We start from the raw sequence: 141,913 nt of genomic DNA on the forward strand, positions 1-141,913 counted from the left end.
GGTAGTTCATCTAGAGGGGTAGAAGGTAGTTCCTCTAGGGTAGGAGGTAGTTCCTCTAGAGGGGTAGGATGTGGTTCATCTAGGGGGGTAGGAGGTAGTTCCTCTAGAGGGGTAGGATGTGGTTCATCTATTGGGGGGGTAGGAGTTGGTTCATCTAGGGGGTAGGAGGTGGTTCATCTAGAGGGGTAGGAGGTAGTTCATCTAGAGGGTAGGAGGTAGTTCCTCTATGGGGGGGGTAGGAGGTAGTTCCTCTCGAGGGGTAGGAGGTGGTTCATCTATGGGGGGGGGGGGGGGTAGGAGTTGGTTCATCTAGGGTAGGAGGTGGTTCATCTAGGGGGTAGGAGGTAGTTCCTCTAGAGGGGTAGGAGGTGGTTCATCTAGGGTAGGAGGTAGTTCCTCTAGAGGGGTAGGAGGTAGTTCCTCTAGAGGGGTAGGAGGTGGTTCATCTATGGGGGGGGGGGGGTAGGAGGTGGTTCATCTAGGGGGTAGGAGGTGGTTCATCTATGGGGGGGGGGGTAGGAGGTGGTTCATCTAGGGGGTAGGAGGTAGTTCCTGCGTTGCCTTTTCGCCTGCTCCATCTCCATCCTCTCTGCTGCGCTCCTCCTCTCATTCCTTCCATCTCTCCCTGCCCTCCCTCATTACCTCTCTGCCCCCCCCCCCCTCCCCCACCTCAGCACAAGGCTGTCAGAGAGTTTTAGGGATCCGGTGAGCTGTGAAATCGCACAAATTGCTGTTGCTTTGCGTCTGGTCCAGCAACAGAGGGGGGAGAGAGACATAGAGAGAGGGAGAGAGAGAGAGAGAGATTTTATGCTTCACCACTTCTGAACCTGGATCCCCCCCTCCCTTCCACCCTCCCCCCACCCTCCTTTACTGGCCCTTCCTCCCTTTATTCACTCAGACATGGACAAGCACACGCACAGCTGCAAGACTGCATATCTACCCACTACAACCCAAACACCCCCCCCCCCCCACATACACACACACACACACAGATGAGTACAAGGCAGCGGTCTATGGACTGAGGAGGGCGGTGAAGGAAGCCAAGAGGAGGTACCGAGACAGAGTGGAATCACAGATGGAGCAGCGCGACACCAGGCGCCTATGGCAGGGGCTACGGACTATCACAGACTACCAGAGCAGACCCCGCGCTATGGTGAGTGCAGACGCATCCCTAGCGGACGACCTGAACTCATTTTATGCACGGTTTGAGGCTAGCAACAACAGCGCTAGCTCGCCGGCTAACAACAACACCGTTAGCGTAGCCGAGGTGAGTTCTACCGCTGGGGATGAACACACACTCTCTGTGACCGAGCACAGTGTGAGGAGGGCTCTGTTGAGGGTGAACACCAGGAAAGCTGCAGGTCCAGATGGCATATCTGGGCGAGTACTGAAGACCTGTGCTAATCAGCTAGCTCCAGTGTTCACCACAATATTCAACCTCTCCCTGGCTGAGTCCGTGGTCCCCGCCTGCTTCAAGAGATCCACTATTGTCCCTGTGCCCAAGAATGCTTCTCCAGCATGTATGAATGACTACCGACCGTGGCCCTCACCTCGGTGGTCATGAAATGCTTTGAGAGGCTGATAAAGGACTACATCTGCGCCTTCCTCCCTTCCTCCATGGACCCGCTGCAGTTTGCTTATCGCCCAAACAGATCCACAGATGATGCTGTCTCCCAGGTACTGCACACCACACTCTCTCATCTGGACAGCCAGAGGGGGCTATGTGAGACTGCTGTTCATTGATTATAGTTCAGCTTTCAACACCATAGTCCCTCCAGACTGGCCGGCAAGCTGATTGAGCTGGGACTGAACACCCCTGTGTGCTTGGATCCTGGACTTCCTGACCGCCAGGCCACAGGTGGTCAGGGTGGGCAGACACACCTCCAAATCCCTCACCCTGAACACAGGATCCCCAAGGGTTGCGTCCTCAGCCCCCTACTGTACTCCCTGTACACACATGACTGTGTGGCCAGGTTCAGCTCCAACACCATCATCAAGTTTGCGGATGACACAGTGGTGGTGGGCCTGATCTCCGACAACGACGAGAAGGCCTACCTGGAGGAAGTTGCTGATCTGTCACTCTGGTGCCAGGACAACAGCCTCATCATGAATGTCACCAAAACTAAGGAGCTGATTGTGGACTTTAGGAGGGTACAACAACAGAGGACGTACTCACCACTGGGGATTAACGGACTACTGTGGAGAGGGTGAGCGGGTATAAATACCTGGGAGTCCACATCACCGAGGATCTGACATGGTCAACGAACACAGACACTCTGGTGAGAAAGGCAAGGCAGCGCCTCTACCACCTCAGGCAGCTGAGGAAATTTAAAGTTTCCCAGAGGATCCTTCAGTCCTTCTACTCTGGAGCTGTAGAGAGCGTCCTGACAGGAAGCATCACAGCCTGGTTTGGCAACTGCTCCGCTCAGGACAGGAAGGCTCTGCAGAGAGTAGTGCGTTCGGCTGAACGCACTATTGGAACTACACTCCCCACCCTGCAGGACTTGTACACCAGGAGGTGCAGAACCAGAGCCGGCAGGATCATGAAGGATCCTCACCACCCCAACAACAGACTGTTTCAGCTGCTGCGGTCAGGCAGGCGCCTCCGTAGTCACGCTGCAAGAACAGAGAGACTGAGACGGAGTTTCTTTCCTCAGGCCATCAGGATTGTGAACTCCGACCTCACCAGGACCCCCACATAGACCCACACAACTGCCCCTCTTAGGCACACACACACACACACACACACACACTTACTGTAAATATTGTGTTGTTTTTTATTGTAAATAGTGTGTACTTGTTGCCCTTGCACATTCCTGCTGAGCATTGCCACTTTCATTTCACTGCACACCCTGTGTGTGTATGTGACAAATAAAACATCTTGAATCTTGAAAAGTCAACTCCCCCCCCCCCCCACCTCTGAACATGTGAGCACCGCCCTCGCCCACCCTCGCGGTGAGGACACATCCACCACTTTGCCTCGGTGTGCGGGTCACTTCACACAACAACTCCACGAGAGCCTGCAGCCCTCCAGGGGCACGGAGCCCCCCCTCTCACCCTGACCCCCCCACACACACACACACACACACACACCAACGCCGGCAGGAAGGCCCTCTGAGAAATGCCAGAAACTGGCGAAAGGTCACAAGCGTACAAGTTGTAACTGTCTTTACACTCTTTAGTATAAATGCTTCCTTAATTAATTTTTTGAACGTTCTGTTGTTCAACAAAAAGCCGCCTGGTGGATTATTACAGAAATTCTAGAGGGAACCGCCGTGTCGTCTACTGCAGGAGCACAGTGCTCAAGTATTCTTGCATTTATATTTATATTTTTTCTTTGCACAGAAAATCATGTTTTAATTAATGTGTACAGACTGTGGCATGCATGGGGAATTCTCCCAACAATAACAACATCAACAACAACAACTGGACTTTATTGGTGGTGTATAATATAAAGTTAACTTCACGTGGGGCTCATGAATAAATGAAATGAGATAATATCACAGATGAACTGAGGCTGGAGAACGTAGTGGTGACTGAGTGTTTACAGGTCATTCACCCACACATACATCTGCAGTCCCTGGTTAATAATAATAATAATAATAATAATAATAATAGTGGTACAGGGTCAACAGCATTGATGCAACAAAAAACTAAAGAGAGAAGAAAGAGAGTAACTTTTATATATGTGCAAGCAGACTTTATCTGTACATCACGCTGTCGCTTTAAGTGAAGCAGAACAACCTCTACTGCCCTCCAGTGGAGCAACTACTGTACTGCACTCGAAGAAAACAAATGAAGAAATAAATAAATATTTATATATATATCATTATAGATATCTCTCACAATATTTTAACGAGCCATATATATTTATTTATATATATGTATTTATATATATATTTCAGCCGATCAAAGTGACATGATACGCTGCTGTCTCATGAGACAAACAAAGCCTCCTCAGAGACCGGCGACATTCTCTGTCAACACAGAATTAAATCTTAAATTCACATCTGCAGTAAATCAGTGGAAATAAACATCGCGGAAAATCAAATTAAAATGTGTTCGGCAGCCGGTTCACATTTCATCCACTTCGCAGCTTCTGCCTTTTTCTGCTTCTATTCGTCCTCAACTGAAAGTAATCAACCAGAAGTATAACTTTCCTTATTGCATATGGATTATGAGCCACAGAGAATGGGTCAGTCTGAGAATAATGTGAACAGATAAGAGTCAGCTGAAATAATGGTTTCACCAATTTATGAAACAATATGATTTTCTCTTCAACAGCAAAACGATCCAACCGGGAATTCCACCATTTTCTCAAGATAATTTTCGAGAATCTTTTCTGTGATCATCTTTTACATGCTCAGAAATTCTGACAAATGAGTCCTAGCATAACACAAACACAGTTACTGCACTTCACTTTATTGTAAAAATTACAATAACAATTTGCTGCTGTCGGCACATATTTGATCCTCTTTGTCTCCCTGACGGGGACGAATGGACTCTGGTTTAAATTAATTTTAAAAATCGTTAATATTTTAACCAATTTTTTAATTCAGATTAAAGAAAAATTAAATAACAAAATAATTAGAATAATTATAAGTTAAAATAAAATATTTTTATTAATTCAAATAAAAAGATAAAATAAATATTTTTTTCAATAATAAAATCAAGAACATTTAAAAATGTAAAGGTTTGAAGAAAAAAAGAAAAGAAACAATTCTAATAAAAATAAATTAAACTAAATTAAACTAAATAAATAAATACAAAGTAAAAAGATAATTCCCCCACCCTGAAGAGAAAATTAATGAATAAAAAAGTTGGTGAGTAGGATGATGACACAGCACAGATACCTCTGACACAATGCATCATTCAGAGCTGACTGAGCCAACTATTATCATTATACAAATCTTAATAAATAAATGTGCAAATCATATTAAATAATATAAGGTTAAATGTAACTTAATCTACATTCAGTGCGCAGAATTAAATGAAATCAAGTAAAAGTCCAAAGGTCAGCGGCGCGTTGCCTTCCAGTAAACGGTTATCAGAGCTGCTCGCCACTTCCATCTCCACACTATCCGGGCATCGCCTCCCACGGAGACAGGAACCGCTGCCGCGCTGCACGTGCGGCGGCACTTTGCAGTGAAGCGGCGAGCAGAGACAGGAAGTCCTGCAGAGCGTCGGCGTGAGAGCTGACAACACAAAGAACACCCTCTCAGAGAAGTGCTTCTCCCGGTTGGCTTGTGGTGCTGCTTCATTGCATTGTGTCATGCTCTGCGGGCCTTGTATCAATACTATTATATCAATGATGGGATAGACAAATTAATAGAAACGCCTCAACAGCACCACGAACTGCAGCCTTTCAAAATGACCATGAAGTCGACAAACATTATAACCTCCATGATGATGATGATGAAAACTAACACTGCACATTAGCACGTAGTTGCCTGTGTGACTCAGTGATTCAGTTGAATAACAGATTTTTATTTCATATTCATTTCAGGTGTTGGCAGCAAAAACTCCAGCGCATCGTCTCCATCCCCAAGGCGGAGGAGTTCTTCAAGCGCCTCCACCTCAGATACGGAGGGAACTTCAAGGTAAGACTGAAACCAACTTTGGGCCTTACGTGTAATTTCCAAAGCAGCCACCAGGTGTTGCCCAGGTGGGGGCGAACGGTTAATGGGACTTTCCCATGACGTCACATTCAAGGGCCTTCAGGATGTGAATGACTCAGTGTGCAGGTGCTTTGTGTGTGTGTCTGTGTGTATGTGTGTGTGTGTGTGTACCTCTGGTATACAGATCGCTCGTGCATCCTTGTGTCAGGCTTTTTTTTAAAGCATGTTTTTGTTCTTGTGATTATTTTTTCCATATCCTTTATTATATTTATATTGGTATTACACTTATTTAAAAATCCACAAACATGAATAACCATTTCAACCAACCTGGTAGCTTGAGATCTGTGTGCAGTTGCACATGCTGGTGGGCAGGGTGCGCTGCTGCTGCAAAGACCATAGAGATGAGGAAACGGATGTTCTTTATGGAGGACAGAAAATGATGCTTAAATAAATGTATAAATGAATAAATAAATACAGGAATAAATACATTTAAGTTATACATAAACAGGACTTTATTTATTTATTCCTGTATTTATTCATGCATTTATTTATTTATTTATACTTAATACTGCAATTAAAGTTTACTTTAGACAGAACTTTAAATGCTCTCCATCTATGAGATTTATTCCCCCGTGTTTCGTCTTTAATATGTTGAAATATTCCAAAAGTCAGTTTTCCAGCAGTTCCCACATCATAAAGAGTATTTATTTAATGAAATATATGTATAGTGGGAATATTGAACTTTCAGACTCATCAAACTAGATTTTAATCCTTAATTATTTCAGTTTACAAATGCCGCACATGCAACCGCCTAAATTACATCATTTTGAATGTGGTGCAAAAAAAATAGGTGAGAGTGAAACAAGCATGCCTGTTGTGTGTGTGTGTGTGTGTGTGTGTGTGTGTGTGTGTGTGTGTGTGTGTGTGTGTGTGTGTGTGTGTGTGTGTGTGTGTGTGTGTGTGTGTGTGTGTGTGTGTGTGTGTGTGTGTAGCTTTGTGACAGGCGAAGTGTATTCCTTGTTCCTCTCTCTGGGTTTTTGTTTTTTGTTCTTTGTATTACATCTACAGGATCTCTGCGACCGACCGGGCCGTGTCTCTGTTGTGAAGCGTTGTTCTCCTCGACTGTATCTCACCCTCGTGGTGCAGACTGCTCACGCTTCCTCGCGGATCGGAGACGATTCGGTGATGCTGATGAGCTCTGAGCCTCAGGATGTGGTGGCCTCTGCATGAAGAAACAGATTTATTCTTATCTGGCCTGCTGAAGGTTCAGATTTCAGTAGCGTGATATCAAAATTATGCAACAGTTCGTGTGATTTGAGCACAAAACATAGAAAAAGAGGCTGAATCCTTGCTGAAAATCATTGTATTTAATGGCTAATATATCAATGTACTGAATGCACCCTTTACTTTAGTGTCATGTATATACACTACGTTCAAAGGTTTGGGGTCACGCAGACAATTTGGTGTTTTCCATGAAAACTCACACTTTAATTTATCAAATGAATATAAAATATAATCAAGACATTGACAAGGTTAGAAATAATGATTTTTATTGTAAATATTAATGTTGTTCTTCAAACTTGTGGCTCAAAGGAAGGCCAGTTTTATAGCTTCTCTCACCAGCAAATTCATAGTTTTTGATATCGGGCTATACAAAATAAACTGAATTGAATACAGTGGTGTTTTAATCGTACATCAAACTCTGTGCAAGAATGCAAATAAGCAACTGTTACTCTGAGTATGTTTTGGCCTTCGTTGACATGTATGTGGCCGCTCTGCTGCAGGAGTGGGTGAAGCCGGTATTCAGCGAGTTGGACGACCCGAGGACCGACCCGCGAGCTCAGACGATGAGCGGGAGGCCGCGCGGCGTCCTTCAATGGAACGACGAGAAGTTCTTCTGGAGGATTGTCTTTGTCTTTTCGTCACTGTATGTGCAGCTTCACGCTCTCGTGGTGATGCACACGGCGTGAGCGCGTCCTGTCGCAGCAGCAGGCCTTATCAAGATGTCAGATGTCTGTTTTCAGAGCCCATGCATTTTCTCAGTAACCAGTGAAACTGTCCATCCTGTTGCAACTTTAAGGTATAAAGAGCATACTGGGAGGACATGTTGTATCATCTGCACACGCCAGAAAACAATTTATATTAACCAACACCAATCTGTTATTAATTAATCATAAATAAAGGTTTTTGACAACTTTAAATAAGTAAATGACATCGATATTTGTGTAATTGCCCCACAAATACAGCTTTATTATTATTATAGGCTACTAGCAGAGAACCGACAATGGCGACACCAACCGAGTCTCTTGAGGACAGACCGGGAATCATTAACGGTGAGTTTACAATGTAACGGCACAAAAGAGTGATGTCAGCTAACTAGCGAACTAACTTTGTGAACCAGCGAGCTAACTTAGTTAGTGTTAACTAGCAAACTAACTTTATTAACTCGCAAACTAACTTTGTTCGCGTTAACTAGCTCGCTAACTTCGTTAGTGTTAACTAGCTAGCTAACTTTGTTAGTGTGAACTAGCGAGCTAACTTCAATTATGTTGGCTCTTTGTAGCAGACAGGGACATTATTACATTTAAATAATACCTTATTTACAAACGATTTACAAACAGATGGAAAGTTAGACCATAAATAATGAACTTAACCCTTGTGTTGCCTTTGGGTCATTTTGACCCGATTCAATGTTTCACCCTCCTGTTACCTTTATATTTACTAACATATTTTACCCTTTGGGTTCAATTTGACGCCAGCAATTAAAACCTCCAGAAAATTATTAGAATTAATATTGTTTTCCAAGTTTAAGTGTGAGGCACTTTATGTTTGTTTGTTGACTACCGAAAGAACACCGACATTAAACATTGAATTGGGTCAAATTAATCCTAAGGCGGGGGGAGGGTGTAATATTGATTCGGGTCAAAATGACCCGAAGGCAACACAAGGGTTAAAGAGCTTAATAAACAGAATGATCTTCAGTCCTAAATGAACGCTCCGGCACTAAAGCGGAAAACGAATCAAAAGAAGGTCAAAGAAAGAGAAAAAATATACAGTGACGGATAAAGTCTGACTTCCTGTGATGTAACCTGTGATAAGTTAAACCTCAGCTCCATGGCTCACTCGCGGAGACGTGAGCAGCACCAGGAGAGCCCGAGGTAACAGCTCTTCATACACACACGCACACTGACAAATAACGGTTCTTAATGGTTCTTTAAATGGCTTTGTGGTTCTACGAAGAACCATCACCTTCTGAAGAACCTTTGATTCGTTTGAGACACCTTTATAGGTTCTTTGAAGAACTATTTAAGGACTTGGTTCTTTAGAGAACCCTGGTTTGGAAGGTTCTTTGAGGAACCAGAAATGGTGCCTTAAAGAAACATGTTTTAAAGGTTCTTTGAGACACCTTTATAGGTTCTTTGAAGAACTCTTTAATGAAATAGTTCTTTAAAGAACCCTGGTTTGAAAGGTTCTTTGAGGAACCATTAATGGTTATTCTATTGCATCGCTCTGAAGAACCGTTTTTGGTTCCAGATGGCACCTTCATTGTTCTGTGTGGCAACTAAATATTTTTTTGTCTTTTTCTTTAAAATAATGTAAACTTGAGGAACATTATCATATTTCTGATGGTGTAATGTGCATATCGATAATCTGACGTGGGCTGGACTGATACATGTCCAGTGTGACAGAAGCAGCTGATGTAATACAGATGTTTCCTCCGTGTCCTCAGTGTGATGCTCGTATCCATGGAGACGAGTCTGCAGCTCCTGTTGGTGTGTTGCTGCTGCAGCGTCGAGGCGGCGGCCGGCGGCATCACAGGTACGGCTCACAGTACGGTCATGGAAAACCTGGAAAAATCAAGGAATTTTAAAATGGTTATTTTCCAGGCCTGGAAAAAAATCCTGGGGAAAAAAATACGAAAAGCTTTGAAAAAGTCATGTTATATCCGTATGTTCATTTACGCTGAGTTTAAAATAATTAATATGCTTTTAAAACAATGACGCTCAAAATATCAGCCGGCAAACGCTCTCTTCATAATCGCAGCGCAAATTTTTTCCGCGCTGCAAGTGAACGCACCTTAACTGAAAAGACATAAATGTTTATTCTTTTAATATAAACTATTGTCTCTCATTCATTAGAGTCATTTAAGGTTATTTACTGTAAGCTTTGGAATCCTCATTGTTAGTTTAAATACAACATGTTCTCACTTTTTCATGTTTGCACTGAGATTTCACTAAATGTTTGGTCATGTAAATTTGGTTTAAAGTCCTGGACACCGGTTGGTCACCATGTGGATGACCCCTGTTCATGTGGTTGAGTTATTTCCTTTAGTGTGATTAATTCTGTAAATATCTAATGATGTATTATCTAATAAAATAACTTAATGCTTAAGTTCAGGATCTCGATATTTCGTCCGTTCATTCTGTCTTTGCATCAATTTAAATGTGTTTTCTGGTCGTGGTTGTTCTGATGTTTCCTCTCGCTGCCAGTTGGTGGATATTCGTGTGTGAGTGCTTACTGGGACTCGGTCACCTGTGTGCTGAACATCACCGGTCATCCCGTCGGACAGTTCAACACCAGCTACAGCCTGACATTCATGGAGTCAGAAGGGTAAGTTAACTTCTTGCATATATATATATATTTATATATATATATCGACAGTGGGTACGAAAAGTATTCAGACCCCTTTACAATGTTCGCTCTTTGTTTCATTTCAGCCATTTGCTAAAATCTAAAAAGTTCATTTTATTTCTCATTAATGTTCACACAGCACCCCATCTGGACAGAAAAAAACAGAAATATAGAATTTTTGCTAATTTATTAAAAAAGAAAAACTGAAAAATCACATGGTCAAAAAATGGTTGAAAAGTTTGGGGTCACTGACAAAATGTCCTCATTTTTCAAAGTAAAGCTGTTTTATTTAATGAATATAACATTAAATTAATCATAAATACTCTCTCTACATAGTTAATGTGTAACTGACTATTCACTGGTGTGTAATGAAGTCTCTACAGAGGTGTGTTGATGCCCATCTCCAGTGTTCTAATGGTACATTGTGTTATCACCTTAGAAGACTAGCGGAGGGGTAGAAAACCTGTTAAACCCTTTTTATGTGAGCGCAGCTGAAAACAGTTATGCTGGTGAGAGAATCTATAAAACTGGCCTTCCTTTGAGCCACAAGAAGAACAACATTAATATTTACAATAAAAATCATTATTTATAACCTCGTCAATGTCTTGACTAGATTTTATATTCATTTGATAAATAGAAGTGTGAGTTTTCATGGAAAACAACAAATTGTCTGGGTGACCCCAAACTTTTAACGATAGTGTTCATATATATAATCTTACAGAAACCAGCGTGTTGTGTCGGTGCCACACACAAATGGTAATGTCCTGTGATTTGTGTTTTCAAGCGTCTTCTCCTGTCCGCTCGTGGCGATGGAGCTCAGCTACCGCTGCGTCTGCAAAGTCACGAAGGACTCTGAGAATTTAAGCAACTTTCATCAATATGACATCAAACTTTGTCGTAACTCTGTGTGCCAGAATGTAACACATCTCTTCGAGCCATCGCAGAACAGTAAGCACACAAAGAACAATGAAGATGCCACGTGGAACCAAAAATGGTTCTTCAGAGTGATGCCATAGGAGAACCATTTCTGGTTCCACAAAGAACCTTTCAAACCAGGGTTCTTTAAGAACGTGTCCCATCTGTATTGCCTGTACAAAAAAATCAATAAATATAATTTAGAATTAGAAAAAAAGAAGAAAGTTATAATTGTTAAGAGTTGTTAAAAAAAATTAATAACTATAAATAAACACGAAGAATTAAGAATACAATTGAATACAATTGTCTGATTTATGTTTTCTTTTCATAAATTCTAAGAAAACACTTTGAATCTGTAGACTACTGCCTAATAGTCTTATTATTGTCTAATAGTCTTATTACTACCTAATAGTCTTATTATTGTCTAATAGTCTTATTACTGCCTAATAGTCTTATTATTGTCTAATAGTCTTATTACTACCTAATAGTCGTATTATTGCCTAATAGTCTTATTATTGCCTAATAGTCTTATTATTGTCTAATAGTCTTATTACTACCTAATAGTCGTATTATTGCCTAATAGTCTTATTATTGCCTAATAGTCTTATTATTGTCTAATAGTCTGATTACTACCTAATAGTCTTATTATTGTCTAATAGTCTTATTACTGCCTAATAGTATTATTATTGTCTAATAGTCTTATTACTACCAAATAGTCTTATTATTGCCTAATAGTCTTATTACTGCCTAATAGTCTTATTATTGTCTAATAGTCTTATTACTGCCTAATAGTCGTATTATTGCCTAATAATATTATTATTGCCTTATAGTCGTATTATTGCCGAATAGTCTTATTATTGCCTAATAGTCTTATTATTGTCTAATAGTCTTATTACTGCCTAATAGTCTTATTATTGCCGAATAGTCTTATTATTGCCATTTGTATAATATTTGCTCATATCCTGTCAGCCTAAATAAGTATATTTATTATTTTGAACAAAGTTCGAATGTTATTTCACAAGTTTTAAAAAGTGCCCCGTTTTCTTTTTAATGCTCCTGGATTCCCGTCAGTGGGGAACAACGACCCCGAAATAATGTACATTTCCTCCCCTGGTTGACGTGCTTCATCAATGTGTGTGATCAGTTCAGCCGACGCCACCGCGTCAACCTGAGATCCGAGAAGCACCAGAGACGTTCAACATCACTTGGAGAAGTGGGTACGAAGGTCATCGGTACCTCAAAGGTGACCTTGACTACGAGCTCTTACTTCAGACTCAAAGCACGGGGACCAGAGTAAGACCTCATCGCCACACAACGCCGTCGCCTCGACATGTTTTGCGGACGGCGATCGCTCGTTTAACAGTTCCAACCTTCTCCTCAGATTTCTCGTCTCAAGTCGCTCGAGACGTCCGCTTCCGTTCCAAGGTCACGACTTCCACCGGGCGCCACGCTCTGCATTAAAGTGAGATCCAAACCGAACAACAAGCGGGATTACGGGGGAACCTGGAGCGAGTGGAGTCCATCGACATGCCGGGAAAATAAAGCGGGAAAAGGTAAATGCCACTTTTTTACTTCTTTAAGTATTCTGAAGGCTTCATGTTCTGACACTACCGTTTAAAAGTTTAGGGTCACTTAGAAATGTCCTTATTTTTCAAAGTAAAGCTATTTTTTCCAATAAAGATAACATTAAATAAATCATAAACTCTCTCTGCATAGTTAATGTGTAGATGACTATTCTCTGGTGTTTAGTGAAGTCTCCACAGAGGTGTGTAGAGGCCCATCTCCAGTGTTCTAATGGTACATTGTGTTATCACCTTAGCAGACTAGCGGAGGGGTAGAAAACCCTTGGAAACCCTTTTTATGTGAGCGCAGCTGAAAACAGTGATGCTGCTGAGAGAAGCTATAAAACTGGCCTTCCTTTCAGCCACAAGAAGAACTACATTCATATTTACAATAAAAATCATTATTTATAACCTTATCAATATCTTGACTATATTTTATATTACTTTAGCAATTAATTTGATAAATAAAAGTGAGTTTTCATGGAAAACACCAAATTGTCTGGGTGACCCCAAACTTTTGAAGTCGTGTCCATCTGTAAGCTCTGCTGCACAGTGTCTCCGTGTCATCATGTTGTATATCGTATGAATGACTTGAGTCAGAGGCATAAAGACCTCAAACCCCGCCCCTCTTTTTAAATTTTTTTATTTAACCACTTTCATAGAATATTACTAACAATGAAGCCGCCTGATGTACTCTCTGTCATCTCCGGAGTACGACTCACACATCGTGTCTCATTTCACATCCTCAGAAGATGAAGATAACCGGTTCGTCGTTCTGATCAGATCTCTGGGCCCGGTGTGCGCGGTGGTCGGAGTCACGCTGTTCGTGCTGCGCCGTCCCGCCGTGAGGTAACACACACACACACACACACACACACTCTGTACATTCAGAATCATTGAGACAAAGAGTTCAATGTCATTCGATCTGTACCACAGGATGAAGATAGAAACTCTGTCTCACACGCCGACGCCAGCTCCTTTCTTCCAACCTCTATTTCAACAACACGGAGGAAACCTCCAGGTGAGGCGGCGACGTCGTCTCTCTTCGTCTTTTTGTGTCACTTATTGCACACGACCGCTCAAAAGTTTGGGGTCACCCAGAGAATTCGTTGTTTTCCATGAAAACTCACACTTTTATTGATCAAATGAATATAAAATCTAGTCAAGACATTGACGAGGTTATAAATAATGATTTGTATAGTAAATATTAATGTAGTTCTTCTTGTGGCTCAAAGGAAGGCCAGTTTTAGAGCTTCTCTCACCAGCATAACTGTTTTCAGCTGCGCTCACATACAAAGGGTTTAACAGGTTTTCTACCCCTCCGCTAGTCTTCTAAGGCGATAACACAATGTACCATTAGAACACTGGAGATGGGCCTCTACACACCTCTGTAGAGACTTCATTAACACCAGAGAATAGTCATTTACACATTAACTATGTAGAGAGAATTTATGATTCATTTAATGTTATCTTCATTGATAAAAACAGCTTTACTTCGAAAAATAAGGACATTGTTATGCTGTTTTTCTTTTTCTAAGTGGCCCCAAACTTTTGAACAGTCGTGTATATATATCAGTTTGCCCTGTTTCTTTAAAAAAAATTATTAAAAAATGTGAGTGAAAAAAATATATATATCATCCACAGACCAATAAACTAAAAATAGCTGAAAATATCAGCTACAATCATCCAATTCATCAAAGGTGGATAGCACATGTTAGTAATGCGTTTCTGCACACGTGTGTGTGTGTGTGTTGCGTGTCACGTGTCACGTAACAATGTGTCTCAATGCTTCTGAATTTTGCAGAAATGGCTTTCCCCTCAAGGCAAAATGGAGCTGACATACAAAACTGAGGAGGTCTTGACGGCCGATGCCGTGATCGTTGAGCCCAAACCCGTCACGACGGACCCGGAGGAGAACCGGGCCTTCCACAACCCGACGGTACCACTGGGCTTCACTCAGTGTCAGAGCTCCTATGTAGGTTTACCGGGGGTCCACTGGGCCTCCCCCCCGCCTGTACCGACGGTCTCTCCGGGGGAAACCTCTCACGCTGCCCCCCCTCGCCCCGTCTGGGGCGTCGACGTCGAAGAGGTCGAAGTCGTCTCCGCTCTACCTGCAGATGTGTTCAACACCTGCAGTTCAGACTCCGGCTGCAGCTTCGAGGAGCCGACCCAAAGCCCAGAATGCAGTTCACCAAACCGTCCACCGCCGCCATGTTTCTGTAACGATTACTGCGTTCTGAACAAAACTGCAGGAGGGTTTGCTCCTGTGTTGGTGTCCGGAGGAAGCGGCCCAGGTGTTCCCACGGGTTCCCTGCAAGAGGAATAACAAAATGGTCCCGTCAGTTGGTTTTTGTAGGAATTTAAATCCACTAATCACCATGATTGTATGTTGTATTGCAGGTGAATGGTCCTCAGCAGGGCTGCATTCTCATGTGCTGTGGGTGATGCATTCCATATAGCGCTCTGTATTCAGCCCATGCAGGTTGTGTATGTTTTTATGGCTGGATTAACCCAATGTACCTGAGTACGTCTCTTTTCATGAAGAAAACATATAAATATAACTTCTCTTTTATGCACTGCTGAACATGTTTGTACTTTGCCTTTGTCGAATGCTTGTAAAATATTTCCCCAAAAAACAATCTCAAAATGATTAAAATGCACTGAAAAGAATCAATCTTTCATAATTTGTATGAATAATTTCTATAACTAAGACTCAGGCTGTTTTAAAATAATAAAACGGAAAATAGACTGTCGCCAGTAGATCTACCCGAATCACGTAAATATGTTTTAAGTGCGGTGGAAGTTAAGCCAACAGTAGTAAAGTACAATTCTTAAGTTAAATTTATACACTTTATAGGCCTACTTCTAAATGGGAAATATTTTAGGCTACACTTTTACTCCACTACATTTATTTAGCACAGGTAGTTGGGGTATGAATTTCACAAGGATTTCCTCTTTCTAGGAAGCTTTATCTTGTGACCCTCTGGATGTGGCCTGGCCCCCAACTTGGGAAACACTAGACTATCTAACGGTGTGTAAAGAAGTTAAAACTAGTACCCCGCTATTATCCAAAAAAATACACCAAAAACATGCAGTTCTGCAACCATCCAGTAGATGGCGATAGCGCGCCGGTTTTCGGCTGCTCCACCTCACACAAACACAGAAAGAAGACCATTTTATATATGATATAAGATATTATGCAACAACAAACAACACAATACATTAAGTGTTATCAAATACTATTTCAGTAGTTCTTATAAAATATATATATTATTGATAAAAATATGAGCTCTTTAAAAAAGATTTAAGAAAGTTTAAAGTACTAGACGTCCTGATCCACACTCCGTACCGGTAGGGGGCGGTAAAGCACAACTTCGCTGTTTGCCAACGGCCAATAAACCACAACAAATGAAGTAGAAGAAATAGATATATTTATATAGATATAAATAAATATCTAATATTTATTTATATAGATATAAATAATTATATATTTTTTTATATTTTTATAATTTGTTGTTAAATCAATTTTCCAGTTGGATCTTTTTTTAATGGCCAAGCAATCACCATCCGGACCTATAATGTCGCGGTGTGAGCGGTCCTACGAGCCACCAGGTGGCGCTGTGGCCGCCGGACCGACATCCACTGCCGAAGAAGTAGACGAAGGCAGGAAGCGAATCTGCACTTCTGGTGTAGTAGCTTCACACAGTTAGCTCAAAACAAGTCTGCCTTTCTCTTTTCATTTTTTTTACGCTCGGTCCACATCAGGGAAAAGCTTTGGATCCGTGTGTTAAATGTGACTTTATTGTTTTTGTTTTGTTCGTACAGTGCGTCTGATTGCCAGGCTTTGTCGTCGCTATCTCGGACTGACGCTCTCCACGTAGCTTTTCAACATCAAAACTGTTTGGTGGTCTGTTTGTTTCCCAAGATGAATTTGCTCAAAAACCAAACTTTGCACCCACACCTGCGCGACGAGGAGGCCCTCGTGGTGGAAAACGCCATCCGGTTGGCGATAGACTCGATCGTGAACGTGCTGTACGGCGTCAACAGCGCCCGGACTCACGAGTACCAGCGGACGGTGGCCGACAGGGACCAACAGATCCAGCGGCTGGAGGGCAGCGTCTCGGAGATAGCGCGCGAGTTAAAGGTGCTGCGCCGACAGGGATGCACCTGCGCACTGTTTGGGAAAGAGCACAGCCTCGTGACGTCACAGCCCACGACGGAGGAGAGCGGCTTCGAACCGAGCGGCGTGGACACCGAGACGACAGCCGGGCAGCGGGAGAGCGAGATGAGCGTCTCTCGTACGTAAATACGTCCTCTTTGCTGACGGGTTAATGAGCAAGGAGTGGGAGGCGTGCATGCATATGTGTTTCAAGTAACCTAAATGAACACACGCATTCTCTTTCTGTACTACCACGTGAAAAAAACGCACATCACGTGACACGCATCAACAGAAAGCTGTCTTTTTTGTGTTAATTAATTTATTGGCAGACATGGGATCAATTTGTCAGTGTATGTGTTTTATACACACTCAAAATGTACTAGTACACAAACAGCAACACGGTTAAGATCACAGGTGTCAAAAAAAAGCCCGCCACATCATTTTATGTGGCCCCTGACGCCTTGAAAGACATCATTTAAGAAAACTATCCCGTGCTTTTATTTTGAAGGTTTCAAATTCAATGAATTTATGATATACTATTAAAGAAAATGTCTTATGTACGAAACTTCTACACTCAAATAAACAATAATCAAATGCAAAGAGTTATTTAACAATACGTTCGGGAGTTTCAGTTGCAACCGGCCCTTTAAGGGCAGCCATGATGCGGCCCACGCTGAAAATGAGACCCTCTGTAAAGTTACTATAGCGCTTGACATTTTCTTCTCCCCCTTTCCCTCCACAGTGGGCCTTTTTGCGAGACCCCCCTCGCACGTCTCCTCCCAAAGCCACGAGTCGGCGCTTCTTCCGTCGTCTCCCAGCCAAATGGGTCTGGACCGGTCCGGCGTCTCCGACTCCTCCGGCGCGTCGGAAGAAGCCGGGAACCTGCCGAGGTCTCCCGGCGGCGGCCTCGTCATCAAAGAAGAGCCGTGTGACATCGACACGGTTTTAATCAAGTGGGAGATGAGTGAAGAGAGGTTCAGGGACCTTCAGGAGAGTCCGGGAAGTCTGGACATGGAGAACCCCTGTAAATCAAGTAATGAATACTCACGACATCATGAGGTTATCTCACTGTTCTGTGTTTGCAAACATGGATTTATCAACCATTAAAACTGAGTTTATAATAAAAAAATTATATCTTTTATATATTAATTATATATATATAATATTTATGGCTAAAGGTAGTGGCTAAGAGAGTGTGTGTTCCTTCTCATCCCTTTGAGGAAACCTGGAGCACATGGAGGGAAGAACTTTAAATGAGAACTTCTGTGCAGATCCGAGCGGTTATTACGACCTTCACGAAGAACAACTGAGGTGAGTTCATGTCCCATTTAAAAAAAATATACATATATATTTAACTAGCATGTGCTTGGTGACCTGCATACCTACTCGTCTGTTTGATCCTCTCTGACCTCTTGACCTCCACAGGAGCCAGAAGAAGGGCGCGCCCGTGTCCGAGCAGACGGAGGAGGCTCAGAGACTGAAGCGGGTGGCCTGGCGAGCAGCGTCCCGGCGCTACTACGCCCGAAAAGTCGCCCGGCAACAGGCAAACCCCTCGCAAATGCCTGTCCCCTCGCACTCTGGCCCCGCCCCCTTCCCGTTGCGCTCCGGCCCCAGCCCCTTCCTGTCCCACTCGGGCCCCTTCTCGTCACACTCGTCTCCCTTCTCGTCGTGCTCCGGCCCCGCCCCCTTCCCGTCGCGCTCCGGCCCCGCCCCCTTCCCGTCGCGCTCCGGCCCCGCGCCCTTCTCGTCGCGCCCCGCCCCCTTCCCGTCACGCCCCGCCCACTTCTCCTCACGCCCCGGCCCCTTCCCCCACATGACGGACTCCCGGTACACGCAGCCCGTCTCTTTCGCGGACAAGAAAAGGCGGACGCTGATCTCCGACCTGCCGGAAGCCTCCCAGTCCCTGCAGAGGGAGGCGTGGCGCGCCGCGTCCAAGAGGTACTACGCCCGGAAGAACACGCAGCACCACCAGACCGAGCCCGTGGACTACGAGCGGCTGCTGCAGAACATGGAGCCGCCCGGTGACCCGCTGGAGCCCAACAGAGGAGAATCCCACGGCAACGGCGAAGGGATTATGTGCAGCTGATGGACCGCGACGCTGCGGATGAGCGTTTCACATATTTATGTTTTCATTACGTTGTCTGTACTATTTTTGGGGGGTGAATTTGTGGCGAGTAGTAGATTGGTTTTTAATTTTTAACGTGCAGGCCTGTAGAAAACGCTGACTGCTCATGTATTCTGAGGCAATAAAGCTGTTGTGCAGTCGTTGTTACGCAACAGCCCCTGTGGAGTCCGACCTCCAGCTGCAATCAAGACTTTAATTATATAACTATCAGTTCCACATGGTTTTAAGACTTCAAATTTACATTTTGTTATTTTTTTTCTTTAGGCACATGTTGGATAATAAAGAGAATTTAAATATAAATGCGGTATCGTCTTTCTATTGTCATCGAAAAACCTTCGACGATATAGAAACCCAAGTTTATGACTTTTTACTTTTGAGAAAATATTTGAGATGCTATACTGTGACTTACTATAAAATTACTTTTTATTATTTAATATGACTTATTTCGACATGATTTTTTTCAACTTAATATATAATTACTCAGCGAGCTATAGTATGAGCTATACCATACTTTGACTCATCCACATACAATACTATAACATGACGTTTTTCTACATGCAATATTATAACATTTTATTTTTTGGACATACTATACTATGATTATTTACTTACAATATAATTACTTCATTCGACATAATATACTATGATTTTTTTTTACATACAATATTATAACATTACTTTTTTTAGACATACTATACTATGACTTTTTTTCGACATACTATACTATGACTTTATTTCGACATACTATACTATGATTTTTTTTCGACATACTATGCTATGACTTTTTTCTACATGCAATATTATAACATAAGTAAATTTTTTGGACATGCTATGATTTCTTTTCGACATACTATACTATGATTATTATTTACTTACAATATTATAATAATTACTTCTTTCGACATAATATACTATGATTTTTTTTACATACAATATTATAACATTACTTTTTTCGACATACTATACTATGACTTTTTTTTTACATGCAATATTAAAACATAACATTTTTGGACATGCTATGATTTCTTTTCGACATACTTTTCTATGATTATTATTTACTTACAATATTTTAAGAAATACTTTTATCGACCTATACTATTACTATGTTTTCCACTTACTATACTATGATTTTTTTTTTTACATACTATATTATTACATAATTAAATTCTTTGGAGATGCTATGATTTTTTGGGGACCTACTATACTTTGACTTTTTTTTTTACTGACAATATTATAACATTACTTTTTTCTACATGATTTTTTTCAACTTAATATATAATTACTTCGCAAACTATACTATGAGCAATACCATACTTTGACTCTTCGACATACAATATTATAACATGACTTTTTTCGACATACTATAACTGACTTTTTTACATGCAATATGATAACATAATTACATTTTTTGGACATGCTATGATTTCTTTTCGACATACTATACTATGATCTTTTTTTACTTACAATATTATAACAATTACTTCTTTCGACATAATATACTATGACTTTTTTTCGACATACTATACTATGACTTTTTTTTCAACATACTATACTATGATTATTATTTACTTACAATATTATAATAATTACTTCTTTCGACATAATATACTATGATTTTTTTTTACATACAATATTTTAATATTACTTTTTTCGACATACTATACTATGACTTTTTTTCGACATACTATACTATGACTTTATTTCGACATACTATACTATGAGGTTTTTTTACATGCAATATTATAACATCATTAAATTTGTTGGACATGCTATGATTTCTTTTCGACATACTATACTATGATTATTATTTACTTACAATATTATAATAATGACTTCTTTCGACATACTATACTATGACTTTTTTCTACATGCAATATTATAACATAATTACATTTTTTGGGCATGCTATGATTTCTTTTCGACATACTATACTATGATTATTATTTACTTACAATATTATAATAATTACTTCTTTCAACATAATATACTATGATTTTTTTTCGACATACTATACTATGACTTTATTTTCCACATACTATACTATGATTTTTTTACATACAATATTATTACATAATTACATTTTTATTATTTTTTATCAACATACTATAATATGATTTTTTAACAATATTATAACAATTAATTTTGTCCACATACTATTCTATGAGGCTGATCAAAGTCATGCAAGTTACTTACTAAACTATACACTGACATTAACAATGTAAATGATCTTTAGAAGAATATTTAAAAATACTATATTATGAGTTTTATTTACTTCTTCAACAGACAATAGTAACTTTTTGACAATATATACTGACTTATTTTTTTACATAATGTTTTGACTATACTTTGATTTTGTTTCGACATACAATATTATAACATAATTACTTTTTTCGACATACTACATACATTTAAAATATTAATTTTAGAAGAATATTTTATAATACTATATTATGAGTTTTAATTTCCTTCTTTCAACATATAATACTAACTTTTTGACAAAATACACCGACTTATCTTTTACATACTACACTATGACATATACTAAACTCTTACTTTTAATGACATTCTCGACTTCTGTCCCCACACATACTATAACCATATTTACAGGTTTGACTGTCCTTTTAAGAAAAACATACTATACCCTGACTTCATATATATATATATATATATATATATATATATATATATATATATAACTGGATACTTATCTGTGTGACCTCTTGACCTCTTCACCCACATTACAGAATCATATTCAGCTTATTTGAGGTTCTTTTTTTAATGTCATTATATTTTTGTATAAACTGTCATTAGTGTTACTTCAGAGGTGAATTATGTAACCGTCCCTCTGAACGCTGCATTCATGTCACTTTGGTTGTGCATTTTCTTAAAGGTTTTTCCATTAAAATGTAATAAATATGTTGAGTATAACTCATGTGACAGCGACTGTATCAACACAGCGCCCCCTGGAGTCCGACAGCTGTAACTATTATCAAGGTAATGGTCCTTTAAAAAAGAAATAATAATAATACATAACAATTCTGGGATTGTCTTTCTATTGCAATCAAAGAAGCATGTCTGATCTTTCTCTCACACATGTCTTATTGTATTCTTGCCGCACAATAAAAGAAAAATAAGATTTCCATTTGCTTTTTATTTTTTTATTAACCAAATATGTACACACATTGACTGAAATCAGAGAATATAAGGTGTGCACTTTTATTATATTCTGAAATAAAGAGTGTTATCCAAATAAAAAGGCTTACGATAAGATAAATATGGGAATCTAAACCACAGAAAATAATTAATACCACATTTTAACGACAACAGAACCTTGGATATGAATCGCTCCACTTGTAGTCCATGTGGCTCTCGTGGTGTTTATACTCACCGCCTCGAGACGCCATCCATGCAGCTTTCAACGCGTCAGCAGACACTCCTGGGCCCTACAGCTTTAAAAACAACAACACAGTCTTGCAACAGAAGCTGTTTCACATCTAAATATTACGCATGTTGACCGCCAACCGCGCACAGCCCAAGAGAAGTTATTCCAGTATTATATAGGTTATTACATTATTATATAGGATATTACAATATGATATATGTTATTAAAGTATTATATAGGTTATTCCAGTATTATATAGGTTATTACAGTATTATATAGGATATTACAGTATTATATAGGATATTACAATATGATATAGGTTATTAAAGTATTATATAGGTTATTACAGTATTATATAGGTTATTACAGTATAATATAGGATATTACAGTATTATATAGGTTATTACAGTATTATATTAGATATTATAGTATTGTATAAGATATTACAGAATTACATAGGACATTACAGTATTATATAGGTTATTCCAGTATGATATATGTAACCTGTGAGTGTTCATCGCGCTGTGACTTGGGTCTGAAACGTGAGCCGACTGACATGCAGCTGCTGCGGCAAATGCGCAGCGAGGACAGGTGGCGTGCGTCCGGCTGCAGCTCCGGCTGTGGCGCTGAATAAAGGGGGTCACGTGACATGCGCCTGCTTATATACCCCAACTGGCCTGGAGCGTTGATGTGGTTATTTATAGTCGGTTCTGAGCAGATAACGAAGGCTATTCTTGATTTCTTCTTCTCCCATGTGTGCCTCTCGCGCGCTGCTGTCCCCCGGAGGCTCGGTTGTCTCATGCGGGGTCTTCGCCCTGCAGCTCGGGGGAGGTTCAGGTCTGGACACGCATGGAGGCAAACGCCCATCGTGGTTGTGACCATATCTGCTTGTGGTAAAAACACGACGTAAACATCCCTAGGTTGGTTCGTGAGGCGTTCACGGGCAATAGGGCTGCTGGCAGCTGTCGACAACATTTGCATAGAGAGGTTTGTTTTGGGTGAAAACAGCTTCAGCTGCCGGCGTTGAAGAATCCGGTGGATCTTTTTTCTCTGCATGTATTCTCGCACATACATGTGCATGTATATGTTGTGCTACATGCCTGAATCATTGCGCATTCAGGGATGGAGGACCAGGCACATGGATACCTTGGCGCAGTGAATTGGTGCGTTTGCATGCAGGTATTTTGATATATACTGTTGGTGAGAATATACAATTTTAACGTGTGAGCTTCACTGTACTGTGTGGCAGTATTAACAAAACCACGTGCAAGTAATGTATATATATTTACATATACGTGGACATTTTTACTTCACGGTCTAAAAACACGATCTGTGCCATTTGTTTTGTTTTTCAGAATCCAATTTGGTTTAAAATACTTTAAATTCGACAATTATTGAGCAATTCGTAACAATCTAAACGGCATTATTATTATAATTACCTTTTAAAGCCGGATAAACCTCTTTTTCCTCTTCTCCAGCAGCCTCGAGCGAGCTCTCTGTGCCTTTTGGATGCACCTGCGCACTTTTGGAGAGGTGCATTTGGATCCATAGCTCTCTCTCTCTTGCCCTGGTTGAAGTCTAATCCGTGTTTTTTGTGGACCAGTCCACACGATAAGGGTCTCTTTGACTCGTGAATACCACCAATGTGATATTTTTGGCCTCCCAGAGATGCTTCAGGGCTTGGCAAACGCACAACGGGCACAGCAGAAAGCGCCGGAGTGTTCCCGACTGACAATCGCGCTTCAGTCTCAGCTGTACGAGCACTGGATGGGCCAGAATAAGTTGAAACAACAGGGGTGGGGCATTGTGTATCTGAGGAGTGGGTTTTACATTTTAATGCAATTTTCATAACATTTTAAAATGGAAATTTGGAGCTTAATTGTATTTAGAGCCAAATAGGCACATTTTGTACCCCTGGGGGTCATATTGGCTCCTTTAAATTCATTTAGTCCAATTTGTTCACCCCTACATATTCAACATACATGGAAGTGTCCTTTTTTGCAGGGATTGCTGGGAAGAAGAAGGAAGCTACCGAGGTTGGGACTTTGGAGAGGGAGGTGTAGCAACTACCACTCTCAATAAAAGGTAAGAAATCCTCTTCTTCTGTGGCCAAAGGTGCTCAATGTTGTCGGAGAGGCCGATGGAGACGCTACTCTCCACATTTACGCAGAGAAAGACACGTTTTCAGGTGTATTTTGGGTGTTTTTTGGAGTGTGATACAGCAGGGAGGGCCAGGCCATTAGTGGTGCGCATACTAGGAAATAATGGACGCACGGCTAGAGGGAGCCAGAGCTGGGCCGGGAGGCCGCGGCCCGGAGCCGGGAGCACAGGGGGTGCTGTGCGTGTTTTAGTAACGTTACTCCAGCTCCCGCAAGACACTTCATTGTGTGTTAACGTTCATAAATAAAAAGGTTAGTTTGCAGCCTCAAGGATGTGAAGCTACACTATCTGGGAAAAGAGTTAAAAGAGAGAGAAAGTCATGCAACAAGAAGACATGGATGAAAATAATTCAGATACGTTGTAATAATGTGAATTATGTCCTGGAAGGGAGAATTTATTATGAAAAAAGAGGATATAATGTGTAACCTTGTGGCCTGTAGCATTGCTGCTGTCTTAAGAAAACATGCAAGATGGCCGCTGCAGGTGAGAGGCAGCCGGCCACTTCCTGGTTAGACCGACGAGCTGCTGTTTGTTGACAAGCAACACTCAAGTCACAACATCAGCTTTTTATTATTATTATTATTATTATTATTATTGCTCATGTCTGGACGCAGGAGCTGAGTCACTCGGCCACCACTGCAGAGGAGCCTTCTTTAACTAGGAGGCCATGTGGCTCCAGAGCAGTGATTGGTGAACACAATCAATTATTTATCGACCCTTAATTCATATTTTTTGTATTAAGATGTGTTCAGATTGATTATAACGTGTGTGAAGACGCATACGTGTGGGTGAATATTCAATTTAATGATTTAATTAGATTTTTAAAGGGTTAAATTAGTGATTATAATGCGGTCAGATTCACCAAAATCATCAGATTATCTAGTTTTAAACTGCATATCTTAAATAGTGTATAGTGGTATCATTCCAGAGAGGTAACTTTAATTATGAAAGTGTAAATAAACTGTGATTAACCTTTTTATTACCTGCCTCTCCTCTTGCAGTTTGCCGCACTGTGTTGTCGAGCATCCCCTGTGAAAACAGGGACACAACTCAAAATGAAACACATTTTAATTTCATTTCATTATTATTTATTAGCCGTAAAGTACCAACCGTGTTGCAAATAACTGTTATAATAACTAATGTGGGAGTTATAGGACAGGCAGGTGGTGCAAATGATGACGACGTGCAAAGAAATGACAGAATTGAGCAAAAAGGGGCGTTTCAGAAGCCTCTTACACCGGGTTCATCTGCTCTCACAACACATTGTACGTGGAGGTTTCACGAGTATTTAAATAAAATGACGTTTATCATTGAGTTTGTGCATTCGATCACATTATTAGCAGTTAATCTGCAGCTGAAGGGTTAAATGCAGCTCCACAGCTGCGTTTAGTCCACAGTGATGGTGCTGAAATCCGGTGGTGGATGTTATGAGTCTTTGTCGTTGCAGGTGAAAGTACCGCCCCCTTGCGGTGGATACGGGTATATTTTAAAAGAAGGGGAAACTAAACAGAAACACACACACACACCAGCCTGTTCAGCAGGTGTGTGTCTCGAGGCCTGGGGGTCATCAGCTGTGTGGGTCCCCAGAGTCTCTGTGGCTGAAGTCAAACTGCCCAATATTATCGTGTTTAATCCTTCTTTAACAAACACAAATAAACACACCCGGTCAAAACGGCCCTTAGGAAACACAATGTTGCCCCTGATGTCACGAGAGGGGCAACACATGTCCCATAACTTTGATCATTTAATAGCGTTTTGATTTGTTGTGTGTTCTGTCTGTGTTGCCTGTACAGCAAAGAAATCAATACATATAATTTTGAACAATAAAAAAACGAAGGAATAAGTTTAAATTGTTAATGGTTGCTTAAAAATGTTAATAATAATAAATGACAAAAAAATAATATTAAAATGTAATATAATTATCTGATTTAGTTAGTTTTGTTCAAAAAATTTAAACATTTTTAATCTGTAGATTATTGTCTAATAGTCTTATTGTTGCCTAATAGTCTTATTGACATTTTTATGACAATTGCTCATATACTATAAGCCTAAATATGTATAATTACTATTTTTAAATGGTTATTTCACAAGTTTCAAAATGTGCCCCAATTTCTTTTTAAATGCTCCTGGATTTCAATCAATGGTGAAAAACGAACCCCCTAAAAAAATCTGTAAATCTGTTCACTTCCTGGTTCAAAATCTTCACTTTGCAGCCTCAGTATTATGTTTAGTTTAATCGCGTCCCCCTGTTGGTGTCTCTGTGTTTCAGGTTACCATCCTCCCGGGAGCCGCCGCCACTCCTCTTCTCACCGCAACAGCTTCAGGACGAGGATCCTGGAGAAGACGAGAGGTTCAATGTAAGGAGCGCACGCCTCGGATTCACTCCTCCGCTCTTCGTCCGTCGAGTCGAGATTCTCCTGTGACGATCTCGTGAAACTGAAACGATCAGCGAGGAGCTGAAGGAGCGCGTCCCGTGTTTTTGTTCCTCCTCCATCGGTTTAGCATGCGGAGCGACTGAGAAGTGGACTCGGCCGTGAAGCCGTCGCAGACCAGAACAATGGACTCTTCATCCCCTTTTCATGGCTGTCTAATGAGTTCTGCTCATAGATTCATCTTCATGGTCATAAAATAACCCATCAGAACTTCACGGAGCCCGAGTTGTCAACTTTTCTACTAGCAGTCGGAGAAATTGCTAATTTATTATTTATGATTCAAACGAGCATGAAATCCTCCCATTTGAAAGGCTGGAGGCCTTTTACCGTCACGTTTAAGCTTCAACTGTCAGAATATAAAGTATTATTACTGAGGTTAAAAACCACATGGCTCCCTCCACAGCACACATGGTAACACCTCCTCAGGCGGAGGAGGAGGAACAAACCCCAAAAAGACATTCACAAAAGTATAGTTATGAACTCTAGTGTAAAGAAAAATAATACAAAACTATCGGCACGTTTAGGCACTGTTGGTCAGAGGAGAGGAGGCGGTTACCGTGGAGCTCGGGCTGGACTAATGTAGAAAAATAAAATAAAAACAATGATATTAAGGCTCTTAACGGCCAAATGAAGTCAGTGATAATTGCACACGATAGAAAATCAAGTTGCGAGTGGTCGGATTAATTCGGGGTCGTTGTAGCTTCCCAGTGAGGAGAAGCTCACGTCTCATCACTTCAAGCTGACTTCTAATGGCATTTTTCCAGATGTTAAATCAGATTGTCTGTTGTGCCGTTAGTTTTATAATTCACCACAAATGTCACTGAAAGGAAAATTCAAATTTGGACATTAAATCCAATAGTTCGACAGCAGCGAGAACGCAGAGAAACACAATGTGGCGTGTGTTTGTTCATTTGCACACGGCAATATGATTAATTATTAAATATGATGTTATGTCTGTAGCTACGGAAACTTTGGGACGTCCTCCTTGTTTTCAGCAGGAACTACTCAGTAAGAGAATTCTAATGAATGAGGCGCCCTCTGGTGGAGACATGTGAGACTGCAGCCTGAGCTGGTTTCTAACCGTTGCCTCTCATGTGGAAGTGTTGTTCAGCTGTTCATCTCGGAGCTCAAACGATGTCAACAAGCGACGCCCCTTCTCGATGCTCCGCTTGAAACCGTCCCATCAGCTTTAATAACCTCCGCTCTTTCCTCTTCGCAGACGGCAACGTCTGCCCACCGCGAGCTCAACGTCGGCCCCGCCCCCAGCAGCGCGATGGAAGAGGAGATCCTGGAGGACCGGGCCAAGCTGAAGCAGGGCCTGGTCAAGGTGCTGCAGTGCGTGGCCACCATCTCCTCGGCGGCGGCCGTGGTCAACCCCATCTTCGGCGTGGCGGGCTGCCTGATCCGGGTGGTGCTGCACCACGTGGACGACGAGGACATCCGCACGCTGAAGCGCGAGTTCGGCTCGGTGCACCGGGCGCTGGACGAGCTCTCGCAGACCAACCGCAACACGCTGGTGCAGATCAAGAAGGAGACGCTGGACGGGCAGTACTGCCGCGTGGAGGAGAACCTCAAGAACCAGTTCCGGAAGTTCATGGAGATGGTGGAGGCGCGGCCGCAGCACCGCGAGCGCAAGAAGGACGACTTCGAGGAGAGCTACGCCAACGACATGGGCGACCAGAACCTGCACACGCTGTACGACGGCGTGGTGGGCCGGCCCAAGCTGTTCAGCCGGCCCGTGCTGGAGGTGTACCTGAAGCACTCGCAGGGCGACCGGCGCACGCTGGAGCGCCTGTGCACGCGCCTCACCTACCTGTTCTGCATCGGCCTCATCGCCCTCATGGGCTACGCCGCCGTCATCGGGGACGACGAGGAGGGCCTGAGCGAGGAGTGGGCCGAGAAGATGGAGCACGTGCAGGAGAAGATGCAGGAGGCGCTGGCCAGGTGCAAATGAAGAGGAGGAAGAGGAAGAGCGTCTTTGTTTTCTTCTCCTGTGCTGCTTCTCCCTCATAGTCTGGACTCGCATGTCCACATTCCCTCTGCGGTCACTCGAATGCCCAGTGATGATGATGGTGATGATGATGAGCAGCATCTCTCTCGTGCTTTTCAAAAAAAAACTATGTCTCCACACGTCACACGCATGTTTGATCTTTCCGGGTAAATTATGCCACATTAATTTGTTTATTTTGGCCAAAATTCGCAGAAACGTGATGAATCTGGATATTTACAGATAAATCATCTTAATTAATAATTAGTCACAGGGCTAAAGTGAAAGCTACATTGTGAACAATGATGCTACATCTTGCATTAAATATGACAACATTTAGGAATAATGTATCCGAATGCGATTGCAGCCCTTTGAGACCTTTTTTCTAAAATATTGGCAGTTTCTTGTAGTTTGTTGACATCGTTTGAGCTCCGAGATGAACAGCTGAACAACACTTCCACATGAGGCAACGATTAGAAACCAGCTCAGGCTGCAGTCTCACCTGTCTCCACCAGAGGGCGCCATATTCATTAGAATTCTCTTACTGAGTAGTTACTGCTGAAAACAAGGAGGACGTCCCAAAGTTTCCGTAGCTACAGACATAACATCATATTTAATAATAAATCATATTGCCGTGTGCAAATGAACAAAAACACGCCACATTGTGTTTCTCTGCGTTCTCGCTGCTGTCGAACTATTGGATTTAATGTCCAGAGTTTATTTGAATTTTCCTTTCAGTGACATTTGTGGTTAATTATAAAACTAACGACACAACAGACAATCTGATTTAACATCTGGAAAAATGCCATTAGAAGTCAGCTTGAAGTGATGAGACGTGAGCTTCTCCTCACTGGGAAGATACAACGACCCCGAATGAATCCGACCACTCGCAACTTGATTTTCTATCGTGTGCAATTATCACTGACTTCATTTGGCCGTTAAGAGCCTTAATATCGTTGTTTTTATTTTATTTTTCTACATTAGTCCAGCCCGAGCTCCACGGTAACCGTCTCCTCTCTGACCAACAGTGCCTAAACGTGACGATAGTTTTGTATTATTTTAAGCATTTAACTCCATGCATTGTGTTGAATGGTCTTTACACTACAGAGTTCATAACTATTCTTTTATAAATGTCTTTTTTTGGGTTTGTTTTATTATTACGTCATCACTAAACATCTGCTGGTCGTTAAAATATCAGTTTATATTTTATTTTCTTCATATTTCACACGTCTAGTTTCACTCTGGTTGCTTCTGCTCCGTGGCATTGAGATGTTTATTGTTACAACAGATTAAATACGCGCTAAATGCTGTCGATATATATTATATATATATATAGAGGGATATTATATGAAATGCCATATATGTGAATATGTTGCCTTTTTGTTATGACACTTGTTGGTTCCTGGTTGTTTGTGTTCCACGTTAAATAAAAGATGAGTGAGTTAAACGGATATGAAGTCGTGGATTATTGAAGAGTTCAACGTGAACTGGACCAACTGGGACGCTTCGGGGGCTTAATGGTTTAAATTGGTTCATTTACAGCCGAATATTTATGTAGGAAGCATCTTAATCTAGAATATCAGACATAAAACAATCACGATAGTTCCAGTTTGACAATGTCATAATTATTTAGTTTCTACTTTTAAACACTTCTTTTTAATTCATAGTTTTTTGTTTCCTTTCATATTTATTCAGTTTTCACTTCGAAACTACTTTTGAATTTAGTTTTTTTCCAGTCATATTTATTTAGTTTACTTTTAAACACTTCTTTTTAATATATATATTTTTTTTCTGCTTTTAAACAGTTATTTTTAATTTATAGTTTTTTTTTCCAGTCATATTTATTTAGTTTCTACTTTTTAAACACTTCTTTTTAATTTTTCAAACTAATTTTATAATTTAATTTGTCAAATAAAGCTAAGTTATATTTACTAATACTTAACTTGAAAAATTTAGTCGGTTTTACAAGCATCAATACGTTGACTTCTCTTGAAAAATTAATTTGTTACATACACACAATTAAGTAAACAAGCGTTGCATGTTCTACATCATAATTTTATGAAAAAAGTTGCCTTCATTTTTTTAAGTAGATCAAGCAGAATATTATTTATCATAGTCAAATATTCAAAAAGAGGCCTTGTGTTTTTTATTTATTTATTATAGTGTCTATATTTTAAGTTTCTTGTATAATTGTATTTGCCTCATGCACATTTTTCCTGTTTGATATCTTTTACATATTTGAGAGATTTTTTAGAATATATTATTGAAGCTAGAAGGTGCAGTTCACTGATTTGACCGCCAGAGGGCGCTCCAACATCATTAGACATGTTTGGACTGAAGCATCACACAGTAACTCGAATAACTTCCTCCTCCGTCCTCAAACTGAGCTGATACATTGAGTTAATTTGAGAACAATAAAGAATGATGAACAAAAGATTAGTTTAGGTCATCCAAATGAAAATAAATATATCTCTAATAAGTTAATTCTGGACATAAGACGTTCAGTTTTAATATAACATGTTCTATCAACCAACAAGCAACACTATCCAGATGGATAAATAATGTAGTTAAATAATCAAGTTGAATGTATTATTGGTTTAATATCACTAATCTACAGACATAATTTGTAAGTTTATCTTCTATATTGTTCTGTCTTTTCTCATTAAAATTGTCCTGTGGTCCACTAGAGTGGACATGCTGTAAAATGTAAAATCTAAATAATTTTTAAAATGTTTAAAGTGTAGGATGTTTATTTTATTCTAAATAAGTAGGAAATCATTAAAAAAATAAGAAGTTGGAAGACAATATTTCCCCTCAGTTCCATTATTGAAGCTATAAGGGGGAATGTAAAAAGGTGCAGTTCACCGATTTGACCGCCAGAGGGCGTAAATACGTCACCTCAACATTACACCTGTTTGGACTGAAGCATCACATAAAAACTAGAATAACTTCCTCCCCGGTCCTCACACTGAACAAATCTGAATTATGAATATGATCAAAAGAGGAGAGCAGAATTCTCAGGTGAAGTCAAGGTGCACGCGCCCTCATACCTCTGGCATGGCGCACGCGCACCGTGTTCCAGCCGAACCGGTTTGACTCTCAGCTCAGAGTTAGGGAACCGAAACGGGAAAATGTGCATCGCAAAGGGTTTGAAATGCAGATTGGTGAGAAACAAAGAATTGAGTGTCTTACCTGCGTCGCGGACACGCGCGCGATGAGTGTCTTTGAGCCTGCAGACGCGCGCACACGTGTGATGAATCTCATTTTTCATCTCTCCGTGACAGGAGCTCATTTTTTTAAAGAATCCGGTTTTCACCTGAGGAAAATAAAAAATATAGTTTATTATTTCACACATTTCAGATAAAAGTAATTTGACATGAAACGAAGAGGAGTCTTCACACGTGACGTGAAGCTCTTCTTCTTCGTTTCGGAGGAGAAACCATTTGCGTAATGATTTTTGTTGTGAAGGGGGGGGGGGGGCAGTTACGCGCAAAGGGCGCGTCGCCTGCGCGCAAATGAAGGAGATGAGGTTAATTTCCCCATAAAGTGATCAAGAGAAAAAAATAAACGTTCATTTTAATCGTATATCACGTTTTAATCTGATCTATTTGTGCCCATATGAGTGGAGAGAGGTGGCGCGCGCACACAGTTATTCATTTATTTACAAATTCTCTCCCTCATGAACATTTATATCTTTATAAATTTGATTTAACAGATCTTGAAATCCTTTTTTACAAACCCAAATCTTTGGGTTGTATTGAATTCACGCCACATACCTGTGAACAGCACATCCATGCATGATGTAAGATTTAATAAAAAAAGATTATACATAAATATAACCTCCTCAAGCGCCAAAAATACAACAAATTAATGAGTTCGTCCTCACCTCGTGTCCGGGTCTCTTCACATTTGGAGACATTTTGCTCCAAGTGCGCAAGAGTTTTAAAAAATCCGTCGAAGAAATGTTGAAATTCATAAACACCTGAACAGAAAATTAAATCTCAGCCCCGAGAAGAGATGAATCCTCCTGGAAAATGGAAGCGACCACAATGTCAACTCTTGCATTGTGTCTCTCCCTCCTTCTCCCTCTCTCTCCCTCCTCTCTCTCTCTCTCCTTCCCAGATATTGAGTGCGCATTTCTTCCTCCTCTCTGGATCCTTTATTCCTTCTCCTCCTCAGCTCTCCACAGATGACTGCACCGTGTGGGGGGGAATCCGCAAACTTGCAACAAAAACAACAACAAAACAACTGTTTTGGGGCTCATCGGGCGGAGGAGGAACCGCAGATTGACTTCACGCAGGTGCAGAAACCAAAGGTACAGAAACTAACTGCGTCGTTGTGACAGGAATGCGCCGCATGTCCTTATCTCCCATCAGAGGGGCGATGTGCCGCAGAGGTGTGTCCGGGCTCTGGGTCTGTGCGTAAAAAGCCTCGTTGCGCATTTCTTTTGGGCGCGCATGTCAGTGAGACATGGTGCAGCTTGCTCACATACCAAACCTTCGAAACATGTTATACCTCGAGGATATTTCTGGCAAATGCACACACGTCTTCTTCTTTTAATTACTTGATTTCCAGTTGTTTGTTCATGCGCCACATCTTCAGTCTAAATATAGAAATGGTGTTTTCAGACGAGCCGAATGAATGTCGAGAACAGAGATGAAGTGGTGTGTGTGTGTGTGTGTGTGTGTGTGTGGGGGGGGTAGACCTGGTCTGGCCTTGGTCGGTTCTGCTCTGCTCTGAAATGAGTCATTACAGACCCCCAAGGGCATCCTTCATATTCTCATCCACGTTATCTCAGGCCCCCATTTTGTTTGTACACACAGAAATAAAGGAACCGAAAATGGTTCTTCAGAGTGATGCCATAGGAGAAGAACCGTTTATGGTTCTACGATAAACCTTTCATACCAGGGTTCTTTAAAGAACCCTTTCATTAAAGAGTTCTTCAAAGAACATATAAAGGTGCCTCAAAGAACCTTTACAAAAAATGGTTCCTTAAGGTACCATATTTGGTTCCACAGAGAACCTTTCAAACCCGGGTTCTTCAAAGAACCATTTTCTTTAATAGTTCCTCAAAGAACCTATAAATGTGTCTCAAAGAACCTTTAAAACATGGTTCTTTAAGGCACAATTTCTGGTTCCACAAAGAACCTTTCAAACCAGGGTTCTTCAAAGAACCATTTCCTTAAATAGTTCTTCAAAGAACCTATAAAGGTGCCTAAAACGAAAAAATGGTTCTTTAGATGATGGTTCTTCAAAGAACCACAAAGTATTTTAAGGAACCATTTAAGAACCTTTATTTTTCTGTGTGTATGACATCACTATTCTTCCCAGACATGCAGGGTCACGGCACATTTCTCTCTTTTTTTAAATGCTTTGTTTTAAGTCTGAAGTCCATCATAACCTTCTTATTTATTCCCCTAAAATAACAAAAAACAAGTATTTCGCATTTTTGCTTGAAAAACGAATTAAACATTTGAAGAACGAATTGTTTCAGCCTCAGAATATTAAGAGAAACACCGATGTGTAAAATAACCTTCGTGCTTTCTGAAGAGTCTTTTATTCATGAGGGAGAAAAGAGGAACAGATTCTTAAAAAACACATGATCGTTCAAAAGTTTGGGGTCACCCAGACAATCTGCTGTTTTACATGAAAACTCACTTTTATTTATCAAATAATTTGCAAAATGAATATAAAATCTAGTCAAGACATTGAGGAGGTTATAAATAATGATTTGTATTGTAAATATTAACGTAGTTCTTCTTGTGGCTCAAAGGAAGGCCAGTTTTATAGCTTCTCTCACCAGCATAACTGTTTTCAGCTGCGCTCACATAAAAAGGGTTTTCAAGGGTTTTCTACCCCTCCGCTAGTCTTCTAAGGCGATAACACAATGTACCACTAGAACATTGGAGATGGGCCTCTACACACCTCTGTAGAGACTTTATTACACACCAGAGAATAGTCACTTACACATTAACTATGTAGAGAGAGGATTTATGATTCATTTAATGTTGTCTTCATTGATAAAAACAGCTTTACTTTGAAAATAAGGACATTTCTATGTGACCCCAAACTTTTGAACGCTTTTATACGTTCTATTGAATTTGCTGATATTAAATTGCTCCTCTACCCACATGTAGTCCATATCTCTGTCCTCCTCACATCGTTCTCCTCTCATATTCATTCATACCTGACACTCGGTTCCGGGCCTCTCGTCTCAGAACATGTCCGCTTCCTTGGAGCGGGTCGTGGCCCAGAAGAAGCAGTCCATCGAGGCCGTGATGGACATGTTCGAGAAGGGCGCCGAGGTGGTGGCGAGCGCTGTGGGCGAGTTCTTCCCGCTGTGCGAGGCCGCCGCCCCGGTGCTCCGCCTGGCCCTGGACAGCGTCCACAGCAAAGAGGTGTTCTACGTCAAGGAGCAGTTCCTGACTGTGAGGAACCGGCTCGACGTGCTCTCCGCCCAACTGGAAGACATCGACGGTGAGATCAAGAAGGGCCAACTGGACTCCCAGTACTTCTCGGTGGAGGAGAACATCCGGAACCAGTTCCGCAAGTACCTGGACATCCTGGAGGCGAAGCAGCAGTTCAGAGAGGTGAAGACCCGCCTCTTCGTGGAGCACTTCAACAGAACCGGAGGGGAGAAGAACCTGTGCGTGCTGCACGACGCGCTGATGGGAACCAACAGCTTCGGACAGTCGGTTCTAGAGGTGGCTGAGAGGTAAGGTTCTCCTCCTGCACACAGAACCATAAGGGTTCTTAAATGGTTCTTTAAAAGCCTTTGCGGTTCTACGAAGAACCGTCACCTACTGAAGAACCATGTTTTTCGTTTGAGGCACTTTTATAGGTTCTTTGAAGAACTCTTTAAGGAAATGGTTCTTTACAGAACCCTGGTTTGAAAGGTTCTTTGTGGAACCAGAAATGGTGCCTTAAAGAACCATGTTTTGAAGTTTCTTTGAGACTCCTTTATAGGTTCATTGAAGGACTATATAAGGACATGGTTCTTTAAGGAACCATGGTTCAAAAGGTTCTCTTTGGAACCAGAAATGTTGCCTTAAAGAACCATTTTTTCGTTTGAGGCACCTTTATAGGTTCTTACAAGAACTATTTAGGACATGGTTCTTTAAAGAACCCTGGTTTGAAGGGTTCTTTGTGGAACCAATTATGGTGCCTTAAGGAACCATTATTTGAGGTTCTTTGAGACATTTAAAGGTTCTTTGAAGAACTATTTAAGAACTTGATACTTTAAAGAACTCTCTTTTGGAAAGGTTCTTTGTGGAACCAAAAATGGTGCCTTAGAACCTTTTTTTGAAGTTTATTGAGACAGCTTTAGAGGTTCTTTGAACTATTGAAGGAAATGGTTCTTTAAAGAACCCTGTTTTGAAAGGTTCTCTGTAGAACCAGATAGTGACTCAAAGAACCATTTTTTTAGGTTCTTTGAGACACCTTTATAGGTTCTTTTAAGAATTATTTAAGGACTCGATTCTTTAAAGAACCCTGGTTTCAAAGGTTCTTCCATGGCATCACTCTGAAGAACCTTTTCCGGTTCCAGATGGCCCCTTACATGGTTCTGTATGTTCTCCTCACACTCTCGTCCCTGCCGGTTCCTCCGGGTCGAGCCAAAAGATAAACTCCGGCGTGAGCGCTGAGGGTTCCGCGTGTCTTGCAGGTACGTGGCGAGGAGCCGCCGCCTGCTGGAGGACTTCTGCGTGCGCATGAAGGAGCTCCTGTGCCTGGGCCTGATCGCTCTGCTGGGCCACGGCGCCCTGACCCGCGGCCCGCAGGACCAGGACGACCAGCTCCACGAGTGGAGCGCCAAGATCCGAGAGGTGGAGTCCAGGATGAAGGCGGCCATCGAGTCGTGCGTCTCCGCCTTCCCGGAGCAGGCCGAGATAGACGCTCGGCGCCTCCTGCAGGAGAAGGAGGAGGAGAACCTGCAGGACGCGACTCGGCAGCTGCTGGAGTTCCTGGTGAAGAAGTACGACTGGGTGCGCTGGTCGGTGCGGCTCATCAACCATTCGGGGAGCACCTACCGGAACTGGCGAGCCGGGGAGCACTTTCACCACGTGGCGGGCCGGAAGTGGTTCGAGGTGCTTCAGGTGAACGGCATCAACCTGGTGGTGTCGTACGGCGGCGGCGGCGAGCCCCGGCCGGTGCCCCGCGACCTCATCCGGCAGGCGATGGAGGCGGGCCCGGGGAAGAAGGGCAACGCCCCCGCGGTGGTGGAGGCGTTGGAGAAGCAGCTGGGCGGCTTCGTCGTGCACGCCGTCAGCCACCACAAGGAGTCAGCGGCCGCGTGGAGCTTCCCCGACGACTGCCACTACTGGGAGAGGCACAAGAACGTGGCGCTGTGCGTCCACTCGGAATAGACGGTGGCGCCGTGTGGGAGGGACACCGAGCTGCGTGAGCCTACGGGTGATGTCATGTATAAATAAATAAATATATATATATATATATCAATATATTTATACATATATATATATGTATAAAGATATATAAATATATATATAAATTTATATATGTATAAATATATTATATATATATACACACTTATCCGATACACCGAATGGGTGTCGACCATGTGAAGAGGACCAGGTCACATGACACCAATCCGCCTTGATTCTGATAATTCAATGCGCAAAAAATATTGTTTTATTCATCACTATTTCGATAACTTTGTGACTCATAGATTCCACTCACAGTGAAGAAGTAACGTTGATATCAGGAGAGAAACATCCAGGAGGCGCATCGTCCTTATCTAAAGTATTTCAGAGAGATAGTTAAAATAATTGAATCATAAATGCACTTTTCTTAGCTTTCTGGATTGTGGCAAATTTCTATGAAGTGAAGATATTTAAATGATGATGTAATAGTGTTTTTAAAACGGTGGTGCTCTGCATGTGCTTGTAATCTGAGTAACCTGCAGGCCATCTCACACTCACACTGCTAATGGGAAGCAGCTCAGCCGGTAAGAACCCGGCAGGAACCGGCTCCGGCTCCTCCACACGGCGCAGAGACACACGGTGTGTGCTGAGGCTGCATCTGCTGAGCTGTTGTCTCCGGCTGGGCTGTGTGTGTGTGTGTGTGTGTGTGGGGGGTCAGAGGTTACTCTTTCAGGCGTGAACAAACAAGAGGCTCGGAGGTTGGCGCAGCAGAGCCGACGATGTGCCCGGTGTGTTAAACACATTCGGACCCCAGCGACCGGAGCTCGCTGCTCAGTGATGTGCCCGTTGAGTTCATGGAGATTTATTCATTTGGGATTTTTTTATTTTTGTAACGTTGTGTTGGTAAACGATGGCTGTGTGTTGTTTTACACTTCACAGCCTTATGTGAAGACTTTATTTAAAGATTATATATCTTTTTTTGTGTATCTTTGTCTTTGAATGTATATTTATGTATGTGTGTGTGTGTGTATCTATAAATGTATGTATGTATGGATACGCATGTTACTGTATTTATGTATGTGTGAAAGTATGTATGTATAAGTATGTGTATGTATGTGTGTATGTATGTATATTTTCCCCCTGCTTTTTGAATTTTGTTATGTTTATCTGACATATTTGTATTTGTTTTATGATAATTTATCGAAAGGAATAACAAAAATGTAGCGAAAAAAAAAAGATCTCTGATTTTTAAAAGTGTTTTATGTTATCCTCCTGACACTAAACTACTAAACACTGATTTCAAACTGTGATTTTATTTTGACGGATGTGTACCCCCCCTGTGCATCCTGCGTGCACTGTGTGTGTGTGTGTGTGTGTGTGTGTGTGTGTGTGTGTGTGTGTGTGTGTGTGTGTGTGTGTGTGTGTGTGTGTGTACTGAAATCCACAGTGACATGTAGTCATATCAAAATGTCATATATCACTAAACCACATCAACTATGTTCAAACCACATCCTCTGAATAAAACCAGCGCATGATGAATGTTCAGTGTTGTGCTTCAGACCAAACGCATATCATTAATGGCCGTGTAAACAACGATATAATCTAATATCTGCCTCTTTGTTTCCCTCGTACAAAGTGATTGATGCAGCGCTGGTCGCGCCTGTGCCCATTACAACGAGGTAGTGCACCCTCAGCAACAGGCACTCGCACTAATTTAATTGATATTTTGCACACAAGTCAGCGTTTCCTGACCGCAGCCCTGGTTTGATGCTCGGTGAATAACCGTCGGCTGAGCTCACCTCCCGAGACGAGCTGCAGAGTGCTCTGCTGAGCAGGATGGCGGCCGGGTGCAGAGCGGCCATCAGATCGTATCTCAGAGGGTCTGGAGGGGCTGCTGTAAACCATCAGACTCCATCGTGAGTAACACAGGAGGAGGAGATGCTGTTTTCCATGAAAACTCACACTTTTATTCATCAAATGAAATGCAACGTGAATATAAAATATAGTTAAGACATTGACAAGGTTAGAAATAATTATTTATATTATATATATCATTTATATATATTTAATTTATTATTTAATTTATAAATATATATATATTTATTTATTCATTTATATATTTATTTTTATGTTTATTTATATACACACTACCATTCAAAAGTTTGGGGTCACCCAGAGAATTCGTTGTTTTCCATGACAACTCACTTTTATTCATCAAGTTAATTGCAACATGAATATAAAATCTAGTCAAGACATTGATAAGGTTCTAAATAATGATTTGTATTGTAAATATTAATGTAGTTATTCTTGTGGCTCAAAGGAAAAAACACACGACCGTTCAAAAGTTTGGGGTCACACAGACAATTTGGTGTTTTACATGAAAACTCACACTTTTATTTATCAAATAATTTGCAACATGAATATAAAATCTAGTCAAGACATTGACGAGGTTATAAATAATGATTTTTATTGTAAATATTAATGTTCTTCTTGTGGCTCAAAGGAAGGCCAGTTGTATAGCTTCTCTCAGCAGCATAACTGTTTTCAGCTGCGCTCACATAAAAAGGGTCTCCAAGGGTTTTCTACCCCTCCGCTAGTCTTCTAAGGCGATAACACAATGTCCCACTAGAACACTGGAGATGGGCCTCTACACACCTCTGTAGAGACTTCATTACACACCAGAGAATAGTCATCTACACATTAACTATGTAGAGAGTATTTATGATTCATTTAATGTTATCTTCATTGATAAAAGAGCTTTACTTTGAAAAATAAGGACATTTCTAAGTGACCGCAAACCTTTCAGCGGTAGTGTATATTTATGTAAAAACTAAACAAAGGAGATGTATTGAATAAAAAGAAATGGACAGTCTTTATGCTAAGCTAACCCTGATGTTAGCTTTATTATTTAGCTTTGTAGATGTACAGTATAGGTAGATAGATAGATAGATGATAGATAGATTGGGAGGTAGATAGATAGGTAGGGAGATATATGATAAATTGATAGATAGATATATTTTTAAAGACGATAGATAGATAGATGAATGTATGGATGATAGATAGATAGAGATATATGATAGATAGATGCATAGATGGATGATATGTAGACTCCAGCTCTATAGACATAGTGGCATCAATCCTCCGAGCTAACTCTCTGAAGGAAATAATCCTTTAAAGTTATAAACATTTCCTTTGAAGGCGTTAACATTCATATGAAGTGAAGCGTCTGAATCTGAAGCCCAGTTTTTGACTTTCTGTGGGAACTGCAAAAACAAAAGGCCCTCGGCTGAATGACGAAACCCTCGTTACGTTCTCAATCAGATATGTCGGAGTACAAAACCAAAACAAACCGCGTCACGACGCTGCACCTGCCACCTCGCTGCCACCGAAGCCTTTATTCATGATTACATTCCCAGACATGTGACGAACGTTTCTTTGATTTGTCAGCGCCGAAATCCCACGCTGACAAACACCCAGAGAATGTAAACGGCAGACGGCGAGGCGAGGGCGTGCCAGACATCCACCGGGAGGACCGAGCTCACATGTTTACGCTCGACACCTGCCAGTTCATGTACATTAAATGCATCCCGACCAGATCTCTTCACTTGGGTTTCTTTAACCCGATGTGGTGGATGCTAATTCCCACCCTGCTGGCGGCCGCAGGATTCATTAGTGGTCGTGTGGGCTCGGGCAGCAGCTATCGATCCGAGGAGCTCTTCCTCTGCACGAAGAGGCTCCGGCCGCCCATCCATCACCGTGACAACGGGGAGACTGGAGCCTGAAGCCGGAGCGGTGCTGTGGTCAGAGGAAGGTTACAGTCAAGGTGTACAGGGAGGTCGGATGAGGGAGCCGCGGTACTAGAGGTCGTTCGCAGACAGAGGGCGCTATCAACATTCAGATCCAAGGGCAAAGACTTTCAACCAAACCCGACAATGAGGGAGACGTGACGTCGCCATGGGCCTCTGATGGGCCTTTGCAGAATCACCCGAGATCGTTTTAAAGCCCGAAGATGGTTTATGAAATATGAAAAAAGCCTTTTTAATGTAATTCTGGAAATAGTAATAAACGTACATCACCACCGGGGGGGATGGTGATGTACGTTTATTAATATTTCAAGAATTCAACATTCAAGACAAAAGCAAAACCACCGTCAGTGCACAAATCCGTGTTTCCTGATTATTTCCTTCAGAGAGTTAGCTCGGAGGATTGATGCCACTCAGGCATGACTCTCCTCATCTCCGAGAGGAGATAGAAAGCCAATATCAATATTTCATAAACAAATGAAACGCTGGGTGGAGGCGAGCACCAGAGTGGCCCTGGAGGAGAGGCGATCAATGGGAGCATCGCTCCGTCCACAGGCCCGCGCAGGACAATGCTATTACCCATCAGGCCGAGTGGAGCATCGACCCGCCGGCTGCTCTGAGTGGACTGATCCGATAAAAGGCATTAGAACATTTGTTCAGTGACACAGCGGCTGCTGGTCCGAGCCCAGGAGCTCTGAGACACAAAGGGTTGTGAGGTGATGTCGACCTTAGTTTTAAAGTTCATTTCAGTAAATGTCCTATCTGACCAGTTACTAGATACAAGAATAAAACTGATTTTATAACCTGTGACTCGGTGCAGGGGAATTCATAAATGATCCAATTTGATGGCTCGATGGAAGATTAGTTTAAAAAGTCAGGATAAATAGACAGGTAGAAAGATAGATAGATAGATATATAAATAGATAGATAGATATATAAATAGATAGATAAATATAAATATATATTTTTTTAAAATTATATATATATCTAAATAAATACATATAAATAAATACATATATATATAAATAAATAAATAAATACATAAATAAATACATAAATAAATACATATACATCTATAAATATGTATAAATTCATATATATATATATATAAATAGATAGATATTATAAATAGATAGATATAGATAGGTAGTCCCCCCTGTCGCCTTCCTGGCGCAGCTCTACACGTCGTGTTCGTATCTGTGCAGCAACACGTCAACATGAATGAAAATGTATTTGAATGATTTATTCAAAGCGATGAAAGCAGCGTCAGCGTCTTGAGGCGTTAGCTGCTGCTCGCCGGAGGACGTCGAGTTGAACGTCTGGGGAACATCTGTCAGGAGAGCGCTCCTCAAGTAGAGTCCACTGGGTGGGAAACACGCGTGTGTTGTCTGCACGCCTCCAGGTCCATGTGGTCCAACTCTTCCCTCTCCTCTGACCACTCCCTCTTCCAGGCTCTCACCTGTCTCTCTTCACCTGCCCGTCTGGCTTCTCTCTCTTAGCTGAGCAGATGAGCCTAAAAAACAAGCCAAACCACTCCTCCATGTGCTAAAAGAAGAAGAACAACAGCTCTTCTGGAAATTATAAACAAATGTTGCTCGACTGACGAAGGATGTTTTTAGTTATTTTGCAGGAATGTTTTCCCCTTTCTTTGGTTTCATAAAACCAGTAACTAGGTGAGTCTGGTTGCACGACACTACATGGGGGGAGGGGAGGTGAAGTTGTGGATCAAAACCCCAAGGGAAGGGGGGGACGAGTGAAAAGCGTGAGAACCAGGAAATGAAAGAGAAGGAGAACCAGGAAACGCCGCGTCACGGGGAGTTAATCCTCCAGATCTGAATCAGATCCTCAGGAGAACGTCAAGAAATACAGAGAATCAGACGCAGGGGCGGACTTCATGATTTAAGGGCCCCCCCCCCGAGGCAAACATGGCCCCCCAGAGTCTGAACTCTATTTAAAAACACACTAAACGTGGCCACATAGTTTTCTAGTGAGTACGAGCTGCGTGTCGGAGCAGATACGATCCGCCCCAAGATAAAACATTGATAATATTAATAGATTTTCTCTCTTAAAAAAAAAAGATGAACTTTCACACCTCCGGATGAAAACTAAAGCCAGCGCTTTGCAGGCCCATTCTGCCCCCTGCTGGACAACAACGCAACGCCTCAATAAAAGAAAACAATGCATTCAACAATCAAACACAACATTCATTCATTTGAATGCATATTTTTCATTTAAATGACAAAATCATAATTTTAAGTGTGATTTGTTTCCATGTTGGTGTTTCAAATCTTCCATATATACCCGACATACGCTCTCTTCAGTGTTTCCTGCATTATTTGCCGCTTGCAGTTCAAACAGAGCCTGTGTTTGTCGAGCAGAACTCGTTTTTATAGCCGCGTGGTCGCAGTCAGAGCAGCAGGGGGACTCTTTGTGGGAAACACATTGAAACGCCTGAAAAGAAGACGAAGGGGAGTGACGCGTGAGTCCGGTTCAGAGGTGGAAGTCACATGAAGGAGGCTGTCGTCAAAGCGATGAGCTCCAACGAGTCCACCGTCAGGTTTACGGTTTTTAAACCTTTGCAATCGACATATTTAAACTGGATTCCACTCACAACACAACACCTTGCTCCTTTGTTCCTCCTTTTATTGAGCTGGGTTCAGTCTCCAGGTCATCTATATCAACCCATACAACGAAGCAAAGCTCCTTTAACCCTTGTGTTGCCTTTGGGTCATTTTGACCCGATTCAATGTTTCACCCTCCTGTTACCTTTATATTTACTAACATATTTTACCCTTTGGGTTCAATTTGACGCCAGCAATTAAAACCTCCAGAAAATTATTAGAATTAATATTGTTTTCCAAGTTTAAGTGTGAGGCACTTTATGTTTGTTTGTTGACTACCGAAAGAAAACCGACATTAAACATTGAATGGGGTCAAATTAATCCTAAAGCGGGGGGAGGGTGTAATATTGATTCGGGTCAAAATGACCCTAAGGCAACACAAGGGTTAAGTAGAAAGAGGTGGAAAACCGACATCCTCTCCGGACTTGTCGTCCTAAGTATTGCATTAAGTTGGAATTATTTGTATTTCTATCTTTTTTTTCTTCGTTTTGTTTATTTTTTTCGAGCAAATCAAAATCCTGTTTGACTTGACATCCACTCTGTAAGTACCACAGTGTGGTTTGGTAGACTTTGAGGAGGAGGAGGAGGAGGAGGTGGAGGCCTGGTGGATGACGACGGTACTGGGAGTTTCCGCCCAAGCAGGAGCAGAAATAACCCCGAGGCTCATGTGTCTGTACACACAAACATGAATGAAATACTGCAACGTAAAGCAAGCTGTTCACCCCCAGCATCGGTTATTAATGTGAGCAGCCTTTAGACGTGATCACGCGCCTCGTCTCGTGATTTACTGCCTGACAGAAGCACCTTTTACTGTGGAAATAAACCCAGAGATAATAGATCATGAAGTTAGTTAATCTGACAGAGAACATTGAATTAGTTTAACTTGCATATTATTTATGGGCAGCATAAAGCAGGAAATGGAGGCTTTTGGGAAATCAGGAGCTCAACAATATGATTAACGTGTGCCAGGAAAGCGATTGTATTGAATATTAAAGGTTTGACTCGCTTGTGGAAGGGCTCAGATGGAGGGGGGGACCGTTATCCATCCCCTCAGATCCAACCCGGGTTCGTATTGATCGTATTGATCGCATCGTGACGGGTCGGGCTCGTATCGACTGCTGCGTGACTCACGCCGGTCAAAGTCCATGTTGTGCCGCTGTGTACTCGCGGATTACGAGAGCACGGCGGCTCAATAAAAAGAGGGCGAGGAGGAAGAGATAGGCGGCCAGCAGGACACTGTACATGTGACCGCGATAACAGTTGAAGTGGTAAAAGCTGCAGCTGCTGTTTGTAAAAACTGCTTTTCGGTCTCAAAGTATTTTTGGGTGGCGGGGAAATATAACTCTAACACGCTACTGTGCGTTTGTTCTAGTTCATATGTTTTCTCCCTCTTCAAATTACAATCTAATAGCCTGTCATCATACTTAACGATATACTCCCGGGGCACTAGGACCTGGGGGAGGCTGCTCGAAGGCTGTCTCACTCCGTCTCTAAGACAGCCAATGAGGTGAGCTCAAAACTAATGATGCACAGAGTGACCTGTAAGTCCAGGTAGTCACAGAATGTGGCTATTTATATGAATATATATATATATATATATATATATAGCTTTACTTGAGGCAAATAAGAGTTAGAAAGTGTCTCCGGTGAACGAGCGAATTCAAAAAACAAGAAATAACCATCGACGTCTCTCTATTCTCTGCATCAATATATATTATTATTATATTTTTTCCATTGAATGGTATATTTGAGGCTGAAATAGTTCATCTTTATCTCAGTGATAGAGTCCAAATAAACATAAAATATCACTATGACCCTGAAATGATGTCTCTTACAATGAAACCTTCCTTGAATTTAACCGAGGAAGCACTTTCCCTCAGTCAGCGCTCCCCCTCGACTCCTCCAGACCGAGCCGTGTTCCCCGTGACCTGGAAACATCTGGCCAGTGGACGGGGGGAAGGCCGACATTACTCAGAGTGGGAAACACACCACCTTCAAACCAAAACCACTTCTAAAATACAGCGAATGAGCTGAGCTGGTGTTACGCAGTCATAAAAACGTCGTCTCGGGGTGGAGAGTGTGTGCCAGGCACATATGTGTACCCACACGTGTAGCTCTGTGGCAATGTGAGTCAGTCCACGCTGGTTTAATATCAACTATTGGATGTATCAGACTTTTAAAAATATATATTCATATTCCTCAGATGAAACTTGAAGCACCTTGACATGTGTGTTTTTTGGTAAAAGATCTCTAATGAATCAGGATTAATTGTAATACATGTGTGTATCCATTAACTATTGTCAAGTGTTTATTTTTACGTCTGGTATCAACATGAAGTCTGTGATCCGATTGGTCGAGGCTGATCCGTGTCTAAATACATACGGAAAGTATTCAGACCCCTTTAAAAAAAACTTGTTGCATCATCCCTAAGAAGACTTCTGGCTGTACGAGCTCAAAGGCTTCTACTCAATACTGAGCAAAGGCTCTGAATACTTAGGACCATGTGAGATTTCATTTTTTCTTTTTTAATAAATTTGCAAAAATGTCTACGTTTGTTTTTTTATTTCAGTTTTTCTTTTTTAATAAATTTGCAGAAATTTCTAAGTTTCTGATTTTTATTTCAGTTGTTCTTTTTAAATAAATGTGCAGACATTTCTAAGTTTGTTTTTTTATTTGTTTTTCTTTATTAATAAATCTGCAAAAATGTCTACGTTTGTTTTTTATTTCAGTTTCTTTTTTTATACATTAGCAACAATTTCTACATTTCTGTTATTTTATTTCAGTTTTTAATTTTTAATAAATCTGCAAAAATGTCTACGTTTGTTTTTTTATACATTAGCAACAATTTCTACATTTCTGTGATTTTATTTCAGTTTTTCTTTTTTAATAAATTTGCAAAAATGTCTACGTTTCTGTTTTTTATTTCAGTTTTTCTTTTTTTATACATTAGCAAAGGTTTCTACATTTGTTATTTTCTGTCCAGATGGGGTGCTGCGTGAACATTAATGAGAAATAAAATGAACTTTTTTGATTTTAACAAATGGCTGCATTGAAGCAAAGAGTGAACATTTCAAAGGGGTCTGAATACTTTACATAATCTGGATAAAAATGGGTCTTTGCACCGTATTATCTGGAGTGCATGTGCATTTTGATTACGACTTAAGATTATCATTTCTAAATAACCTTTTGTCGAAGGTTTTGCTCGTGGTCAAACATTGCTCTGGCTTCACGGTCCAAGGTCAAGATGTGAAAGAGAGATCCTAAGGATTTAGGAAACGAAGACCAGCCACATATTCAGATAATACGACTATAGGTGATGTAATCATGCCACGGCGAATGTGGATTTTTGCATCACTTTAAATGTCCTTTTATTTTTCTGCAAAGGATGCTCCAGTGTGTCCCGGGGAGATAAAGGAGATAGGAAAGGAAGCATTGAAGTACCTTTGCTTGACATTTAGAGGATTGGATTAGCTCTTATCACTGTAACTTTATCATGGTCATTTCACTAGAAGACCTCGGCCACTCACTTCATCTACCTGTAGCTTTTACTGAGATCGTTTAGAGATAGCAGGAAGGGGCGGAGTCAGGTGACTTTTCATCTCGTCAGGTGTTCTCTGTTTCTTAAGAGCGTGGTCTTCATCTGGACCCGATCCCAATGCGAGCCAGACCGCCTCCAAAGGACTTCAACATGGATTTACACCGTTATCCCCAAGATGATCTCGATGCAGACGCATTTTAATGCCCCTTGTGAACGGGTCGTACCATTATAGTGCTTTTGGGATCGTTTTTATGCATACAAAAAAAAAAGAGTTATCGCATCACATTGCTCACCTTCCTCTCAGCTCAGGAGCATCAATGCATTCATGAAATATTCACAACTTTAAAAAAAAGAAAGAATAAGAAGAAGCCATGCTCGGTCTTACTCTTTATCTTTAAACACACGCACATGTGAAGAGATATTCATCTCAAAGCATGGCGACGACACCCAGTAAATGATGTCGATACACGCTGCACTTTGATGCATCTCATTTGAATAAATACTGTTCAAAAATATTTAGGATATCTCCGTTCTCATGGCATCAAACCCCGGTGGACACGTCCCAATGCGGTTTCAGGGGAAATGTCAACCTTTTAAAAACACTTTTTGGTTTTTAGGTGATGGACTGTTTGTCTGCTGTTTGGGGCCTCGGGCAATATCCCACAATCAAGCATCCATTACACACATTGTTATTACAGCTCAGCTGTATTCAAACGACTCGTTAATCCTGCCCTCGTTTTATAATTTTTCCCGTGGGAGTCAAATCTAGCACGACGGGTTTTTAAATCCCCCCCAAAAAACGACTTTCTATGAAGCAATCCTTCGGAATAATACGGAGGAACGGATACATGGAAGGAGAGTTAACACACACACACACACACACTTCTTCTTTGTTCCGTGAATACGGCGTCTTGATCGCTGACTCAGCCGGTTTAGATAACAACCAGAATACAGTTTGTGCTATTACATAATTGGTCTGAGCAGGTCACCAACTTTTTGTTTTTAAAGCTCTGCCAAAAAGAAGTCTTGTATTTCAGGCTGAGCATCTCGGTTATTGTCTTAGTGCACGATAGACAACACACACACACACCTCCTCTTCCTCTTGATGTCTTCCACCCCTCTGCAGAACATGCCGGGTGTTTCTGGAGAGGGGCGAGTCCCTGGGGATTCTGCTGTGGGCTGAAGTGACATGCTGTGGCCAGGAGGAAACACTCAGCCATTGGCTGAGGTCAAAAAGATCAAATGTGGCCGATAGCTTCCTCAGACCAGAAAGCCATTCGTCTTGTTTATCCAGACTCCAACAGCAAGGACGGCGAAGCCTCAGCTACGGGTCATAGACTCAGTCAGGAGACAAAACACTCATGAACTTTACATAAATACACCAAGAAATATTTAGAAAAAGCTTCATTTTTTGTCTTTTTATTCAAGATTTGAGATTGAATTCAGATAATTTATAAATTTTTCACTTGCGTGAAAATACCAATCAGCAAGTTACATTAACATCCAGAACGTCTTAACATGAGTACATGTATTTACACTGTATGGGATAATAATAATAATAATAATGTAATGGTTTTTATTACTTACTTTTAATCGTATATATATATTATATTAATATATATATATTTATAATATATATATATATTATATTAATATATATATAGTATGTATGCAAAAGGAGGATGGAGGGAGCAATCACGTGCTGCTGAGTATATATATATATATATTACTTTCTTTTCATATTATGTTTGTTATTGTTTTATGTTTATTATGGTCTGTCAAGGGACTACATATGCTAATTAGCTGTGGAGCTTAAATCTGCTAAGAGCATTAAATGGTGACATGTTTTAACTGTCCATGGTCCCTTTAAAGAAATAAAGATCACAATAATAAACAATGTGTGAATGAAGGCTCCTGATGCAGGAAATAGAGCCGGCTGTATCCCGATAGCGTATCGTGCTTTAATAAGCAGACATAACACCTTCAAGCACGACATCATGAAAGAGATTAGTGGGATGCATGCTGGGTAAATCCAGACACAACAGCTTTTTCCCTCAGCTGCCGCTCATTATCTCACATCGTTCCACCGCGTTTCCACCTGTGGAGCCGAAACCACGAGCAGCTCAAAACCTCCACGAGCGAACCATGAAAAGAAAGTCATGAAACATGAAAGAAAGTCGTGAGCTCCGCCCTCATGAACGAGCTGCTCCTGTGTACCGGCGTCTCTTTATTCTTTGCTTTAATAAATATTGTTTCCATTGAATGGTATATTTGACACTAATAGTTCATCTTCCTCTCAGTGATGGTGTCCAAATGAGCATAAATTATCACGATGACCCTTCACCTCTGTCTCTTGTGTTCATCATATACTGAATGCAAGAAAACTACAGAGCAGCATCACTTTCTGATTGTCGTAAACAATGGATAACCGTACCCCCCCCCCCCCCCCCCCCAAAATGGCGTCACGTCATATAGACATACCCATGCCACCCCCCATGGGGCTTAGCCCCCCTTTTGTTTGAGTCCTACAGACGCCCCTGCTATCAATGTGCAGCAGACACCCCCCCCCTCCTCCTCTTCCTCTTCCTGCTCCTCCTCTTCATGATCCAGACCCCCGTCACGGCCTGAATGTGTCACGGCCGGCGATATAAAGCACAAAGGCCGCGAGTGAGCTGCGACTGTCATGGCGCGTCCTCGGAAACACAGACGCGTCTTTCACCGAGCGCCGCTGTGACGGACTCAGCGCTGCCCCCGCAGGCCGAGCGGCATCCCTGTTCGCCACGCTTGAAACCAGCAGCCAATGGCTGCCCAGCACTAGTCATCAGAGGAGGTCAACATCCACCGGATCGCCTCTTGAAAAGCATCACGATTGACTTTAAAAAAAAATACGTTTAGGGGGGTAAGTTGCTCGGGAATTCAAACTCGTTGGAGACAAGTCGCTTGAATTGGGCTTTTCGGAGCTCGGCCGGACTCACAGGAGTTACAGGAACCAGTTGGGTCGCCATGGCAACGCAGCGAGAGCCACAACAAGAGGGGTTTTGTGCTCGCGGCTCGCTTTGTTGAACCCTGCTGCCATTGGCCTGTTCCTCTAACGCAGACACACTCACACAAACCAGTCTTTTTTTGGGGGGGGGGGGGGGGGGGTAATTTTCCCAGGGTGCACGGTGTCCCTGCATGGGGAGGAGTGTTTACAGGATGTTATCTGTGTCAGTGCCGGCCCCTCATCCCTCCGAGTGGGTTTTCTGAGGAATGCTGGAACGGGATGGAGGAGTTCCAAAGGGGGAGTGACGAGAGAGAGAGAGAGACAGACAGACACTGGGAGAGAGAGAGAGAGAGAGAGAGAGTCTATATATACATCCCAAGGAGGCTGGTGCTCACAGGCACAGCTGGACTACTGGATAACTGGACCGTGGCCCACTGGATATTTAACTCGAAAAGGTGAGTTCATCTTGTTATGCTCTCGTTCTTTATTCAGCATCTCCATCATCTACTTCACCAGCAGGTATATAGTTTCCCATTAAAAGGTCAAACAAGAAAGAAAGAAAAACTCAATATTCAGTTTTTCCCACCATTATTAAAGCTGGCCTTCATGATAAGCTTTTTAAAAGAAGATGAAAAACAAACAAAAGTAACCCGAGGAGTCCTTTGGGGATGTGGTCTAGTGAAAGCTCAGCCGGTGGTTCCCAGTGAAGCAGCTCGGTGTCTCATTGAAGGGGAGACGGTGTTTAATCAAGCGCTGTGTGGGACTCGCCTTTCTTTTCCTTTCACTAAATATCTCTTCACTTTTTTTAAACTTGAAAGAAGACGCACTTTTTCTTTTCTTTTCTACCAAAGAAGAAATTTCCAAACACAAACCAAGAGAATTACTCAGTAAGTATTTTACTTTCATTCGTTGCATTTTTTACCTTTCAATTGAATTCTGTTGCGTCATTACAAATACACATTTTTAAATGGTGCACTTTTTTGGGGGGCTGTTTTAAAAATCACATGGAAATGTGGATAAATCTTCTTCTTTTTAAGCACTGCTGGCATGCGGTTGAATAAAGCAGATTTTAATTAGGGGTAAATAACATCACTGCGGCTGTTATTGGTGAGTCTATTTTCTATATATTTATCTCTTTTTTTTTACACCAAAACCTCCAATAAGACATGTGTATGCGTCTCGTTTTAATCACATTGGGGTTGTGATGATTATGGAAGTGTGATTGCATTATTGAACAAGTGCAGTGGTGAGGGTTTTCTTCTCAGACCTGCAGGGTGTGCCTCGTTCTGAACTGGATATGAGCTCCAGGGGAGCGAGAAATGAGTTAGGTCATCTCTCTCGTGTATTACACATCGAGAAGAAAAAAAACTACCATTCCCCAAAAGTTAATCCCCTTTCTTTTACCATGTTGTGGACATCTGTGTTTGCTTTGGGTCTTGGCTATTCGTCGGAGGGCCAATACGGCAATGTTGCACAATGCGTCATAATTCACAAGCACACACACACACACACACACACACAGTGTTTGATATATGTTCTGAATCGCCATGTGTGCCTCTGTTTGTGTACTTTCATGAGCTTTTTTTTTTTCTTTCTTTCTTCTATGTGTCAATGCCACCAAGGCTTAAAAAAAAACGAGTCCCTGTCATTAGCTGAGGCCTCGAGGGTGCGGCATGAAACTGGATGCCGACATGTGCGGACATGACCTGCCGTTGTAGGGTTTTTGTTTGTCGGGGGAAAAGTCCTGTGAGAAAATAAAATCTCTCAGTCAGCTGTTTACATTTGCTTTGCCAAATTTGAGTAAAAGCGGCCATATTTGTTGCCTGAAACGTCATCGAATCTCTATAAATCTCTAATGAACTTCACAAGGGTTTCATGTTTCTTCTTCTTTCAGGCGACGGCAAAAAGAAAGCCTCCGACAACTTTAGTTTAGTGTGAAATAAAACAAACTCAAAGATGAACGCAGTGGCCGATTGGCTCGTGCTGAACAGGGACAAGATCGAGAAAGGCGTGGAGATCATGGGCCAAGCCTCGGAGGTGCTGGCCTCCACCGTGGGCCAGCTCCACCCGGTCCTGGAGGCCGTGTTCGTGGCGTCGGCCGAGATCCTCAACAACCCCGACAGCAAGGAGGCTCGCTACCTGACGCAGCAGTTCCAACTGGTCAACCAGCAACTGGAGGGAATCCAGGACGAGATCGACAAGATCGCCCTGGAGCTGCAGAGGTCGTCGCTCAACAAGCAGAACTTCGACCGCGAGGCCCAGATGCTCAGCCAGTACGAGAAGTTCCAGGACTTCGTCAACGCCAAGCCCAAGTTCAAAGAGAAGAAAATGGAGAAGTTCCTGAGTCACTACGAGAACACCGACGCCGACCTGAACCTGGACGCCCTCTACAACGCCGTCGTCGGGGACAGCGCCGCGGGCGACCCCTTGCTGGAGAGCGTGGTCGCCACGGAGCAGAGGAGCAGGCGGCCGGTGGAGGACTTCTGCGCCCGGCTGAAGAAGCTCTTCGTGGTGGGCATCATCGCCGTCATGGGCCACTCCGCCCTCAAGGAAGGGGCGGTGGGGGAGGAGATGGTGAAGAAGTGGCAGGGGCGGATGGAGGACGTGGAGACGCGGATGAAAGCGGCGGTGGACGACTGCATGGACAACTTCGCCGACCAAGCCAAGCTGGACGTGGAGCTCCTGCTGCAGGAGAACCCCGGCGCCGTCAACCGCGACTTCACCAAATCCCTCCTGGATACCCTGGTGAAGAAGTACGACTGGGTGAACTGGTCCATCCGGGCCTTCAGCGACAAGGAGCGCATCTTCTTTTTCAACTGGCTGGCCGGGAAGAAGTGCCACGGGAGCGGAGGAGCCAACTGGTTTGACGTTTTGACCAGGAGCAAGATCAAAGTGGTGGTCTCGTTCTGCGTGGACCCCAAGCCCATCAACAAGAGTCAGATCCAGGAGCACATCGAGGCTCAGAAGATGAAGGGGAACATGATCGACGTGGCGCTGGCGTTGAACAAGAGCTTCCCCAACTGCCTGGTGCACGCCGTCAGCCATTACAAGGAGGTGGTGGAGTCCAACAACTTTCACGAGGACTGTTACTACTACGGGAAACACAAAAGAGCCTCCCTGTGCATCCACTCCGAGTAGGAAACATAACGATTTACGGGAAGAAAATGAGCAACGCGTACATCTATGAATGTCTTCACCAGAGACCCTGGAAGTACTACCATTAAATATTGAAAAGGGATATCGGAAATACCGTCTTTGTCGATTCATAATCAGGTTTCTGGTGTGTGATTCGTTGTCTTGCTTGCAATATTCTTTATATATATATATATGAATATATATATTCATGAATATATATACATATATATTCATATATATGTATATATATTATATTCATATATATATTTATATATAAATATTATATATATATATATATAAATATGATATATCTTTTATCTGTTGATGATACAGCAGCTTCCGTATGTGTTTTTTTCCAGTCGTACATCTCATGCCAGCTATGACGTATATAGTGCTATGACTATCGCAATGATTCTGCCCCTAGTGGATATTACTGGAATTGAGCGATATGACGATATTAGCCTGTAAGCCGTACAGATCATAACTTCCCCTTTAATACCTTTAAACATCTCTCGGGCCATTGTAGGCCATTCGGTAACTACTGCAAGACTTTATGGCGTTATCATCTGCTACTTCCTGTTCCACGGATGTGATGCAGTACAGTTTGGGTTATTTTAAACTTTAAACCCTCCCAGTTCATTATTGACCTTTAAAAAGTTGAAGAACAAGCAAGTACTCGTCCCTCGAGTTGGAATTGTTTTGGGACTTTCTGATGTAAATAAATGAACCGTCTAGCCCAACACTTGCTCTGAGATAAGAAGGCGGAGGCCATGTCTGTGTGTAAGATACGAGGCTGCAGCCGGAGACCGTTAGCATGACTTAGCATGTAGACAGGAAGTGGTGGATGTCAATTTGCAAGTTGTGCCAAACTATTTTGTTCCTCCTGGATCTCGTCACACGACCACCAATATGACACGTGATGTATTTTTCACCTTTGCACAGCAGGCTAGCAGATGTTACGCTAAGCTAAGCTAACCGTCTCATGGCTGCAGATTAATATTTATGAAGTCTGATATGTCAAAAAGCTGCAGGACAAGTAGATAGTTGAACCTCGAGATGATTGTTTAGTCATTTCTTATGCAGTTTCTCAATTTGTTTATAAGGGAATATTTACCACCTATACAGAATATCACAATGAATAGAAATGACACGTACTATGCGAATGGATTATATGTATATTGTCCATTCCTCGATATATATATAAATATGTATGAATCAAAATTATAATATTCTTGCTGCTTTTGGTGTAATATATGGCTGCGGGGCAAACGTCCAAAAACCCTTGATTCCACTTTGCCAAGATACATAGCTGTATATTTCACTTTAATTTGTAATAAACACGAAAATAAGAATGGTTATTTGTTTTGTCATCATTACTCTTTTTGACTTTTTAAACCTATTAAAATCACTGAAAATCATAATAATTTAATTTGTAATAACACGAAAATAAGATTTTTTTTGGTCATTATTCTTTTATAGTTAAACCCTATTAAAATCATAATAATAATTTAATTTGTAATAAATATGAAAATAATAATATAATATTATTTTTTGGCATCGTTACTCTTTTTGAGTTAAACCCTCTTACAATAATTGAAAATCATAATAATTTCATTTGTAATAAACACGAAAATAAGTGGTTATTTGTTGTCATCATTACTCTTTTTGATTTTTTAAACCTATTAAAATTATTGAAAATAATAATAATAATGCCAAATCTCTTTCACCAGTAATAATGCTTTAATAACATTGTTTATTAAATGGATGGAGGTTAATCTGTAACAATCCACCACCCAAGTGTTTTTTTCATTCTGGGTGTGCCTCTGTTCCACGAGAGTCACGTGACCAACAGGAAGGCAAACAGGCTGGAAGTTCGTGAATTTCTTCCGCAAACTTTTAGACGGTGAGTCCCTTTATCTGTTCGAAAAAGACCCTCCAATCGAACACGATCGATTACCCCTCATCGACTCGAGTTACGTAATCGAGCTTTTCTTTTCTTTTCCTCCCTCTTTGACAGCAGCGACCTGCTCGTTATATTAATATATTAAAAAAGAGTCAAATGCGCGTTTTTTCGCCCACCCTTCTTCATTTAATAAAGGGAAGTGGGTCGTTAGATGAATCTGCACTAATCTGCACTTTTACACGAAGCGTCGACTTCTTTATGGGCGTTGGTTGCCAGGTCTTGGTTGCCAGGTCCGCTGCCACTTCTTTTATTGGTTCTTTTCCAGGAAGTGCTTCAACATCTCCGCGTTGTTCACTGTGGTGTTAACCTGCGATGTTTGTTTGTTTGTCTTGATACAATTAGAGGCCTTGAACGCGGACGGGTCGATGCATGTTTCCCATTAAGAGCGCGCATTAAGTGGCCAGACTGAGTGGTCAGCTGGTCACGTGTCTGGTGGAGGTGGGGCGCGTGCACGGGACGTCTCACTTCATCTGTTTTGAGGGAGATGATGTAGCCTGTTGTTTGCATCGGTGCATTTTAATGACATTATATCAAATATCACACATTCAAATAGAATACAAAATAAATAAAAAGACTTTCATGAAATAAAAAATATTTAAATAAAATAATTATATTAAAATATTATTTAAATTAATTTTTAATTTAAATAAAATAAAAAATGAAATAAAACAATATTTTTATAAAATAAAATAAAAACATATTTAAATTAAATACAAATTAAATAAAAGAAAAGAACATTTATAAAAATACTTTTATAAAATAAAAGTACTTAAAGTATCTTCTGCAGAAAAAGATCCCCCAGTATTATTATGTATGGAGGCATTATATCAGTAATACACAGGTAGAAGTGGAGCTATAGTTCTAACTACTTTATATACTCTTTTTTTTGTCCAGTGTTTGCCACTAGAGGTCGGGCCCCTCCAAAAGGGTCACGAGAAGAATCTGAGCGGTCGTTAGAGCTGTAGAGTAAAGATTACAACGTTTCCCTCTGAAATGTAGTCAAAATGGAAATACTCAAAACTATAAAAGTTACAGTACAGTATATGTATGCAAGAAAATGAGCACCAAGTAAATATAGTGGAAATATTTGTTTAAAAAAACAATACTTGTCCATGTTTGTTCACACCTCATGGTGAGATGCAGCTTCAGCTCTGTTTCTGAAAATGTGATTTTCTTCAAGCACACAGAGCATGTGAAGCAGCTTCACATGCCGCCGCCCCCCCCCCCCCCCCCACACACACCCTTCCCCCCGGGACCTTGAGAGAAAGAGATAGCATTGGTGGAAAACAGGATTCACATTTCTAGCTACAGTCTAATCCAATAAGATACAGTAATTTAAGGGTCTCACATCCTGCGGGAATGTCCTGCACACGGTTGTTTGTTGTTTTTGTTGTTCATGAGTCTCACGAGGAGATTAGCCCAACGTTAAATATTTTATATCACAATTGCTGCAGAAACGGAGCTTTGTGGTCGACATTCAAATTATACTTTAGTGGGATAGTTCAACCAATTTGGAGAAAAAAACTAAATGTGTCTCTTGTTGTCAAGAGTCTATGAGACGACCACTATTTAAACGTGACGCGGGTTAGCTTAGCATAAAGCCTGGCTAAAGGGTCCCGGTTCAAAATCTCTTAACCTCCCGACAACCAGACACCAGAGTGCTCTCGATTGTCTCGTCACCTCTCAGCGAGGAAGGGAACGAGTGTGTACTTTCTAAAACGCTGCACAAATAAAGTAATTAAGTTACTCAAACTCAAGCCAGTCGTTTCCTGTGAAGACAAAGTTTATTTTGAAAGGTTCATAACAAGTAATAAGCGTAAAGTGACACGTGTTGGTATTTGATAAGATATCATTCATACTGTTGTTGGAGAATATGTTTAAAATCAAACCTTTCACAATAAAAGCCCGAAACATAAAGTATTCACAGTCAAGCATTTTTAAAATTTCTATTTATGTTTTTACAAATATAACCTCCTAAAAAAATCTCTCCCTGCTTGCCCCCCTCTCACTCTCCCTCTCTCTCTCTGAAATGGGTGACATCTTCTCGAGCTAGACTTCAGCAGAGAGAATAACAAAGATGACAGATTATTTTTCCACTGTCTTGTTGCCGTGGTAACCTGCTGAGTCTCACTGGAAGAAAGAAAGAAAGAAAAACGCACCCTTGCCCAGCAAGTTTAACCTCTTCCACTGCCTCACTTCCCACGCCCGCTGCTCCTTTATGGACTGGAGGAGGAACAGCAACGGCTGCTGCTCCTCCGGCAGCAACACAAACATTATAAAACACTCTGAAGGCCAGACACCTGAATTAGAGCATGCAAGGACCTCTTCTTTATCTTCATGAGCCTCACACATGAGCGTGGGACCGAGTGTGTGCAGCCAGCAGAAGGCTGTATATCATCTTGCATTGAAATTAGATTTCCACCCAAATAACACATTTCCAGTTTGTTCGAACATGCCGATAAAATCCATCTGGAGGAAGCGTTTTGTGAAATAAGATTTATTTCCAACCCAAATGGACCTCAAGTGCAAAGCACATGACAGGATGTAACTGCCTCTTAGTCAGCTCTTACAAGCAGCATCAGAAACACACCGGGGCAACGGGCAAAAAGGCCCCTATGAAATATAATGTGGCCCCTGATGTCACTAGAGGGGCAAAAAATGCCCCATAATGTCTTCTAATAATTATGATAATTTAATAGAGTTCTGTTTTTGTCCTATCTGTGTTGCCTGTACAATAGGTACACACAACAAATCAATAAATATATTTTTCTATTATAAAAAACAAAGAAATAAGTTATAATTGTTAATAATTGTTTAAATAACAATACATAACCCCAAAGAAATAAGAATACAATTGAATATAACAGTCTGATTTATGTTTTTTGTTTGTTTTGTTAGAACAAATCTAAGAAACACTTTGAATCTGTAGACTACAGTCTAATAGCATTATTACTGTCTAATAGTCTTATTACTGCCTAATAGTCTTATTATTGATATGTCTATGACACTTGCTCATATCCTGTAAGCCTAAATAACTATATTTATTATTTGTGAACAAAGGTTAAATGTTATTTCACAAGTTTCCAAAAGTGCCCCAATTCATATATAAATGCTCCTGGATTTCAGTCAGTGGGGAAAAAACTGACCCCTAAAAAATAAGTAAACGTCTCCCCTGTCAGAAGTCATACTCCACAGAGACTAACAGATGACATTTGTTTAAGAGCGATACCGATCACCACAACATACAGCGAGCAGTTTAATGAACAGTTAACACACAAACCCTCCAGCCCGGCGTCACGGCTGCATTCCCTTCACATCGTTGAGTCATTGCTCACTGGGTGTGGCCTTCAGCTCACGCTGCCGCTCCTCTCTTTCCTTATCAGAGTCTGCTGCGTGGAGAGAGGAGCGAGCCGGCCGCGGTCCAACCACACAGAACCAGAACCGTGAGTACACTTAAAAAAAAGGTCAAACTAAAAAAGTCGTAGACCTTCTGCCTCATTTGTGTTCAGTTTGTTCGACCGGTTTGATTCTTCTGAAGCTGCGTTCACAACAAAAGCGTTGCGAACTGTTCACGTGATGAGATCCCATGATGCAAAGTCAACGTACAAACAAGAGCGGTTGCGTTAGACGCAAATTGCGCATTGCGAATCTTCAACAGTTTTTAAGATTTCAACTTTGGCGAAAAATTCACCCGAGTCGCGAAAGCCAATCAGCGTTGAGCTGCTCCGCCATTGGTGAATCTAACTGCTGCTACAGTGGAGACGGACGAGACAGTGTATATATAATAATATATATATATTATAATAATATATATATATATATAAATAATAATATATATTTAAAAAGATATATATATATACACATATATAAAAATAATAATATATATATATATATATTAAAGTTATGAACCTAAACACGAGGGCGTCAGATGTTCTGTCGTTAGTGGGATGTCCTCAACAAGTATAAAGCAGAACTAGTGGTTTGTTCTTCATGGTGGATGAAGGTAATGATAACTGTTTCCACGGAGATAAGCCGAGTGAAGCGAAAAGTCACAAACGCGGCTTCAGAGGAGGTTTTCTTTAACCATCCCAACAGACGACTCGTTTCTTACCTCGTCAACGCGTTTCCCTTTCAGCCGGCGAGACATCGGCGAAAATGGCGAGCCAGCTGCAGCAGCTCGTGGCGGAGAGGAAGGACATGGTGGAGACGGTGATGGAGGTGTTTGAACACGGCGCCGAAATGGTGGCGAGCATCGCCGGCGACCTCTTCCCAATCTTCGCCATCGCCGCCCCGATCGTGAAGCTGGCCCTGGACAACGTGGAGAGCAAAGAGGCGGCGTTCATGAAGGAGCAGTTCCAGAAGGTGCGCGATCGCCTGGAGGGCGTCTCCGAGGAGATCCGGCGGATCAACGAGGAGATCAAGAAGAGCGGCTTGGACGCCGTGTATTTCCCCGTGGAGGAGAACATCACCAACCAGTTCAGGAAGTACATGGACATCCTCAACGCCAAACCCAAATTCCGCGAGGTCAAGAAGAAGCTGTTCCTGGAGCACTTCGCCAAGAGCGGCGGCGACAAGAACCTCATCACGCTCTACAACTCCGTGACGGGGGACAACTTCTCCGGGGAGTCGGTGCTGGAGATCACGCTGAACTACGAGGAGAAGAGCCGCCGGCCGGTGGAGGACTTCTGCGCCCGGCTGAAGAAGCTGTTCTGCGTCGGGCTCATCGCCCTGTTGGGCCACGCCGCGCTGAAGGGCTACGGCGAGGAGGACGCGCTCCTCATAGACTGGGGCGAGAAGATGAAGACCGTCCAGCTGAAGATGAACGCCGTCATCGAGGACTGCATCGTCGGCTTCCCCAAGCAGGCCGAGGCGGACGCGCGCCGGCTGGTGAGAGACGAGGCGAGCGTGACCAACCAGCAGCTGGCGGACGCCATCGTGGAGAAACTGAAGAAGAAGTACGACTGGGTGGGCTGGTCCGTGAGGGTCTTCCGGACCCCTTCGGGTTTGTTCGCCAACAAGAAGGATTACCACTGCCCGGTCGGGAAGAGCCGCTTCCAGGTGCCGTCGTCGGACGAGAAGCTGAACGTCTGGGTGTCCTACAGCGCCTCGCCGGAGCCCGTGGACGCCGCTCGCATCCAGCAGCTGATCCAGGGTCAGAAGAAGCCCACGGTGGTGGGCGTGGCCGAGTTTCTGCACGAGAAGCTGCCCGGCTCCTGCGTGGTCCACACGGTGAAAACCAGCAAGGACCTGGGCTGCTCCTGGAGCTTCAGCGAGGAGCTCCACTACTGGGAGGAGCACAGGAACTTCTTCGTCTGCGCTCACTGCGCCTGAAGCGGGAAACACTCGGAAAATATTGAAATGCGACACCGTTTGTGCCTTAATTCAGGAGCTTCTTTACTGGATTTCTCTCTTTTTCTAAAGATGTAAACTGTTAGTTTCTTGTAGTCTGGGTGAATCACATCAGGTCAATTTAATATATATACATATATCCACATATATATACATACACACACACAGGGTTTGTACGGTCATGGAAATCATGGAAAAATCATGGATTTTTTTGATTGTTATTTCCAGGCCTGGAAAAGTCTGATAAAAAAATATTTACTCCCCAAAAGTTTTGGAAAAGTCATGGAAATGTGTTATATTCATATTTTACAAGATGATTGGTCATGTACATTTGGTTTAAAGTCCTGTAAACCCGTTGGTCAGCATGTGTGTGACCCCTGCACACAGGCCAACACCACACATGTGTTCTTAAGGAGTCTCATAATAAGTGCAGCATACGACTCCCCGATCCTGAGAGCCTCGATTTAGATCAGGAGAAACTTGAATTAGGGTGAAAGGAGGAAACCTGAGGGTGGCGTCCCTCTCACAGGACGGACACACATGTGATAGATGTCACATCAACAGAAAGTGACTTCTTTAACTAACAACCGTGACCTTTTGACCCCATTAGCGGATTTCTCTGCGCAGGCTCCGCCCCCTTTCTTCAGGCTTTTATATCACATGTCTCTTTTTGTTATGAAGTTTCTCAATCCTGTAAATAATCTGCAAGATCACAGCTGCTGAGGAATTCTGCTGTGTGATGGAGGAGTGTGTGTTCGCTGTAAGTTTCAGGAGGACGTGATTGTTTTGCTTTTGGGTTGTTGACGTAGAATCCGGCCGTCTTGCATCGTGTTGCCGGCGGTGATGAGCGGCGATGACCTCGCACGGACTGACAGAAACCGTCATTTGGATTTCACTTCCCGTATTCCGAGAAGAATAAACCTTATCCACCCCGACCACAAAGTAGAGACGGAGTAGAGGCGGAGTAGAGACGGAGTAGAGACACAAAATGTGTACAACATCAACACTGCTGTGTAGAGGCTGAAGGGAGACGCCACTGACCTGTTAGTTTGTTTTTTCAAACTGCTGTAATCTGAGTTCTTTGTGTATTGTTTAATGTTATCACCTACACGTTTAAGAATGTCCTTCAACTTTTGTTATCGAAACTAAATTATTGATAACATCTTGCACTCGTTTTTCATTATTTCTATTTTCATAGAATAAGTTTTGGATTATCAGCGTCTCAAGATTCAAAATCCTGTTCAGTGAATGTCATGCAGCTTCCAAATAAACATTAAAAAGTCTATTTGTGTGACTGACTCAGTTTGCTAGTTATGACACACACACACACACACCTGACTGTCTGGTGACAGGAATACACACATTTATACAATCTGATTTAGTCTTTTTGGGGTGATGAAACCTGCTATAAGTAAAATAAGACCTGGGAAACTGCAGTGTCAATCATAATGACAGTGTTAATCATTAATTTGTTCTTCACTTAAAGTTCAATTATTATTATCTTACATCTTAGATCTTACATCTTACATCTTAGGCGGAACGAGAGAGGAAAGGATGTTCTGGTTGGCGTGTTGGGAAACGCCCATCGTGCTCTATAATCACGCGGTTGTGGCTTTTCTATCTTCGGGTGAGTGTAAAGACTCGGAGCCAGAGAGGAAACAAGTGCAAAGGAAAACAAGATCGTCCTCTGGATGTATTTTCACTACGAGTTGCAAAACGGATGCAAAAAAAGTCATACAATTCATTAAATTATATATACTGTTTGCTGCGCTGCCCCCTTGTGGCCCAAAAAAATCAATTTCCAAAAAAAAACATACAAAATTAGCGAGATAAAAAAAAATGTCAACCACAATCTTCTTGATTTATTGACTTTAGTCCTAGAACGGCACGGTTTCACCCTCCTCTGGCCCCCCTCCTCACATACCAACGCGTGACCCATCAAGCTGCATTCTGACTGCCTCATGGAAAGTCCTCCTCTCTGGAGCTGCAGTCAGCTCTGGTATTCAGCATGTCACCCGAGGCTTCCTTCAGACCCGTTCACACGTTGGTTTTCTTTCACACATTGTACAAACAGCGACTCCGACGTCTGTTTTGCACTATAATATAACACACACACACACACACACACTAGAACTATGCAAAGCCTTCAGTCATCATCTCCACACACATATTCTTCAGCAGTGGATCATGTGGCCAGCAGGTAAACTATGAACACCTTTACAAATGTACTTTTAAAAACACCTTAATGTACCACATGGGAAGCTCATCACGTTCATCACAACATGAACATTATTCAACGTGTGAAAGATCCACATCGACTTTTGTTTTTGGGGATATTTTACAAGTGAAATGCAAGATATCCTAAGACAGTTTTACATCATTACCCATGAATTCACATGTGTGAATGTTATGTGAGTTATTTGGACAGTTCATATGTGAAATAATGTCAATATCATATTGCTTTTAAGTCTTAGAAAGTTGGGTTTTAAGGGCTCAAAGAGCTCAACGTGGTAATAATTAAGGTGCTCAGTACACATTTTCCTGCTAATTTGTAAAATGTATCGGCCTCCAATCCTGTGTGTTGATCTTACCTTTAAACAGCGGTTACGTAGAACAACACAGACATACCTGCGGCTCGGCCTTAAGCCTCGCGGAGTGTTCTTTGGAACTATTGCGCAACAGGAATTCAATGTGAGTCAACAACGACATCTGAGGCACCTGCTGTGATTTAGATGAGAGCAACAAGGACAGGTGCCTCCGTCATGGCCTCATGTTCCAGTTGATAACGAGAACCCAATGAGGGTCCAATTAACTCCAGTTAACTCTGAGTCAAACTTTTGTTTTTCAACTGCATTTTTTAATTTTTATTTACGAATGATTTACAAAATATGGGATTGTGTCCCTAAAATGACTTAAAACAATATCAAATTAATATATATATATATTAATTTGATATTGTTTTAAGTCATATGTGTGTGTGGGTATATATATATATACAAATAAATACACATATATTAATACAATATATTAATACAAAATTAACAGGGTTAATATCAGTATTTGATTAAATAGAGCTTGCTCCTTCTCAAAATAAGAACACGTGTACATGTACAGGTAAATGAACGACACAGCATGATGTACACGAGTGTGTCTATTTTAGAGAATGGACCCCACCTAGTGGCCAACGGTGTCATTACAGACAACAGTCCTGTAATACATGGAGGTTAACATTAAGCATCGATTCAAATGTATTATGTTATGCAATATGCACCACATCCACATCAATGAGTTGGCTAAGTAATGGAATACAAAAAAAAGTGTGTATTTCCTACGAACCTCTAGAGGTTTTCTATATATTATACGTATATTTATAGACATATATTTATATTTAATATATGTATAATATATATATATTATTATATTATACATAACAAAATATGTAGAAATACAAAATAAATATAATATATATCTACATACATATAAATATATATATAAATTCCGAAAAAAATTAATTATATATATATAAATACTTAGATATATTTAATATATGTTGTTTTTTTGTAATTTGTATATATATTAATTATATAAGTATTTATATATAAACGTATATATAAATTACAAAAAACAAATATGTATATACACACACATATATATTAAATATATAAGTATTTCTATAGACACATATATACATACATATATATATGTATATAAAAACAGTTCAAATGAAGGAATTATGATTAAATATTCTTCAAATGAGTAAATCAACCTTTAGTTCACTGCATATTAAATGGAAGCTCGTGTATTGTTCAGTGAGTGTTCAGCATGACGAGTCACTTCAAACAGGCGTGGTGCGGTTGTGCAATTTAACAAAAGGGAAAACTGGAAATTCCCCTTCAGATTACACGTGACACCAACACACAAGTATCCTGAATCAACACCGCCTTTAATAAAAAATAAACTTTCATCGGTTCTTTTTGTCCGCGTTTAAAATTACGGTAGATAAATGGACAAAGCCCTTTTGAAATAAGAAGTTTGAGGTCATCTTTCTAATTAACTCGTGCCACAATTCCATCGAGTAATTGACCCCCAAAATGTCAGGATGTCCACGTCAGTTGGATTGAGACTGCAGAGTAGGTTCCTTCACAATAAAAGCTCTGAACACAACCAATAAAACGAGGTTCCTTCACAGTAAAAGCTCTGAACACATTTATTATTTTTTTTAACATAAACATAATTTCTTAAGCTGATACAATTCTTCGGCCACGCTTTGCAGACTGAATGTAAAGTACGGAGCAGAAATACACCAAAATATATGAAACACTTAAATCACTTGTGAAGAAATATTTTTTTATTTTAAAATAGCTAACAAGACCACCAGTCCATGAATGTACGTGTCCGTTACACAGACACACACACGCAAGCTGAACATAAGGCACATTACCCGGTAGAAAATGATAATCAGCAGAAACAGATTTTTACAAAATATATATATAGATATACGGTCTAGTGCAAGGTTTTCTAAAAAGAAAAACTACTCCCAGAAGTTCGCCAGAGACAGTAAAGGCTGAATTTGTGTAAATCATTCAAACTCTGGCACATAGAATCTACGGTATAAATGCACATGGTTATAGTTCCTGGTGACTGACGGCACAAAGCAGAGCTCTCTAGGCTGTGGGTTGACTGGTGACTTCCTCCAGCAGTGGTTTGTAGTGTTCTGGGTCTCCCGTCTTCTATTGGGAGAACATTATATCAGGTAAACTGATGGGTTTTTATTTATTTCAAAAGGTGCAGAAATAGTGATTTTCAAAGCGCTCACCTCCTTTTCTCCCTTCACGCCTCCCTTCAGAGCCTTTATCCCCAAAACGGCCGAGCTGATGACGAGGCAGAGCTCCAGGGCCGACAGCACGATCAGCAGAGCGGTCATGCTTCTTAAAAGCATCTGGTGGGACACACACACACAGGAAAACTCAATCGTTCCAATTTTCTTATGTGCATGTTATAATGTGGCTTCATTTCGCTCCGCATCGTGTGCATAACTATGACTTAGTATCTGGAGATTACAGGACGACCCCGCTCTGATCTCACACGGTGCTGCGGGCAGTAATCTGTTGACCAACCAGGCTCTGTGATCCGATGAGGAAGTTCATCTAGATTTCGGGTACCAGTGTTTAAAAAAAATATATTTCTAGTATTTAAAGACTTTTTCCACACTTACCAGAGCCAGTGCTTTGCCCTCCAAGCATTTCTCCCTCATGTGCTCCTCCCCGGGAGATGGCATCTTGGTTGTCTGTCCGTAGCTTGACCTGAAGTCGTCGTCATAATAATCGTTCCTGCACATCCACCACAGCCCGATGGACGCGATGTTGATGCTGTAGAGTACGATGGAGGCAATGGAGAAGGCCACGCCCCCTAGGTTCAGGATCACATTGACAATGACCTACGAGGAAACAACACAAAACACATGACAGGGTTCATCCACATGACCAATGAACAGGTTCATCCACATGACCAATGAACAGGTTCATCCTCATGACCAATGAACAGGTTCATCCACATGACCAATGAACAGGTTCATCCTCATGACCAATGAACAGGTTCATCCACATGACCAATGAACAGGTTCATCCACATGACCAATGAACAGGTTCATCCTCATGACCAATGAACAGGTTCATCCTCATGACCAATGAACAGGTTCATCCTCATGACCTATGAACAGGTTCATCCTCATGACCAATGAACAGGTTCATCCACATGACCAATGAACAGGTTCATCCTCATGACCAATGAACAGGTTCATCCACATGGTGTGTATGCATACAGACTATTCTAGATCAGAGTCCTCCTTTTAGGCAGGGACTCGATCCCAAATTCCACTTCTGGCAAAATTCTCCTCCGTTGTATTAGTCTTATTAAAATAAGAATACTACTTGATGACAATCAAATAAAAACAGTACTTTTTAAAAGACAGCATGAGGAGCAACGACTCACCAGACATGGACTCGGCCACTTCTCGGACAAAATGCCAACGATGCCAAACAAAATATTCTAGAGAGAGAAAAGACAAAGAGAAACGTAAAGATCAGTCCTCCAGAACACAAACGGGTCATACGTGTCGCTTCCAGTATGTTTTCACTAATATCTTGTATTTGACCAAATACCTCAATATCACTTCTATGACAATATTTCAGGGTTTGACAAATTATTCACCGGTAATGTGGATAAAATAACGAATTTAGAGCTTATAAAGGAACAGCAAGATCCCTTTTGTTGGGGTGGGTTTCTTTACACTTCGCAAGTGAGTTTGGGGTAAGTATAAAAGAACAAGTGCAAATATTCTCTCGCTTACCAATGCTCCGATCCACACGGGAAACATGGTTTCACCCATCATCCACGAAGACCCCCCGTGGCTACAGAGAAGGATCACTCCAAGGCCGATGTTGAGCAACCCGACCATAATGTGCATCGCCTGCAGAGGAGGAAACACGGCGTGAACCACGACAAACACCTGCACGCTAGGACTGCAGTAAGGATGATTGAGTGGCGAAACAAGACTAAATATGTGTTGTTTTAATGCAATGTAGCATACAAGCTTTTAAGCAGAAGTCAACAGAGCAACTTAAGACATCATTAAGCTTGCAACTCACCCCCAGTGCTGACTGGGCCTTTCTCTGGACCGTCTTCAGGTGCTGAGACACAGAGCAGCACACCGGGCTGTAGCAAAGGCCTTTGAGGATTTGGCACAGTGGAGGGAGAACACTTTGGGGGTCAGAGATCATGGTGAACACGGTCACCCCATCGGCCTTGGTCATGGTCACAGACATCCTGCTGGCTGCTGCGGGCTGAAAGAGACAAGACAGTATCGAAATTACAAATATATAATATATATATCATTAAGTTGACTTCAACGCCTCTTTAAAAATAGTTTAAATAGCATGGCTGTTGTATTCATACTGTATTAGTTTGAGCTATAAAAATGGCTTAAAGGTGTAACTGGTTTGCTTTATGTAGGTCAATTGTGTTTATTGACAACTTCAATATGGAATCATATATATAGTGATTATATATATATATATATATATATACTTCAGGTTCAGCCAAAAATGAGAGACGTTTCTCACGGAGTAAAGTGACATTGCGCTCAGTGCTGCCACCGGTGGCCGAAAGCGGTATAGCATTATAACAATTAATTCACTTTTTAAACAGATTGACGGTAACTATAATTCACTAAAAATAATAACACACACTATGATAATAGGTTTAGTTCACTATGATCCCCAACATGTACTGCAGTAATGTTGCTTCCAGCTTCCATAAGCGGCACTGAGCCCTGAAGTCCGTGGGCGAAGAAGCTATATGCGCCATCTTGGATTGATTAACACAAATCTGACGCACCTATTAAGTCGTATATTTGTATTCATTAACACCCGCCTGAAATACGTTTTCTCCCCAGATAAGTTACCAATAACTTTCACTTTCCTTTCCTCAATCAACACGTTTGAGGAATCCTGGGTGTCTTACGTGTCTGGATTCACTTCGCACGGCAGCGCAGGTGTTACGGTTCAACAGGCGACCCTGTTAACTGGCGACTTTTCAGCTCGATGGTGTTTTGAGCCCTCACCGGCACCTTCCAGGCAGCCGCTGCCTGGAAGGTGCCGGAAGGTGGTCCCGCCCCCCAAAACTCTGATCCAATCAATGCGCTACCCCCCACTTGGATCGGAGCGCATATTCAAACCCACTTGGAGCGCATTTGGGCGCATTGCATATTCAAACCCACTTGGAGCGCATTTGGGCGCATTAACCCACTTGGTTCAACAATTTCAAAGGCGTAGCTAATATATTTATATTTTTGGGCGGCTAATGTTGTGGTAATGTTATTTCAACCTGCTAGCTAGCAGATAGATTATGCTAATCTTAGCTGTGGTAATGTCATTTCTACCTGCTAGCGAGCTAAATCTGGTTAAAACATTAGGTAACAAAGTAAGATTAATTACTGTAGATTAATCACTGTATTTTAGTGATTGTTAATGGTTAGTGGTAATCTTTCAAATGATGCCTGTGAGGCACTTGACGTTGAGACTGGTTGACTTCCAGGCTGCTTTGGAATAAGGATACCTCTGAGGCAGCCACCAGTTTTTGGATAACTCTGAGGCATCATAGGTAGTGTTGACTGCCAGGCTGCCTAGTCGTTGGTATACAGGTTAACTCACAGGCATCCAGTTGGTTTTAGATACCTGTAAGGCATCTAGATGGACATTAAGAGGGGCTGACTCCCAGGCTGCTTACTAACACTGGTTAGCTCTCAGGCAGCCAATTAGCTTTGGATGCCTTTGAGGCACCTGATGTTGAGACTGGTTGACTGTAGACTGATATCCCTTAGTTAAATTGTCCTCATGCCTCCTCATACAGATAGGCCTATTGAATAAATCTGCCAGATTATTTTTAACATTGCATATGCCTAACATTATGTGATAATACTAATCACACTCATATTGCCTTTCTCTTTCAGTTTATGAAGAAATGGCACCCAGGAAGGGTAAGGTTCAACCTAGACCTACTTTAATGACTAAAAAAAGTCTCTTTCACACACTGACATTTAACAATGACTTCAATAATTCCCCCAAAAATACTTATTATTTCCTTGCAATGTCTTTATACAGTAGGACGGAAGCGGAAGGCCCTGCAGGTGTCAAAAGGTGGTAAGTTATTCTTTATCTTGCCATCTGGACTCGAGTACTACAACACTAGTTCATCTCCTCATAAAGCAAATTTGGTTACTTCTTGTGACTTTATAGGACCATCTGCAAAGATCGCAATTTTCCACCAGTCACCACTGGTTGGTGGAGCCTCCGCCCCAGCCCCAACCCCATCTAGCCCTGCTGCTCCATCCACCCTTCCTGCCCCATCCGGCCCTGCTGCTCCACCATCCCCTACTGCCCCATCCCAGCCGGCATTTCAGAATGTCCACAGCCTTTTGAGGACATGCTCGGGGCATCGGAGCAAAAGGTGAAGTGCACAGCTAGGCATAGGTTTCTTCAAGACAGGTTTATATTTTTAGTGGTAGTGTGGTAGTAACAGTGCTGAGACCATCTGTGATGGGATCTGGGAAAACCAGTCACATGGTGAAATTTGACCTTTTGGAAGCTGACTTCAAGCTTGTTTCAAATATTTTTTCATTATTTGTCTGTTTCAAATGTTATGATTGCCCAAAGTCAGCTGATCAGTTAGATTTCATGGAATAGAATTTTGACAAAAACAACTTTAAAGAGAGGGGTTCTAAATAGACTGGCTGGTTGAATAAAGCACATTTTAACACATTCAATTAATGAAAAACAAGTAGATATGTTTAGGGATGATAGACAACATGTTATAGAATAATAATTGAATCAAAACCCAATTTCACCAAAATACTGAGTTTCGACCTACTAGTATTTTCACTCTAATCTCAAAAATGTCCCTTTTCACCATGTGACTGGTTTGCCCAGAGCCCATCACAGTTTTGGGTTATAGGAACATCTGTTGGGATGGCAGTCAAGACAGAAGGGCTATGTACAGACATTACATGTGTACAATACTGTACTGTATGTAAAGAAGATGAAATCATAATATTGTTACGAATAATATTGTTGAAACATTGAAACCTTCTTTGAGTGTGACTCAGAAATTATTTTTACAAAGATACCAGATAACGGTGGAGGAGATCAGGAGGAGGACTGCTCCACCTGATTGCAAACTATTCAAAGACAGACCACAACAAGCGGCAGATACAAACTGTCCATCACGACGGGGCATTTAAGCGCAGGCGAAGACAGCGAACCCGTAACTAGTCTTTCCCCAGTTTTCCGACCTGTCCCACACTGCCCCAATAAAATATTTAGATAATATTTATAGTGTATTAAATTCTGCCATCCTTAGTGCTTAGTAAACTAAGCTGTTTGCGTGTGAAATTTTGTTTTACCATTTTACTGTGTGTATGAGGGTTGTACTTGGCCTTTATTTTCAATAAAGAATATGTCACACCCATCAGTCATGTCTCTCCTCCATCATGTGTGTGTCCTCTGACGATACATTTTTTTAAAATAATTAATGTAAGTTGGGGTTTCATTAACTTGTAACACTCTACTGGAATAAACCCTTATGTGAAGCTGTAGAAATTAGTGTTGACATATTGTGTCACCATGACTATTTGCCTTAATCCACATGCCTAACATGTCGGATCTGTAATTTACACCATGCGATTTCAGGCCCAGCTAGCTAAATTATCAGACTAGTTAAATCAAGATGCCAAGTTCAATACACTTCCAATTCACAACACATACACAGTGATGTAGAACATGAAGATATTTAATTAATGAACACAACAAACAACAAATTGCTAATTGTTAATATTTTCAATGTGTGTCAACACACTTTTAAAATATCCACCACCACCTCTACCATTCCTGGCCCCAAGGTGTGCGTGAGGAGGTCAAATTGATCATTTGACCTCACCTGGTTGGCGAGTGCTGGAGCTGTTGTCTGGAGGAAAAGATAAAAACATAAATTCAGGATAAATAATGTCTATTAAACCTGTCAGAGCCCATATATAGGATGTGGAATATTGCAAATTACTTGAACTCCGTGGCTCTCTCTGTGGCCACAGTGGGGTCTGATGCCGGCAGCATGGCCACTTCTTTAAATTCGATGCTCCTGGCAGCCAGAGCACCGACGGAGGAGCACAGGTCCTTGGCTTCGCCTTAACAAAAATGGGAAAGACATATCATGACACGAACACAGTATTAAATTCAGATTTGATGCACATACCAATGTGACAATGAAACACTTATTGACACTGGGGTGTAATAGTTTGGAGCTGGCTTTCTGAAGTTCTTTATTGATATAAAGTAGTCTTTAAAGTCTTTAAAGTAGTTCTTTATTGATATAAAGTAGTCAACACTACCTATGATGCCTCAGAGTTATCCAAAAACTGGTGGCTGCCTCAGAGGTATCCTTATTCCAAAGCAGCCTGGAAGTCAACCAGTCTCAACGTCAGGTGCCTCAAAGGCATCCAAAGCTAATTGGCTGCCTGAGAGCTAAGTGTTAGGAAGCAGCCTGGGAGTCAGCCCCTCTTAATGTCCGTCTAGATGCCTTACAGGTATCTAAAACCAACTGGATGCCTGTGAGTTAACCTGTATACCAACGACTAGGCAGCCTGGCAGTCAACACTACCTATGATGCCTCAGAGTTATCCAAAAACTGGTGGCTGCCTCAGAGGTATCCTTATTCCAAAGCAGCCTGGAAGTCAACCAGTCTCAACGTCAAGTGCCTCACAGGCATCATTTGAAAGATTACCACTAACCATTAACAATCACTAAAATACAGTGATTAATCTACAGTAATTAATCTTACTTTGTTACCTAATGTTTTAACCAGATTTAGCTCGCTAGCAGGTAGAAATGACATTACCACAGCTAAGATTAGCATAATCTATCTGCTAGCTAGCAGGTTGAAATAACATTACCACAACATTAGCCGGCCCAAAAAATATAAATATATTAGCTACGTACCTTTGAAATTGTTGAACCAAGTGGGTTAATGCGCTCCAAATGCGCTCCAAGTGGGTTTGAATATGCAATGCGCTCCAAATGCGCTCCAAGTGGGTTTGAATATGCGCTCCGCTCCAAGTGGGGGGTAGCGCATTGATTGGATCAGAGTTTTGGGGGGCGGGACCACCTTCCGGCACCTTCCAGGCAGCGGCTGCCTGGAAGGTGCCGGTGAGGGCTCAAAACACCATCGAGCGACTTTTCAGCCGGACGACTTCGCTGTTGTAGTTAAAGACGGCCGTTGGACAAATAGGATAGAGAACGCGTCCTCGTGAATGCCTGCTTGGTTTATTTGTGTAATACAGTGTGATATACATACTAGTATATACTATTAAATTAAACAATGCGGTATTCACGAGGGCAGCTACGTGTTCACTTCCTATTGTCAACAGCTGTCTGTGATTACGACAACAATGGACGCGTTCGTTTCAAAGTCCCGTCAACAAGGTCGCTTCATAAACCGTAACACAGGGCCATATATATACCTAATAAAGTTTCATTCGTCTCCTTTTACAAACCGAATCAAACATTAGAAAAATACGTACCTGTTTGCGTGTGTCACAATGGAAAAGAAAGCTAAAACTATTGCACTCTTCCGGGAAAAAGGTTGTTGCGCAGTTATTGTTTGGAAGAGGGAAGGAGGGACGAGCCAGGAGGCGAGCCAGCGTGTTTCCAGAAGCACCTCCCCGAGAACTGCAAGCACACTTAACCCGTTGCTGCACAGCAGGATAGAAACGTACTGTGTTTGTGTTGATCATATCTTTATTCTTTGTTTATTTAGCTGTTCGACTGTATATGTTTTATGAAACCAGATTAAAGCTTAATTGTCGTGGCGATGACTGTCTATGAAAAGTGGTGAGAAATACACAAATAAGTGTAATAGAAATAAATGATGAACGGTTCAAGAAAGATTATCTTTGACATAACAAACTAATTCAATTCATTACATTTTTATTTTATTTTGTAAGGATAACAGCGATACCAGAAGTTAGCATTCTTAGTTTAACCCACACACTATTTGACTTCTTGCAAATCCTATAAATGAGGTTCGATCGCGGAAATCATTTTATTCAACTTTTATTACATTTTCTAACAGAAACATAATTTCTTGAGCTGAAATAATTCTTCGGCCACGCTTTGCAGACTGAATGTAAAGTACACAGCAGAAATACACCAAAATATATGAAACACTCAAATCACTTGTGAAAAAATAGTTTTGTAATTTTAAATAGCAAACAAGAAGACCACCAGTCTATGAATGTGCATGTCCGTCACACAGATACACACACACATGTGCATGAACCTCCCTTCCACTTACACACAAGCTGAACATAAGGCACATTACCCAGTAAAAAAATCATAATCAGCGGAAACAGTCCAATATATATACAATATATATACGATCTAGTGCAAGGTTTTATAAAAAGAAAAACTACTCCCAGAAGTTCGCCAGAGACAGTAAAGTCTGAATATGTGTAAATCATTAAAACTCTGGCACATAGAATCTACGGTATAAATGCACATGGTTATAGTTCCTGGTGACTGACGGCACAAAGCAGAGCTCTCTAGGCTGTGGGTTGACTGGTGACTTCCTCCAGCAGTGGTTTATAGTGTTCTGGGTCTCCCGTCTTCTATTGGGAGAACAATTATATCAGGAAAACTGATGTTTTTTTTAAAAAGGTGCAGAAATATTGTGATTTTCAAAGCGCTCACCTCCTTTTCTCCCTTCACGCCTCCCTTCAGAGCCTTCATCCCCAAGACGGCCGAGCTGATGACGAGGCAGAGCTCCAGGGCCGACAGCACGATCAGCAGAGCGTTCATGCTTCTTAAAAGCATCTGCACACACACACACACACACACACACACACACACACACCAGACTGAGGACCGGGTGGAATAACTATGGAAGTGAGGACCACCCTTTCTGCTATATTTAAAAATAAATGAATGTTGCATTTGAGCACCAGGAAGCTGCCCCACTAAAGTTCCCACCTCAGATTATTTTTATATTAAGAATTCAAATTAAATCAATCCTGACCCAGTTGACCATCAGAGTGAGGACCGTTTCCTAGAGGGCGCTGTTGGGTTCATTTTTTATAATGGAATAGTTGACCATCCTTCTCTCTTATGCTGCAGTTATTATTTTGTATGTGATTATGAAATAATAAATAGGTGTGTCTGGTTTAAAAAGAGTGACCATGTGATGACATCATTAGAGCGCTGCATAAAGGGACAGGTGATTGTTTATGGATATCATTATTGATAGACAAACGTATTATCGTACACTTTCCAAGAAAGATGCAATGAACAGTGTCTCCTGAGTACAGAATTGATTTATTTAAACAATTACTATTATAGAACAATAGGTTGCATGAATTGTTTTCTAATGCATTCACACGGCTTTAGAACACTAACAGTGTTCTCACCCTCAGTCTCTCTCTTCTTCCTCTCTCTCTCTCTTCACAGAACACTAGGTTGCATAAACTGAACACAACTGTCTCTTCTCTCTAATATAATTTGTGGGACGCTTCCCTTCCATCTCGCGTCACAAAGTTGTTGTGTACAAAGTCGTTGTGTACAAAGCTGTTGACTCTGGTTCCATACGACCTGACAGCTGTTTTGTGACAGCGGTCTTTTCCTCGTCCACGTCCTCTTCATGTGTCCTCTGGTGGCCTACAGGAAGTAGAACATGTCACATGACACACAGACCTCAGTAGGGATGGGCATCGAGAACCGGTTCTGTTTTAGAACCGGTTCCAAGTGAACCGATTGTTTGGGATCGTTAGCCAAATTCTTTAACGGTTCTGCGAACGGTCCTCTGTGGCGTTGCGCATGCGCGAACTTTTTTAGTTTCTTCAGACTTTAGCAAACATGGCAACGAGGCAGAAGCGCTCTAAAGTTTGGCTCTATTTCACAAGACAAAATGACAACTACGCCACTTGTAACGTGTGTCAAAAGTCTATTTCGTCGAAGGGAGGAAATACAACTAATATGAAGAAGCATTTGAACACGCATGGAATTAAATTAAAGGAGTGTTATGTGTTCGATGCATGCAGCTCAGCTGACGTCGGCGCTTCATCTCTTTCTGTCCAAGGTAAACTCCTCCAAAGTGATCACAACCACTCACTGTGTGAAGCAATTTGCCTTTATTGTGTGGAGTCGATCAAGTTATCTTCTGTCCCTTCGTTTGAAGCACACATTTTAGCTCCGGCATTGGTCCCATTATCGATCACTTCACGTTTGGATTTAAAGTCCAGTTTTGAGAAATGTTTGATCGTAACGGTATTAATTATTGGAGGGCGTGTGTTATCAGCAAACGTTCGCGTTATCGTGTTAACCCATTATTAAACTGAGCATATCGATTTTTAATCCATTATTAAACTTAGCATATAGCTAGTTTAGCTACAGAATCTTCCATTGTCACCCTACATTGAGGCAGAGGTAGTGTTTGCCTCCCCTCTTAATGTGGCTTTATGTCAGCTCAGCAAATTCAGCGATTTTGTTAGTGCCATTTGTTTCATTGTGTAAACCAGCTTTCACTCTATAAATAATCTCCATTGCCATCCAATTTAGCTGATGAGGTTCAGAGTCAGACCGGTTCAGTAAATGTGTATGTATACATACTGTGTGTGTGCAGCATTATATAAAAGAAAATTAATGTGAATAAACCCGTTTGTGCTCTTTTTTTCACCCCTTGCCCAAAAGAATCGATATGAGAATCGATAAGGAATCGAATCGATAAGCAGGAATCGATAAGGTATCGGAATCGTTAAAATCTTATCAATTCTCATCCCTAGACCTCAGTGTGGATGTGTTCATGCAGACTCTGACACATGACACTACTTTACCATTTCCTTAACATTTCTTTACCATTTCTTTCTCATGTCTTTAGTGTTCTCTTCTCAGCAGCGTTCTCCTGGGCTGTGATCCACAGCTCCACATCCTGCTGGTCCAGGAGAGATGAAGGTTTACAGCATCAGGCTGGAATATAGAAACACACGGTTACTACGGTAACAAGGCCTGGTGTTCTACTCTGGTACTTTAATGTTCATGAATGGACAGGTGAATGTGACGACATGAACAGGTGAATGTGACGACATGAACAGGTGAATGTGACGACATGAACACGTGAATGTGACGACATGAACAGGTGAATGTGACGACATGAACACGTGAATGTGACGACATGAACAGGTGAATGTGACGACATGAACAGGTGAATGTGACTACATGAACACGTGAATGTGACGACATGAACAGGTGAATGTGACGACATGAACAGGTGAATGTGACTACATGGACAGGTGAATGTGACGACATGAACAGGTGAATGTGACGACATGAACAGGTGAATGTGACGACATGAACACGTGAATGTGACGACATGAACAGGTGAATGTGACAACATGAACACGTGAATGTGACGACATGAACAGGTGAATGTGACTACATGAACAGGTGAATGTGACGACATGAACACGTGAATGTGACGACATGAACAGGTGAATGTGACGACATGAACAGGTGAATGTGACGACATGAACAGGTTAATGTGACGACATGAACACGTGAATGTGACGACATGAACAGGTGAATGTGACGACATGAACACGTGAATGTGACGACATGAACAGGTGAATGTGATGACATGAACAGGTTAATGTGACGACATGAACACGTGAATGTGACGACATGAACAGGTGAATGTGACGACATGAACACGTGAATGTGACGACATGAACACGTGAATGTGACGACATGAACAGGTGAATGTGACGACATGAACAGGTTAATGTGACGACATGAACACGTGAATGTGACGACATGAACAGGTGAATGTGACTACATGAACAGGTGAATGTGACTACATGAACAGGTGAATGTGACGACATGAACACGTGAATGTGACGACATGAACAGGTGAATGTGACGACATGAACAGGTGAATGTGACGACATGAACACGTGAATGTGACGACATGAACAGGTGAATGTGACTACATGAACAGGTGAATGTGACTACATGAACAGGTGAATGTGACGACATGAACACGTGAATGTGACGACATGAACACGTGAATGTGACGACATGAACAGGTGAATGTGATGACATGAACAGGTGAATGTGACGACATGAACAGGTGAATGTGACGACATGAACAGGTGAATGTGACGACATGAACACGTGAATGTGACGACATGAACAGGTGAATGTGACGACATGAACACGTGAATGTGACGACATGAACAGGTGAATGTGACGACATGAACACGTGAATGTGACTACATGAACACGTGAATGTGACGACATGAACCGTGAATGATGAACAGGTGAATGTGACGACATGAACAGGTGAATGTGATGACATGAACAGGTGAATGTGACGACATGAACAGGTGAATGTGACGACATGAACACGTGAATGTGACGACATGAACAGGTGAATGTGACGACATGAACAGGTGAATGTGACGACATGAACAGGTGAATGTGACGACATGAACAGGTGAATGTGACGACATGAACAGGTGAATGTGACTACATGAACACGTGAATGTGACGACATGAACAGGTGAATGTGACGACATGAACATGTGAATGTGACGACATGAACAGGTGAATGTGACGACATGAACAGGTTAATGTGACGACATGAACAGGTGAATGTGACTACATGAACAGGTGAATGTGACTACATGAACACATGAATGTGGCTACATAAAAATAACTTACTAGTTTTTTCCCCACCGCCTTCATGCTTCCTCTCCTCTTCCTTCTGAGCCGGGCTTCTTCCTGGACTCTGGTCTACAACAGAAAAGACAAACTTTAGTTGGTGGGAGTTAATAAATAACACCTCAGGTATATTGAATATCAAGGTTTATGTTTAGTATTTGATTGTTCATGAGTGGTTAATTTGTCAATGGCTGACATTACTATCGGACTAGCTGGCTGCTAATAATTAAAAAGAAGACAACGTACCATCAGCCCCCTCCCCGCCTCGCTTCCCGTCCGTGGGACGCCAGTGAAGACGATGTGGGACTTTTAGCTGTAAAGTTAGCAGATTACAATACAAGGGCTTTTGTGAGTGATTATTTTCTCTGGTAAATTGTGAATTTTAATTGGTTAGAGTGTGAATGGAGCTTTTTAATTTTACTGGTATGGCTATTGATTATTTTTTAAGTCACAAAAAGGTTTTACAGATAACCTTTCAAAAAAAGTAAATATAATCCCGAACATGTATTTTTTGTACAGTTCCTCACTCACTCTCCACATCCGAGCCCCGTCCTCATCACTCTGGTCCGGTGTGTCCTGGTGGAGGAGAGGTCAAAACCTCCATCTAAAAAAACAGAGTGGAGTGAAATTTCTATCCAGCGTTGGAAAGGAAAGCCTTCGGGCTCTGAAGCTCCGTCAACCGACCCGTCCCCTCTCTCTCTGTGTGACCCACGCACGAGCTCACGGAGGAGGAAGAGGAAACCCGACTGATTCATCTAGTAGTTTAAACTAGAGGGTTAAAGACGCAGTGACTATGGGCTGCATTGTGGGTACTGGGACAATATGATGACATCATTATGAAGCCTGTCTTCTACCCTAATGGTAGATAGGGCCCCGAGTTCTTTACTTCATTTAATTGTGTTCTTATAACTAACTTATCTCTATGTTATGAGTCTTGGATCCATAGAGTACCTCACAGATATAACTTACTGACTGCTCTACTAATGTAACTACTAAATAAACATAATCACCTTTTTAAAATATTTATTTCTCTGCGATAATCGGGGGCAGAAATACGTTTAAAGTACTAGATGAACCAGTCGGTTTCCTCTTCCTCCTCCTGTGAACTGGTGTGTGATTCACACACAGAGAAAGGCAGCCGGTCGGTGACGCGGTGCGACAGGACTCAAGGAACTTTCACCATGATTTAGATTTTGTGAAAAACACACCCAGTGAAGCCCAGAGCCCACAGGGTTAACCCTTGGAGATAATTAACACACCCAGAAACCAATATAACATTACATACAACAGTGTCCCACTTTTTAAAATAAAAAACAGGAATATTAAGTGTCTTAACTTGTTGTTGCACTATGCTGCATTAAACCAAATAACCTTCTTTCACACTTTTCACTTTGACTGTGATACACAAATACACACACACACCCCAGTAATACTTCTTAACTAAGCCGTCAAACTAAACCTTAAAATAACAAAAGCTAGAATCATGCTCGGCCTGTTGTGCCAGAAAGAGGCAGATATAAAGATATAAAGCAGTGTTATGATTTCTAACAAGCTAACATGGTGTGTTCAGTACCAATGAACCACTAATCACAGGTAAACTATCCTGATAATTACATCATGGAAATATTTTTATATATATTCTTACCTGCTGTGAAACGGAAGGTGGTTGTTCCGGTTGACTCCGATGACGTCTCAGTGGCTCAGTTCTCCTGGAGCCTGGAGGTTCTGCAGGCCCCGGGTCAGGCTTCATGCTGCAGAACTAGGCCTGAAGCAGACGTTCACGTGTCTCAAAGCCGGTGGGGGAGAGGCGGACTCACTCGAGCTTCAGAGCAGCGCAGAGCCGCAGCTGCAGGGGTCGGGGCCTCCTGATGGGCCATCGTTTAAGTCCCCAGCGCAGCGCAGCAGAGACACCTCACTATGAGTTTCACTCTCCGGCCTACAGGCTGGTCTACAGCCTTATGGTGAACGTTTATCATTTATCAGCACAGTTAGTAATTACACAGTTTAATCCCCTGTCATAAGTAAAAGTTCTGCATTCAAAATGACCAAATTAAAAGTTCTACATATATCTTAACCTTTTTAATTATTATGTTATTTTTGCTTCTCTTTTTGATATTTGACCAATATTATTGGACCTTTGAGAACTTACAAAAAATGTCCACACCATTCTTTACTGACTGTTCTGCAGGTTTGGAGTGTTTCTTACAGTGTTGTTGACAATGAATATGCAGTGACAACAGCATATGTGATCATCATTTGGATAGGGTTTGCTGATCTAGCTTTAAATGGCGTAGACATTAATGGGTCCCAAGTAAGAATCTCCGGTCCATTACCTGTAGGGTGACCATATCCATAACTCCAAAAAGGAGGATAGTATGCGGTATTGTTTGAGGCTGTGAATAATTGGACTTTGCCATGCTCCCCTCTACAATACAACGTTGTGTGATTCTACAAGATGTCTGTGTAACAGAATAGGAACAAATAGTCTTGAAGAGTCAAAAAGAGTTTGTTCACAGTATTTGTATTTATTCACATTGTGGTGTTCAAAAACTGACCATTGAGATGAAAAGTGCTGAGTGCCTCAATGCATAACATCCATCCATCCATTGTCATCCGCTTATTCCGGGATCGGGCAGCAGACCCAGCAGGCTGACCCAGATTTCCCTCTCACCTGCAACATTTTCCAGCTCATTCTGGGGGCTCCCGAGGCGTTCAGGCCAGCCGGGAGATAGAATCCCTCCAGCGTGTCCTAAGTCTTCATAACATGACAAGCATAACATTTGTGGACTTAAGATGTCAACATTAAATCACAGGTCACATAAATAATAAAGAGATACATTCATGTTTTAAAAGCATAAAGAAAACCAAACAAATTTGGTTAACATTTAACGGCTCAAAAAGTAAAGATTGTCTAAAGTGCTTCAGTCTCTTGGGGACTTGTGAGCAGCGTCTTCGTGTGCAGCAGGCCACCTCAAGACCAACGGCCTGTTCCTCTCCTGCAGGGACACACAGCAACAAGACTGTTATCAGAATTCACACATCTGTATAGTTTCAAACCCAATGAATATTCATATCATATGTAGCCCATTCATAAAATCAAAATGCTGCATTAGAAACCAATTAGGCTTAAGAACTTCCCAAAGGAAATTAGTATATTTTCTCAATTTAATTCACATCAAACAAACTGCATCATATGGAGTGGCTGCCCTGACACAACATTATGATAGTGTATCTGTTTGGGGAATAAAACATCAGACTAGTGTACTCACTAAATAGTTACTTCTCTATTTGCAATACTGGAGCTAGATCTGGCTGTTGGCCGCCAAAGAGACCTTGATTCTGAAGTCCTTCAGACACGACCTTTGACCCCAGGAGGAGGTAAACAGTCCATGCCCCACCTCTTGTACTTCATGGTGCCCATCTGTTACTGTCCCTAACACATTAAACACATGTAATAAAACAACTGTTATAAGGTCATAATCTGACAAAAATCACTCATATTCACTATTTATAGCTTGACTGTCTAGAAATGGGTTAACATTCTCTCTGAATCACTGTATTGTGTTATACAACATTAAACAAAGTCCTAAGCTGTATTGCCGTATTTTTAAAGACAATACACGAAGTATGTCTTGTTACTGCAGAGGGTATATGTCAAGAAATGCTCATTTCATATGAATTTTAGTTTCTCCAGGAACCTTATGATTAAATATGGTGACTCCATTTTTCATGCCGTAATTTCACTCATTTTACTAAGTCCTCCACAAACAACAAGCATGTAATCACCAAGCACAACCACTCAAGCATAGCATGTGTGAGTTTCATCAACTTACCATGTTTAGTTTAGTTGTTTGGACCCAAATTGTCGAGCCGAGCTGCAAAATCGTCTTTTCCGGGACTCGGAAAATAGAAAATCTGGATTGTTCGGCCTAAATCCGGACGTCTGGTCACCCTAATTACCTGAGCTCACTCAGTTAGCAGGGCTCTCAAGTTTTGAAGACAGGCAAGCGTGACATTTCCATCAGCACCCGATGCTCACCTGTGTGAGCATCGCAGCTGAGCGTTGCGCGCGCCGGCATCGAGCCGAGAGTTGTTGCCGGGGTGGGGGGGCTAGTGACTATTTTTTTGCTCCATCCCGATGCGCGCAGACCGGCGTCTGAGCTCTGCAGCGGACCAATCGATCGGCGTATTGAGCACCCCTGCATTCAAGCATTAAATAGCCGAGAGGTTTTTTCAGCGTGAGGAATTCGATGTATGGCGGGAGTGCGTGAGATAAGACCGAATTGCGTGAGTCTCACGCTCAATGCGTGAGACTTGAGAGCCCTGAGTTAGTGTTTGGCTAATGTAAGGTCAGCTCAATGGTAAAGCAATAGGGGTGTATTTTTTACTGGTGAGGTATAGGGGTGCAACGGATCAAAAAACTCACGGTTCGGATCGTTCCTCGGATCAGAGTCACGGATCGGATCATTTTTCGGATCAGCAAAAAAAAAAATAAAAAAAAATAGACAAGACAAATAAACATGTTTTGTCTTTTTGTTTATTAACACTTTTAAATTATTCAATTGAAATATATAAAATCAACTTAAAGTGTACAATTAACATCTTCTTTTCAACATAATCAATGAAAAACAACTTAAAGTGCAACATAAAAAGGCATATCTCCTTCCTTTAAACATGGACCAATGACCATTAATAAAAAACAAATTAAAGTGCAACATAAGAAGGCACATCATCTTCCTTGAAACAAGAGCATTATTATCAAAGAAGAATTAAAGAAAGAAAACAAAGCATACATGAGCTTATAATTTTAAATTCATTTTCAAAAAGACAAGGGTGTCTACATTGTCTGGGGAGAGTGTGGACCTCTTTGCAGTCACTATGTCCCCTGCTGTTGAGAACACTCTCGGAAGGAACTGAAGAGCCTGGCACAGCGAGATAGCATCTTGCCATCTTAGCAATATGAGGGTATTTAAACTCATTGCTTTTCCACCATGTCAGTGGATCACCATCCACTGCAATGCCGCTTGCTGCCAGGTAGAATGCCACCTCCTCTTTGATGTCAGCAGGAGTCTTGCTGTCCATGTCTTTGCTGGCAAGGTCTCTCCAAAAGCTCTGCCAACGACTTCTTTTGTGGAGGAGATGTGTCCAAGTTTGCTCCTGTTGGCTCTGCAGCTTGACCCTGCAGAAAAGAATAGGTCATTAATTAAACCTATTATTTATTTTCATGTTTCATAAACATGAAAATGCGGCAATAACATTAAATGAATGCCATTATTACTGAAAATAAAAATGTATGAAGATTTAAATTGATCATTTTAAAATAATGTTTTTTCCTTTACCTCATCACAGTCTTCAGTGGCCAGACTGCTCACAATCTCAGTGGTGAGGTCACTGTATGTCCTCTGGCGTAGGTCAGGGTCTATGCGAGACAGGGACTTAAACCTTGGATCCAGGGCAGTAGATCTGTGGAGGTAGTCCTGTAGAGTAGGGGGTGAAGTGTATCTGGGCTTCAGGTCCTCTCTAATGGCAGTCTTGACATCTTGAGTGATGGTGCTGTCTTCCACACTTGGAGCCATGGATTGTAGAATCCTTGTTTTCAGCGGAAGGATCATTGACACAGATGGTAACGTTTCAGTGCTCAGCAGAGATGTAACAGTTTTAAGGGGTTTAAGCACCTGGAGGACCTCCTCTGCCACTCTCACATCATCATCAGAAAGGGTTATGATGTCTTTGACATTTTCTTTAGGGTCTTGTCGGTCAATGCAGAGTATATAGCTGCCTGCTGCTCCAGATAACGCTCTAACATATCATAAGTGGAGTTCCACCTTGTTGGGACATCATGTATGAGCTTATGAGTAGGCAGCTTTAGCATTTCTTGCCTTGTCTTAAGCACATGAGCAGCTGTTGTGCTTCTGTGGAAGTAGGAAACCACCTTCCTGATCCTCCCAAGGAGGCGGTCCATCCTATTGACTGAGATTCCTTCTGTGATGCCAAATTTACTACATGTGCAAAGCACCCTATCTGTGGGCCCAGTCCTGCCTCATTCACTGCATTTATTTGATTTTGGCATTATCAGTTGTGACTGGGATATTAGTAGTGGGCCTCTTTATCTTCCATTCCTCCACTGCTTGTGTCAGTACCTGCAAGGTGACTGCCTGTGTGACTTCCGAGGGCGTGTCTGCAGCACCGGACTTCTCATCTCCCAGTCTGCTGTGATGAAGTGAGCGGTTATTGTCACATAGCTCACCGTTCCCCTCGACGTTCACCCGCCTGTTGTGAGTGCAACAGAGGGTGCTACAGCCAGCTCATCCACCACCTTTTCTTCTCCTGCTCATACAGACCTGGCACAATATTATCGCTGAAGTGGGTGCGCGACGGATGTCGTAACGTGGCTCGGCACGTTCAGCATGTGTTTGAATCCATGTTTTGCACAACGGAATATGGCCTCATGTCAGCACCTATAAACAGACCGATAGCGTTTGTAATTGCTTTAGCCCGGTCTGATTGTGGAGGAAGGGCTGCTTAAATGCCGCGGTGATGAGCGGTTGTTGAGCCGCTTCGGTTTCACTCCCGTCAGTGAAACACCGGGGTGATGTCGCTGTAAATGCGTGGCCATGCTCGATGTGTTTCCACTGTTGTATGACTTTCTTGTGCCACAGTGCCTACACACCGTCACGGTTTTATCCACCAACCTCTTTCCTTCTGAATTCAATTTGACAGGGAAGCCAAAATGCTCCCAAACAGGGGATTTCCATGTGGGGCGTTCTAGTTCTTCTGTTCCTCCGCTCGCCATGACCACGCTGTGTTGCAGGTTTTTCTTTATGTTAGCAATCGCTATGTCAGCCACGTGTTACGGCTGTGTGTGAACTGAGCATGCGCACAATTTTTTTTTCTTCATAAATCAATCCGCGGATCATGCGCGTGCCGAACCGAAATAGATGATCCGAACGGATCACGGATCAATGATGATCCGTTGCACCCCTAGTGAGGTATTGTGAAGGCACGTATGACACCAGGAACCAGCTGATACCATAGATAGAGGATACGGAGATGGAAGAGGGCCACAGACTCAGACTAACTTTAGTGGACACTTAACTACATTATGACCCTTACCAAAAGTTTCCAACCTCAATATGGCTGTGAGAAAGTTCCCATGTCCAGTTCACCAAGCTATACAGAACCACTATATAAACCAACAAACTCATGGAAGGGCCTCTGAGCAGCAGACCCATCAAGATGTTAAACTGAACCAATGTACTACAAACCCTGCACTGTAGCTCCTGAGAGAAGCAGCATGAAGCATTTTATGTACGAGTTCTGAAGTCATGAAGACTTGTTAGCTGAGTTGTATGAGAGCAGCTAGCACTTTAACGTAGCTACACAATGCTATATATAATCTCTAAACCACTGACTCCCACAGCAAGTCATGGGATTATGTTGCATCATTAAAAACGTGTTTTATTGTGTTCTGTGATGAACAAAGCTATACACATTTACACTGAATGATACCGCTATGGAGGGGGATTAGTGGCTACCATAGGCCTGCTAGCCTCTCTAGCAGGAGACAGTTAGCTGTTCAAATACAATGAGGTTACCAAGTCTGTGTTGACCTGCTAAGATGGTCACTCTGTTTCGTGGTCACGTTGTTGAGATGGTCACTCACTCTGTTACGTGGTCACGTTGTTGAGATGGTCACTCACTCTGTTACGTGGTCACGTTGTTAAGATGGTCACTCACTCTGTTTCGTGGTCACGTTGTTGAGATGGTCACTCACTCTGTTATGTGGTCACGTTGTTGAGATGGTCACTCACTCTGTTACGTGGTCACGTTGTTGAGATGGTCACTCACTCTGTTATGTGGTCACGTTGTTGAGATGGTCACTCACTCTGTTGCGTGGTCACGTTGTTAAGATGGTCACTCACTCTGTTACGTGGTCACGTTGTTGAGATGGTCACTCACTCTGTTATGTGGTCACGTTGTTGAGATGGTCACTCACTCTGTTACGTGGTCACGTTGTTGAGATGGTCACTCACTCTGTTACGTGGTCACGTTGTTGAGATGGTCACTCACTCTGTTACGTGGTCACGTTGTTGAGATGGCCACTCACACTGTTACGTGGTCACGTTGTTGAGATGGTCACTCACTCTGTTACGTGGTCACGTTGTTGAGATGGTCACTCACTCTGTTACGTGGTCACGTTGTTGAGATGGTCACTCACTCTGTTTCGTGGTCACGTTGTTGAGATGGTCACTCACTCTGTTTCGTGGTCACGTTGTTGAGATGGTCACTCACTCTGTTACGTGGTCACGTTGTTGAGATGGTCACCACTCTGTTACGTGGTCACGTTGTTGAGATGGTCACTCACTCTGTTACGTGGTCACGTTGTTGAGATGGTCACTCACTCTGTTACGTGGTCACGTTGTTGAGATGGTCACTCACTCTGTTACGTGGTCACGTTGTTGAGATGGTCACCACTCTGTTTCGTGGTCACGTTGTTGAGATGGTCACCACTCTGTTACGTGGTCACGTTGTTGAGATGGTCACTCACCTGTTACGTGGTCACGTTGTTGAGATGGTCACTCACTCTGTTACGTGGTCACGTTGTTGAGATGGTCACTCACTCTGTTTCGTGGTCACGTTGTTGAGATGGTCACTCACTCTGTTACGTGGTCACGTTGTTGAGATGGTCACTCACTCTGTTACGTGGTCACGTTGTTGAGATGGTCACTCACTCTGTTTCGTGGTCACGTTGTTGAGATGGTCACTCACTCTGTTTCGTGGTCACGTTGTTGAGATGGTCACTCACTCTGTTACGTGGTCACGTTGTTGAGATGGTCACCACTCTGTTTCGTGGTCACGTTGTTGAGATGGTCACTCACCTGTTACGTGGTCACGTTGTTGAGATGGTCACTCACTCTGTTACGTGGTCACGTTGTTGAGATGGTCACCACCTGTTACGTGGTCACGTTGTTGAGATGGTCACTCACTCTGTTACGTGGTCACGTTGTTGAGATGGTCACCACTCTGTTACGTGGTCACGTTGTTGAGATGGTCACACTCTGTTTCGTGGTCACGTTGTTGAGATGGTCACTCACCTGTTACGTGGTCACGCTTGTTGAGATGGTCACCACTCTGTTACGTGGTCACGTTGTTGAGATGGTCACCACTCTGTTACGTGGTCACGTTGTTGAGATGGTCACCACTCTGTTACGTGGTCACGTTGTTGAGATGGTCACCACTCTGTTACGTGGTCACGTTGTTGAGATGGTCACCACCTGTTACGTGGTCACGCGTTGTTGAGATGGTCACTCACTCTGTTACGTGGTCACGTTGTTGAGATGGTCACTCACCTGTTCGTGGTCACTGTTGAGATGGTCATCACCTGTTGCATGGTCACGTGTAGCCCAGATGGTCACCACTCTGTTACGTGGTCACGCTTGTTGAGAAGGTCAGCAAACATCTGAAAAGTGTCTCTGTGTGTCTTGAAGTCTGCACCAAACCTGTGATCTCATTTCTCCTGTAGCTTTACAATTTACACCAGCATACTTATCTCCACTGAATGTTGTGCAGACACTAGTCGGGTGTAGCTCAGTGGGGAGAGTCCTGTAACCATAAGGTCCCCGGTTCGATCCCCGCTCTCCCCATAGTTCATGTTGAACTGTCCTTGAGCGAGACACTGAACCCAGTTGCTTCCTCACTCACTGCAGCACACTGCTCCTTAAAAATCGTGAGTGTGACAAAAATCGTGGGGTTGGGGGCCACAAACTATTGTCTGCGAGTTTGAGATCCCTGCTTTACACCCACTTACATCTAATAAAAAGAGTAATTAGATTTTTTTTTAACTCAATTTATAATATTTGTGTATATCAACATGATATTTAATAAATACTATTGATGTTTAAATATGATGGAAAATATACAGCAGGATCGGAAATACCAACTGTTGATAACAAAATCACAGTATATTGCTGACCAATTCAAGTGTGCACTTAATGTCCTCTATCCCGAAAGGTAACACTGACTGAAACCTTATTGATACACAATCTGACCTGTGATGATAATAGTCATTCCTCACATCTCAGTTATACATGAAGACCTCAATTTTGAATTAAAAATAAGGTGCAGTTTACTTTTAAAGTAGATATCAGGAAGGTTTTAAAATAGTTTCAAATGTAAAGCAATTATTATTATTTTATATTAAGTAAAAAAGCTACATTTAATGTACTAAAATAAAAATATATAATTTATTAAAAATAAATAATACATTATAATTTTTTAAAAATATATATTGTATTTCATTTAACTAAAACAACCTAGTAACTCTCCTTTTCTATTGTAAACATTGCTTTGGGCTAATACATAGGACATTCCGATAGGGGGCGATAAAGAGCAGAATCGTGAAATCCACTAGGGGGCGATAAAGAGCAGAAGTGTGTGTACGGTGTACACACACTACAAACACGTCAACATTTTTTTTCTGTTTACTATCTTTCTGAGGTCCAAGCTGAAACTTTGAGAGAAGCATTTTACCACCCTCTAGAGCAGGGGTGGGCAAACTTTTTGACCTGTGGGCCACAATCGGTTCTAAAATGTGACAGAGGGGCCGGGCCAGGAGCATTTGGACACGCAATGTAATTTATTAAACTGGAGATTGCGTCTGTTTTTTATACATTTCAATTTAAGGTGCAAAGTTAAAGTAATCAACATTTACTGGAAAGAGATCAATGGAATCACTTTCAACATTTAAAACAAATTATTACCCAACGAAATACTCAAGCTCAATAATTTCTAATTGTTTTAAACCCAGCAAAATAATGGACGGATTGTCCTGAGAGATAGACTGTATTAAATATCCTGCCTGCAGCAGAAACTAGAAAGTGATCTTTAAATTGAGGGCGATGTGCGGCGTTATCTGGTCAGCATGTGTATGAACCCCGTCACAAACAAACCGACAGCGCTTTACTCGAGAAAATATGACCCTAAAGCTGACAATTGAAGTTCGATTTTTAAAAATTATTCATATCTCTTCTGAAAACACACCTTTACTCATGTGGACGAACTGTTTTGGTGTTTGAAATTGGTTTACCAAAGGTCATAGGTTCACAAAAGCAGTGAAATATCTTTATACAATGCTAGATACATGTAATTGCACCTGTCCATCCTGGAGAGGGATCCTCCTCTGTTGTTCCTGATCCGATGTGAGGTCAAAGGTCAGGGATGTCTATATGCACAGATTGTAAAGCACTCCGAGACAAATTTGTAATTTGTGAAATTGGGCTCTACAAATAAACTGTATTGAATAAATGAGGAAAACCAAATTTTGTATTAACATTTTTTTTGTAAAAATGATGTGGTCTGTCACATTCACCAAAATGATAAAGATGGGACTGAGAAATGACTTCATATAGCAGATAAAGTTTCATGGGGTGTGTGCAAAAAAAAAAAGACCATTACATTTTTTATATGTATTGTACATTAAAAAAAAAATTCTACATTATATACATGTTGAGAAATAGAAAACAGAACACAACTATTGACAGACTATTTACAATATAGCTTCACTATAATAACATCATGTTATCGTGTCACGAAACCTCTTTGCTGGCCGGGCAGGTGGAGCTGCAGGTTGAGCTGCAGGCGCTGGTGAATCCTCTCTGTAAAATACAAGACTAGTCAGCACCGCGCGCACGTTACGGACACCGGGACGGACACCGTGACACGTAACGTGTAGTAAAGACTCGTACCCGGTGCAAGTGGCTCTCTTCTGGCTGTGTGTTCCTCCTCGTGGCTCTGCAGCCCCTCCAGGCTCCGCGCTGCTCGCCAAAATCACTGCAGCTGTTTCTAAATGAGCCGCACCTGTGTGGTGGGCGGGTCCTTTGTGATTTACTGAGTGTTCATTGGTTGTTTTTTTTCACAAAATGTTGACAGACAAACGGATTGACAAATCATGGTGAAGGGTTTTATGTGACGAGTACTTTCCGCGCCAACGCACACCGGAAGTAAACAAAGTCGCGATTTGGACAAGTTCGGCGGGCCGGATTAAAAAGCCTAACGGGCCGGATGTGGCCCGCGGGCCGTAGTTTGCCCATGTCTGCTCTAGAGACCATATCAGTGAAAACAAAGTGAGGACCGGCCTAAATGTCCTCACTTTGTGTTTTGGTCCTCACTCCAAAGGTTAAAAACTCGCGCTTGTCCTCAGTTTGATGCCAGTGCAGACACACACACACACACACAAAATTGTTAACATAACTGCAGTGAGTCGTCAGTGATGTAATGTAATACCGCAAAAATAAGACGATTTTTTTGATAACTAACATAAAATGTTTCCATAGATGCGAGAAAACAATATTACTTTTAAAGAGACAGAACATCATAACCAGAAGGCCTTTGGTTTCTTGGATTAATACACTGTGCGTCCACTAATGTTCTATCGATATTGTTTTTCCTGGATGAAATGTCAGATATTGTAAAACAAGTTTATATCAGGGTTCATACACATGTTGATGGGTTTCTAGGACTGTAAACCAAATGTCCATGACCAAAAACATTGTGAAGGCTCGGTCAATACATCAGTAATTAATATACCTTAAATAACAAATGAATTAGACAATAGTTTGATTCAAAGAATACATATTCTGCAGCACGGTGGCTCAGTGGTTAGCACTGTCGCCTCACAGCAAGAAGGCCCTGGGTTCGAATCCCGGTCGTCCCGGTCATTCCAGGTCCTTTCTGTGTGGAGTTTGCATGTTCTCCTCGTACCTGCGTGGGTTTCCTCCGGGTACTCCGGTTTCCCCCACCATCATAAAAACATGCACCGCAGCCTCACCCCGGTTCGTATGGATGTGAATGAATGTTGGTGGTGGTCGGAGGGGCCGTAGGCGCAGATTGGCTGCCACGCTTCCGTCAGTCTGCCCCAGGGCAGCTGTGGCTACTGATGTAGCTTACCACCACCGGTATGACTGTGTGTGTATGACTACTGGACTCTGAACTGTAAAGCGACTTCGAGTGTCTTGAGAAGCGCTATATAAAATAAATGATTATTATTATTATTATTATTATATTTGTATACATGTTTATTCTTTTAATCAAACTGCGTAAATGAACGTATGAATATAACAATTTTCCATGACTTTTCCAAAACGTTTGGGATTACATTTTTTTCAAGGACTTTTCCAGTCCTGGAAATAACAATTTTAAAATTCCATGACTTTTCCAAGTTATCCATGACCGTACGAACCCTGTTATGAATAGATATAAATAAGGCACAATGTCCATGAGGTGATGTCTTTATTCGACCAAGAGAGTCAGAAAACCCCAAAATGTTCAATCGCATACATTTTTGGGGATTCTGTTTTTTCCACTCATCCGTTGTACAAATTGTATAATTTGATGGCTGGAAAGAGTTTTTCCACACTTACCACAGCCAGTGCTTTGCCCTCATGTGCTCCTCCCCGGGGAGATGCAATCGTGGTTGTCTGTCCTACGTTCAGGATCACATTGGCGATGACCTACGAGGAAACAACACAAAACACATGACAGGGTTCATCCTCATGACCAATGAACAGGTTCATCCACATGACCAATGAACAGGTTCATCCTCATGACCAATGAACAGGTTCATCCACATGACCAATGAACAGGTTCATCCTCATGACCAATGAACAGGTTCATCCTCATGACCAATGAACAGGTTCATCCACATGACCAATGAACAGGTTCATCCATCCACATGACCAATGAACAGGTTCATCCTCATAACCAATGAATAGGTTCATCCACATGACCAATGAACAGGTTCATCCTCATGACCAATGAACAGGTTCATCCTCATGATCAATGAACAGGTTCATCCACATGACCAATGAACAGGTTCATCCTCATGACCAATGAACAGGTTCATCCACATGACCAATGAACAGGTTCATCCTCATGACCAATGAACAGGTTCATCCACATGACCAATGAACAGGTTCATCCTCATGACCAATGAACAGGTTCATCCTCATGACCAATGAACAGGTTCATCCACATGACCAATGAACAGGTTCATCCATCCACATGACCAATGAACAGGTTCATCCTCATAACCAATGAATAGGTTCATCCACATGACCAATGAACAGGTTCATCCTCATGACCAATGAACAGGTTCATCCACATGACCAGTGAACAGGTTCATCCACATGACCAATGAACAGGTTCATCCACATGACCAATGAACAGGTTCATCCTCATGACCAATGAACAGGTTCATCCTCATGACCAATGAACAGGTTCATCCTCATGACCAATGAACAGGTTCATCCACATGACCAATGAACAGGTTCATCCACATGACCAATGAACAGGTTCATCCTCATGACCAATGAACAAGTTCATCCACATGACCAATGAACAGGGTTCATCCTCATGACCAATGAACAGGTTCATCCACATGACCAATGAACAGGTTCATCCTCATGACCAATGAACAGGTTCATCCACATGACCAATGAACAGGTTCATCACATGACCTATGAACAGGTTCATCCACATGACCAAGGAACAGGTTCATCACATGACCTATGAACAGGTTCATCCACATGACCAATGAACAGGTTCATCCACATGACCAATGAACAGGTTCATCCACATGACCAATGAACAGGTTCATCCACATGACCAATGAACAGGTTCATCCACATGGTGTGTATGCATACAGACTATTCTAGATCAGAGTCCTCCTTTTAGGCAGGGACTCAATCCCAAATTCCACTTCTGGCTAAATTCTCCTCTGTTGTATTAATCTTTATTCAAATAAGAATACTACTTGATGACAATCAAATAAAAATGAGGAGCAACATCTCACCAGACATGGACTCGGCCACTTCTCGGACAAAACGCCAACGATGCCAAACAAAATATTCTAGAGAGAGAAAAGACAAACAGAAATGTAAAGATCAGTCCTCCAGAACACAAACGGGTCATACGTGTCGCTTCCAGTATGTTTTCACTCATATCTTGTTGTGGCAGCTGTCTCCAATTTGGCCTCGGCTGCTGGTGATTGGCAATCAGTCAGCAGCCGAGGCCGCCCTCATAAAAGGGCTCAGTGGAGAGTGGAGAGGAGAGTGAGCAGAGGTGCAGTGTTGCGGTCTGCTCGGTGTGTGTGTTGCCGAAATAAAGAGTGTTTCTAAACGGAACCTTGGTCTCTTTGGTCATGGCTGATCCTTGGAGCTTTTGGGGGAAACCCACGGGTCGCGGCGTGAGACCTGCTACACTTGTATTTGACCCAATACCTCAATATCACTTCTATGACAATATTTCAGGGTTTGACTAGTCACCGGTAATGTGGATAAAATAACGAATTTAGAGCGAATAAAGGAACAGCAAGATCCCTTTTTACGGGTAGATTTCTTTACACTTCACACTTTGCAAGTGAGTTTGGGGTAAGTGTAAAAGAACAAGTGCAAATATTCTCTCGCTTACCAATGCTCCGATCCACCAAGACCCCCCGTGGCTGCAGAGAAGGATCACTCCGAGGCCGATGTTGAGCAACCCGACCATAATGTGCATCGCCTGCAGAGGAGGAAACACGGCGTGAACCACGACAAACACCTGCACGCTAGGACTGCAGTAACGATGATTGAGTGGGGAAACGAGACTAAATATGTGTTGTTTTAATGCAATGTAGCATACAAGCTTTTAAGCAGAAGTCAACAGAGCAACTTAAGACATCATTAAGCTTGCAACTCACCCCCAGTGCTGACTGGGCCTTTCTCTGGACCGTCTTCAGGTGCTGAGACACAGAGCAGCACACCGGGCTGTAGCAAAGGCCTTTGAGGATTTGGCACAGTGGAGGGAGAACACTTTGGGGGTCAGAGATCATGGTGAACACGGTCACCCCATCGGCCTTGGTCATGGTCACAGACATCCTGCTGGCTGCTGCGGGCTGAAAGAGACAAGACAGTATCGAAATTACAAATATATAATATATATATCATTAAGTTGACTTCAACGCCTCTTTAAAAATAGTTTAAATAGCATGGCTGTTGTATTCGTACTGTATTAGTTTGAGCTATTAAAATGGTTTAACCTCTTCCACTCCACTGAGGACGCCGGCGTCCTTAAGACCCTCCCCTTCCCTTTAAACGGCTTGCTCACGCAGACCACATCAATAAACATGGGCATGTTTGGTATCCCAGCATTCAACACATCCTCATCTTTGCAAAGAACATATACATTTCAGAGCTGCCAACTTTTCAAAAAACCTTGGAGTGAGATTTTGTCGGGGGTGACCAATATGTTGCCGCGCACGCAGCTACAAACGTTGGTGGCTCAAATATCAGGAATCTTGATTTAATTTGGCGTTGTACCCATGTTGTACCCATGTTGTACCCTGCACTCTGGCCTGGCAAAGGTCTTTTACGAGACATCTTTGCTACCTTAAAGAATTAAAATGTTTTTTAATAACTCTACTTTCATTTACAAATACATGCCTAACTCTATTGCACAAATGTCCTGTCTTTATGTTAAATTCTTTATAATACATCTTACTTGTTCAAAGTGCTGTTTTGAATTTTTTTGAGAGGGTCCTTTTCCTAGGCCTGTAAATAAAGTGATAAATGCTATGTGGGCAGCCTTAACAAACAATGCTCTGATGTGTTGAGCATGCAGGATACCAAGAGGTTAACAAGGTGCTCTCCTGCTGCTTGTTATGACAGCTGAGTTTACATTCACCACACAAAATCACACGCACAAACACAACACATTATTTCAAGATTTAAAGTTTAAGAGAGTGAGAACTTAATTGAACCACATGTCATTAACAGGGCTCTTAAGTTTTGAAGACAGGCAAGAGTGACATATCTATCCAGGATGCTTTATTTTCATTGGTTGCTGGATCTTACCCAGATAGGTTTTTTTCTGATTGGCTGATAAGTGGCAACTCGCAGCAGAACTCCAGGGGAGCGCTTGATTCCTTCACGGTGAGGGCAGCGCGGCTCATGTTGGCGCGCTGCGGCACATTAAAACATTAAATAGCCGAGAGTTTTTTCAGCGTGAGAAATACGAGGTGTGGCGGGAGTGCGTGACTTAAGACCGAAATGCGTGAGTCTCACGCTCAATGCGTGACACTCTGGATCCTGCATTAACACACCAGTCTCTGCTCGTTGTGTCTGTTTGAAAATCTTCTTCTGTTGCTAACTCCGGGACTCTGGGGTAAATAGGATGTCTATGGAGCGAACAGGTTTACAGATGCGCTCCTTAGCGCCATCTATCGTCGCGGAGTTTGAAAAGAAACCAACGCGCCTCGGCCCAAAATCAGAATTTCTTTTGCCGTGAGAAATTGGTTGTGTGGCGTGAGAGCGTGAAAACATGCAAAAGCGTGTGTCACACGGCGAAACCGTGAGAGTTGGTAGCTCTGACATTTTCTTTTATTTCGTAATAATTTTTCACAAGAGGAGCCCAAACACACAATGTCTAAAGTCGCGATAAATGCAGCAAGTCGGGTCTTGCAACATTTCGACGGAGAAAACGTACAGAATACACTTTCTAAGTAGATGTATTTGCGGAGGTATTAGCGGAAGTACTAGCGGAAGTTAGCAAAGAGCTAGCGGAATCAGAAAAGGTAAAAAGTTTTACAAAAAAACTTGTTTTTTGGTGGGCTGTCTTCCCTGACAGTAACGTGTTGAAGCCAGGAGACCGCGCTGTCTTTGCCGGGCCATGAACACGGTGATTTGCTCCGTTTTTGTTTGACTACATTTTATTAGTAACAGTTAGGTTAGACTGTCAATCCCTTCGTCTACTCTAGAGGAGACTTACGGCTTTCTAACGACGTGTTGCATATGCAAATTGAGTCACACGTAACGGAACTCCTCTGAAATACGTGGGCGCAGCCAGTCTTCTCCTTACAGAATATATATGTTCATGTATAGAAATATATGTTCATACATACATATATATTCAGAGCTGGCAACTTTTCAAAAAACCTTGGAGTGAGATTTTGTCGGGGGTGACCAACATTTTGCCGCGCACTCAGCCACACACGTTGGTGGCTATAATATCAGGAAATTTGAATAAATGTGGCGTTGTGCCCATGTTGTACCCTGCATTCTGGCCTGGCAAAGGTCTTTTACGAGACATCTTTGCTACCTTAAAGAATTAAAATGTTTTTTAATAACTCTACTCTCATTTACAAAAACATGCCTAATTCTATTGCACAAATGTCCTGTCTTTATGTTAAATTCTTTATAATACATCTTACTTGTTCAAAGTGCTGTTTTGAAATTTTTTGAGAGGGTCCTTTTCCTAGGCCTGTAAATAAAGTGATAAATGCTATGTGGGCAGCCTTAATAAACAATGCTCTGATGTGTTGAGCATGCAGGATACCAAGAGGTTAACAAGGTGCTCTCCTGCTGCTTGTTATGACAGCTGAGTTTACATTCACCACACAAAATCACACGCACAAACACAACAAATTATTTCAAGATTTAAAGTTTAAGAGAGTGAGAACTTAATTGAATCATTAACAGGGCTCTTAAGTTTTGAAGACAGGCAAGAGTGACATATTTATCCAGGATGCTTTATTTTCATTGGTTGCTGGATTAAATCTTACCCAGATAGGTTTTTTTCTGATTGGCTATTGTGTAGCCCATTTCTTTTTTCTGATTGGCTGATAAGTGGCAACTCGCAGCAGAACTCCAGGGGAGCGCTTGATTCCCCACGGTGAGGGCAGCGCGGCTCATGTTGGCGCGCTGCGGCACATTAAAACATTAAATAGCCGAGAGTTTTTTCAGCGTGAGAAATACGAGGTGTGGCGGGAGTGCGTGACCTAAGAACGAAATGCGTGACTGTCAGTTTGAAAACAAACCAACGCGCCTCGGGCCAAAATCAGAATTTCTTTTGCCGTGAGAAATGCAGGGCTCTCAAGTCTCACGCATTGAGCGTGAGACTCACGCATTTCGGTCTTATCTCACGCACTCCCGCCACACATCGAATTCCTCACGCTGAAAAAACCTCTCGGCTATTTAATGCTTGAATGCAGGGGTGCTCAATACGCCGATCGATTGTTCCGCTGCAGAGCTCCGACGCCGGTCTTGCGCGCATTGGGATGGAGCAAACCCCCCGTCAACAACTCTTTTCGGCTCGATGCCGGCGCGCGCAACGGTCAGCTGTATCGGGTGCTGATGGAAATCTCACGCTTGCCTGTCTTCAAAACTTGAGATCCCTGGAAATTGGTTGCGTGAGAGCGTGTGAAAACATGCAAAAGCGTGTGTCACACGGCGAAACCGTGAGAGTTGGTAGCTCTGTATATTTGTGTGTGTATATATATTATGTAGTATATACGTATATATACGACATATATATGTCACTATGTGTGTATATATATATCTATATATATGTCGTATATATTTATATGTATATATTATTTAGCAATACATCTGCTCTACTTGGAGTAAAAGTTATATTTTGCAGTGAAATTACAGTTCTTTACATTGATATATGTTGAAACATATCAACATGTAAAGGAAAACACCTTCAGTGTCTTATAATATCATTTGGGTACCATGTGTGCATTTGGAGTCTGCAAATGTCCTTTTTGGAGCTCCGCCTGGATCTTTTCATGAAAAACAATGTAGGATGGTCATACTTTGTCCTGTCCTCTTCAAATTTGAAGCAGGTGTTTAGTACTAGTGCAGTTACACACATATACTGTCCTTTTCCTGTACAGATACAGTCACAGGCAGTTATTTATACTGAAATATACTTTTTTATTTTAGGCGGACAAAAATCTTACATTTTTACTGACTTCAAAGGCCCACTGCTCTGTTTCTGTATGACCTAAAGGATTTTTGACACTTTCACAAGTAATCACAAGGGTAATCTTTCTAGAAAGCCTTCATTGATAAATGTATTTAGAGGGGTTCAGAAACTACAGCCATTTTAATTTCGTCAGATCATTTTAGGCGTTTTTGCTCGAAAATCAATACCGCTTCATGCTCATTTGGGTCACGGGGCGCTGGACAGGTCAGAGGTCATCTCAGGGCACATATAGAGACAGACAACCACTCACTCTCACATTCACACCTATGGGACATTGGGACATCAATTAGCCTGACTGTGGGAGGAAGCCGGAGAACCCGGAGGGAACCCACTGCCACGGGGAGAACATGCAAACTCCACACAGACGGACCGCCCAGACCGGGAATTGAACCCACGGCCCTCTTGCTTCATTTAGATGTGCAGTTTACAGAAGAAAGCCCTTTTATATTAGTCAAGTGGTTTATATTATGTGGCAAAAATACTTTACAGTTAAAAAATCGTATCAAACATCTGGAATTATTCTTGAAGCAAAGACACAAATTGATAGCTACAGGTGACATGAAACGGCACGACACATGTTTAGCTATAAGTAATGTCTGAATTTTGCTGATTTTAAATTAAACACATGAATATTTACAGAAAAGAGGTTATAATCTGTTCTATACATCTTGATATTTGATCATTATGAACACACTGATAAAGGCAGATTGACAATACTATTATTACCTTCGCATTGAAAATGCCGGAAGGTTATGTTTTGATCGCCGTGTATTTATTTATTTATTTATTTATTTGTATGCGTGTTATTCGCAAAACTCAAAAAGTATTGAACCGAATCGCATGAAATTTGGTGGGATGATTGTTTATTATCCGGGGACCAGTTGATTAGATTTTGGGATCGATCGGGTCAAAGGTCAAAGGTCATGAACAGGTGTCACCTGGTGTTCCTAAATTACACCGTTCAGGATACGACCCACAAACACAAGGAGACTTTCCGTTTGCAGAAGAAATTTATGTATTTCCAGTAATTCAGTTTCCATCAAAGTGTCTCCAGAGACAAAGTGATGGGAGAGATACAGGAACACGTTTCTTAATGATCGGTAGACTCAAACCCCTCCACCTCACACACACACACACACACACACGACGCTACATCATCACCACCAGTTTAGATTGATGAGGGTTTGAATGAGGTCAATGCCGGGGTAGTCCATGGCAACGATACCGAAGCATGGTCTGGGCTGATTGGAAAAGAACTGCCTGATGTACTGGTAGAGCCAGGGGTTGACCTTCTCCGCCACTCTCTTTGGAGTCAGGAACATCCCCCAGAAGGTGCCGATGCCGGAGCCGCTGCTGTAGGTCAGGACAGCGTTATCCCCCCCGCACAGCACGTTGGCTTGGGTCAGCTGCATGATGATGCGGTTGTCTTTATCTTTAACGTCGCTGACCTTCTTCACACTTTCCCCGTTGGTTTCAATGAAGGGAATTCCCAGCGTGAAGGTGCTCTTCTGCAAAAAGACAATCTTACCCCTGACCTGACCGATTTTCGGCATCCCGGAGTCCAGCCAGACGTTGCGGTCGTCGCCGATGAGACTCAACACCATTTCATTGACGGTGCTCTTCTCGAAGGACTCTGGTTGGATTCGAATGAGCACCGCCTCGGTCTTGAACTCTGAGAGGAAGGCTCGGACGGTGTCCAGGACCTCCTTGAGGGTGCTGTGCTGGTACACCACCCCGTTCATGACATAGAGGGTGTCCACGAGTCCGAACACCTTGAGATCCAGGAATCGAATGCCGGCCCTGAGCTGATCCTTCAGGGACCAGGACTGGCATTCGACATCTGGTCCTCCGTGCAGGGCCAGGCTCTCGTGCGACCCGGGGATGGTGAAGAGAGAGAGGGGGCGGAAATCCTGAATGCCCGCCATCCATGGGATGTTGTAGGACCCCGGGAGGACAAGGTTTCCGTCGTCATTGAAGAAATCGTCTTTTCCGTGGCACAACAAGCTGATGACGAGATTTTGGGGAAGTTCAACAATCTGTCTCTCCGAAAAATAATCTATTTTTGTAAGATTGCAGTTGTTAACTCTTCTTGACTCTATCGACATGCTGACATCATTACAGATTCAGTTATACTGTATGTGCATGTTGGAGGTTTCAAAAGATAATTACACCAATAAATGTGTCCCTGTAGTATTCTTTGTAAGAAAATAAAGTGTTTATTTGTTACTACAGTTGCCCGGATAGGTGGATGAGATACATTTAGTTTTTCAGCTGGACTTCTAAATTAAATATTTGTAGCCACCAGTTTTTATTTGGGGTCATTAGAAAACATGTCAGCAGGAAAAAGGTTTATAATAAACAACAGCTTGCAACACTTTAATATTTAACTTACGTGGCCGACAGTAGGGTAAAGTAGAAGAGCAGAGTCTTACGGCCCGCCTTCATTTTTGCAGGAAGATGAGCAATCTAATAAATATGACAAATATGCATTCATCAAAAAACACTTATTTTGAATAAAAGACATTCATGGATATATAATTATGAATTAAGGTAAGCAGGAGTCAGGAAAGCATTCGCACACAACAGTTTCAGGTCAGATATAGAATACATATGTTGTACTTACAGCCAGGAGAATCTCACTGCAAGCCGATGGACCGAATATGGACGGCTCAGTAAAAATATCTGAATTTATTTCGACTCGTTATCTGATCAATTCTAGGTGTGGACTACACATATCAGTTATGTAATTCAAAGCGATTGTTCAACCATTTCGATACCGATTGTGCTCTTTTGTTTCCCCGAGATAATAAAAAAGGCGTATCTCTAAAAAGAAAGAATTGAGTGACATTAGACTTGATTATATTATTATTATCTGGCCACACCAGAGCAACCAAAACAAACCACTATGCAGCTGTTATCTGGTGACTTTAGAAAACCTTTGCCAGAAATAACTAGATAAAAGCTTATCACCTGACTCAAGCAGGGCAGGACTGTGGGAATACAGTTTAGTTGGGGGGCTGAGAACGTGTTTTACATAAGAGTGTATATTTACCACTTTTATTAAGGAAATGATTTTTATAACAAAAGTAAGGATAAGAACCAAACATCTTTATTTTAATCTTAACCAGTAACATACTAATATGATCACATCTGAACAAACGCTCACATGGGTTGCCTTTATTATAACACCAGCATTATTCCAATAGCCTGTGTGGTTGCAGAGATACACTCTTTTTAGTTTGGGTATGTTATTTTGAGCAGAAACCTAAAACATAGGTCGGTTTTTTAAAAGGTTAATAATTTGAGTAACTTGTCCTGATTATATTTTTTACTGAAGTAACATCTTAAATGCAGGACTTTTACTTGTATGCTAAAAGAGTATTTTTTAGAGTGTTGATTTACTACTTTTAATGAATTAAAAAGATTTAAATAACAAAAGTAAGGATACGGACAGAACTGGGCAAATCTTGACGGGAAATCTGAAGGTTGACATCCAAAGGTACTACTCCCATGTTGGGAGACAAGGAGTTAAATGGGAGTTGTGCATGGAGCAGTAAAAAGGTAGCTTTGGATTAAAGTCAGAGTAGATAAGAATAAGAGTACAACACCAAGTGTCAATGGATTTATATACTCTGGAAAAGGTGCAGGAACATTCAGACTTAATAAACACTGCACTTAATAAGTAAACAGCCCTCAGTTAACACTACCGAGTAGTGGAATCAGTATAGAGAATTTATTACATTTTACGATTTAAAAAGTACATAACAGAGAAGGAGAAAGATCAAGAGGGAAATCCGAAAGCTGGAAGTAAAAGAATTGAGTCGAAACTGGGCTGATCAAAACAATTTGTTTGTTAAATATTATTATGATCTTTACTTTTATTATTATTATTATTAATGTTCTGTTTGTTTTATTTGTTTTATGCTTGTTTTATACTTGACTGCAGTGCACACTCCAACGCAGTGGTTGGTGGTAATTCACCTCAACGCCGGTTGCCACACCCCATAGAAAAACGAAGAAGAAAACGAAGAAGACCACGACCGGAAGTAGCGCAGAAGAAGAGCGAGAGAGAACCCTTAGTAAAGATGGCGGAGAAAAGCAGCACGGACCGTACGGAGGATGACAACATGGATAAAAACGTTGCTCCCGGAGCTTCTATGATGATGGTCACCGTTAAAACCCCCAATGGAAAAGAAGAAATCTCGATTTTAGAGGGTTCCTCTGTCTCCCAGGTGGGTTAATTCACCTTTATTCCAACACCCGGCATCGAATTTGATGCTGTAATCAAACATCAGGGGAAAGGTCAAAACGTTATTTTTTAAAACTGTTGTCCAGCAGCGGGGGTCATCTTTAACGGCACACCGGTGGTCTCACAGATGTCTAGTGTACGCCCAGAACATTTCAAACGTTTGTCCGGTGCCAAATCAACTTTTACATCACGTTTAGAGCCAAATACCAACCGTATTAAGGCGGCGGCAGACGAGCATGTGTGTGAGTATACGACAATAACCGGTTAACTTAGCTCACGTTAACCCTCGTTACACGAACCTTACAACTTGTGAAATATCGCGACAGCTGTCTGGCCCTCAAGCCACGTCATAGCGACGTCACTTCGTCGGACGTTAACGGATCGATAATCAACGTTATTGATAATGACCACCTACTCTTTGATGCTGGAGACTGTCCACTGTAAACTGTCGAATCATAGTTGTCATCCTCACCTGTAAATGACTCAAGTTCTACATCGACTACGGTCCAGAGAGATTTATATTCACCTGGAATTTGTTATTCTGGAGGAAAAAAAAGTTCTCCTTAGTTTTCTTGGTATTTTAGCTGAAGAAAACCGGATATTTCTTGCTTATTACTAGCCTGATATCAATCGAGAAACAATCCACACATTCAGCATGTACAAATAAATACACACCTGGTTGGCTTTTACCTTGCCCCGTTTGTGATCTTCCTTTTTCTCGTCTCCAGTTCAAACAGGAGGTGTCTAAAAAGTTTGAAGCCCAGCAGGACCAGCTGGTGTTGATATTCGCCGGAAAGATTCTGAAGGACGGCGACACGTTAAACCAGCACGGAATCAAAGACGGCCTGACCGTTCACCTCGTCATCAAGTCTTCCCCAAAGTGAGCACAATGCATGTGAACCCCCCCCCCCCCCCCAATCAAGCGTCGGCTGGGAAGACGTTTATTTGATGGTTGCTTTCTCTCTGAAGATCGACAGGTGACTCTACGTCTCAGACCAGCTCCCGCTCTGCAACGCCTCAGACGAACAGCAGCAGCAGCGCAGCAGACGGAGCTGGAGACGCCACGACTCCAACACAACCGGCCAACGCGATGGGTTAGAATTGTTCTACTTTTTTCTAGAATGACTTTTTGCACCACAGTGCGTTTAGCCTTGTCATACGGGTTGCAGAGTACCGACTACAAATCTACACGGTGAAAAGACAGCGCCTGAGTCCACACGCCTTTTCTTCTTAGCGTCTTATCGTCTCCTCCAGTGTCCTGTAAGTTATTGTTACGGCATGAATAGAAACCACGAGGGACGAGCAGGAAATGTGTCGAGAAGGAGCGCCTTGGAAACTGAACACCTTCTCAGCCTTTCACAGGACATGAATGACTTCAACCGGCACACGCACTAAGCCATAGTTTCATTTGGGAAATGATGCTTATTATTTATATGACGGAGCATGAATACAGCGTTCTTGTAGAAATCGATCCACATGCTCAACGGCACTTTAACGGCTTATTTGGGGCACTTACACACATTTATATTCTACAGCTAAATATGATTGCCGTGGAAGTCGACTCGGCTGCTTCTACTCAACACTGAGCAACGGGTCTGAAGGCTTATGACCATGTGATATTTCAGTTTTTCTTTTTTAATAAATGTGCAACATTTTCAAAAAAAAATTCTGTCCAGATGTGGTGCCGAGTGTGAACTTTTTAGATTTTAGCAAATGGCTGCAATGAAGCAAAGAGTGAACATGTTAAAGGGGTCTGAATACTGTTCGTACCTGCAAGGAACTCTGGCTCTCCTCCTCCTCCTCCTCAGGTGGGCTCGGTGACTTGTTCGGTCAGGGCGTGCGGTCCTCCAGCTTCATGGAGATGCAGCAGCAGGTGCGCAGTCAGCTGATGTCCAACACACAGATGCTGTCGCAGATCGCCGGCAACCCGATGGTGCAGAACATGATGTCCAACCCGGACCTGATGAGGCAGATGCTGGCAGGCAACCCTCAGATGCAGCAGCTGGTGGAGCAGACCCCGGACCTCTCCAGCATGTTCAACAACCCCGAGGTCCTGAGGCAGGTCGGTACAGAGAAGACTCAAAGAGCCAGATGAATGTCTGATTGGTCAAATTAACGTCTCGTGTGAAAAGTCGCCGCCTCCTACACGTGTTCCCAGCGTCGGAAATACACCAGGGCAAAACTGCCCGAAAGAAATATCATTTACCCATGAGTTTACTCGGAGAGGCAAAAAATGCCCCCACAATGTCCTCTAATAATTCTGATAATTTTATGAACTTGTCAAAAACATTATAGCCTATATGACCTGGTCCAGAATCTATTAGACTACTGCATAATAGTCTTATTACTGTCTAATAGTCTTATTACTGCCTAATAGTCTTATTACTGCCTAATAGTCTTATTATTGCCTAATAGTCTTATTACTGCCTAATAGTCTTATTACTGCCTAATAGTCTTATTATTGCCTAATGGTCTTATTATTGTCTAATAGTCTTATTACTGCCTAATAGTCTTATTACTGTCTAATAGTCTTATTATTGTCTAATAGTCTTATTACTGCCTAATAGTCTTATTACTGCCTAATAGTCTTATTATTGCCTAATAGTCTTATTATTGCCATCTTTATGACAGTTGCTCATATACTATAAGCTTAAATAAGTATATTTATTATTTTTGAACAAAGGTTAAATGTTATTTCACAATTTTCAAAAGGTGCCCCTAATTTATTTTTAAATGCTCCTGGAGTTCAGTCAGCAGGGAAAGAATTCCCCCCTAAAAGACGTGTATATTTCGTCCCCTGTGTGTTCCCCAAACTGTCTTTAACTCTTTTTCCCTCTTGCCGCCTTTTGGAAAATTCAACTCTCGGAATGAAAACAATGGCACCGGAGTTTTGATATCTGGGTTGTCTGCACGACGCCAAGTGAATCCGACACGCTGAGCTTCACCACATCTCTGTTTCACTAAATTACGGGACGTTCGCCGTCACCTTTTTGATGCAGTATGAGTTTTACAGCTGCGTTCTTTACACCAAAGTTGTGTATCTTTGCTGAGCGTCGCACTTTTCTGCAGATCTTTCACCACCTGGGTTCATATCTAGATGTTGTCTATTTTCATCGAGGATACTTATTGTCATCTGCTCTCTGGTTTTAACCCACGTTGGTGTCTGCTCTTTTTTTTTTACTGAAATATTTTCTGCAAGACATCCGATCCCACGACTTGTTGGTTAACGTGTGTCGGCGTAGGGTTGGAGCTCCGCAGCTCGGTGAGGCGTCGGTCGCTCGGCTGTCGCCGCTGGTGTTCGTCAGTCGCGTCCCGTGAGAGACCACGCGGTGGTCAGGGGCTCCAGCGGTGATGCAAGAGGCAACGCGTAACCAGCACAGAGCGCTGGAGCCCCTGAGAGCCTCTCAGGGGCTCCAGCGCTCTGTGGAGAGAGCATGCACACGTCTACGCTGTTGTTTTGTGTACGAGAGATACGAATAACGTACATCACATCTGCGGAGGCTCGGCCGGCTTTGGAGTTGACTCGTGTTTTGTCGTTGAGCAGATGCAGAGTCCAGAAACACTTTCCATGATGACCAACCCCCGAGCCATGCAGGCCCTCATGCAGATCCAACAGGGCCTGCAGACCTTGCAGACCGAGGCCCCTGGGTTCATGTCCAGGTATACCGCCTGTGTGCTCCAAACCAAAAGCTTATAATAAAACATAACTAGAATGGGCACTCGGTCGAGCGCATACTGTCGCATATCACAAGATTGGGCATTGAAATATGAACATGTTGGCATTAGTTGCATGCCAATCTATCTATCTATCTATCTATCTATCTATCTATCTAAATTGACCGCGCTATGGTAAAAAGAAGATTTTGACCTTTTCATGACCTTGACCTTTGACCCGATCGATCCCAAAATCGAATCAAATGGTCCCCGGATAATAACCAATCATCCCACCAAATTTCATGCGATTCGGTTTAATACTTTTTGACTTATGCGAATAACACGCACGCATACAAATACACGGCGATCAAAAATGTTCAATGCCAAGGTAATTATGAAGAAAATTGTCACAAGTTTGGAATTTTGCTTCGGTCAAGAAACAGATCTACATGAAGTATTCTCTATAAATGAAACAGTAGTTTGAGGTGAAACTCAATGGAAGGGCCACAGTGTTCCTGGATTGTTTTCTTTTTCTTACCCGCTCTAGAATTTCTCCCGGAGGTCTTGCCGTTCCTCCGGCCACAGGGGGCAGCATCCCCCCAGAGATCCCTCCGCCTCCTGCCATGGCAACCGGATCCAGCCCCTCCTCAGCCGCCAGTCCCCCCGACCAGCAGCTCCTCCAGCAGATGCTACAGATGTTCGCAGGCGGAAGGCCACAAGTACGTTTCATCTCACTGAATATGGAAAACATGTCGAATTCCTGCAGAGACGGATAATAATGATACCACAAATATGAATGTGTGGATTTAACATTAAGAATCGGTTTAATTGGGGGAAAAGTGACGAAAGGATGCAGAAGTGGAATCTGGAATACATTTATGTAAATTCAAGAGTGTATTGTGGAAGTAGAGACAGTTTTTTAAAAGAAATTCAATATTTTTTATTCAAAGTAAAAGTGAAGACCTCAAAGTGTGAGAAGTTTAATTACTGGAAGCAGACAGTGTCAGACATTAAAAAAACACATAAATTGTCATTTAAAGTGTAAGTTAATGAGTTGAAGGTGAAAGCTTTGAATGCTTACATTTGAGTGTGTCTCTATTGTGTGAGATGAGGTAGGATTGGTGCTTAAAGTGCTCGATGTCAGTAAAACAAACGTGTCTCGACTAATGTGGAGAAGCATCTGGTGGCTTCAGCCTCTCCTCTCTCCAGAGGTAGAGCCTGTCGTAACAAGATGTCCGCCTCTGTCTTCTGACCTCCAGTCGCAGTCCGGGACCCCCGAGGTTCGTTTCCAGCAGCAGCTGGACCAGCTCAACACCATGGGCTTCATCGACCACCAAGCCAACCTGCAGGCGCTCATCGCCACGGGGGGGGACGTCAACGCCGCCATCGAGAGGCTCCTGGCCTGACTCCCTCGGGGCGGGCGGCGGACTGGTAAACGGGAGATTTTTAGTTACCGCGTGAACGCAAGTCAGACCCGACACGCAGATATCACTCAGCACCGAGCTGACCTGTGAACCAGAGGAAGTGTAGACGCGGAGGCTGCCGCCGGGCGTCGAAGGTTTCTAACTCGCGCCACGACGAAGCTCCTCCCGCCGGTGCAGCCGGAGGCGGCTTCTGACGAGTGCTCGTTCACTGGAGGTTAGCGAGGAATTAACTTTTAATTGTTACTTAGTCACATTATTTAATTTTAACAGATTGTATTCAGGTCCTTGCGGTTTGGTTGTGGTGGCGGCGGGTCGGACGACGGTCTTCTGTGCCTGGTTTGTTTCTGTCCCTGGTATTTATCTAAGTTATCTAGTCCACGTTTTTGTTTTGTTTTCGTTTCCCTGACAGGTGCTTGGCATTGATGCCTAAATGTGTTAGGATTGGATTTGGTTTCCAGGACCAAGTGTGTGTAATGTGTGTGTGGGGGGGGGGGGGGGGGGGGGAGTGGCCAATGGAAAAACTGTCAGATTTTCCTCGGGTACATTTGTCAGGTTTTTTTCATTTGCAGAATTTGCCCAAATGGTAATTTCCATCTTTTTAATGTATAAACTGTTCTACAAGCCCCAGAACCACAGTATCGCCTTAAAATAACATAAACCGCACATCGTCCATCTTTCAGTAAAGACCACGGCATTTACTTTCCACGCCGACGGGTTGGGCTCCGGAGGAGTTCCTGTCTACTAAATGCATTTCCACTTCCAAACATCCATTTAGATATTATTATTTGTTGGTAAATTATTAAAACGTTGTCTCTAAGAAGTATCAATGCCCTCACGATGCTGTGATTTTAAATTGTGATTATCGGTTGCTCCAATATAAATTGTTCTACGCCATTGTTGCCGTGATGAGTTCTGCAATATATTGCAAAAATACTCTGATCTCTATTGTTGCATGTCTCCTATATGGATAAAGTAGCCAACGTTTTATTTTTGTTTCAATCCAATAAATGACATTCAATTTGTCTCGTCTATTCTTGTGTGATTGATTAACTGTGTGGTGTTGATCCTTTATTGACATTTCTGTTTTCAATACTTTTGCCTGTAACCAATTGTTTGCTGTGACCAGTAATATCTGAAAGCTTTCATAATAACGTCTCTTTATTTCCTCCTTTAATAAAAAGAACTAAATCAATTTTAATATTTAAGTAGTCACTAATGATAATATGTATATAACTATATCAGAGGAAGAATTTTAGGAGAATTACGCTCCCTGAAGAGCATAGCAAATAAATAGTATTTATACACACGATTTAATAAGTCTTAAAAATGTAAATTCTCAAACTTGAATACTTTCCACGTCGATGCCTCCATTTCCCACAATGCACCCGGAAGCGAGAAGACGTCAGCTGACTCAACTTTGTGTTGAGTTTTTAAAAATATATTTACATATGTGAATGCTCTGGAAGGTTGAATGGTTTTAAACTCTTTTAACATATATGGCACGTGCACAGATAGAGCCCTCGTGGTGCTCAAGCACCAGCCCTTTTGCCCTGGATGAGAAAAGTGCCTTTTTTTCTTCATTAATAAGTAATTAAGAATAAAAAATAGTCTCTGTCATCAAGTCCTCCCAAATGTGTTTGGATATCCGTCGGGGCATTTATTGGAGTTCTTGTGAGAATTTCGCCCCGACATGCGGCGCTCAGGAGCCCCAGCCGCGCCCCTCCCTCCTCCTCCTCCACTTCCTCCTCCGCGCAGTGCTCCTCGCGCCACTAAACGGGTGCACCTCCTTCTCCTCTGACCCGCAGCATCAAACACACAGGTCAGAATCAGAATCAGAATCAGAAACAGGTTTATTGCCAAAGAATGTTTTCACAAACAAACGAGGAATTTTTTTTGGTGGAAGGTGCAACATTTGGACATGACAAACAAACAACAATCAACGGAAAGACAACAAATAATGTGAGAGTGTTTGGGTGTGTGCTTCAAGTGGTGTGTTTTAGTTAAAGTGCATGTTAAAGTGACGTGTGTGGAGGAGGGAAGAAGAAGGAGGAGGGAGGAGGAGGAGGAAGGAGCGGGAAGAAGGAGGAGAGAGGAAGGTGGAAGAAGAGGTGGTAGTCCTGGGGGTGACAGTCAGTCAGTCCCGGGGTCCATTCATGAGCCCGACCGCCGACGGGAAAAAGCTTTTGTTGTGGCGGGTGGACTTAGTCATGATGGACCGCAGCCTCCTCCCCGAGGGGAGGGACTCGAACAGGGAGTGTACAGGGTGGGAGGGGTCGGCGACAATCTTTCTGGCCCGCTTCAGTGACCTGGAAGTGAACAGGACCTGGAGGGAAGGCAGATTGCAGCCGATAACCCTCTCGGCCGAGCGGATGATGCTCTGCAGCCTGCGCTTGTCTTTGGCTGTGGCTGCAGGGTGCCAGACGGTGATGGAGGAGCAGATGATGGACTCAACGATGGCCGTGTAGAATTGTACCATCATTCTCCCTGGCAGGTTGAATTTCCTCAGCTGCCTCAGGAAGAACATCCTCTGCTGGGCCTTCTTGGAGATGGAGCCGATGTTCAGCTCCCACTTGAGGTCCTGGGAGATGATGGAGCCCAGGAAGCGGTAGGACTCCACAGCGTCGACGGGGGAGTCACACAGGATGAGAGGGGCGGGTGGGGCTGCATTCCTCCTGAAATCCACAACCATCTCCACTGTCTTCAGAGCGTTGAGCTCCAGGTTGTTCTGGCTGCACCAGGTCACCAGGTGGTCAGTCTCCCACCTGTAGGCGGTCTCGTCCCCACCAGAGATGAGTCCAATGAGGGTGGTGTCATCCGCGAACTTTAGGAGCTTGACGGACTGGTGACTGGAGGTGCAGCTGTTGGTGTACAGGGAGAACAGCAGAGGCGAGAGAACACAGCCTTGGGGGAACCCGTGCTGGTGGTCCGGGAGCCTGAGACGTGTTTCCCCAGCCTCACGTGCTGCTTCCTGTCGGTCAGGAAGTCTGTGATCCACCTGCAGGTGGAGTCGGGCACGTGCAGCTGGGAGAGCTTGTCCTGCAGCAGGGACGGGATGATGGTGTTGAAAGCAGAGCTGAAGTCCACAAACAGGATCCTGGCGTAGGTTCCTCGGGAGTCCAGATGCTGGAGGATGTAGTGAAGGGCCATGTTGACTGCATCGACTGCAGACCTGTTGGCTCTGTAGGCGAACTGCAGGGGGTCCAGGAGTGGGTCGGTGATGGTCTTGAGGTGTGACAGGACCAAGCGTTCAAAGGACTTCATGACCACAGAGGTCAGGGCGACGGGCCTGTAGTCATTGAGTCCTGTGATCTTGGGTTTTTGGGACGGGATGATGGTGGAGGCCTTGAAGCAGGCTGGAACGTGGCATGTCTCCAGGGAGGTGTTGAAGATGTCGGTGAACACCGGAGACAGCTGGTCAGCACAGTGCTTCAGGGTGGAGGGGAGACGGAGTCCGGGCCCGCTGCTTTGCGGGGTTCTGCTTTTAAACAGCCTGTTGACGGCTCTCTCCAGGATGACGAGGCGTCGCTGAGTTGATGGAGGGTGCTCCAGAGGTGTGAGCCCCTGATGGGCTGGGGAGGGTGGGCTGATGGTCTGTGGCTTGTTGGTGGGGCTGTGGGGATGGTCTCAGGACTGCTCCATTGTCTTTCAAAGCGGCAGTAGAACTCATTTAGCTCGTCTGCCAGAAGCACATTGTTCATGGAGTGGGGTGATTTGGGCTTGTAGTTGGTGATCTGCCTGAGCCCTCTCCAGACAGAAGCAGAGTCGTTTGCTGAGAGCTGCTGTTGCAGTTTCTCAGAGTACAGTCGTTTAGCATCTCTCACCGCCTTGCTAAACCTGTATTTGGACTCTGTGTACAGGTCCTTGTCCCCACTCCTGAATGCCTGGTCCTTCTGCAGTCTTAGCTTCCTGAGCTCCGCTGTGAACCAGGGTTTGTCGTTGTTATAACTCACCCTGGAGCTGGATGGAATACAGCTGTCCTCACAGAAGCTGATGTAGGAAGTTAAAGCCTCTGTGTACTCATCCAGGCTGTTGGTAGCAGTCCTGAAGACATCCCAGTCAGTACAGTCCAAGCACGCCCGTAGATCCTCCAGAGCCTCACTGGTCCACTTCTTGAACTTCCTCACCACAGGTTTGCAGAGCTTTAGTCTCTGCCTGTATGAGGGAATCAGATGAACCATGACGTGGTCAGAGTTTCCCAGTGCAGCTCGAGGGACGGCGTGATAGGCCCTGCTGATTGTTGTGTAGCAGTGGTCCAGAATGCTCTTCTCTAGTAGGGCATTTAATTAACTGTCTATATTTAGGAGTTCGTGGCTGAGGTTTCCTTTGTTAAAATCCCGAGTACAATAACTAAAGAGTCCGGGAATGTCCGCCCACACACCGTATCTGTTCGGCGAGGGTCTGTTGTGCCTCGTTCACGTTCCCGCGGCGGCATGTAAACTCCGCCAGGATGAATGAAGCGAACTCACGTGGGAGTAGAAGGGTTTGCAGTGAATGATAAAGATTCCAGGTCCGCGAACAGTGCTGTAGAATCACCGTTACGTCGTTGCACCAGCCGTTGTTGAGGTAAAAGCAGATTCCTCCACCCTTTTTTTTCCGGAGAGCTCCGTGACCCGGTCCGCTCGGAACAGCTGGAAGCCAGCGAGCTGGAGCGCAGAGTCTGGTATCGAGCCACTAAGCCATGATTCCGTGAAGCACAGAACGGAGGATGAGGAGAAGTCTCTGTCTCTCCCCACCAGCAGCTGGAGTTCGTCCAGTTTGTTGCACAGTGAGCGGACGTTGGAGAGAAATATGCCCGGCAGCGCTGTACGAGATCCCCGTTTCCGTAGCCGTACAAGCGCCCCTGAGCGTTTCCCTCTCCGCCGGCGTCTCACCGTGTCTCACCGCGTGGGACAAACACCGTCATGAGTCATGACGGTGTTTGTCCCCTGACGTTGTTTGGTGATAAATTAACCACAACTGAAAATATTACGTCACAACTGGTCCGACGTTTCCTAAAAAAAATAAACAAACAAAAACTCAGAAATCCATGATTTCAAAGCATTGCAGCTGTTTACTGACGTCATGTTTGAGTGAGAGAGAGAGAGATAATCTTTTTTGTGTTGTATAAATGCTGTTTAGACAATTTTGAAAGAATGTTTATAAATGTCACGAGAATTCAGCCAGAAAATAGGAGCTAGACTATGCTAACAATGTTAGCTCTCGGTGTCATGCTATCCTTGTGCATCCTCATTGTTTTATGTGTTATCTCTTTGTTTTGTCTGTTCCAGTCTTACAACGATCAATCTTGTAGAAAACGGACAACACGGTTCAGCTAAAATAGTTTTAATTTACAGTAAAGTAACAACACAAGTGATCCAAACGATAGTTTCTCCTCTTCATCACTTTCAATAACACATTTTCGCTGTTTCTGAATTTCCTCTTGGCTGTTGATGTCTATCAATATCGCTCATTTTGAAAATGAGGTCAGAGGGCAATACGGATCTGTATCAGACCGGCGAGGAGGGCGATAGTGGCTGGCATGACGGCCCATTATCCAATCAGAACACTTGTACTGTTGTTGCCATATAATAATTCAACTTTATTCAGAAAGAAAATGTAAGCGAGCTGTCTAATCCTGCCCAGAGGAAACGAAGGTCGAGGACAGCATCATTGGTGTATTATGCTTCAACTCTGTCAGAATTTTTTTTTTGGCAATGGGTGCCTTTTTTTTAGGTTTGAGCACCTGCCCCCCAAAATGTCTGTGCACATGCCTGAAAGTTATATTATGAACCAGGTTGTTGATAGTAATAAAGTAATACTATGAACACAGGCTGCAGTGTGTCGTGAGCTCCTCTAGAGGGCGCCCTCACAGCTTATGTATGGTTCAGTGCTCACGCCCAGCCTGAACCATCAGCACATGATCTTACAGAACATGTATCTGACATGTGATGGGGTGTCAGTCAGTTGATGGTGTTTTAACCAATTCAATTCAATTCAGTTTATTTGTATTACCCAATTTCACAAATTACAAATTTGTCTCGGAGTGCTTTACAATCTGTACACATAGACATCCCTGCCCCAAAACCTCACATTGGATCAGGAAAAACTCCCAAATAACCCTTCAGGGGGGAAAAAGGGAAGAACCCTTCAGGACAGAACAGTTAAGGAAAAGATTCATATGGCTGAAAAAGTGTCTGCTAATGTTCATCGGTGATGTCTTGTAAATTAAACACAATTTAGATCACCTTTCTGTTGCTTGTACAAGCTATGTTTAGTCCAGTGATTAAATTAGTTTAATTCTCCAGAGACCAGTCTACAAAACTAACTTTTACCATAACAACTTTGTTCTGCTTTAGGGAGTTTCTTTTATTTGAGTTTTAACATGTAATGCAATGTAACATGGATGTAAAAAACATGGATGTAACATGGATGTAAAAAAAGACAAGATACGATCGTAGTTTCAGCTATATGTAACTTTAAAGGACAAAACAATGTGATCGTATTTGCAGAAACATTCATATGTAATTACAGTGTCACTTTTGGGTTATAACATTGTTTTATTGTTAATATTTAAAGATGAACCAGATCCCTCGCTGGATGACCTAGCTCCTCCTCCTTCTCTTTCTCCTCCATCACCTCCTCCATCTCCTCCTCCTGCTGCTCCCTCTAGACCGCCCTCAGGTATGTGCATGACCAAAGTTGGATTGCATTTTTTTGGTATATGACTATATTTATGCATTTATAATTTATGCATTCATGGTATGTATTTCACTATGACAAATATTAATCTGACAAGCTATTGTAGTGATGGTGTTTCCATTTCATACAGGAAGAAGAAAGACCCAGAGAAGGCCGCAAATCTTCGTGAGAGAGGGAGATTGAGGATCTGCTCCTCGTCACTCTCAGGAGAAGTGCCGCTCCTCCACCACCTCCTCAATCGGCGATAGAATCATTTTTTAGAGCACTGGTTCCTTCCACGGAGAGGATGTCACCCCAGCGTTTGGAATTTGTCAAATTTCAAATTCACAATAGTTTTTGAGAGCAGCCCTGTTGTGCTGAATTTGGAACATTTGGAATAGACCTCTGGGGTACAATCTCTCCATGGAAGGAACCAGTGTTTCAATTTTTGTAAATAGTTAGATTTTGTAAATATTCTTATTGTTATTGTATATATTATTATTATATATATTATAATTGTGTTCAAATAAATGTATACATTTATTCAATGTTACTTATTCCATGTTCTTTATTTCATTTACAAGAAAACCAACAAAGGAACGTTTCTTTAGTAGTAATGTGCGGTTGGCTCTTAAAAGAGCCGTTTTGGGTGTGCTTGGGCTACACGGTGTCTTGCCATGGGACGGTCCCTTCAGCAGAGAAGAAGGATGTGAAGGCCTCCCTCACCCTGATGGCCTCTCTCGCTGCGTTATTGGCAGAAATTCTTCCCAGGTCTGGCAGTGGCTCCACCTCTCCAACTGGTACTCTCACTGCTGTTTGGGCTGTCCGCCGCAGGAAGTTATGCAGGACACAGGTAGCCTTCACACTTCTCTGCAACTTCTGGGTGGCCTGTACATCCTCCACTGAGATGAAAGGATCCCGAAGGCATTCTCCACAACCAGTCGAGCTCGGGAGAGACGGTGATTGAAGATCCGGCGCTCCCTCGGAAGGAGGCGGCCAGGGAATGGCCTCATGAGGTTTCTCAGGGGGAAGTCAGCCACAAAGACGTGTGGCTGGAGTCCTCTGTGACCAGCTCCTGGGAGTGGCAGGTCAGCAGGCAGTTGAAGTGTGCCAGCTTGCAGTGCCTGGCCAATAGCGGAGTTGGCCAGACTCCCACCATCACTGGTTCTGCTGTAGCCGCCAACATCAACCAGCCTGAAACAATATTGCGCATCAACAACTGCCAGGAGAACCATTGAGAAGGTCCCCTTGTAGTTGAAGAATTGAGAACCGGAATTTGCAGGGGCTTTGAGGACCACATGTTTTCCATCTAATGCTCCACAGCATCGAGGAAAATTCCACCGCTCCTCAAACCCCACAGCAATCGACCTCCAGTCCTCTGTGGTGGGCACAGCCATGAACTCCTCCACAAGGCAGTCCAATAGCTGCGGCTACATCGGGGACAAGAGTCGACACCGTGGAGACCCCAACACGGAAGCTGTAGGCGATGGTCCTAAATGAGTCCCCAGTAGCAAGATATCTGCAGTACAGAAAACATTACATTTAATGTTAATAAGGATTCTGTTATAATGTTATTAATGATAATGATATTAATGATACTGTAGGTGTAGTTTTCATGAATAATAAACACAAATGCTGGTGAGTTTACATTATAAGTTATATAGTATGTCGATACGTATGTGTATTGTTGGAGACCAGATAGATGGATCCTTCATTAAGAAATCACAAAATGTAAAAGGGGCTTTCTTGACGTCTTGTGGACAGACAAAGCATGAATATATTTTATGAAACTGCCACTCACCGGAGACAGATGGACAGGCGCTCCGCAGCGGAGACTGAACGCCTGTAGTTGGTGTCCCCCCCGTGAGATCCTGGCACCGACCCGAGCCAACAGGTCATCAAACTGGCTAACGTTTAGCCTGAAGTAGCGCTGGAAGCGGCCGTCATCCAGACGCAGTTCCTGGAGGAGCCGGTGAAATTCACCAAGCTGTCTGCGTTTACGGTTGATGTTTGAACCCCAACACGACGGCGTTGGATGTTACGACGCTTTTCGGCCTTCCACAACTAGTATAACGCAATTGCTTCCATGGTCGATGCAAAGAACACACCATAACACACCATAAGGCTAGTTAGCAGCAGCTAGCTCACGGAGACACCGGACCGACGACCACCGGCGCAGCGCTCCAGTCCAAAGAAGGACGGACCACATCTGCACCACGGTGAAGAACGCGCGATGCCTTCCACACGGAGGCAGCGTCCCCACAGGCAGAGCCGCAGCGACGGGGAGACCTCAGCCCGCAGCCCCCACCTCGTGTGCTCAGCAGCCGGCTGCAGGCGGACACGCGCTCTCCTGCTCTCCAACACAAAGAGAGGAGAGGCAGGGTTGCCAGGTCTGTGTGACAAAACCAGCCCAATATCAGAACTCAAAATATGCCCGTGCCAAACCATATACACTGCTTTTAAAGTCCAACAGCATTGCTATCATTGCCAAATGTATTGTAATATCTACAAAGTAACACCACATGTTTAGTATGCCAGCATTAAAAGCAGTTTTCCCTCAACAGTTATTTGACCTAGGTCCTAAAATGGCCTTGTGTAATTAGATACAGTATATTATCATAAATAAAATGTGTGTACATGCTGATCTGGAGTCAGTTTGGTAGGATTTGGGTATAAATAAATTATTTCATTTAAAATATGGATTTTTATTTAAAGATATTCATGTAATTTGCATGCAAAATAGGTCTACCTTAAGGGATCTACTGTTTGTGCACCGGGGGAGAGCCCTCACAGTTGGTCCAGTATTCAGTGCTAGTCACAGGCACAAGTTGTAGTGGGATGGCTGTTACCCAGTTTCTGCATCTAAACCCAAATAGGGCATGCATAGAATAGACCAGAAGCGGTGGACCCGCCAACAAGCACTAAACACACACTTGATGCTGAAGGCAATCTGTTGTTCCTGGATTTAAACCCTACTGGGCTCAACCCCGGGTGTACACTAAATTACACTCTGTCCAATTAATAAGCCCCATTATAAGGCATCATGTAATCCCCTACCTGTCTGGTATACTAACCTCAGGATACACTGAGCTCCTCTCTCCTCTCCTCTCTCCTTATGGACACTTAGGATACACTGAGCTCCTCTCTCCTCTCCTCTCTCCTTATGGACGCTTAGGATAAACTGAGCACCTCTCTCCTCTCCTCTCTCCTTATGGACGCTTAGGATACACTGAGCACCTCTCTCCTCTCCTCTCTCCTTATGGACGCTTAGGATACACTGAGCTCCTCTCTCCTCTCCTCTCTCCTTATGGACGCTGAGGATAAACTGAGCACCTCTCTCCTCTCCTCTCTCCTTATGGATGTTTAGGATATACTGAGCTCCTCTCTCCTCTCCTCTCTCCTTATGGACGCTTAGGATACACTGAGCTCCTCTCTCCTCTCCTCTCTCCTTATGGATGAATGCACATCTCTTCATTGCACATTCCTAGCTCTGCTTCCTCCCTGAGTCCTTGTGACTTCTCGCCCTCAGGTTTCCATTGGGTTGTGTCTGGAGCCGGTCCAGTCTCCTTGCCCCTGCCTCCTGCCTCCTGCCTCCTTGCCCCTGCCTCCTGCCTCCTGCCTCCTGCCTCCACGGCCCTGCTGATGCTCCTCCTCTCTACCTCCTTCTGTTTCATGGATTGTGGAAAGCTGCATCGTGCTCCATGTCTACGACTAATTATTCATACACTCTGTCATATTCATTGAATGTTGATGTAACTCTGTTCATCTGGTCACATGACATCTGTTCTTCTGTCCATCCGGGAGAGGGGTCCTCCTCTGTTCTCTCCTGAAGGGTTCTTTAACTCTTTTGTTCCTGATCCGATGTGAGGTCAAAGGTCAGGGATGTCATGTGTACAGATTGTAAAGAGGAACATTGTGATTTGTGATTTTGGGCTCAACAAAACAAACTGAATTAAAATTGAATTATACAAGTACAATTCATTTATAATTTCTTAATAATTCACAAGGACATTGCGTGGCGTAGTCCACCGACTTCTACCTTCTCTTTCCCCTTCTCTCTCAACCACACACACACACACACACACACACACATGCACAAACACACACGCAGTGTCAAGTCAATACTTATTCCATAAAGATAGATGTAATAATTTCACAGGTTTCTCCTGGGATCAAAAGCAGTAAATAAGTGAAGGCACTTAAATATATATATATATATAAATAAATATATATAAATATTAGGCCTGTCAATCGATTAAAAAAATTTAACTAATTAATCGCACATTTTGAAATTCATTAATCGCGATTAATCGCGATTAAAAGTTATTTTTTCTTCTAAAGACTAAATCTTCTAAATGAACGAGTAATCCCTTCAGACAGCGTGTATCTCAGACACTTGTTTAATTGTATTCTTTTTAAAAGACAAAACTTCACACAGAGCTGTGTTTTCAAAGAGGCTCCTACCTATAAAGTGCCAGCGAGGTATTTAATGTCGTGGATGATAAATTGTTTCTTCAGTGAAACATCCAGATTAGTAAAAGAAGTATATTTGAGACCCCATTGGTCCTGTCATCTTTAACACTGAACAGCAGCAGAACCAGTGGCCTTGGTAAACTGACAAATATGTCACGTTAACCCTCTGGAGGCTGGGTTCATTTCCTCGATCTTACAAAAAAATGTAAATTCACCTTTTAAAGGCTTTTGCATGTGACACATCCCAGTGTTTCCCCCATCATTCTATCAGGGTGAGGCCCCGCCCCCCTGTAATGTTCTCTATCGCGCCAGATTACAGCAGAGGTAATGTAAGGTTCTTTCCTTAAAGACGTCTTTGTTCTTTTATTAAACTAAACATCTGTTGTTGGTCGTCTCTACAGCAGCATGTCATTCTGTCTCCACGTGTCGGTCACTCTTCTCTCTCCGTCTCGCGCCGCAGAGCTCCATGCCGGCGCGTCTGCGCGCGCATCGAGCGGAGCAACAAAAGAAAGTCCCCTGCACCTTCCGCCCCGCGTCACCGACACGTCGCCCTCTGTTTCTCTGTGAATATCGAGGAGCAGACGGGAGGAAGGAGGCGGACTGCCGCGGCTTGACACTCAGAGGAGTGAAACAACTTCAACGCACAACGGGAGTAAACAAAGTTGCGTTAATTGCGTGAAAATATTTTAGTGCGTTAATCGCGGCCAAATTAATCGCATAGATTAACGCGTTACGCTGACAGCCCTAATAAATATATATAATACTTGTACTGATGTCATGTGACCAGATGAACAATAGATGTCATGTTTGTTTGTGTATTTTATTCAGTGAATCAAATCAAATACAATATTATTCTATATAATATACTAAAGAGAAAGACTGAAAAGGTAAAGGTAGAAGCAAAAAATGCATATAAATTCCTATCCTAAATTATAATCAAAATAAATCAGAAAATATAAAATAAAGAAGAAAAAAAAAGAAAAAATATATATACAGGACTGTCTCAGAAAATTAGAATATTGTGATGAAGTTCTTTATTTTCTGTAATGCAATTAAAAAAACAAAAATGTCATGCATTCTGGATTCATTACAAATCAACTGAAATATTGCAAGCCTTTTATTCTGATTTATTGCTGATTATGGTTTACAGCTTAAGAAAACTCAAATATCCTATCTCTAAATATTAGAATATCATGAAAAAGTATACTAGTAGGGTATTAAACAAATCACTTGAATTGTCTAATTAACTCGAAACACCTGCAAGGGTTTCCTGAGCCTTGACAAACACTCAGCTGTTATAAATCTTTTTTTTTACTTGGTCTGAGGAAATATTAAAATTTTATGAGATAGGATTTTAGAGTTTTCTTAAGCTGTAAGCCATAATCAGCCATATTAAAAGAATAAAAGGCTTGCAATATTTCAGTTGATTTGTAATGAATCCAGAATGCATGACATTTTTGTTTTTTTAATTGCATTACAGAAAATAAAGAACTTTATCACAATATTCTAATTTTCTGAGACAGTCCTGTATATATATTTATATATACTACCACATACATCTTCCATATAAATACGTGTTTAATCACATTTATAACTCTCAAGAATTGTTTTATAAATAATTCCCTTGAAAACCCAAAAGGAGTTCACCAGTCTTACATCCATCTCAACATTATTCCATAATTGGACTCCTACAACAGAAAAACATCTTCTTTTAATTCCTTCTTTAGCCTTTTGTACCGTGAGCTTACAAACATCTCTCAAATCATATTTACACTCATGTATTGAAAATAAACTTTGTACACAGTCTGGCAGTGACTTCACTTTACACTTCACATTGTCTGCATTATTTTATAATAAACCAAATCATTACATTTCATAACACGTGATCTGTAAAGGGTTTGTGTGCACTTAGGAGGGATAGGGGTAGATGTTTTATGATTCCATGTTTCAATCTGTTAGATTAAATAAATCAATAAATACGAGATGCTGATGAACAATTCTGTTTATTTATTTGGTTTAAAATTCTTCAGGATGGTGGGAGCTCCTGGAGGAGGACGCCGGTCTTCCTCCTCCGCCTCCTCCTCCTCCTCCTCCGCCGCCTCTATATCCCTATGGTAGATACACATGACACATTGCCCTCTTAGATTTCATAATTTGTTTGAGTTCATCAATAAACATTTGAATGTGACTGTTTAACACCAACAATCTGTTCAGTGGGAACAAGCCGGCAGCATTTAGGACTGAGAGGAGGATCTTCATACCTCTTCAGCTCCTCCTTCAGCTCCTCCAGCTTCTTCTCCAGCTCCTCCTCATTCATCGTCTTCCTCTTCCTCAGCCTCTCCCTCATCTTCTCCTTCGTCTTCTCATGTAACTTTCTGATCCTCTCCTCCTCCTCCTCCTCCTCTATACCCCTATGGTAGATACACATGACACATTGCCCTCTTAGATTTCATAATTAGTTTGAGTTCATCAATAAACATTTGAATGTGACTGTTTAACACCAACACTCTGTTCAGTGGGAACAAGCCGGCAGCATTTAGGACTGAGAGGAGGATCTTCATACCTCTTCACCTCCTCCTCCTCACCCTCCTCCAGCCCCTTCTCCGCCGTCTCAAGACAATTCTTCAAGATCTCCACATTCCTGTCAACTCTTAACAGCTTCTCCTGCTCCAGCTCCTCCTCCACCTCCTTCCTCCATTCCGTCATCTCCTTCAGCGCCCTCTTGAGCTTCTCCTTCTGCTTCTCCCACTTCTCCTTCACCTCTTTCCTTCCCTTCTCGTGCTGCTCCTTTAGCTCCTTCACCATCTTCCTCTTCTTTTTTTAACTCTTTCATCATTTTATTCTCCAGCTCCTGGATCAGGCGGGTTTGAGTCAGCAGGGAGAGAAAGAGCAGCGTTAAAAATGAGTCACTTTCCACCGGACACGTTCAAACGCAGCCGAGCAGAAGCTCGTTCACAACCGACCCGTCGCTCCGGCGCCAACGGGAGCCGTGAAGCTGAGATCTTTGAGGACGAAACGTTGCGTATTTAATCAAAGTGAATTATCTCCAGCGTTAAAGCTAAACACAAGAACCCAGAGACCCATTTCTCCTCCGAGGAAAATGACATGAAACAGATGAAATAGACCCCAAATAACACGTCTGTGTCATTGTTCCTAAACACAGGGTTCACACACATGTGGACCGATGGATTTCAGGACTTTAAACCAAATTTACACGACCAAACTGTTTATTTAATCTCGGTGTGAACATGAAAAAGTGAGAAAATGTGGTATTTAAACTAACAATGAGAATTGCAAAGCATACAGTATAAAACCTTAAATGACTCAAATGAATGAGAGACAATAGTTTAGATTAGGAGAATAAACAATTATTCTTTTCAGTTATGGTGCGTTCACTTGCAGTGCAGAAAAATAGCAAAATGAGGTTTTATACTTTGAGCGTCATTCTTTTAAAAGCATATTAGTTATTTAAACTCAGCGTGAATGCACATGTCAATATAACACAGTTACACGACTTTAACAAAACCTTTTGGGATTTTTTTCTCCCAGGCATGAAAATAAATATTTTTAAATATTTCATGATTTTCCATGTTTTCCAAGACCGTGCGGACCCTGAACACAGAGTCATCATGTTGAATGTGCCATCGGGCTGTAATGGTACACTTTAAAAAAACAATTAAATGAACATAATGTGATTTATTTTGGTTTAGATTTGTTTTGATATGGTTTGAATTGAACAGTATAAAATCCATGAGTCAGCCGAATGAACCGAGCAGATCATGATGATTTTATATCAGTTTGTTCAATACGTGTGTTTAATATAATAAAGGACATGTTATATAAGCTTTATCGTTCTTAAACGGGTCAATCTGACATTTCGGCAACGGAAAAAAAAACAAGCTTTTTTTAAATTGAGCCACTTGCGTCTAATCTCTCACAACCGGGAGCGGACATCTTGGAAATTGTTGCTACGGCAACAGACAATCACATTTATATATATATATATATAGCAGTGTTAGCTCTGTTAGCACCATTAGCATATTTAGCTCTGTTACAACAGTTAACAGTGTTGGCACTGTTAGCTCTTGTTCGCAATATTAGTAGCTTTATATATATATATTAGACTAACACGGAAATTGTTGTTACGGCAAAACACTAGCTAAAAAGCGGGTTGTGAGTGTCGTGGGCAGTTTGAAGCGAAGAACAACAATCTTTACCACATTATAAACTCTTAATAAACACAGCACTGTAACAAGTAGCGGTTGCTTCACGAGCTGTGGACCCTCGGCGCCTCTAAAGCCGCGTTGTGAGTCGGGCTTACCGAACTCCCGCTGGCCTCCATGTTGCTGACTGATCCAACTGACTGATCCAACTGACTGATCCAACTGACTGATTCAACTGACTGATCCAACTGACTGACCAACTGACCAACTGATCGGTGGTGACCGGTCCCCTTTCAAAGCATCGCATTGATCACTGAACAACATGTAACCGTGACGACGGAATACCGTCTCATAGCACAGGTTCAAAACTACACGCAGCGAAATATTCTTTTTAGATGCCTAACAAATATGATATTAAGATGACACAGTGCCTTCTTAGATACCCCTATGGTAGATACACATGACACAGTGAACCAGGTTGTTTATGTTCATAAAGTTATCAGGCACGTCACATATATATATACAAATGCAACGCGGTAAAAGTGAAGACGTTACCGTCTGTGAAGAGCATAAATGGATCGTAAATAACATATAAATAGTATTTATTCACATAGTAATAAGCCTCACACACATGTAAATACTCAAACTGTAATACGCGCAACTAAATACTTTCCACGTTTAACTGACGCCGTAGTAAATAACGTCGATGCCTTCATTACCCACAATGCACCTGATGCACCCGGAAACGAGAGACGACGTCAACTGACTCGACTTTATGTTGTATTTGGTTTTAACTCTTACATATTTTAATGTGTTCTGAAAATGTTTAAAATGTTGTTTTACTCTTTATATTAAACTCTAAATAATTTCCACGTTTAACTGACGCCGTATTGTAAATAACGTCGATGCCTTCATTACCCACAATGCACCTGATGACGCACCCGGAAACGAGAGACGACGTCAACTGACTCGACTTTATGTTGTATTTTGTTTTAGCTCTTACACATTTTAATGTGTTCTGAAAATATTTAAAATGTTTTTTTACTCTTTATATTAAACTCTAAATACGTTCCACGTTTAACTGACGCCGTAGAGCAAATAACGTCGATGCCTCCATTACCCACAATGCACCTGACGACGCACCCGGAAGTGAGAGAGACGTCACCTGACTCCGTGTTGAGTTGAGTTTGTTCCTGACAGTTTTGAGGCTTTCTACTCGCGATTTAAAAAACACGCATGACAGCGAGTGAGTCGTGATGTTGCGACCGAAGGCGTTGACGCAGGTGCTCAGCCAAGCGAACACCAACGGAGTCCAGAGTACTCTGTGAGTACACAAGAGTACACAAGAGTACTGCTAGCTAGCTAGCTAGTGGAGATGCTACATGGTGCGGGAGTCAGGATTTAACTTCAATGCCTTCGTATGTAGTTTTGTCTTGTCAAGCAAAAAAGTTCACCGTATTTGAATGTCTTTTATTTTATTATATTGTATAATTATGCTTTTGATTAGTATCCCATTTGTTGTTGTTGTTATACCGGTTGGGCTTTTTAGACTTTCAAAGGAAACACAAAAAGTTAAATAATATCTCTTTCCCGATAAATTAGTAAATTTAGACAAATACTAGCTACTAATACTAGTAGAATCGACCCCATTATGTGTCACTGTGATTATATATAACTACAATATGATATATTTTCACCATCTTTTAAAGCTCAACCATGTTTTGCTGAATTGGCTCATTTGCATTTAGTGTTCGTCCATTTTTTTATATAACCAGTTCCTGCATTTCTACAGATGATTCCATTTGTGTTTATGTTGGGTAAAGTTTTACGGTCTTGGTCTTATTGTCAGATCTAATGGGTTTTAGGTATTGAATCTAGTTTAAAGTATATAACATACTTCATAACAACTCCCATTGTGACGTTACATAAGTCACAGACGGGTTCTATGATGATTGTGATTTATGGAATAAAAAAAGGCTGAACCTTTGTGTGTGAGTGTGTGTCTGTGTGTGAGTGTGCTTCAGCTTATGACCTCATGATATGAATTAAGATCATTTTAATGTTATTGGAATGTTATGTGTCTGTTTATCTACCTAAAGTTTGCCGTGTGACACATGATGACTCTTTAGAAAAGACTAATAAATATCCATCTGCCTTGTAGAAGCCATACAATGACAGTCTTGAGTTAAAAATCATTTTCCATGTTAATCTGCTGGATGCTGAGACATGCAATTTGTCCCCCCCCCCCCCCCTCCCCTCCCCCAGCCTACTGAACAATGAAGGTTCCCTCCTGGCGTACTCCGGCTACGGGGACACTGATGCGCGAGTGACGGCCGCCATCGCCAGCAACATCTGGGCGGCCTACGACAAGAACGGCCACCAGGCCTTCAACGAAGACACGCTCAAGTTCATCCTCATGGACTGTATGGTGCGGAGAGCGACGGCTCCAAAACACGTTGGCTGGTTGGTTTTCCGGATGAGAGAAATGTGTCACTTTCTCTCTCTCTCTCTCTCTCTCTCTCTCTCAGGAGGGGAGGGTGGCCATCACTCGTGTAGCCAACCTGCTGCTGTGTATGTACGCCAAGGAGACGGTGGGCTTCGGGATGCTCAAAGCCAAGGTGGGTCTTCCTCGTGGTTTGCTGTACATGGCGAGCTTATTTGTTTATCGGAGGTTAAAGCACACACACACACACACACACACACACTTGTAATGTGGCCTTCGAGGGTCCCCGATCAATTATCTGTAATCAAGGAGGAGTCCTATATTACTGAAGCAGCAATTATATGTTTATTCAACTAGTGTATCTGTGTTAGTTGAGGGTAGAAATACATTGCATTGAAACATTCATTTTATTGTTATCCTCACAAGAATATCATAACTCTGTGAACAAGAACATCTAAGTTGGCAAAACTCTAAAACACACTAATAGCAACATAACATTGTAGTTATTCGTAATGAAACATTTCTATGTCACTGAAACAAGAAGTGTACGTTTACTCAACACAATACATCTGTGTTTGTTTGAAGGTAGAAATACACACTGAAACAAGAAAGGAAGGTCATAATGAGGTGAACAAGAACATCTAAGTTGGCAGAACTTTTGTCTAAACTTGAAAATGTTAGTTATGTCATCTTCTGTGGTCAAGTGTTGTTGCCTTGGTATATTCTGTTTAGTGCGGTCAGCAAAGCCGTTGAGGAAGCCTTGTCGTCCATCTTGTTTCTCCACCACGAGGCCTAAACTAACCTGCAGCCCCCGCCCCTCTGTTATGAGCCACGGCCCGAAGCGCCATGTCTTTGGGGTCGTGTGGCGTAAATTAAATGTATTTCACCGGAAAAATCCTCATTGAGATAAAAAAGAGAGACCCGGCCAAAACAGCAGCACATAAAACAAAGTTTCAGACGTACAACATAAAACTGTGACGGAACATATTTTTAAAAAAAAAGAGTATTTTCCTGATAAATTAACTTGCATAAGTCACCGTGACCTCATGATGTTTTTGGCCTAAACTCAAGAATTCCTTCGCTAGTCATGACACATTCACTCCGAATGTCTAAAGCTGTGTGTGTGTGTGTGTGTGTGTGTGTGTGTGTGTGTGTGTGTGTGTGTGTGTGTGTGTGTGTGTGTGTGTGTGTGTGTGTGTGTGTGTGTGTGTGTGTGTGTGTGTGTGTGTGTGTGTGTGTGTGTGTGTGTGTGTGTGTGTGTGTTCCAGGCCGAGGCGCTGGTGAAGTACCTGGAGGAACCCTTAACCCAAGTGGCGGCGTCGTAGTGGAGAAGATTCTGGCTGTCTGAGGGGGGGGGGGGGGGGGGGTATTTATAATCATGGTATTGAAACTAATAACTCGTGTGTGCTTTTTTAACACTTTGTGTTCTGGTGGTTCAGCAAGTCCACATGATTTATCCAGAGGACGTCTGAGTGTCTCCATTATTCACCCGATGACTCATTCAGTTTGAGTTTCAGGACTCAAATGGTTTGTGGGAAAACGTCCGTCTGATCCAACGCAGCGAAGATCATTTGCTTTACATTTTAGTTTGAAAAGCTGTCAAATAAAAGACATTTGGGTTCATATACATTATTTCATTGTGTGTTTATCGTCTGGTGTGAGTGAGCTGTTATCGTATATGAGTTCAAAGCTCTTACTGTTTATAAGCTCCCTGAGTTTCTGTTTGCTCTGACACAAATGTGAATATCTGAAATCAATCAGAAGCACTTCAGATGTATTTTGCATACACATCATAACCCTCAACAGAGCTCAGGTTTACATCCTCATGTTGCTATTATCCTCTGATTATATTCACTTTTTCATGATACATAAAAAAGGAGTTTAATTTTCACAGACGTTGGACTGACTGCGTTCTCATTTCCTTTAAAACCCAAAATGAGTTTGACTAAAGTCGTTTGAGGATCCTCATGATGAAAAAACATAGTTTTATAATAATTCAGAGTGCAGTTCGATCATCGGCCACAGGGGTGCACAAAGATGTATTTTAAGTTCTAAGTTTTAATGTTTTATTTTCCACTTGTGCCTAAACCAACAGTCCAGACACCGTGGACATCTAGTGCAGGCTCAATGTGAACAGTTCAGACATTAAAAGATAATAAGAAATAAAAGAAAACACTATTTTTTAGCATCACTTCAAATCCGTTGGAGATTTAAATTTGATCGATTAAAACATGATTTGATCTGCATGTTATTGTTTAGAGACACACATGGAGAATTATATCAAACATTTTGATGGCTTACTGCTAAATATTTAAAACCAGGAGCCCGAAATGTGCCAAAATTAACCATAAAGGGGCAAAAAAATGATAAGACTCCCGATGACATTGTCTATAAAGGACGAAGAAAGATGTTTGATAAAACGTCACGTCACAAAGTTATAGAAACTACAAACAACAGAAATAATCATTTTTTTTAATGAATCTTGAAAGCACAGAGGTTAAAATAGAAACAATAGACAACAAGAGACATGACAGAAAACCCACGTGAACTCTGACTGGTAGTTTATTTTAACCTCAAGACGATGAGACTCGCTCCTGCTTCCTGTTTCCTACTTCCTGCTTCCAGTAATTGGATCGGTCCAGCAGGAGGCGCCTGCCAGCCCCTCTGGGCTGCGTTACCTGCTTCGTGGACCCACCTGTCCAACCTGCCCCGCGTTAAGACACGCCCCCCCTGCAGCTGCCCCACCACTCCCTGACACAAGCCCCGCCTCCTGGAGCAGAAACAGCCGAGCAGGAAAACACTGCACGTCTTGTACAAACACGGCAGCTCTCCAGCTCTCAGAGACGGAGGGCAGCGGGGCAGACGAGCTGGAGACGGCAACACACACTTCCTCAGCCGCCGTGTTTCCTGGAGCCTGAGGATCCGAGGAAGAGGAGGAAGAGGAGGAGGAAGAGGAGGAGGAGGAGGGTGTCGCCTTACATCCCGACCTGCAGCCCCGTGTGAGACACACTGAATGGACAGAACATGGGGTCAGATGAGGCCTACAACTTTGTCTTCAAGGGTGAGTGCTACGCTCTCCTGCTTCCTTGATCCCTTGATCCCTTCCCACCTTTACACACCAAACGCCCCACGATGGGAGTTATTGGATGGCGCTCCTGTTGTCCGTCAAATGATACTTCCTTGTTCATTATTAACCTGCCTAACTTCCAGGAACATGAACATGTCGCCCTGTGGCAACCCAATGCAACGTCTCTGTGGTAACAACCAGCTCAGTGAGAGGAGCAGTACGCGGTCACACACACCCGGCTGAGTGTGTGTGTGTGTGTGTGTGTTCGGTTTAACTGTGTAGGTCAACACCTGCATGCTGGTATTCTATTTCAATGTGAAAGCTCTCTGCAGGTGACCAAAGGTGATAGGATACAAGGATCCCCTTGAGGAGGCACGGCCGGCTCCAGGTGGAGGTAGAAGCCGAGGCGTGTGACCGGTGGTGCTCACCTGGAGCCGGAACCACCAGGATCCGGTTTATAGTGGGGCACTCGTAGAGAAAGAGTTGCGCCTGGGTGGAGCTCTTTGGAGAGGAGCCGCCGCTCCGTTGGTTCTGCTCTTCCAGACTCGTGGTGTCTGAGCTGCAGCTGGTGGAGGTACCGGGTGGAGGTACCGGGTGGAGGTACCGGGTGGGTCTCCACGAGAGAAGTTCCTCCAGAGAGGCGGTCGGGTTCAGGGACAGAGATTTGGACTTGTGGGTGCAGAGGGCCGTGTTGACAGAAGGCGCTGCAGGTGAATATTAAAGTACCTGTGAGAGAGCAGACGGACCCCGTCTCTCTCTCCTCGCTGTCGGCTATCAGAGCTGAGACGAACCAATAGTTCACATCCTCTCACCTGAGGGAAGAAGTTTGTCGCCGGTCCCTTGATGGAGAGAACGAAGCAGCGTGAAGTGTGTGTCGTACGTACACTATTGTCAAAGGTTTGGGGTCGCCCAGACAATTTAGTGTTTTCCATGAAAACTCACACTTTTATTTATCAAATTAATTTCAACATTAATATAAAATATAGTTAAGACATTGACAAGGTTAGAAATAATTATATATATTATTTATATTATTTATATTTATATATAATATATTATTTATATTTAATTTATAAATATATATTTTATTTATTTATGTATTTATTTATTTATAGATACACGACCAGTCAAAAGTGTGGGGTCACACAGACAATTTGGTGTTTTCCATGAAAACTCAAACTTTTATTTATCAAATGAATATAAAATCTACTCAAGACATTGAGGAGGTTATAAATAATGACTTTTATTGTAAATATGAATGTAGTTCTTCTTGTGGCTCAAAGGAAGGACAGTTTTATAGCTTCTCTCACCAGCATAACTGTTTTCAGCTGCGCTCACATAAAAAGGGTTTCAAGGGTTTTCTACCCCTCCGCTAGTCTTCTAAGGCGCTAACACAATGTACCATCAGAACACTGGAGATGGGCCTCTACACACCTCTGTAGAGACTTCACTAAACACCAGAGAATAGTCATCTACACATTAACTATGTAGAGAGAGGATTTATGATTCATTTAATGTTATCTTCATTAATAAAAACAGTGCTTTACTTTGAAAAATAAGGACATGTCTACGTGACCCCAAACTTTTGAATAGTGTATATTCTCAGAGGTACCGGCATGTTTTCATTCCTCCAGCGATTCCCCGATAGCTCAGAGAAACTAATCTATAATCTGGTTCTGTGTTGTGAGCCGGCTCCGCGGCACACGGGGTACCGTACTTCTGACTTCCAGGTTATTTATCGTCACGTGCTCCACAATTACAGAGAAGCAGTCAGTAGAAAAAGATAAGAGCTCAGGCTCCCTCCCAACAAATAACCATTAAATATGAAAACAAAGTAGAATCTGAGAATCTGAGACGTGAAATACAGCAGAAGTAGGGATAATTACAACAGATATGCAACGTGAAATAAACAAATTAATATGTGTGCTAAAGATAAATGAACTGAATGTAAACAAGGAAACTTAATCAGAAGTTATACTGCACTCAGATGTAAACAGGTACCTGTCAGTAGAAGGTGGAGGTCATAGAAGATGGAGATGCTGCAACTACAACTGCATATCATCTTTATAATGTGATCAGACATATAAAGTAAACTTCCAAACTAATAACCATATGCTCGTGGAGCATAAGGCACATTTTAACATCGCAAATGTGTTTTAATGTCGATCATTAAGCAATAATTAATACGCAGCGTGACAGAATGAAACTTTCCTGTTGAATATATGTAAATATATGTTGAATATATATATATCATATATATTCACAGTGAATAGAGAAGTTCCAGAAGCACAATGCACTCCTCTGCATCACTTCGAGTTCTTCACGAGAATCAACAGACCGGGCTCAGAGGCCTCTTGTCCCGTATCGCCATAGAAACCAGGGGTGGGAATTGTTTGCATAAGAAGTTACTGAGCGCTAGAGAGGAGGAGGGGGAGGGGGAGGAGGAGGGAGGAGGAGGAGGGGGAGGACGGGCATTCTCACCTGTGGCTAAAACGAGCAAAAGCAGAATAACTTGTCAAACGCTCTCCACCGGGGCTGCAGACCGCAGGTTAACCGTAACCTGGAAGTCAAGATTCAGGGCCAAGCGGTGTCAGAGTTTCACCTCGATGGGAGTCTGCACGCGTTCAGGGAGAAAGAGAAGAAGAAGAAGAACGAATGTGTGTTGCATCTGTTGTTCTGCAACCGGAGAATAGTGAAGAAACCATTGGTGACCTCCCAACTGAAGCTGATTCGGAGCACCTTGAGGACCCCTCGGCCACGTCGGGGTGCAAAGTTCAAATCTCAACCTCGGAAAATAAAAAGAATTGAAGACATTAAGAAAACAGTCACTGGCCCTTTAAATCATATCTTCATCAGCAGGAAATGATAAACTGCTCAAGAAGATCATGTGATGCGGTTGAACACGGCTACATTATGGTGGCTCTTAAGGTGAGATTTTATTATATATTTAGGTCCTTTACTTCCGTAAAAATACAGCATTATAAGTAAAAGCCCTGCAAGAAAAATGTTAATGAAAGTTAAAGTACAGAAGTATGAGAAGCATAATATTCTATAACAAAGAATGTGATGACTATGAACAATAAGCCATTCAGATTTCTATATTTCTCAAAATAAACTTTGTATATAAATTGTATAAAGGTAAATAAACATAAATATAAATAAAAAGCTCACTCATTAACACGTACGAAATCTGAAAACTCAAATTAGTTTTTATTTGCGTACAGACTGAAAACCTAATTTTAAAAATGTTTAAAACACTTAATCTCTTAAAAAGAGATGTGGCGTCTTGATGTATGACTTTCGTCTTTTTTTATGCTAAGCTAAGCTAGATGTTTAACAGATCAGTCTTTATGCTAAGCTAAGCTACATATGTACCAGACCAGTCTTTATGCTAAGCTAAGCTACATATGTACCAGACCAGTATTTATGCTAAACTAAGCTACATATGTAACAGGCCAGTCTTTAAGCTAAGCTACATATGTAACAGGCCAGTCTTTATGCTAAGCTAAGTTACATATGTAACAGGCCAGTCTTTATGCTAAGCTACATATGTAACAGGCCAGTCTTTATGCTAAGCTAAATTACATATGTAACAGGCCAGTCTTTATGCTAAGCTAAGTTACATATGTACCAGACCAGTCTTTATGCTAAGCTAAGTTACATATGTAACAGGCCAGTCTTTATGCTAAGCTAAGTTACATATGTAACAGGCCAGTCTTTATGCTACGCTAAGTTACATATGTACCAGACCAGTCTTTATGCTAAGCTAAGTTACATATGTAACAGGCCAGTCTTTATGCTAAAATAAGCTACATATGTAACAGGCCAGTCTTTATGCTAAGCTAAGTTACATATGTAACAGGCCAGTCTTTATGCTAAACTAAGTTACATATGTAACAGGCCAGTCTTTATGCTAAGCTAAGATACATATGTAACAGGCCAGTCTTTATGCTAAGCTAAGTTACATATGTAACAGGCCAGTCTTTATGCTAAGCTAAGTTACATATGTACCAGACCAGTCTTTATGCTAAGCTAAGCTACATATGTAACAGGCCAGTCTTTATGCTAAGCTAAGTTACATATGTAACAGGCCAGTCTTTATGCTAAGCTAAGTTACATATGTACCAGACCAGTCTTTATGCTAAGCTAAGTTACATATGTAACAGGCCAGTCTTTATGCCAAGCTAAGTTACATATGCAACAGGCCAGTCTTTATGCTAAGCTACATATGTAACAGGCCAGTCTTTATGCTAAGCTACATATGTAACAGGCCAGTCTTTATGCTAAGCTAAGTTACATATGTAACAGGCCAGTTTTTATGCTAAGTTACATATGTACCGGACCAGTCTTTATGCTAAGCTAAGCTACATATGTAACAGGCCAGTCTTTATGCTAAGCTAAGTTACATATGTAACAGGCCAGTCTTTATGCTAAGCTAAGATACATATGTAACAGGCCAATCTTTATGCTAAGCTAAGTTACATATGTAACAGGCCAGTCTTTATGCTAAGCTAAGATACATATGTAACAGGCCAGTCTTTATGCTAAGCTAAGTTACATATGTAACAGGCCAGTCTTTATGCTAAGCTAAGTTACATATGTACCAGACCAGTCTTTATGCTAAGCTAAGTTACATATGTAACAGGCCAGTCTTTATGCTAAGCTAAGTTACATATGTACCAGACCAGTCTTTATGCTAAGCTATGCTACATATGTAACAGGCCAGTCTTTATGCTAAGCTAAGTTACATATGTAACAGGCCAGTCTTTATGCTAAGCTAAGCTACATATGTAACAGGCCAGTATTTATGCTAAGCTAAATTACATATGTAACAGTCCAGTCTTTATGCTAAGCTAAGTTACATATGTACCAGACCAGTCTTTATGCTAAGCTAAGTTACATATGTAACAGGCCAGTCTTTATGCTAAAATAAACTACATATGTAACAGGCCAGTCTTTATGCTAAGCTAAATTACATATGTACCGGACCAGTCTTTATGCTAAGCTAAGCGACATATGTAACAGGCCAGTCTTTATGCTAAGCTAAGTTACATATGTAACAGGCCAGTCTTTATGCTAAACTAAGCTACATATGTAACAGGCCAGTCTTTATGCTAAGCTAAGCTACAGTCTTTATGGTAAGCTACATATTTAACAGGCCAGTCTTTATGCTAGGCTAAGCTACAGTCTTTATGGTAAGGTAGGCTACATATTCAATTAATCTTAATCATGTGAGTTAACTCTTGGCAAGAAAGCAAACAAAGCACATTCCCCCGAAACGCCCCGTCTGTTGTTCTAACGCATCCTAACAACTGAATCTGTGATATCTGGTGGAGATGTCGCAAGAACTCTGATTATTATAATCGGCGCTCAGCGGCTCTCACGCCTCAGCGTCGTCCTCCCAGCGCCTCGGTGTTTTCACAGTGTGGTCATATATTATCTATGCCAATTAAGCCAAGCCTTCTTTCTTCTTCTTTTTCTGAGTCAGCCACTTACAACTGAAAGCCAAGCATTAGTCACGGCCGTGGAGAAAGGGGGTGTCTGTGTTCTTACCCAGGAGGCTCTTCTGACCCAAGATGAAAGGCGGTGGCAACTTGTTCCACCTGCTCTGGGATCACCTTACACGCTCATTCCTATTTCCTCAAATAAAGGCTGACTTGTTTTAAAGGTTATTTTGTGTATCTGTCCTTTTGCTTTGGCAAAATTAAGACTTCTTAAACCTAAAGTTAGGACTGGCTTCAATGTCAAATGCAAAATATTAATGCCATAACAATTAAATTAATTGATTTTGAGAAAAAAAGGAATTAGTTGAAGAGTGTCAAGTCCTCTACCTCGACTGGTTTACTTCCTTTACTTTGCACCTTTACCCCTTCATTGTATAAATGACTGTTTATACAATGTAAATATTAATTATTACCTTGTATACTTTTATTTCCGTCTGTATATTTATTATTGCCATTTTTTTACTTTTTTATTTCACGACTGTTCGCCTGTAATCGCGCAATTTCCCCACTGAGGGGCTAATAAAGGATCGTCTTCTCTCATCTTAATACAATAATATATTGATTAAAGATTTGGCATTTCACTAATGCATGCTGGGAGAGGGTCCCGATCAATAATCCGGTGTTTCACCAGTATCTTTACTCAACATTACTCATGATTTGCTCTTCATGGAGGCGTGGTGCGTTCTCTTAAATGGGACATCGTAATAATGGAGTCGTCATCCCCGTATTAGACGGCAAAGAATGAGGATTAACGGGGCGACCGAGAAGCGACACGCCCCGACCCAAAACTGGGCAGGGTGGACGCCCAGGTTGGGCTAATCCCAGGCTAATCCCAGGCTCATTCCAGGCTCATTCCATACTCATTCCATACTCATTAGTGGCTCATTCCATACTCATTAGTGGCTCATTCCATACTCATTCCAGGCTCTGTCAAAATGAGGCTTGGGATGTTCGTCCGTTTGCTTTTGCAACCACCAAACACAGAGCCATCAGTAAGACCTCGGGTGTTGTGCTTCCTCTCTCCGCAGTGGTTCTGATCGGGGAGTCCGGCGTGGGGAAGAGCAACCTGCTGTCCCGCTTCACCAAGAACGAGTTCAACCACGACAGCCGCACCACCATCGGGGTGGAGTTCAGCACGCGCACCACGCAGCTCAGCGGCTTCACCATCAAGGCCCAGATCTGGGACACGGCCGGGCTGGAGCGGTACCGGGCCATCACTTCTGCGTGAGTGTCAAGATCCTCTCACACACACACACACACACACACACATGCACACTGTATATCCTTTCTGGGTAACGGAGCCCACATGTGAATGACTTTTCAGTCGATGTTCAAGGGTACCCTGCAGTTCTTTTTTGATTAAATATGACATATTTAGTCCACTTTTTGTCCAACGGTCCCCAGTACTTGCTGATCACCTACGTGGGTAACAGTGGTTAGCAGGTCCATCTGTCAATCAGGGGGTTGGTGGTTCAATCCCTGCCCTACCCGATGTGTCCTTGAGCAAGAGTTGCTCCCCAGCTGTGTCCACGGTGTGTGAATGTGACATGATTGTAAGTCGCTATGGATAAAAAGCGTTAGCTAAATGACACGTGACGCAATGTAATCGACATAAAGCCCCAAAAGAGGTGTATTTGAACTTGCCCCCCATGTAGTCCACTTGGGGCTCCTAGTCATGTCAAGAGCCAGAAGAGTCCCTTAAAATGGTCTCCGCCAAGTAGATGATGCAATTGGTCGTGTGAGTGTGCGTCTGTGCGTCTGTCCACGGCTAACGGTTAATTTAGCTTTTTGGCAAGATCGTATGAATTGTCTTCTACGAAGACTTGGAGCCGATTGCCTGAAACATGGCCGCCTGTTTCTGAGTGGAGACGACCCACAACACCGCGGTGGTCGTTGCAGACGCACCTGTGGTCATATTTCATGGTCTTGCTGTCGGGAAAGAAATCAAATTCTCTATAATGTATTTCACAGTGATTTCCTGTCTCTTTATTGTTCATCATTAGTACTAAAGGTCCTGAAGCTGCATTGTGGATGTGTTGGGGACCAACAGACTTTCAGGAACTGTATAGTGTAAAAAAAGGACTATATCCACATTAAGAGAAATGTGGCCAGCAGTCAGTCAGTTAGCTTAGTTTAGCATAAAGACAACCGGGTGGAAAACCGCTAGCCGACTGCAGGTCCAGGTGCAGGTCCAGGTCCAGGTCCAGGTCCAGGTCCAGGTCCAGGTACAGGTACAGGTCCAGGTCCAGGTCCAGGTGCAGGTCCAGGTACAGGTCCAGGTCCAGGTACAGGTACAGGTCCAGGTCCAGGTCCAGCATTCATTGGTAGATGTCTGTTCTCACAACTCGCTTCTGTTTTGAACACTGAGCCTAAAAGTCCTCGATCAGTGGAGATGATGATGATGATGATGAGGGTTCACGCTGCATCATCACTTTGTGACTCACTACAAGTGTTGTTTGTTCCTGAAGAACCTAACTCATGCTTTTTATTTATGTGTTATTAATCAATACTAAGGTACCACGTACTCTACCCTTCATCAGTTTGGTGTCACCCAGACAATCTGGTGTTTTCCATGAAAATCACACTTTTATTTATCAAATTAATATTAAATCTATTCAAGACATTGACAAGGTTATAAATAATGATTTTTATTGTAAATATTAATGTTGTTCTTCTTGTGGCTCAAAGGAAGGCCAGTTTTATAGCTTCTCTCACCAGCATAACTGTTTTCAGCTGCGCTCACATAAAAAGGGTTTCAAAGGGTTTTCTACCCCTCCGCTAGTCTTCTAAGGCGATAACACAATGTACCACTAGAACACTGGAGATGGGCCTCTACACACCTCTGTAGAGACTTCATTACACACCAGAGAATAGTCATCTACACATTAACTATGTAGAGAGGATTTAAGATTCATTTAATGTTATCTTCATTGATAAAAACAGTGCTTTACTTTAAAAAATAACATTTCTAAGTGACCCAAAACTCTTGAACGGGAGTGTCCATGTTTTGGGGGAAAGCTCATTTTTAAACCTGCTCACTGGCACACGGAAATAAAAGACAATTATTTTGAAATCAACATTTCATGCCTCGCTTCTTGCTCCACAGTTGTTGAGCAACCTGTAAATCGTCAAACCACGAGGTGGTGCCGCTATCGGCCCAAACACGACGAGGACATGATGATGCCACCGTTTCCTGCTCATTCTGGTCCTGCCAGTTTCCAACCGGCTTCACTTGAGTCCTAAAACTGGTTTGAGCGGAGACCTTTGTTCGAACACTCGGCGGGTCTCTGGACTCATTCTTCTTTCTAATGAAACTAGAAGGATTAACAGCGTGGAAATTGGTTTTAAAAACAATAGAATGTGATTTTCTGGTTTTGAGACGTGGAAGAATCTGAGGATACCGCTGGATTAGTTCTTTTTTTGACAGATTGGATTTTGGAGTAATTACTTGCAGACTTATTTCAGTTTGCAAATTCTCACTTCCATGGAAGTTTCCCATTAGTGCTGTAACAAGCATCTAAAAACCTATTAAAGGGGAATTAATTACATTGCTGGAAGAGTGCAGCAGAGATACTATGTGAAGGAAGTATTGATTGGTTCAGGAATTCAGAGCAACCATCAGATATTGTTATTTTTTTGCGGTTGACAGCAACTGCTTATTCTTAATGAAGATACGAGACAACGGTTAAAGCGATAACCGACATTCTTAGTCTTGATTTCGCTCCATGGCCACTCTAAACAGCTTTTTTTAGCAGCTAAAGAGACAGTAATTATCCTCAGGAGATGGAGGAGACCAAAGGCGGAGCTAAAAGGTGGTAAACATGTGGTATAAACAGCTTTTTTAGCAAATAAAGAGACATATATTATCCTCAGGAGATGGAGGAAACCCAAAATAGAGCTAAAAGACAGGAAACAAGTGGTCATTGCAGCTTTATTTAGCAGCTAAAGAGACAGTAATTATCCTCAGGAGATGGAGGAGACCAAACGCTGAGCTAAAAGGCGGTAAACAAGTGGTATAAACAGCTTTTTTAGCAATTAAAGAGACATATATTATCCTCAGGAGGTAAAGATGGTAAATGGAGTCCTAAATTCATAATTTGGTCAAAAGCATGACACCAAATTAATAATTACGATGCTCCTTAACTCCTGAATGTGTATCTACTTATAATGTGAGCACATGCACATGTTGTGTTAACTACTTTTCTTTTTTTCCCGCTACTTCCAAGTAGCCCCAAACAATCTGTTATTCCAGGCTTTTGTGTGGATTGTTAATGTTTCGCTTGATTAAATTATTGTTCCTTTTGTTGTATTATATTATATGTTAACTCTACAGGCAGTGCCCCACTAAAGGTCGATACAGCACTCTCGAGAAAAGAGACACCTAAAGGAGTAACTGTGAAGTCATGTCCTCCCGACAGGTACTACAGAGGCGCGGTGGGAGCCCTGCTGGTCTATGACATCACCAAGCACCTCACCTACGAGAGCGTGGAGCGCTGGCTGAAGGAGCTGTACGACCACGCCGACCCCCACATCGTGGTCATGCTGGTGGGCAACAAGACGGACCTGGAGTCAGAAAGGTCCGTGCCCACCGAGGAGGCCAAAGACTTCGCAGGTACTTGAACTCACCTCGTTGTACATTCATTGTTTTGTAATTAGTTTTTTATGATGTTTGTGGAGAATGTAAATTAGTTTGCTCAGCAGAACTGTAAAAAAAAACCTGCCAATGTGATTAAAGAGACATGCTGTTGTTACGCAGATCACCATCTTTTAGGATTATTCACGAGAAGTTCAACGGTGACATTTCGTGATTTTAATTGAATAAATAACATGCGTGAGTTAACTAATGCAGTAATACAACAACTAATGCATTAACTAATGCAGCTTATTTGTACTGTTCTAGAGAAGAACGGTCTTCTGTTTCTTGAGACGTCGGCTTTGGAGTCCACGAACGTGGAGGCAGCGTTCAACAACGTCCTCGCAGGTAAATCACAGTGTAATGTGTATATATATATACATGTATATATATACATGTATATATATATTTCCAAAGAAAAATAAAAACATTAAAAAAAAGAAAAAGACAACAATACTCCAAAATAAATAAATCATTGAACTTGTTCAAATGTGCGTTCCCAGTCCACCTCATATCTATATATACAGGACTGTCTCAGAAAATTAGAATATTGTGATGAAGTTCTTTATTTTCTGTAATGCAATTAAAAAAACAAAAATGTCATGCATTCTGGATTCATTACAAATCAACTGAAATATTGCAAGCCTTTTATTCTGATTTATTGCTGATTATGGCTTACAGCTTAAGAAAACTCAAATATCCTATCTCTAAATATTAGAATATCATGAAAAAGTATACTAGTAGGGTATTAAACAAATCACTTGAATTGTCTAATTAACTCGAAACACCTGCAAGGGTTTCCTGAGCCTTGACAAACACTCAGCTGTTATAAATCTTTTTTTTTACTTGGTCTGAGGAAATATGAAAATTTTATGAGATAGGATTTTAGAGTTTTCTTAAGCTGTAAGCCATAATCAGCAATATAAAAATGAATAAAAGGCTTGCAATATTTCAGTTGATTTGTAATGAATCCAGAATGCATGACATTTTTGTTTTTTTAATTGCATTACAGAAAATAAAGAACTTTATCAAAATATTCTAATTTTCTGAGACAGTCCTGTATATAAAATATATATTTAAATATTAAATATATAAATATTATATATAAGTGCTACTGGTCAAAAGTAATAATAGTAAATATAAATAAATATTAAATATATTCATATAATAAATGTTAAATATATATATACAGTAAATATAAATATTATATATATATAAATATTATATATATATGTATGATATTGGTCAAAAGTATTATAATATATAAATACAAATATTAAATATATATATAAATATTATATATATGTTTATATATATATACGCTATTGGTCAAAAGTAATAATATTAAATACATATATAAATATTAAATATATATAATTTTTCTGCCACAGAGATTCACAGGAAGGCCAACAGGAAGGAAGTGGTCCGGAGCTCCGTCAGCGCCATGTCCTTGAGCAGCTCAAGCGAAGAAAACCCAGAGGGGGGGGGGAAATCCTGCTGCAGGAACATCTGACCACGGGGTCCTCCAGGATGTGCCATATAATATAAACGTTGTTTTTCTTTTTTATAATATTAACGGGTTTTTTGTTTTTAAAGTGAAGTCATGCTCAAAAGATGATTAACTAATGTGAATGAATGTAGCCGGAGTCCAACGTCATTCTTTTTAAGAGCGCCTGCTGACGATTGAACATAAAGGTCAAAGGTTACACTGAACCCGCGACGCCTGTAAAATGACATATTTATAATCCACGCACAGAATCGGAGCACCGTGGGCCTGTGTGTGTGTAGATGACACGTGACTGATTGACAGTGTGTTGGTAGAGGTGCTGTGTGCAGACTGATTGCAATTCTATCGAAAAATAAATGATTTATGAAAGGCTGAGTGCTATTTGTGTCTCATTAGAAAAGATATGGGCCTTTTTTTCTTCTTCTCAGAGGACATTTTGACACGTCACAATAAGTCATTAATTACACGTAAGAGCTAGTTTTCCACCACACACACACACACATGCACTAAACTGAGAAATCATCTCTGAGGTATAAGGTCAACTCTGGTAAACATTGTTTTGCGTTTCTAATCTCAAATTCCTTCACATCAAGTGCTGGGTGGCAGCAGATGTTCTTCCCCTGCAGGAACTCCATAATGAGGTCTAATGTGTGATTGTGTGCTCTATGTTCTTATTTACTTTTATCTATTCTTCTTATTGTAATTTTACTTATTTTTATCATATAGCTTCTAGGATGTTTTAATTATGTGATGTAAAGCGTGTGATGTAAAGCTGTAAGAATGGATTGCATTATTATTATTATTATTATTATTATTATTTAAAACTCTGGAAACAAAAACATTTATTTTTAGACGAGTAGCATCTCCGTTTTGACAGAATAATTCGTGGGTTACGCAACCTTTTTGAGCAGAATACAATTTTTTCTTCGGACTATGCTGCGATCACTACCTGGTCGAATTAAAGTTTTCTAAACCTGATGTTGCAGATATTGTATGAGTGCACAGACTTTATTAGGCTTTGTGGATATGGTATTTTTGTATTATATATATTATATATATATATAATATATAATATACATATTATTTTATATAATATATATATATATATTATGTATATATATTATTTTATATATATATCTATATTTTATGTATATATATATATGCATATATTGTGTTATAAAGAAAAAAGTATGACAGTGAAACTATACCAGCTTTCAGTTTTATGGGAATTTGGTGGATTGCCTGATAAGAGACAGAAAACACGACTTGAACAAATATAACGTGGCCTTCTATCAAACGCGAGGTGTCCGCCGGTCAGTGTTATCCACCTCTGATATGATAATAAAAAAATTAACTCCCTCCTTGAGCTCGTGACAACAGAGTGTAAAACCTGCGTCGAGTTTACACAGCGACTGCAAGCTGTTTCTGGGACTTCACCGGTCTGCCAAGGGTTAAATTATCCAAAAATATATGATGTAATCAAATTAACTTTTTACTGTATTGTCAATGTATGCATAGAGTTTCCTTGAGTCTGATGTGGGTCTTGGTTTTCAAAAGGATTATTTATAAAGCAATTTTTTAGGGTTATAAATGTGATATAAGTGATATATATATATATACATATATAATTCTTTTGTTTTCTTTCTTATTTTTCTTTATTTGATATTATTTTTCAGATATATTTGATTATAATAATTTAAGATAGGAATTATTTTTTGCTTCTACCTATACCTTTTCAGTCTTTATGTTTTGTATATTATATAGAATAATATTGTACTGTATTGCAATGATTGACTGAATAAATAAAACAACATTTATTTCCCACATTTGAGGATCAGTATATTAAATTCTTATTATTGTCCAAGATCTTTTTTTTAACTTGTGTTTTGTGCTGTTGGCAGTGGAAAAAAATGTTAATCTCAAACACGGTGATATCTTATAAATCACCCTCATTTTAACCAAACCCCATTTATTTAAGAACATTATTAGTCTCCATGAGGATACATCGAATGACTGAAGTCAGCATCTGTTATATAGCTTTAAATGTCACGCATTCCATTGTCTTACTTGTGATGCTTAAACTTGTATTTTATATTGGTTAAGAAAGTTGTCTTTCAGGAAAGTCCGTATGAAATAGCGTTGCTTAGAAAGAGGAGGAGGATAAAAAGGGTAAATTTGAATGAACCGGTTTTGTGGACTTTGTCTTTACTTCCTCACTGTTGGTCGTCCATAGACACGCAACGTATACAGGCCCGTCACACGGCGGCCATGTTGACCTGTCA

General features: G+C 42.0%; 12 protein-coding genes and 2 long non-coding RNA genes across 24 annotated transcripts; 9 read left to right on the forward strand and 5 right to left on the reverse strand.

Annotated features, from left to right (window-relative positions):
- The first annotated feature begins 1,014 nt into the window (after positions 1-1,014).
- On the forward strand, positions 1,015-15,397 carry LOC130187998 (interleukin-21 receptor-like). Of its 3 annotated transcripts, none has more exons than XM_056406021.1 (11): positions 1,015-1,153; positions 5,507-5,600; positions 6,687-7,951; positions 9,349-9,437; positions 10,109-10,229; positions 11,035-11,198; positions 12,310-12,458; positions 12,547-12,718; positions 13,477-13,576; positions 13,664-13,748; positions 14,532-15,397. In XM_056406021.1, the coding sequence occupies exons 4-11, from the start codon at positions 9,353-9,355 to the stop codon at positions 15,051-15,053; spliced, it is 1,398 nt and encodes a 465-aa protein (XP_056261996.1). In that variant the 5' UTR covers positions 1,015-1,153; positions 5,507-5,600; positions 6,687-7,951; positions 9,349-9,352; the 3' UTR covers positions 15,054-15,397. The 3 variants fall into 3 exon arrangements, with proteins under 3 accessions (XP_056261996.1, XP_056261997.1, XP_056261998.1); XM_056406022.1 differs by having other exon boundaries at positions 6,687-7,698; positions 7,882-9,437; XM_056406023.1 differs by lacking the exons at positions 1,015-1,153; positions 5,507-5,600 and having other exon boundaries at positions 6,644-7,951.
- Positions 15,398-16,404: 1,007 nt separating this feature from the next.
- Positions 16,405-19,311, forward strand: LOC130212933 (uncharacterized). Its single transcript, XM_056444248.1, has 4 exons — positions 16,405-17,025; positions 17,629-17,919; positions 18,107-18,197; positions 18,312-19,311. The coding sequence occupies exons 1-4, from the start codon at positions 16,653-16,655 to the stop codon at positions 18,970-18,972; spliced, it is 1,416 nt and encodes a 471-aa protein (XP_056300223.1). The 5' UTR covers positions 16,405-16,652; the 3' UTR covers positions 18,973-19,311.
- Positions 19,312-22,744: 3,433 nt separating this feature from the next.
- On the forward strand, positions 22,745-30,423 carry LOC130213363 (protein rapunzel-like). 3 transcript variants are annotated; one of them, XM_056444918.1, is made up of 5 exons: positions 22,745-23,572; positions 23,872-24,189; positions 24,398-24,478; positions 26,823-26,910; positions 28,205-30,423. In XM_056444918.1, the coding sequence occupies exons 2-5, from the start codon at positions 24,062-24,064 to the stop codon at positions 28,937-28,939; spliced, it is 1,032 nt and encodes a 343-aa protein (XP_056300893.1). In that variant the 5' UTR covers positions 22,745-23,572; positions 23,872-24,061; the 3' UTR covers positions 28,940-30,423. The 3 variants fall into 3 exon arrangements, with proteins under 3 accessions (XP_056300893.1, XP_056300894.1, XP_056300895.1); XM_056444919.1 differs by lacking the exon at positions 23,872-24,189 and having other exon boundaries at positions 22,748-23,286; XM_056444920.1 differs by lacking the exon at positions 23,872-24,189 and having other exon boundaries at positions 23,359-23,380.
- A 4,770-nt stretch (positions 30,424-35,193) lies between these two features.
- rpz3 (rapunzel 3) lies at positions 35,194-37,335 on the forward strand. The gene is made up of 2 exons (XM_056406052.1): positions 35,194-35,687; positions 36,636-37,335. Exons 1-2 carry the CDS (start codon positions 35,194-35,196, stop codon positions 37,333-37,335), a joined length of 1,194 nt encoding a protein of 397 aa, XP_056262027.1.
- A 13,327-nt stretch (positions 37,336-50,662) lies between these two features.
- Positions 50,663-54,784, forward strand: rpz5 (rapunzel 5). 4 transcript variants are annotated; one of them, XM_056444032.1, is made up of 3 exons: positions 50,758-51,182; positions 51,333-51,402; positions 52,190-54,784. In XM_056444032.1, exon 3 carries the CDS (start codon positions 52,252-52,254, stop codon positions 53,431-53,433), a length of 1,182 nt encoding a protein of 393 aa, XP_056300007.1. In that variant the 5' UTR covers positions 50,758-51,182; positions 51,333-51,402; positions 52,190-52,251; the 3' UTR covers positions 53,434-54,784. The 4 variants fall into 4 exon arrangements, with proteins under 4 accessions (XP_056300008.1, XP_056300007.1, XP_056300010.1 ...); XM_056444033.1 differs by lacking the exons at positions 50,758-51,182; positions 51,333-51,402 and adding an exon at positions 50,663-50,750; XM_056444035.1 differs by lacking the exon at positions 51,333-51,402.
- Positions 54,785-55,300: 516 nt separating this feature from the next.
- On the forward strand, positions 55,301-62,025 carry rpz4 (rapunzel 4). The gene is made up of 3 exons (XM_056444015.1): positions 55,301-55,333; positions 58,777-58,836; positions 59,529-62,025. Exon 3 carries the CDS (start codon positions 59,549-59,551, stop codon positions 60,722-60,724), a length of 1,176 nt encoding a protein of 391 aa, XP_056299990.1. The 5' UTR covers positions 55,301-55,333; positions 58,777-58,836; positions 59,529-59,548; the 3' UTR covers positions 60,725-62,025.
- Positions 62,026-64,924: 2,899 nt separating this feature from the next.
- Positions 64,925-73,097, reverse strand: LOC130212631 (uncharacterized). Its single transcript, XM_056443725.1, has 7 exons — positions 72,870-73,097; positions 67,390-67,584; positions 67,092-67,211; positions 66,734-66,790; positions 65,958-66,179; positions 65,559-65,681; positions 64,925-65,472 (listed from the first exon to the last, which is right to left on the reverse strand). Exons 1-7 carry the CDS (start codon positions 73,080-73,082, stop codon positions 65,407-65,409), a joined length of 996 nt encoding a protein of 331 aa, XP_056299700.1. The 5' UTR covers positions 73,083-73,097; the 3' UTR covers positions 64,925-65,406.
- A 288-nt stretch (positions 73,098-73,385) lies between these two features.
- On the reverse strand, positions 73,386-98,744 carry LOC130212633 (uncharacterized). 3 transcript variants are annotated; one of them, XM_056443728.1, is made up of 6 exons: positions 93,791-97,441; positions 93,523-93,612; positions 92,906-92,962; positions 91,476-91,565; positions 74,038-74,160; positions 73,386-73,952 (listed from the first exon to the last, which is right to left on the reverse strand). In XM_056443728.1, the coding sequence occupies exons 1-6, from the start codon at positions 93,965-93,967 to the stop codon at positions 73,890-73,892; spliced, it is 600 nt and encodes a 199-aa protein (XP_056299703.1). In that variant the 5' UTR covers positions 93,968-97,441; the 3' UTR covers positions 73,386-73,889. The 3 variants fall into 3 exon arrangements, with proteins under 3 accessions (XP_056299703.1, XP_056299702.1, XP_056299704.1); XM_056443727.1 differs by having other exon boundaries at positions 73,386-73,955; positions 93,791-97,430; XM_056443729.1 differs by lacking the exons at positions 73,386-73,952; positions 74,038-74,160 and adding an exon at positions 88,352-89,711 and having other exon boundaries at positions 93,791-98,744.
- LOC130212635 (uncharacterized) lies at positions 74,170-79,816 on the reverse strand. Of its 2 annotated transcripts, XR_008835389.1 has the most exons (6): positions 79,703-79,816; positions 78,589-78,661; positions 78,304-78,370; positions 78,058-78,129; positions 76,195-76,305; positions 74,170-74,997 (listed from the first exon to the last, which is right to left on the reverse strand). It is a non-coding gene; the product is annotated as an uncharacterized LOC130212635 (long non-coding RNA). The 2 variants fall into 2 exon arrangements; XR_008835388.1 differs by lacking the exon at positions 79,703-79,816 and having other exon boundaries at positions 78,589-79,696.
- On the reverse strand, positions 80,560-83,145 carry LOC130212636 (uncharacterized). Its single transcript, XR_008835390.1, has 2 exons — positions 81,327-83,145; positions 80,560-81,053 (listed from the first exon to the last, which is right to left on the reverse strand). It is a non-coding gene; the product is annotated as an uncharacterized LOC130212636 (long non-coding RNA).
- Positions 98,745-98,848: 104 nt separating the features above from the next.
- On the reverse strand, positions 98,849-100,572 carry LOC130212632 (uncharacterized). Its single transcript, XM_056443726.1, has 3 exons — positions 100,481-100,572; positions 100,250-100,323; positions 98,849-99,861 (listed from the first exon to the last, which is right to left on the reverse strand). The coding sequence occupies exons 2-3, from the start codon at positions 100,300-100,302 to the stop codon at positions 99,015-99,017; spliced, it is 900 nt and encodes a 299-aa protein (XP_056299701.1). The 5' UTR covers positions 100,303-100,323; positions 100,481-100,572; the 3' UTR covers positions 98,849-99,014.
- A 1,064-nt stretch (positions 100,573-101,636) lies between these two features.
- LOC130213513 (ubiquilin-4-like) lies at positions 101,637-108,206 on the forward strand. The gene is made up of 8 exons (XM_056445209.1): positions 101,637-101,705; positions 101,804-102,089; positions 102,835-102,986; positions 103,076-103,200; positions 103,915-104,168; positions 105,651-105,766; positions 106,308-106,479; positions 107,020-108,206. Exons 2-8 carry the CDS (start codon positions 101,943-101,945, stop codon positions 107,164-107,166), a joined length of 1,113 nt encoding a protein of 370 aa, XP_056301184.1. The 5' UTR covers positions 101,637-101,705; positions 101,804-101,942; the 3' UTR covers positions 107,167-108,206.
- A 15,420-nt stretch (positions 108,207-123,626) lies between these two features.
- On the forward strand, positions 123,627-126,552 carry lamtor2 (late endosomal/lysosomal adaptor, MAPK and MTOR activator 2). The gene is made up of 4 exons (XM_056444131.1): positions 123,627-123,801; positions 124,743-124,905; positions 125,006-125,095; positions 126,189-126,552. The coding sequence occupies exons 1-4, from the start codon at positions 123,734-123,736 to the stop codon at positions 126,243-126,245; spliced, it is 378 nt and encodes a 125-aa protein (XP_056300106.1). The 5' UTR covers positions 123,627-123,733; the 3' UTR covers positions 126,246-126,552.
- Positions 126,553-127,579: 1,027 nt separating this feature from the next.
- rab25b (RAB25, member RAS oncogene family b) lies at positions 127,580-140,006 on the forward strand. Its single transcript, XM_056444130.1, has 5 exons — positions 127,580-127,981; positions 134,520-134,715; positions 137,910-138,103; positions 138,392-138,472; positions 139,516-140,006. Exons 1-5 carry the CDS (start codon positions 127,945-127,947, stop codon positions 139,635-139,637), a joined length of 630 nt encoding a protein of 209 aa, XP_056300105.1. The 5' UTR covers positions 127,580-127,944; the 3' UTR covers positions 139,638-140,006.
- Positions 140,007-141,913: the final 1,907 nt, after the last annotated feature.

Source organism: Pseudoliparis swirei, chromosome 22 (assembly GCF_029220125.1).
Source record: "Pseudoliparis swirei isolate HS2019 ecotype Mariana Trench chromosome 22, NWPU_hadal_v1, whole genome shotgun sequence".
Lineage (NCBI taxonomy): Eukaryota > Metazoa > Chordata > Actinopteri > Perciformes > Liparidae > Pseudoliparis > Pseudoliparis swirei.

Coding starts and splice junctions, on each gene's coding strand:
- lamtor2 (XM_056444131.1), top strand. CDS start 123,734: ATGTTGCGACCGAAGGCGTTGACGCAGGTGCTCAGCCAAGCGAACACC. Junction 123,802..124,742: donor AACGGAGTCCAGAGTACTCT/GTGAGTACACAA, acceptor CCCCTCCCCCAG/CCTACTGAACAATGAAGGTT. Junction 124,906..125,005: donor TCATCCTCATGGACTGTATG/GTGCGGAGAGCG, acceptor TCTCTCTCTCAG/GAGGGGAGGGTGGCCATCAC.
- LOC130212631 (XM_056443725.1), bottom strand. CDS start 73,082: ATGATCAACACAAACACAGTACGTTTCTATCCTGCTGTGCAGCAACGG. Junction 66,180..66,733: donor AGTGGCCGAGTCCATGTCTG/GTGAGTCGTTGC, acceptor GTTTCCTCGTAG/GTCATTGTCAATGTGATCCT. Junction 65,682..65,957: donor AGGGCAAAGCACTGGCTCTG/GTAAGTGTGGAA, acceptor GTGTCCCACCAG/ATGCTTTTAAGAAGCATGAC.
- rpz5 (XM_056444033.1), top strand. CDS start 52,252: ATGAACGCAGTGGCCGATTGGCTCGTGCTGAACAGGGACAAGATCGAG.
- rpz3 (XM_056406052.1), top strand. CDS start 35,194: ATGTCCGCTTCCTTGGAGCGGGTCGTGGCCCAGAAGAAGCAGTCCATC. Junction 35,688..36,635: donor GTTCTAGAGGTGGCTGAGAG/GTAAGGTTCTCC, acceptor CGTGTCTTGCAG/GTACGTGGCGAGGAGCCGCC.
- LOC130187998 (XM_056406021.1), top strand. CDS start 9,353: ATGCTCGTATCCATGGAGACGAGTCTGCAGCTCCTGTTGGTGTGTTGC. Junction 10,230..11,034: donor ACATTCATGGAGTCAGAAGG/GTAAGTTAACTT, acceptor TGTGTTTTCAAG/CGTCTTCTCCTGTCCGCTCG. Junction 13,749..14,531: donor AACACGGAGGAAACCTCCAG/GTGAGGCGGCGA, acceptor TGAATTTTGCAG/AAATGGCTTTCCCCTCAAGG.
- LOC130213363 (XM_056444918.1), top strand. CDS start 24,062: ATGCTTCAGGGCTTGGCAAACGCACAACGGGCACAGCAGAAAGCGCCG. Junction 24,479..26,822: donor ACTACCACTCTCAATAAAAG/GTAAGAAATCCT, acceptor TCTGTGTTTCAG/GTTACCATCCTCCCGGGAGC. Junction 26,911..28,204: donor GAGAAGACGAGAGGTTCAAT/GTAAGGAGCGCA, acceptor TCCTCTTCGCAG/ACGGCAACGTCTGCCCACCG.
- rab25b (XM_056444130.1), top strand. CDS start 127,945: ATGGGGTCAGATGAGGCCTACAACTTTGTCTTCAAGG. Junction 127,982..134,519: donor CTACAACTTTGTCTTCAAGG/GTGAGTGCTACG, acceptor CTCTCTCCGCAG/TGGTTCTGATCGGGGAGTCC. Junction 138,473..139,515: donor GTTCAACAACGTCCTCGCAG/GTAAATCACAGT, acceptor TTTCTGCCACAG/AGATTCACAGGAAGGCCAAC.
- LOC130213513 (XM_056445209.1), top strand. CDS start 101,943: ATGGCGGAGAAAAGCAGCACGGACCGTACGGAGGATGACAACATGGAT. Junction 102,090..102,834: donor AGGGTTCCTCTGTCTCCCAG/GTGGGTTAATTC, acceptor TCTCGTCTCCAG/TTCAAACAGGAGGTGTCTAA. Junction 104,169..105,650: donor ACCCCGAGGTCCTGAGGCAG/GTCGGTACAGAG, acceptor GTCGTTGAGCAG/ATGCAGAGTCCAGAAACACT.
- rpz4 (XM_056444015.1), top strand. CDS start 59,549: ATGGCGAGCCAGCTGCAGCAGCTCGTGGCGGAGAGGAAGGACATGGTG.
- LOC130212933 (XM_056444248.1), top strand. CDS start 16,653: ATGAATTTGCTCAAAAACCAAACTTTGCACCCACACCTGCGCGACGAG. Junction 17,026..17,628: donor GAGCGAGATGAGCGTCTCTC/GTACGTAAATAC, acceptor TTCCCTCCACAG/TGGGCCTTTTTGCGAGACCC. Junction 18,198..18,311: donor CTTCACGAAGAACAACTGAG/GTGAGTTCATGT, acceptor TGACCTCCACAG/GAGCCAGAAGAAGGGCGCGC.
- LOC130212633 (XM_056443727.1), bottom strand. CDS start 93,967: ATGTCTGTGACCATGACCAAGGCCGATGGGGTGACCGTGTTCACCATG. Junction 93,613..93,790: donor AGGCCCAGTCAGCACTGGGG/GTGAGTTGCAAG, acceptor CCTCCTCTGCAG/GCGATGCACATTATGGTCGG. Junction 73,956..74,037: donor GCGTGAAGGGAGAAAAGGAG/GTGAGCGCTTTG, acceptor TTCTCCCAATAG/AAGACGGGAGACCCAGAACA.
- LOC130212632 (XM_056443726.1), bottom strand. CDS start 100,302: ATGAAGGCGGGCCGTAAGACTCTGCTCTTCTACTTTACCCTACTGTCG. Junction 99,862..100,249: donor TTTACCCTACTGTCGGCCAC/GTAAGTTAAATA, acceptor TCTCGTCATCAG/CTTGTTGTGCCACGGAAAAG.